The sequence below is a fragment of the Xyrauchen texanus genome, chromosome 30, assembly GCF_025860055.1.
Source record: "Xyrauchen texanus isolate HMW12.3.18 chromosome 30, RBS_HiC_50CHRs, whole genome shotgun sequence".
Classification (NCBI taxonomy): Eukaryota; Metazoa; Chordata; class Actinopteri; order Cypriniformes; family Catostomidae; genus Xyrauchen; species Xyrauchen texanus.
This window is the reverse complement of record NC_068305.1, coordinates 9,735,967-9,853,112: the sequence shown is the minus strand read 5'-3', so window position 1 is coordinate 9,853,112 and position 117,146 is coordinate 9,735,967. Positions and strand designations below refer to the sequence as shown.

At 39.3% G+C, this 117,146-nt stretch overlaps 3 protein-coding genes across 5 annotated transcripts; 2 read left to right on the top strand and 1 right to left on the bottom strand.

Moving 5' to 3' along the window:
- Positions 1–1,868: 1,868 nt before the first annotated feature.
- LOC127624269 (5'-nucleotidase domain-containing protein 1-like) lies at positions 1,869–77,502 on the bottom strand. Of its 2 annotated transcripts, none has more exons than XM_052099013.1 (12): positions 77,313–77,502; positions 76,765–76,856; positions 75,972–76,043; positions 75,672–75,781; positions 75,204–75,283; positions 75,008–75,089; positions 19,241–19,415; positions 17,857–17,954; positions 16,593–16,714; positions 14,124–14,303; positions 3,861–4,023; positions 1,869–3,599 (listed from the first exon to the last, which is right to left on the bottom strand). In XM_052099013.1, exons 1-12 carry the CDS (start codon positions 77,403–77,405, stop codon positions 3,487–3,489), a joined length of 1,380 nt encoding a protein of 459 aa, XP_051954973.1. In that variant the 5' UTR covers positions 77,406–77,502; the 3' UTR covers positions 1,869–3,486. The 2 variants fall into 2 exon arrangements, with proteins under 2 accessions (XP_051954973.1, XP_051954974.1); XM_052099014.1 differs by having other exon boundaries at positions 3,861–4,017.
- Positions 69,816–74,724, top strand: LOC127624265 (collagen alpha-1(X) chain-like). Of its 2 annotated transcripts, none has more exons than XM_052099008.1 (3): positions 69,816–69,955; positions 70,236–70,359; positions 72,284–74,724. In XM_052099008.1, the coding sequence occupies exons 2-3, from the start codon at positions 70,251–70,253 to the stop codon at positions 74,143–74,145; spliced, it is 1,971 nt and encodes a 656-aa protein (XP_051954968.1). In that variant the 5' UTR covers positions 69,816–69,955; positions 70,236–70,250; the 3' UTR covers positions 74,146–74,724. The 2 variants fall into 2 exon arrangements, with proteins under 2 accessions (XP_051954968.1, XP_051954969.1); XM_052099009.1 differs by having other exon boundaries at positions 69,894–70,002.
- Positions 77,503–84,233: 6,731 nt separating the features above from the next.
- On the top strand, positions 84,234–102,758 carry LOC127624266 (tyrosine-protein kinase SRK2-like). Its single transcript, XM_052099010.1, has 8 exons — positions 84,234–84,769; positions 86,762–86,883; positions 96,350–96,513; positions 96,682–96,850; positions 96,999–97,157; positions 97,672–97,853; positions 98,969–99,146; positions 100,977–102,758. Exons 1-8 carry the CDS (start codon positions 84,387–84,389, stop codon positions 101,183–101,185), a joined length of 1,566 nt encoding a protein of 521 aa, XP_051954970.1. The 5' UTR covers positions 84,234–84,386; the 3' UTR covers positions 101,186–102,758.
- Positions 102,759–117,146: the final 14,388 nt, after the last annotated feature.

The window sequence follows — 117,146 nt, the reverse complement described above, 5'->3', positions numbered from 1 at the left end:
TTATATAAAATCCACATATAAAATATTTATTCATCCGTTAATATTCCAGCTGTTGATTTAACACGTTAATTCAGTGTGATTATTAAAAATAATCATTAATCATTCCCCCAGACCGCATCAGAGTGTAATGGGAGCCAGCTGGTATGTGATAGCTTTGCGGTGTGTGTGAACCTCACTCCCCTGGCCTCAAGCGGTGCACTAGTGACTGACACTAGGGCCAGTAGCTTTTAGCCTTCTTGTTAACCCTGATTCGAAGCGGGTTGAGCAGGACCGTTTACAGTGGCGCTGTAACTGGTCCTACTCGATAGCGGGATTCAAATGGGAAGGGAGGCAGGCATGCTAACGAGGAGGCTAAAAGGCTACAGCCCCTAGTGTCAGTCGCAAGTGCACCTCTTGAGGCCAGGGGAGTGAGGTTTACACATGCTGCACAGCTATCACATACCAGGCGGCTCCCGTTACACTCACCCTAAACCTCACTCTTGTCCGGGTCACAGCACCACTGTAACCAGTCCTACTCGACCCGCTCCGAGCGGGATTCGAACCAGTGTCAGCCAGCATGGGAGGCGAGTGCGCTAACGAGGAGGCTAAAGGCTACAGCCCCTAGCGTCAGTTGCTAGTGCACCGCTTGATACCAAGGGAGTGAGGTTTACACATGCTGCACAGCTATCACTTACTAGCTGGCTCACGTTACATGAGCTCAAGCTTCTCGTTAACACTGGTTCGAAGCGGGCCGAGCAGGACCGGTTACAGTAGTGCTGTTACCGGTCCTACTCGACCCACTCCTTGTGGGATTCGAACCGGCATCAGCGGCATGGGTGACGGGCACGCTAACGAGGAGGCTAAAGGCTACAGCCCCTAGTGTCAGTTGCAAATGCACCTCTTGAGGCCCCCCTAAACCTCACTCCTATCTGGGTCACAACACCACTGTAACCAGTCCTATTCAACCCGCTCCAAGCGGGATCCAAACTGGCCTTAGCCAGCATTGGAGGCGGGTGCGCTAACGAGGAGGCTAAAGGCCACACAGCTATCACTTACCAGCTGGCCCATTACACGAGCATCTCAAGCTTGAAGTACCACTTTCGTGCTTACAACAGAGGGCAGTAAGCGCGACTCGAGCTGTACAAGAAACAACCACTCTCTGACTGACAGCAGACAGCACAAGAGGATGCGTTCTTGCGTTCCAACACAGCTGGACAGCACGCAACTCCCAATGCAGGGTTCTCAGGATGTGTTTTTGTAAGTTTCAAACATTTTACTTAAAACAGCATCCTAAAAACGCAGTTTATGAAGTGACGCAAGAAAGTTGGACACGTCCTTCAAAAAGCTCTTATAAGTCTACCTAACACAGATTGACAAATTCAATTGCAAAATGGATGGCTGTGCAATGTAGGACAATTTTAGACTTACTGTATGTTCAATGATATGGAAATAAACAATATATTGCCTTCTAAAGCCTCTTTGTATTGTCTAATCAAGGTTTACTCATCTTCCACAATACTGTATTTTAATTATCTGAATTATTTGCATTATATATTGAATTTATTTTATCCAATATTCAACATGCCATTAATTGGTTAATATCTCTTATTTAATTAGATTAACAATTGACCGCCCTAATTAATATATTTAAACATATATTAAAATGGCTATTAAAATTAAGCATTCACATCACTATGCATTTATATATTTCTAAATTGCTTGTGTCTATTGTCAGTAAAGCAATCTCCTCCCTATAGAATACAACATTTAATATGCTCTTCAACTTCTTACAATACTACACTAGAACTAATACGAAGTTTAAGAGTTCAAAATAAATTCAATATAATAGTGGAGTGGAGAAAACACATAAAACCCCATTAAATTGTTCTTTTTTTATTTCTGCCAATTGAACACTTTCTCTGTACTCAATCAACAAGCACTAGAGCTGTTCACCACATACAGCAGAAGAGACATTTTTTAATCAACTGAGAAAAGTAATCACAGCTCTGATTAGGATTTCCAAGCTTCTTTACCTGGTCACTTAAAACTCAGCTCTGTTAAACAATGAAATCAAACACTTCTGACATGTAGTGTCTATTAACACAGTACCATTTTTTTTATGTAAAAACCATTAAAGCCTAACACTATGGAAACCCCATCAACATATATAAAACATCAAATCCACTTTAAACAAATCATTATCAATGTTCAGCACAAGCACACACAAAACAAATAATGGTTTTAGGTGAGACGTGCTCCGACACATAATACCACTACATGGCTGGGTAAAGCATGGCACCATTCAACACTGCCACTGTGAATGACAGAAAAATGACTGTTTACATTGACTATTACCCAACAACACAATTATTTTTTTACACTGTTACTACATTACATACATAGAGAAAGTCATATTTATTCACCCTTCCTCATTTAATAACAACGAAGATCTGGAAAAAAAAATTAATGTAAAAAATAAAAAGAGGAGGCATTTGTGCAAGAAGTCAAGTGGACATTTATTACTTCTCCGGAATTTGGGAACATGATGTACACACCATCTCTCCCATTTCTCCCAGTAACTCTTGCACAGCACAGTAAATTACTACAGTAAAGAGAACGACTTAAAATCACAATCAAATCCAGGGAAGTAAAATCTACAATGTACAAAATAGGCCGTCCCAAATCTGAACCAGTTTCAGCACCTTCAGTTTGCTCGCAAAACTTAATTACTATAACAATCAGTTCTTTAGACAGCATCCAGTGGAACTCATGGCTGAAATCTCTTGATTTCATGAATATTCAACATCATTTGTGCCTGGCTTTATCACAGTAAGCACAAGGTCATGAAACATTTCTTCCATAAAAAAACAAAACCAAAAAAAAACAGCACATGGGAAAACTGTTTTTGTACTTCATTATAGGTACAAAGTATAGATAACCCAAAAAGGAACATTTTGTTATCATATACCCTCATGTCACTCCAAACCCATATGGACAACAATACTTTTATGTGTAGTTTTGTCATTTTGGATCTTGACAGACCCATTCTTTTGACTTTCATTATATGATTAAAGGCAAGGATGTTCTTCGTTTTCCAAGGAAGAAGGACATCCTAATCATGGGAAAAACATGAGGATGAGCAAATGATGGCAGGATTTTCATTTTTGGGTGAACTATTCCTTCATTGGTTCAATGGTAGTGAGAACACTGTGCTGATCACAAATGTGTTGTTGTGAAAGAACAAAGTACAGTAAGACACAATAGACGGAAACTTTCTTGTACATCCAATTATCAATGTATGGATATTTACATATAGACAAACACACCTTTATTCTGTGTTTACTGGTTCAGGTAGGGGTAAGAAGATAATACACAGACACTGTCCTGGGTGTTACATTCACACAGCTTTAATAACTAGTTAGAAGAATGGATGGTTAGCTCTAAGGTAAAGCTGAAAAACTCAAAGGTGGAACAATCTCCTGGTCTGTGCTTGAGAGGCGCAAGGTTTCAAGACTGGTTCTGTTCCCATTTCAGCAGTGAGTCTGGAGGTCTTGGGTAATAACCTGTTGTGATGGGCTTATCTGGAGAGAATCTCTGGAACTTAAAGTCTAGAGGAAGATCTGAAAGATAGATGCAGGAAAGTGAAATCAAGCCAATTCAAGTTGTTATATTTATCAGTTGCCCAGCTTACACTGGGTTTACAGGGCACCTGAAATGCTTTAAGGAACAGAAATTATTAAGACATTTTCAACTTTTCACCCAATTTGTTTTTTGCTGATAATATAATTTGTGCTTTTTTATTAAATTGGAAATTAAAACAAAATAGATGTATTTTTATTTGCCATCTCAGACTTTTGGGACCAACCGTATAATACACATACCTGCTATAGCCTCAATGCTGGGTATAGCCATGGTACTGTATGCGTGGATACTCTGGCAACACCAGGTGAGCCTCTGTGTCTCCTCTCCTTCATTTTTTTGCACATCAATAAAATATGAGCCCCACTGATTTGACACAGCTGAAGGAGACTTCATTCCCTGATCCTTACAGAAAGATCATGAAAACAGACAGACAAAGAGAAAGAGAGATAAATAAATAATTCTTAAAAACACCACATGTGAAGTTTGAGACATAATTCTTATAATTTGTGGGATAATTATGGTACAGTCCTTTCCACAAACAGGTTACAAAAAGAGCCTGAAACTCGTAAAAAAATATATTTTCTTTTTCAAAATCTGGTCAGTGAAAGAGGATGTTTAAAAGAAAGAAATCGTCAACCACTGTAAGTCTTATTACGGAGCCTAGAGGACAGGGAGGGAATTCGTTTATTAAATAGTTTTGCATGCTCTTGCATTAGTGTGTATTCCTTTGCTATAAGTTTTATGTTCCCTCACAACAGGCTTTGCGTTTCCTCACAATACATTTTACTGTATGCTTTCTTGCAATTATTTTGGGTTCCATCGCAATATCTTTATCCATCCCTAATGAAAATAACAACTCACGATTGCAACCTTGGTTCCCTGATAGGATGGAACGAGATGCTGAAGCCTGTATAGAATCACGCCAATCTATTGGCCGATGGCACGAGACGCGGCACCACCCATCATGCATGCATTGTATACAGGATTGTTATATTGAAGGAAGGGGCCATCTTGGTCTCTAAACAGTGACAAATCTGAATTGTGGTGAAGCAATACGGCATAATAAAACAATAAAACATTGGAAATCAGTCTTTCATTGAAATTAGAATCTGGGAAGAGAAAGACAAAACATTGTTGATGTTAGGAGACGCCCAGCCTGCCACCAGACAGATTCGCCCAAGCCCAGGAGGAAGCCAAGCTAATGGTAGAATGAGCCTTAAAACCAACCGGATACTGCTTTCCTTGCAAGTCTAAAGCAAGTGCAATGACATCAACAACCCAGTGGGAAAGTCTGTGCTTGGAGATGCCCAAACCTTTTGCACAGCTTTCAAAGCAGACAAAGAGCTACTCATTCCCTTAGCTTCGTCTGACTCAAATGTAGGAGGAGAGTAAGTCTGCAAGTTGACCTGAAGAGAAAGGCCAAAACTTTGGGCACATAGCTTTCTCTAGGCTTAAGGACAAACTTAGACAACTCACTGGGTCCTTGACTGACAGGGCTTGAAGGTCCCCTATACATTCACTGATGCCTATGTGCGCAGTAACAAAGTCTTCAGCAAAAGTATGCATAGGGTTACCACATTCAATGGCTCAAACGGGGGACCCGTAAGGGCTTGCAACACCAGTATTATGTCCCAAAATGGGACAGTAGCAGGCCTAACGACAACCCACCTAAAGGGTCATGTCAGATGCTATGGCAGCGAAGTAGACTTTGAGCATGGATTGAGTGAATTTTAGATCCAAATATCCGTGTAGGAACTGTAGCAGTGGCTACTCAGTTGTTGTCTTCCTGGGGAGAGCTGCCACATACAAGACACTCTCCTTTGTGGGAAGCAGTGACGTGGGGGACTGAGAGCAAACTGGCTGCTCTACAGCGCCACCCTGGCTCTGCAAGGTGTGCTTATAGGTAGCCATCTACTTCTTGGCTTTTTAGAACTTTTCAGTGACGACACTCATGCGGTCACTGAAAACTCCCTGCTGTAACCGGAGAGTTGAGCATAAAGGCCTTGTCCTTGTCATGCTTTTCTGACAAATTGAGTCAGAGATTACACTCAATGGACATCAGGCTACCAGTAGATCTGCAGATGGGCAGTGGTTTTAGTGGCACTCTGGGCCACTAAAACCAAATCTGAGGTGCGACAAGGTCTCTTTTAAAGTACAAGTGGCCCGGACCATGTCCTTAAGGAAGTCGGATTGGATGGCAGTGAAGTCTTTTCCCAGGCTATGCAGCAGTGGAGGAGCAGAAGTGGGCCATCACAGTCTCTATGACTGGGAGAATCTCTGAGTACATTTACATTTACATTTATCCCCCCAGAGCAATCCCCCCAGAGCAACCTGGAGTTAAGTGCCTTGCTCAAGGACACAATGGTGGTGGCCATGGGTTTAGAACCTGTGACCTTCTGATTAACAGCCCTGTGCTTTAGCCACTACACCACCACCACTCCATAGTAGCCTCTGAGTGGTGCAATCAATTGCCTTGAAGGCAGCTGCACTGGGGACTTGCACTGTCACTGTGTAGAGAGTGTGCTAAGTAGGGGTGTAGCGATTATACTGTTTCACTATTAACCACGATTAAAAATGTCATGGTTTATTTAACCATAAAAATTTAGAATCTATGGTTAAAATCTGTGAAATGTTTTATTTACACATGGCAAAAGTATTAAATATATAATGTTTTAATTAATATACTGCACAATATAAAAGTGTTTTTCAGTTTAAGTCTAAATGTGAGGTACTCTGTCACTTGTGCCTGGCTTGTGGCCATGTGGAGCTTGATGTGAACTTTCAATTCATTTGAAACTGGGACTTAAAAACACACAAACTCCAAAATATACAGAGGAATTCGATATACCTGTCTCACATCCACCAAATAAAGTGACTTTAATCATCTGTTTGTGTTTCTGAAAATGACAGATGTAAAGTGAGAGGACAAAAGTCATTTGAAGATACACAAGTTATCCAAACACAAACTAGTGAGTTAAATATTTTTTGCTGTGGTCCTTTAAAGTGATGAATTGAGAGATGCAACATGTTGTAATGTTCAAATTTACTGACAGCGCGCTGTGCATTTGGGTGTAGTTACTATTATCATGTAAACTTCGAGAAGTTGCGTCTTAAATTATCCTCATAATTTGAAGTGTGTACAAAAGTGTGTTACAGCTTGTGTACAAATGTACAGCATCGAACTGTAAATTTATGTTCCATTTTTATTATGAAAAGTCCACAGGTTTATTTGTGAGGTATTGTGGACAGATTAAAGAACAGTATTTTTATGGAATCTGTTGCTGATTCTTTATAGTGGGGTGTCTGACAGACAACAGATTGTTTTAATAAACTGTTGCAGAAGAAAAAACTTTTGGATACCATGAACAGTGTTGCGCACCCACCATAATATTACAGTTATGCAGTTCTGAAGTGACTCCAAGCACTCAAGTTACATTGATGATTCTGTGCCTGGGATGCAGATAAGTGTCTCTCTTTTTATACAGTTGAAGTCAGAAGTTTACATACACCTTAGTCAAATACATTTAATCTCCGTTTTTCACAATTCCTGACATTTAATTGTAGAAAACATTCTCTGTCTTAGGTCAGTTAGGATCACTGCTTTATTTTAAGAATGTGAAATGTTAGAATAATAGTAGAGATAATTATTTATTTCCACTTTTCATCACATTCCCAGTGGATCAGGAGTTTACATACACTTTGTTAGTATTTGGTAGCATTGGCTTTCTATTGTTTAACTTGGGTCAAATGTTTTTGGGTTGCCTTATACAAGCTTCTCACAATAAGTTGCTGGAATTTTGGCCCATTCCTCCAGACAGAACTGGTGTAACTGAGTCAGGTTTGTAGGCCTCCTTGCACGCACATTCTTTCAGTTCTGTCCATACATTTTCTATCGGATTGAGGTCAGGGCTTTGTGATAGCCACTCAAACACCTTGACTTTGTTGTCCTTAAGCCATTTTGCCACAACTATGGAGGTATGCTTGGGGTCATTGTCCATTTGGAAGACCCATTTGCAACCGAGCTTTAACTTCCTGGCTGATATCTTGAGATGTTGCTTCATTATATCCACATAATTTTCCTTCCTCGTGATGCCATCTATTTTGTGAAGTGCACCAGTCCCTCCTGCAGCAAAGCACCCCCACAACATGAGGCTGCCACCCCCATGCTTCCTCTAAACAATGGTCATTATGGCCAAACAGAGGACAATTTCTCTAAAAGTAAGATCTTCATCACCATGTGCAATTGCAAACTGTAGTATAGCTTTATTGTGGTGGTTTTGGAGCAGTGGATTCTTCCTTGCCGAGCAGCCTTTCAGGTTACGTAGATATAGGACTTGTTTTACTGTGGATATAGATACTTATCTACATGTTTCCTCCAGCATCTTCACAAGGTCCTTTGCGGTTGTTCTGGGATTGATTTGCACTTTTCGCACCAAACTAGTCATCTCTCGGAGACAGAATGCGTCTACTTCCTGAGCGTTATGATGGCTGCGTGGTACCATGGCATTTATACTTGTGTATTATTGTTTGTACAGATGAATGCATTACCTTCAGGCATTTGGAAATTGCTCCAAAGGATGAACCAAACTTGTGGAGGTCCACAATTTTGTGGCAAAGTGTTTGAAGGTAGGCCTTAAAATACATTCACAGGTACACCTCCAATTCAGTACACCTCCTATCAGAAGCTAATTGGCTTATTGTCTAAAGGCTTGACATCATTTTCTGGAATTTTTCAAGCTGCTTAACTTAGTTTTACATACACAGTTAACTTAGTGTATGTAAACTTCAGACCGACTGGAATTGTGATATAGTCAATTAAAAGTGAATCTGTCTGTAAACAATTGTTGGAAGAATTATTGTGTCATGCACAAAGTAGATGTCCTAAATGACTTGCCAAAACTATAGTTTGCTAATATTAAATCTGTGGAGTTGTTAAAAAATGTGTTATAATGACTTCAACCTAAGTGTATGTAAACATCTGACTTCAACTGTAAGTGTCAGGATCCTGCCATCTCTGTCTGGTCTTTTTTTTACACTTTAGTGGCGGGATCCTGACACCCCTGTTCTATGTTGATTTTAAACTTTCTGTCTGTCTAGTTGGTAACTTTGTTTTCTGTATTTTCATTAGTAGTGCTATTCTGTTTACTTTGTAAACAAAGCTTTATTATGTCTATTAGCTCTTCAGTTCTAACATTCTTTTCGGTTATGTTGTCATGCCCTGATGGTTTTTATCTGGGCCGTGTGTTATGTTTTTGTTTCAAAGTTTTGCACCAAGTTTTGTGTCTTGACATTTCTTATTCAATAAATATTTTTGGAGTATTCCACTGTCTGCATTTGGGTTCTCAGTACAAAACCTGACAGTTAATTATCGGTTTAATAATATAATAATAAATGTAATATTTGATTTCTAAGGACATTTTGTTTACTTTTATACAATAAGCAATTTTGGAACAGTGTTAAGTCACCATTAAAGCAAAACAAGATGACACCCAAACTTCTTTGACAAGGCATCATTTAGACTTTAAGCAAAAGCTCTTAAAGAGAATCAAGGACTTCAATAAAGTGTCATTAATAAAGATCAAACACGGCTATCTGATCTGGGGAAAAAGTGTTTGATCAGAATACCTACAGCTTAAGAAAACAACACACTGCTGCATTATACTGGCTCTACTGTATTTGACTTTTTCTTAAGAAATATCAAAACATTTGATAAAAAAATATGCCTTTTCACATTTGGCCTTTCCAAACCATTTCTTAACTAAAATACAAAATGTAATGGACGTTTCCACTAATGTGCCACAGATACAAAGTTATATTGGTGCAAACTACATACAACTTTCAGTCAAACATTGAATAAGCTATCTGCATTTGATACAATAATCACTGTCAGACAACACCAAAGGTTTTGCACTGATACCTGTTTTAATACCTCTTTAAACTATTCTATGCTAGTATTTAGCTGTGTAGGACCAAGGTACTGTAGGTATAACTGAAAAACCTATCCTTGTCTTACCCTGAGATTCACTAGGCTAGGGTATAATGATTTTTATTTAGAGCTGTTGGGTCAGATTTGATGTAAAATTGCAGGTATACATAATTCGTTCTTGCGTGTTTATGTAAAGTCCGTAAGCTCAAAAAGAAGATCTGGCTGTGGCCAGAGTTGGACCGACTGCGAGTGTCGGGGAAGTAGGAAGTCAGTGCAACAGCTGTTAATCGGTGGCGTGAAATCAATCTCCTAATGGATTTTTAATGGTTTTAACTGTTTGGCGAAGACGTTTACCTGCTTTAATGCTTGGATATGTTTTCTGGTAGGGTTGTTGAAACTCAAATTGGTTGTCATGCTTTTATGAATTGAACTTTACTTATGTATTTTCAAAATCACGATTAGGGCTGGGCGATAAGTCTTAAAAAAATTATATCTCTGTATTTTTCAGCCTATTGACGATATTCAATATATTTCTCGACAATTATGTACTTGCTCTAAAATGGCTCGAAAGTTTTTTGTTTTTTTTAATCAGAGGAACCATCATTTCATCCAAACAGCCATTGTAGCCAAGCAGATACAATATTTTAAAGACATTAAATAAAAATCGAATAATTCGTTTTTCATTTAATAAACACAAGGGAGAAATAAATTCAATTATTTTCATTGATATGCACTTTAGATGTATATTTCACACACAATGATACATAGTAAAGCATCATTTACCTTCAAATGTTTTTACTGTGCAAAGATACTTCCCAGACTTATTTTTGAAACCCCAGTTGAACATTGCATAATACAAAATTATTACTGTGGGACACGACGTGTTGATTATTATAATATGAAGCAGAATTAGCATTATACAAAAGTATAATATTTCTGTCATGTTTACTTCATCATCATTGGGGGTGGGGCTTTTATTTTGACACCGAAATTGCTGTCGCATTTACTTCAAATTCACAAGGAGCTTTTGTTTCCACACAGAAAAAGCTGTGTGTATTTGACAGTTTACAATATTCTGCATTTCCTGAAACGCTGTAATCTCCTTTTCTGTTTGAAGCCGCGCTTTAAGATTGAAGAATATCTTGAAGTGGTCACTAAAGTTTTGGAATTGCACAAATGCTTGAACATGCATTACTTTCATTTCACAATGCACGTGAAATGATCTGAGAGTGCCGCCATGCGCGTCCACACAGATCAGCGCGTCACTGGTTTGATCCGAATCACACACACAGACCATGTTTATCTGCCTTTAAATCACAGCCTTTTGTGGATTAATAATCACATATGACCAACACGCCATTTTGATGTTATTTTGGTTAATTGTGCAGTCCTGAAGGATTGTGAAATTAGTCTACTGATGCACTCTTTACGAAACTTAATGGCCAAATGAAAGCACATTCAAATTATTGCGATATTCACAATATTGGTCAATTTTACAGTCAGCAAAATTATCTCTATTATATCCTTAATATTCGATATATCGCCCAGCCCTAATCGTGATGCAATTCGTTTTTTTTTATTTCTCCAGGTGAAGTTACTGTAACATGTTTACTAATATTCATGACTTCTGAGGCTACATCTACACTAATCCGGATACATTTAAAAACACATTTTTGTTTTTGAAACGCTCTCCTTCCACACTGCCGTTTTCAAATAATTTCCAAAAGTTTCTCGTCCACACTGAAACGTATGAAAATGCTTATGCGGAAAATTGCTCGTCCGTGTCTGGTCTGAGATGCAACTGTCCTCGTGTTCCACCCCTGGACAGCAATTCCGAGTACACTTCCCGTTGCCTTTGAAGGAATGCAATGTGAAGGTTGTACAAAGTAAACATTTTCTATAACAACACTATCAAATTGGACAGCAGGCAAAAAACAAAGCTGCTACAACATGGGCCACGATCTTGATTGTTTTGGGGCGAATAGATCACATGACTGCGTCACATGCGATCTATCCTGTCCACACTACAACCAGCGTTTTCAAATTTATCAACATGGGAGAGCGTTTTCAAAAAGCTAAGATTTCACTGAACAAAAACGTGTCTCCGTGTGGACGAAAGGCCAAAATGTAGAGAAAAAGATGCGTTTTCAAATGAACATTTTATAACATTGCTCAGTTTCGAGGTTACAGAAATGCTTGAATAGCACAAGTGGCTGTCACTTTCCATTGTCATAGTACACAATTTATAATTTGCATCTAAAAAACGCTATAGGTACAAGGTAGATATCCATGAATGTACAATCATCTCAAGTATGATGTACCGATTTCATTGCTCAGGAATGTATATTAATTTTAGCGTGTAACCATCTCTCTATTATAACTTTACTTCCAAAGAAACATTTGAATGTTTATTATTGTAATTGTTATATGTTATAATGACAAATAAATACCCTACATTTCAAAATGTGGGGGCAAAATCATGTCCTGGTTTGTTTTTTTCGCGCCATCATCTGATATAGTTCTTAAATGATATAATTCAATGCTTTAAGAGTGGCATACACACTATTCCATACAATATGTTTTGAGTAAAAGAATGACAGTACATTTTAGATAATGCCCTCATAAACATAAAAAAAATGTCCCTGAAAGTTAAATCCAGTGGTCAATTATTGGCCCCTTCATAGAAAAGTTAATTTCATGCAGTAATGTAACATATTATACAAGGTAATAACTTGGTAATTTCAATGCCCTGATTTTGCGAGTGTATTTTTTGACGTCCAATCAGTGTCACTGCAAAGCACAAGCAGTTTTGGTTGTGACGCATAACAATAATCAGAATAAGTTAAATTTTCCTGCTATGATGTGATTCAAGAAATTACTCTATTTTTTTTAGTAAGTCAAAGTTTCTGTTTTGTTGTTACTTGTGTTACAAATCAAATTTTTATTTGATCATAATGATTGTGCTCCCTTTCATTTGACTTATACCCAAGTGCGGGCTGAGCGCGCACAGTCCAGGCAGAGATGCGCTAGTGTTTTGAGCGCACTATTTTGTCCTCACTCTAAAATAGCACTGAGAAGTCTGTGAATACATTTCGTGTTTCACTGAAACATCAAAACTAACCAATTCACAACAGTTAACTAAACTTCCCAGCACTACAGGGGACGTTCTAGGAGTGTGCACGACTCGTGCGGTTCTATGCGTGCTCAAACTCGTTGCAGCCGCTCGTGCTGCACAACGGCACGGCAGCTCTACTCAGTTGTACGAATCATGATGCGCGGTATCGGGACATTTTATCGAGAACGAGTATCTAACCCGATTCCAGACCTATAACAAACTACAGCATATTTTGTGTGTGTGTATGTGGTTCTTTATCCATGGAAATCCGGAGGATTCCAAACTCCTGAACGCAAGAGAGATGATGCGCTGCGAAATGTAGCTGTACGTAATAGCGACACCCCGTGTTCAGAATATGAATTTCATATAATTTCTCAATAGCGGGCCAAATTCGGTTCTATTTCCAAAAGCTCTCGCGGGAGAGAGAGATCAGAGCAATCGGCAAGCCACAGATGGCCCGCAGGTCGTAGTTTGGACGCCCCTGGCATATACCTACTTTTTAGTATCATGGTTCGCTTGCCTTGTCCATTTAGGCTGTAGATTGTAATATAAAAATGTAGTGTCTTAAATTCGGTTCATATCAGCCATATCACGAGTTTCACCTCTTAAATTGATATATGTAGTACACAAACATTTATGTAAAGTGTATAAAAACTTGAATAATCATATTTAAATAATTGAAGAGTTAAACTTAAAGTAAATAAGAGTTGTTCATGTTTCTTTAAATAATTAATATATTGGTTATAAATGTTTAAACGAATAACATAATATCAACATGAAAATAGCACATCGTGACTCCTAAATATCTCCAAGTCCTCAAACTATGAGATTCATCTGCATATAAGAGCAGTGCCAAATCACAACTCACTTAAAACGCTCCTCTGCAAGTTGCTTGCAATTTTAAGTTTTAACCACAGAGGTCACTAGAGAGCACAAAGTTCTGTTCAGCTTTAAGTGACATTTATGCTTTAACAAGATTCTTGGCCAAATATATATTTAAGTATGCTCAGATATAAAATATTAATACATGATTTATTTTTACTGTACATCTTTAAGAATACATAGTTCCCAATATTTATATAACTACCAACAGGATAAAACCCACCATAGGATATAAAAAGGAATTTAAAAGATATTAAAAGGACTTCAAAATTTCAATTCCTCCCCATGATTCCTTAAACTGTCCAGTGCCAAGACATAATTCCAATGAAATACAAGTAAGAGTTAGTTAAAGATTACACAATTTAAAAAATTATTCCAAGCACCAAAAATGATCCTACTGGATAAACTCAAATTCCTTAAGTATTTTTGGATAAAGCTTCAGAGCAACACACAGTGTTTAAAAAAACAAAACATGAATCACTTTTAGGCACATACATATAAATCCTATTCATGGTATTCCTGAAATGAAGTGTGGAAAAGATACTGAGCTTGACTAAAGAGAAACAGCCTTTAACTCACCTCAAATTTGCCCTTCTTCTCTATAGGACCTTCACTTGGGGCGGGGCAGTTACTGAGGGTTGGGTTAGCACATGGAATGTCCTCCTCCTCCATCTCCTCCACAATCATCACAGTCTCCCACTTTCCAAAGCTGCAGGCGGGGAACGTGTCCGAGCGCATACTGTCTCCGAAATACACCACCTGCATCAGAACACACGCACGCACGTGATGCGTTTCCATGTTTTATGGGGACTTTCCATAGACATAATGGTCTTTATACTGTACAAACTTTATACTCTATCCCCTACCCCTAAACCTAACCCTCACAGAAAACTTTCTGCATTTTTACATTTTCAATAAACATCATTTAGTATGATTTATAAGCTGTTTTCCACTTCATTTGGTCCCCACAAAGTGATAAATACATGCTCGCACACACACACTTTTCTCCAAATTGTTTTACAAATAAAGAAAAACACAATTAATTTATCACTAAGTTGTCAACATATTTATTAGCATAGCACTTTATAATAACAATGGCTCTGTTCCAAAACCTAGTGAGCTGCCTCACGGTCTTCTGCCAACATAAGAAGCTGCCTTCTACTTTAAGACAGCATTCTGACTGAAAAGGAGTTCAATTTAGTGTTATGGATGTCTTCGGGCCAAGGTCAGATCTTTTCGTTTGTTCAGCCAATCAGAAGACTTTCTGCTTGTCAATCAATGTGCATGATCACAGGAAAGCCCACATTTGCTAGTATAAGTGCAGGTACGATGTCCTGCTCCCATGAAATGCTCAGGGTCGGATCGTAAAATTCTCAAGGGGACCCTCCCCCCTTCATCTGCTCCAACACAACAATCTCTTGTGTGTTTGTGTGTGCGCACGTGCCTTTGAAAGGGGGTTTGGAAAGGGCGGCATGGCTAATTCAATGGCTAGTCTGGTGGAAGTTCCAGAATGGCTAAATTCGCTTACAGCACCTTTAAGCTAACAATGTGATGCACTCTTAAGCATTAAAATACACAGCACACCCAAATATGTGGTCAAATACAACTATTTTAATAACTGTAACAATAACCTCTTTTCAACCATCAGGCCAAACTGTTCTTGTTGCGAAACCATTTTATTCTGTGCCGATCCGGGACAGCCAGCACGGTTACGGATTTTTTTTTTTCTTTTGCACTTTGGTGCTGAAAACAGACTTCGAATGTACACAAGAAATACGTAAGACGTTACCCTTGGTAACACAAGAGTTTAAGGACCGCATGAGAAGTATGTTTACTTTGCCCAAACAGTGCGCTTGGCCAGCTACAGAGAAAAAAACGAGTAACCTTGGCAACTTATAAGTGACCAATCGTGAGTCGAGACATCACTACAGGCATTCCACCAGCACAGTTGAGCACAGTAGTCTAACCATGCTGACAATTCCGGGCCAAGAATGGTTACTAATCGTGTCATGCCAAATCGTGCCCAGGTGGAAAAGCTACTGTAACCATTCCTCACCATGCTCAGAACTGTTCAGCCTGATGGTGGAAAAGAGGCTAATGATTCTTGGGCAAGAGGTAGTTGAGAACCCAAATGCAGATTATATTAAATAAATAATAATAAGAGCACAGACAAAAAGAAACCAGGCCCGACTAGTCACAAGAACCGCACACATCAAACAATGCAAGACCAAGATAGGGAGAACAAGAGGGTTTATACTCAGAAGGCAGAATCCTTGTTAGGATATCTCAGCTGCCATGTCATCAAGCACCATCGAAGGCAGTCTAAAGTGTGAACATTACCTGTGACTGGAGAAACCCGCTTCCCTGTGTCCTCCTTCCCTCCTACTGTGAAGTCTGTTACAATGCATTTGATACATCCTCCAAAATATTGCAAACCAAGGCTGGGAAATGAGGCTGCTTTCCAAGGGTCCTCACACTTCGACAGTACTTGATGACATGGCAGCAGAGATATCCTAACAAGGCTGCTGCCTTCCAATTGAAAAGCACACCCTTTTGTTCTCCCTGAATGCTAAGGAGCCTAGCCTACAGCCTCAGAAGGACTGGTCTAAGAAGGACACAGCCTAACTAGGCTGCAGCTTTCCGATTGAGAAGCACCCATACACAAGGATAACAAGACTAATTATCAAGATACACTTGGGACCAATCAAATTAGCTCTTGTGTGTGTTCTCATGCTGTTTAGGCATGTCTGTATCCTTTATCTGTAGGAAAGATGTTGTGTCCTGAGTTTGTGTTCTGACACACACTGTGAGCATGTTTTAACCCTCTCTAACATATCTGTGGATGGGGAAGATCTGAATGCCCTGGAGCATTGCAGATAGACTTCACAATGCAACAACATTAAAGCCTGAGGCCCCTTCCAATACAAACGCACAAGACTGTTACTGCTATACCTTTAAAACTCCGCATTACACATTAAAACTACAGTACCGGGCAGATAACAGCATTGTTGCTTAGAATTTAGATGCAATAAAACAGTTCAGCCTTACCTTGGGCTCTGATTTGTTGGTCATGGTCTTCAATAGTTCATGTAGATGAGGCCAGTTGCCTTGAGAATACCAACCAGGTTTTTCCAGTGATGGCAAACCCGCACTATCCTCAACATCATCCACTACAGAGAAACAAATGAGAGAGAGGGTAGCATTAAATTAAGTTTGATTAAATAAAATATCTATGGATTCATCTATACCAAGGGTTTTTGAAGTCTAAGACAGAGCGCCTCCCATAAAAAACACATTGTTTTTCTTAAGTGGGGCGAATTGATTTCTTATGAAACATTTTAAAAGTGGGCTCACATTGACTGATCCAATCTCAATGGAAATTAATTTGTTTATAGAATACTTGAGATGTTCTGAAATGCCAAATGTGTTTGAAATGAAAAGGAAATGGTTAACCCTTTTCTGAAGTGGTTATATTGAGTAAGCATTATCTTAATTTGTTGTCTGGCACCAAAAATCATCCACGCGATTATCTAATCAGCCAATCATGTGGCAGCAGCTCATAAAATAAAGCAGATAGGGGTCAGGAGCTTCAGTTAATGTTCACATCAACCATCAGAATGGGGAAAAGATTTGGTCTCAGTGATTTGGAGCTGGTTTGAGTATTTCTGTACTGCTGATCTCCTGGGATTTTCACACAAAACAGTCTTTAGAGTTTACTCAGAATGGTGCCAAAAACAAAAACATCCAGTGAAAGGCAGTTTGATAAGAGAGGTCAACAGAGAATGGCCAGACTAGTTTGAACTGACAAAGTTTACGGTAACTCAGATAACACCTCTGTACCATGTTTTCAGACCTCAAATAATGGAAAGAAAACAAGACCATATTCATTTTTAATAAACACAATACTAATGGATTAACTTCGGAAGAGTTCAGAAATAAATATTTAGTGGAATAACGTTTTTGCACGCTTGTCTTTTATATTGCTGTTGGGTGACTTTATGCCACAACAGGCTAAAAAATTCAAGCAGGAATTCAACAGATACTGGAATGGAATGGCTGCCTTACAATGTAGAGATTCTGATTTAAGAAACATTTGGAGTGGTCTTTTAATTTTTTCCGGAGCTATATATATTAGCTATATGAAGAAATACAACACTTATAATAACAATTAAACATTTACAAGCATCTACTGTGTGAAAACACACCAGTGTAACAGTAAGGTTTGCCAGCACAGTTGTTATTGCATATTAGTATTATTATACAGAATATTAAATATAAGATGTATCTGTGTGTGTGCGTGTGTGTTACTCACCTAATGTTCTGAAAGGTCTTTGCTGTGGATCAAGAGAGAAGAATCCAGGCTTCAGGGCATTAGTGATAATGATGTCAAACAACTCCTCAAAGTCCATCCTGCAAAAATCAGATTAAATACATTTGCGATAAACTTGCAAGTCGTTTTTGTTAAAAAAAAAAAAAGATTTTTGACTGTTTGGTGTTTTTTATTACTATTATTTTATTATTACAATCCACTATTTATTTATTATTAGCTTCAGCTGCAGTCAATAAACTCTCCTCCGATCAGCACTCATCATAAACCTCATGTCCATAGTTAGCTTGCTTGAAAAAATTACAGTAACTCTAGAAAAATTTGAAATACCATCACTGAAAGAAATGTGACAACTGATGCAGTGTGGATAAAATTCACTTCAGATTAATTTAGCATGTGGATTCTCCTTATGGATGTGCAAACTCTTTCAATAGCTCCGAGGTGTGTGTGTGTTTGTGCTGTATGTGTGCAGATGCATGCCTGATTGTAAATACAAGGATATGTTCCAAGTATGCTTTGTTAGCCCACATTGATGTTATGTAGATATATAGATATTTTTATATATTAATATGCACCTGTGTGCATTGAGCATGCTAGAGCAGTGTTCCTGCATTATATTATTTTTACTTGAATTATTTGTCACACACACTTCACTTCCACGAGTCGATTTTGCTTTAAAAATTTTAATTACTTAATAAAACATGAAAAACATTAAACCAAAAATATTTCTAAATTTAAACTACATTGCAAATGAAATTAAAATATACTCAAAATAATAAAGTGGTAAAAAAATAATTTGTCATTACCTCTTCAAATCCAAAATATTACATAGAAATAAGCCTAACATTCAACCAGAAAAAATTATTGCACAAAAGAATGTAAGTCCAGATTTCTTTTCTTCTAATACATTGCATATAGCCCATTTAAATGAACAACTTCTTATGAATGTGCTGTGGTTCTATCACTGATGCTTAACATCAAATATATAATAGTATGCAGATGGTGCAATAACCGAAGAAGAACCTCCTAATTAAATTGCACTTGACCCAACCAATAAGCACTTTGCAAACAAAATTTTGCCAAACCCACTTGCGCCTACACTTAGCGCATGCTTGAACGAAAATATCCAATCTTCATGGCCTAGCCCATTGACTTTGCATGTATGCATCTCAAAGCTCTGTGTTTAGAGCTCTTAAAATAGGGCCCCAAATCTGACTTACAGTATGCTGCAAAATAAGACTTCATCTGGTTCTTTAAAGTGGGCAAAAAAACAATGAATCACTTTGATATATATGTTCTTAGATTATTTATTTCTATTGTCATTATAAACATGACTGTGTGTGTATCTGTGCATGTATGTAAAACTCACCCAAGTATGTGCTCACACACTAGTCTGCAGTAATCGGAGTGTGAGCTGGTAATGAGCAGCAGGATTTTCCCACTGTTTTTCATGCTCCTCAACCATCTCTTCACTGCATCCGAGCAGGGCTGTAGGTAACGGCCGGGATTACGCTTCACACTTGGGAAATACGTCCCTGCATCCTCTAAAAATACAACAAAAACACACACAAAATGCATCAAAAAGCATTGTTCTCCTTAGATGGCCATTCAAAAGTAGCAGTGTATTCTCATGAAAAAATCAATAAATATATAAAACATACATAACCTACAGTAACTTAACATGGCAACATATGAAAGGCCAATATTTGAAAAATATTATAGCAAATGTTTTACCAGTGCCTGTTTGGAGCAAAATAAAAAGAGCATGTTTTAATTGCATCAGATGTTTTACCCTTTTTAGGGACATCAACCTACAGAACTTAAGAATAAAGTTGGATAGCTGAAATATTTTAACGATAAAGAACGTCAGCTTCAACGTGCCTTTCAGTCAGACCGGAACCCAGCATATGGTTTACATCAATCACACACACATCACACACCTCATGCTCAAAGAGTTTTCCACAGCTCACAACTCTACAACTAACATTCTCACACACAGTTTTATCTGATCTTGAGCATCACACTGGACCATGTTCAGCCCTTAACATTACACAAACACACTGAACTTAAAAACTCTCTTACAAAACATTCAGATCTAAACAAATCTGTCCAAGGCTGAAAATCCTCTGAAAGCTGCTGCATGAGACAGTCAGCTCCAACTAGAATTTACAAACTAAATAAACCCATTTATACATTCCATTTATACATACCAAAGAGCAGTGTAAGTCATTAGTAAAAGTATCAGTATATACAGGGTGTCAATCATACTAAAACAGAACGTGTTTGCCTGGAGTGAAGGAATGTGCTCCATGTGAGAGAAGTACCATGTCTTTATTTTATGTGCAGGAGTAAAGAAGACTTATGAAAACGTGAAAAGGCACATTAACCAGCCTTCAGTTTATACTGGCAAATACTGCCGCATGCACACACGCACACACACCTCAGAAACCTCATCTCATCTCACACATTCACATGCGGCAACGTCTTGCAGCTTACCTCATTTAGACTTCAACATACTGTAGGTAAACACAGGCCTCTTCTGAGATATGTATATATACATAAGTTTGCATCTCCCTTGCAGAATCTGCAAGATGTTTATCATTTTCAAAAAAATAAGAGGGATCATAAAAAACTGCATTTAGTTTTTTATTTATTGGGAGTTCTCTGTAAATGCGCATGGATGTAGGCATGTGTTTGTGGGGGTCGGTAAATACATGTGTGCATCTTTGGCTGCCATAAGTTTACATTAAATTTCTTTATTTTATTTTACAGGCACTTTTATCCAAAGCACAAACTTTTGTATAACACATTAAATAGTTAAGTTAATTCAATTACATTAGTGTGTTTAAAATACAGTGCAACAATAGACTTTCAATGATTTACCTCAAGAAACCAAGGTTTTGTTTGTTTTCATTTATATAGTTCTTCAAATTTACACCTCTCGAGTCTGCAAATTTGCACCAAATTAAAATTCGATTCAAGGATCAACAACCAAAACAAACAAAAGCGTGAGAGAGGAGTGATCCTATAAGATTTATATAACAGTACTGCCCCCATGAGGCGAACATCCCATTTCAGTCAATACTTGCTTAAATGCTAAAACATTTCATTTGTTTGTGAAAAAGAAGACTTCAAACTTTCTTTATTTTATTTCATGACTAAATCTTTTCACACATTTTCATCACTATCTATAAAGGTGGACCCCCATTGAGATTATTATGTCTTCTCACCAAAGCTTGGCTATTAAATAGCAAAATAAGACAAGCTTCTATTCAGGTCTATTTTAATTTAGTTATCGTAATGACATAAATGTGAAAAAGTCTTGACACTGACTGAACATCGTTGCATTTTTATGAATTCTCAGCTGCTTGCATATATCAAAAGTTAAATTTGAACTCAATTAAATGCATTAACAACTCGCTGATGTGCTTGTTTGCTCGACTTAGAAGTATGTTGTAATAAAAAAGCTGCATTGAGCCAAAAACTACAATAATCAAGTAAATCGTAGTGTTTTTTCAGTATTACTTGATTCAAGAACACTTTAACACTGCATTGTTTCTGGAAATACGCTATTTGTTACAGTGTGCATGTGATATGATAACATGTTTCATGTTAAACTGAAAAATCGAATATAAACTTGAAAACATGCATAAGAAATTCATTCCATTTTAATTATACTTCCTTAAATTCAAATTGCAATTCTACATCCTTTTTGCTATGTCAATTCAAATGCAATCCAAATTAAGGAATTTAATTAGCATTCTTATTGCAATTCTGAATGGTGCACAACCCCGTTTCCCTGGCAACAATGTTTGAAAACCCCTGCTGTAGATAATTTTATATTTGTTATGCCCAGTGCTCAAAGCATACCAGATTCTGTATTCTTCTCAGTGTCAGACTGTGGGGGGGTTGTGGCCCCCCAGAGCATTTAGCCATCTGACCGGAGCGTTGTATGTTTCCTAGTGTCACACACAATCACTTAAGCAACACCAGAGAGCGCTCTTGTATGAGTAGAAGCACACTCACTCCTGTCCCCTACCAGCTGATACACGCTACTGCATCCACCTACAAGACAGACCACCTAAAACACACACATGCACAACTACTGAATTTACCCAGTCACATAGGAAGTTGCACACAAACATGTGCACAAATAAACACACAACGCTTACAACCGATATTTGATCAAAAGCAACCAAATACAACATACACATGACACTTATTGCAATTAAACTGCAGCAAATTGTTCCACACAATTTGACAAAGATCACATCTGGGCCAAAACGATTCGGTCTGTTGTGTCAATGGGAAAGTGGAACACTTTAAAAGTGTTAAATATTCCACACAGACAGGGGAGAGAAAGAGGCGAAATATGTGAGAGGAAATGTGTGTTTATTTGTTTATTTCGGTTTTTTTAACTGCACCCCCCCAGTGAAATAGCTGGCGTGATGCCCTCTGGGACCATGATTTTATCCAGCACTCAACATTGAATGTCTAACAAACAAAAACAACAATAATTTGTAGTCATTTTAGGACTGAGCAAAGTCGGTGACTACCCGCATATACAATCTTGCACGTTTTTTTCTGCTGTTAACAGCTCTAAAATTGTAATGTTCACTTCGAGAAATTACACAAGTAGTAATGTATTGCACTGGGATTTAAAGGGCGAACAAGGTGCTCTTACATAGAATTCAGTAAAGTATTTGTAATTTCTATTCTTGTGCTGACATAGTCACTTCAGTGAATTCAAAGAATACCATCGTACTACTATGGTACATTACTAGCATATATGATTAATGTATTCATATGCCATTGTCTGTTAGTCATATTATATGGTGCCCCCATATAATGGTACATGTCCAAAAAACATGGCAATGTCATAGTTCTTTTTTGATGTGTTTTCGAGAAGGCTACTAAATGTTTTGATACTCTTTTGGTGGTGTCTTTACCTGTAGTGCCCTTCACAAGCTGGACATGTGTTGAACTAGACCTTTTAGTTTCTTTAGTTAGATCTACAATCACTGACAAATGATAGGACACATTTCAGTTTCGTTTCCATTGACTGAAGATCCACTGCAACCAGCATTATCTATATTATTAGTATTTTAAAATATTCCTAGAGTGTTTTGGCAAGTGAGTGCGCGCAACAAATGATTCAGCAACAAGCGCATGAGCTTTCTGAGTCATTCAGATTTAATTGCAAACCGATTCAGACTACTTTGCTGTCACGTGTGACCAATTCACGTGTGATAATTGTAAAGAACCGACTCGGATAAGTTATTTATTTGTGAGTCTGACATCTTTAGTTCTGATTCAAATCTGGCGATAGTAAACACCAGGTGCGAGCATGATGTAGCGGTGTAGCTTTTTTCAAAGCTACCCCCTCAACAAAACATTCATATTTTGTGTTATTCTTAAACTGCTTTATAAGGTGGTAACCAGTGTTGGGTGTAATGCATTACAAAGTATGCCAGTATGCCAAAGTTATATAAATGTACAGACTTTCAACAATTCTATATAAAACAATCTTGAACTGAAAATAAAACTGTATCATCTAATGATAACATTTGTTTTATAATTCAACGTGGCCCCTTTAAATGCATGGGCAATATGCCTGCGTGCGTGAGCTAGCGCCAGTATGTTGAGAAATCACTCAAGTTAAAAGATGTCGGAAGATACGAGTGGCTATTTTTCTAAATGGAAATATCACCATTACTACAAGTTTATGACAAATGCAGATCCGAAGCACAAGTTCTTAGTAAAGCACTTGGCATGGCAATATGTAGACCACGTTTAAAGTGTCACTAAGATTTGAAGTTCCGAAGAAGTTCATTTGTGGAAGAAAACTTCATGTGACTGTTGCACCGTTACACATGGTCCCAGATTATAAAGCTTCAGTCCAAATAAAGTGTCAGCGTGTGATAAACGGTAAGCCAATATTACTGTTACGAATGTTGCCTTCGATGCTTACATCAAATACAGCCTTTTGCTAAAAATGGACTTGCTTGGAGAAGAAATTATAAAGAGAGTGATCGATTTTGAGTTACAGATTTTATTAACCATTTAGGAACAGTTTAAGAATAATATATTTGATGTTATAGGATTTATTTGAAAGAATTAAAAGACTAATTTGATGCATGGTGTTTTATTGTCCATCTGGTCAAAGTTGATATGGGTTATCAGTAATATCATTACTTTTCAGAAATTAGTACAGTAATCTAATTACAATTTAGAATATGTAATTAATTACTAATTATCACAAATTACTTTTTTGGACTAACTTACCCAACACTGGTGGAAACTCACTTTACTGCATTTTAGTTCTGTGTAAGGTTGGCCTGAGATGACCTGATCTGTGCCAAGCATCTGTGAGAAGCTTGAATTAGATCCCCAAACACTTAACTAAATGCAAGAAAGCTTTGCCACTCTATTCAGAGACACTCACACCACAGTTTATGGGAAGAGAGAACAGTTACCTCCTCATAAAGACATGAATTAAAGAGATACTGACCAGCACATTTTAAAAAGTACACACGCCCAGGGAGACATGCTATTCATCTTGGACAAAATAAAGCTATTTGTATTTTATAGCAACCAAACTGTATTTATGCCAACCGGAAAAAGGCCATCAGCCAAAATCTTTACACAGTGTATAGACAGTGTTACCTGCTGCAAGATCAATTGTATAATGGTTGTATGTGGATGCAGTGACCTTATTTGACTTTGCATCCCTTTACTCTGTACACCTGTTTGAACTCTGGCAAAATAGTTTGAAGAAACCACCCCTCACCATTTTTAGCAGCGAGGCCACTAATGAGTGCATGTGTCCCGTGTGGCATTTTTCAGTGGTTGCTAAAAGACAAGAGGGGAAGTTAATGTGCAGTCCCTCAGGGCCATCATAAAACCCAGCTGAACCAAAACACTTTTTAAAACTCAAACTCTGAGAGACCATCACATGCCACTAGGTCTGGGCGATCTAGCTAAAAAAAAATATTCCATTATTTTTTTTAGCCGTTTGATGATATTTGATACATATCTGAATATTTATTTATGCTCTGACATGGCTTAAAGGAGTGATGAACCAACCAAATAAATAAATCCAAAATATTACATGCAAAAACTAAAATACAGTAACAAATTTGTTAACAATAATCAATTCATGTTTTTTGAATTGAATAAACATAATCTTTAGCTACATATATTTTTTATGTATTTTTTACTTATTAATTAAATTAAATGGGGGGTCTGCAAACAAATTGTTGAGTCAGTTTTGCGACCTCACAGTCTGCGACCTGTGCACCATCTCAATCTCTTTCGACATTTAAGCACATGCAGTATATTCAATTATTTCCAATTTTTCACTAGTGAAAACATTCTAGACATCATAAATGGAATTTCAACTAGTAAAAAAACAACTGACCCTTCACTAAGCTTCGCCGTAAAAGAGCTTCTGACCAATACTATCAATGCAGGTGTTGCCCTGCCGCCATTACTCTGACAAGCATTTGCTATCTTCCAATGAGAGTCTACGGGAGTAGTGTGTGTTTGAATATTTTTAAGCAGGATTTTATAAAAATTATCCCAAAAATATGAAACACTTTGCTGCGGGGTCATTTGTAATATTGACATGAGTTACCCATAGAAGATGCATGCAGTGTTTAAATAATCTTTATATAAATCTGGAGATAGCATGTTATGGATAAAACTGTGTCAGGCATCATTCCCAAATGAACATATAACATCTGCAACAACACCTACATTTGCTCCAAGGTAAATTAAAGCTAATAACTGAACTTTAATTTATGTATTGATTCAAGTCATAGTAAAAGCGATAGTAAATAAACAGATCGCAGCATCAAAATTAGTGTTTTATGAGTGGTTATAAACAGCTCCGTTCACTTACGCTAATGTTACTCAATGTGAAATTGCTATTAAATGAAGTTTTTCTCTTTTCAAGTGACCTAATCATTTGCCTTGATTCTGATTCACAGTCTCCATGGTTTAATCAAACTGCGGTGTAATTTAACAATTTCTTTTACAAAAAACATCAAATAAATATGCATTACAATGGCACTCTTCATGCCAGCCCACGTAAAAATATCATCCATTCCATTTATGAGAATATTTAGCAAAAAAATGCGTTGTTCACGGCAATCTCCCATTAATTCCAATGAGGAGTTCTGCAGAGCTTGTCTGAGCGAGCAACCGTAACCAAGGGGGGTGGAGCATAGTGAAGGGTCAATTACTGATATAATTTACTGTCTTTTTACTAGTATAATTTCACAATGTTCTGTCATTCACTCCTGTTCCCAACACCATTACAGATATTTATAATTAATTTATTTCTAGTTGAAATTGCAATTTCACATCAGCAATGTACAACTAACAAGTACAAATTATACATTTTGATATAATGACATTGTTATTAGAACAAATATCCATTTCAGATATAAACAACTGAACCACAATTAGTAAAAATGCATCTTGATCTCTGTTAATGTACTTCTGTAAATTTACTTTGGATCAAATTGGTATTTCAGAACAAAACAATGTGGCACCGATCACAGTGGAGTTCGTCTTTAAGAAAAATGGCAACAAATCTGGTAAGAAACCTCTTTACGTTATTACCTGAAAGAGTCAAAAACCTGTTAGAGTCAAAAGACTGGAGTCTCTAGTTTTATTCGATATGCCATTTTGAAATTTTTTGCAATTTATCAGGAAACAACACACTGTTAAACACAATGATTACTTAAGAAAACTGCAGGCCCTTTTATCTGAGAAATCCTACATTCACTGTGTATTATCACATTGCGAATCAATGTATTTATCCAAAAACAGAAACCTTTTGCTTTCAGAGGCTTTATATGGAGGAAACTATGGTGCACTTCGAACTGCTCTGAGACCAGTGCAGACAGACAGCACACTGGAGGTTAAGTCGCTCAATAAATAGTGTGCAAGGTAGCATCCTATATCTTTCCTGTGAAGCCAAGTGCATTCACTCGTAATATCTGACCAAAGTTCAGTTTCAAGCTGCAGGTGATGTTTGGACCACTCAACATGGTTGGCAGACATGGAACAATGAAAATCAGTACTTAGAATCATAAATTATAATGCATCATCTTATTTTAACTTGGTTGGCAGTGATTGGATGATGATATCCATTACATGTATCAGAATTAATTATGCTAATTTCTGATTGGTAAAATGCTTCACCACTGGTTATCACTTGTTTGTTTGACAGAGCAAAGAGAGAACATTGAGATTTTGTTGCCAAAGTAGAAAAAATATTCTAACATAAAAGTCCAATCAAGTCTAATCGTTTTTATTTGTATAGTTTTTTTAGTTGTGCTTTTCCCAATACACATTGTTCCAAAGCAGCTTTAGAGAAAATCAGCTGTAATGTCTGTAATTTCTTCAAAACATGATTTGTCCGGGTCGTGATCCTACACACCCGGTCCCATATTAGGCTAATTATGCCTAATACAGGACCGAATGTGTAGGATCACGACCCGGCCCCGGCCCCGCCCTCCGCCCTGCCACACATGAATAAACAAAGCTCCAGGAAACATTAACATTTTCCCAATACACATTATTCCAAACCATGCCGTGGGTCAGTTTTTCAAGTAGGACTTTGGGTTTGTAATTAATTAAAAAATAAACAGGCTTACCGAATTTGATTTGCGCACATGCTCTCGCTCACAGATGTGCAAATTGACGAGTTTGGGGCCATTCATACCAAATGTGTTTTTGCACGTGTGTTTTTCTTCAGCGTCTCACGCAGGAACGGCACTGTTTAAACACAGCGTCAAGTTAAAAAGGACTTCAAAATTTTTAAAACGCATGTTGAGAAACCTACGTTCTTTTTCATTCTTTGTTCTGCATCTAGATTGTTTTTAGCGCAGTTGTCACAAAGATTCAACGTTCTGAAAAAGTTCAGGAGCATAGAGGGGACTGTTGCAGGGTTTCATATTGTTCCACATTGTTATGCACCAAGTGAAGTTTCAGCAAATTAACTAAGTCAATGCTTTTTTTTCTTTCTGCTCTAGTGTACCGAGGGGCTGCCATGCCTTGTTAAAATTGTGTATGTTTACCGTTTCAGAACTGTAACAAAAGTTGCCTATATGCTTACATAAAATACAGCCAATTACAACAGTACTTTCTAGGAGAAGAAATTAGATTGTGCGCGATATCGGGTTCGGGCTTAAAATCTGACAGTATCGTTCGGGCCAGGTAGGGTCCACACGGTCCCACACTGGTTAGGTTTAATTTTAAGGCCTGTGCAGACCTCTGTAATAAGGCACAGAATTTTGTTTTGCAAAAATATTACTACGGTCATGTAATTTTCATCAGACCAGGCAAAAATTCTGTCTGCCAAATGCACTGACTCGCAGTCTTTTGTTTTCGGTTGTGTTAGTACACACAATACATAACTTATTGCAGACCGGTTGCATCAATTACTTGACAATTCAAAAACCATTGGTTGTTGCTTATTTCCAGTCTCCGGCTTGTTGGGACAGTGCGCACACCTGACAACTCCTCAGCCAGATTTCATACAGGTTTGAAATCTATTGTGAAAATCTACTTCTTCTAAGCTCATGTTGTGTGCAGTAGCACATAGGAAACTTAATGCCCAAATAAAAAACTGCAATGCAATATTCACGACTTCGCTTAATATTATATTGCCAGCAAAATCATTGTGAATATATTGTGAAGATCCAATGTATCGCCCAGCTCTAAATGACACATTTGAACAAATAAAGCCATGTAACAGTGAACTACATTCCTTGATTCCCAGGATTATCATTGAGAGTGAAACAATCTAGGGAGACGAGTAAGAGATCCATTGTCCATAGAAATGGTGAGATGAAATAAAGGTTAAAGTGCTCAACCATAAGCTCCATCTTTGGAAATCTGTAGGTGTACCATTTCCTTTGTGTGTATTTGTTATTCTTACTCAAATAAAAGCTTAGAATAAAGATCTCATGTGCAGTCAGAAACCAAATGGATGAGAAGTTATATGGGTGAACAATGGATGGCAAAAGACGTAAAGAGGACGTTGAGCTTTGGGTGGGAGTTGGATAAGACTTTAGAGTCTAAGACGCCAGTTCCAAAGTAACTTTCCCCCTAACTCTTTCCCTGAGGCTGTGGAAAAGTCTGTCATTACAGAAACCAAGCCTTCCCATCTCGTGAAGGGAAAGTTCTTCAGTATACATGCTCAGTTCAAAAACTCTCAGAAGTGGAGATGGAGCTTAACGCTATCTTATCCCACTAAATACTCATACATAATGTCATCATTTCTGTCATGTATTGAACATTGTTTTGGCAAATCCTGGAGTATCCCTTTAATACAAAAATATATGAATATTATTTCTGTCACATAAAAGTAATAACTTTGTGGTAATGCCAGTGAAAATATTGTTGGAGAAAGCACAAATCTGAACTACAGCAGAAAACAATCCTTACCATTGAGCCCTGACACGTAACAAGCTGGAGTTGCAATCAAAATCCATGGACACAGCGCCATGCCTAAAACCTTTAAGTCCTGACCAACAGCCAGAGAGAAAATTAGTCAATAGAAATAGATTCAGGAGAAATCAACTGGTCCACAAGAGATGTCCATGCAGACCTGACCCACCTTCACCATGTAATCAACATGGATCTTGGAAATCCTACTGATGAATGACTCTGCAATTAAATGAATCAATCTCTATAAACTATTCGCTGTTGAAGTTGAACTAGGTAAGCCACCCTCAAACCCAGCCAGTGATGACCGTAACAGCTGTATGATTCACTAAGATGGTAATTCCTTCTTAAATTAAACACTTTTCTTACAGTCAGTCATTAACATAGAATGGAAAAGACAGTACTTATGTTAATGACAGATAACACAAAATCACACAATCCATCCCAAATGGAAAGGATAAACTTCTAAAAACTTTAAGGAAGATCTGGGTTTAACACAGGATTGGAATAATATTTAGATATATAAAACCAAGTAACTCAAGTAATTATAATGCAGTTCTTGTAAACCTTGCCTTCATGGTGAGGTCTAAAGCCACAACAGAAGGGTGCTTGTGGGCTTCTGTGATTGAATGGGGGGAAGAATTTAAACATATATACACATCACCCACAACAAAACAACCCAGTATGTTCAACATACAACCCAGCTGGCGAAAACATTAAGAGCGTAGCAACTCCAAACTCTTCCCCTCTTTTACACTCAACAGTAACTGTTCATTTGCCCATGTTACCTTTTACACAACAGTTTTACTAGATCTTCAAGCCCTCTTTTTTAAAACATCAACCTTGGAACCATGGTTTCCAATGAATGTTGAGTCAACAGGGTCAGTGTTGTGTATTTTGTTTATTTTGATGCATGTACAGTATTTAAAGGTGAATGAGTCATTTCTGAACCAAGATAATTGCAAAAATAATATTCAAATATTCCAAAAGTTTTCCCAAATATTATGTCTGCCATTGGTCAAACAAGTGGTTCTGGCCCAAACTCACGGGACTGGTTGAGTCAATAGCTGGGTTTCCTTCCAAAAACCTTTATGCACATTTTGAAATTGCACATGAGAAATCCTGAATAATAACCCTATAAATGCAAATAAACTCACAAAATTGGCAAAAAATTGTATGAGGACGCTAAGAGGACGTGGAGTTTTGCATTAGTTAAAATGCACATTATTGTGAAGGAAACAGTTTATTTGAAAAATGATGATATGTTTTGACCATTTGTGCACGTGTTATAAGTTTGCAAAATAAGGGTGTGAATATTTGGGTTGAAAGCAAATTGATTCGATTAACAATTCAAAGATTTTCGATTCGATAAAAAAAAAATAATAATAATAATAATAATAATAATAACAAATTGGGTAGAAAAAGTGGAGAGAAAAAATAAAATAATATATAATAATAATAATAATATTATATTATTATTATTATTATTATTATATATTGTTATTTTTTAAAAAATTTCTCTCCACTTTTAATTTGTAATGCTCAATTCCCAAGTCCTCATGGTGGCGTAGTGACAATCCGGGTGGTGGAGGGTGAATCTCAGTTGCCTCTGTGTCTGAGACTGTCAATCCAAGCATCTTATTACGTGGCTTGTTGAGCGCGTTACCGCGGAGAAAAGAGTGAAGCCTCCACATGCATCCAAGCACAACTCACCATGCACCGAGAGCGAACTACATTATAGTGACCACGAGGAGGTTACCCCATGTGATTCTACCCTCCCTAGCAACCGGGCCAATTTGGTTGCTTAGTAGACCTGGCTGGAGTCACTCCCTGGATTCAAACTTGCGACTCCAGGGGTCGTAGTCAGCGTCTTTACTCGCTGAGCTACACAGGCACCCCCAAAAAATATTCACAATGGAATTAAATTTGATTACCGATTCAAGTCTGTATTTTAATTACTTCCACTACTGTGAAAAGAAAGGCAAACTACTTAAGATTGTTTATTCCACCACAAATACATAAAATACATGTACTGTGCATACAGGATACTTGGCATACAATAATAGTACAAGAGTACAATGTGCCCATAAAATATTTCAGAGCTGAACATACAGTAGCTAGAACAGTATTCCATACCATCGACTATAAAAAGTCTTTGCATGGCCTTGAAATCACAATTAAAAAATTCCCTGATATTTCCAGGTTTTCCATGATCGTGGGGACCCGGAATCTGTAAACTACTTCAAATATTACAACGTTAAAGTAAAATCATCTGACTACATTCATTTTCAAGGAAAAGCAATCATATGTGGCTTCAATTGAAATGTTTTCTGCATACAAAGTCCTTCATTAAACAATGATAAACGGCACTATTTTATCCTATAGAAAATAATGTCTTCATATGTTTTCTCACAATATCACTTTATTACAGTACTGTCAGAATTATATTTATGGCCAATATTTCCCCCTTTTATTTGATTTTCAGGGGGATTTTTTTTACCTTCATGGAGGGCATTTATTTTTGTTTCTAACAATTTAAAACATAATCGGTGTCTTATCTGTTTATGTCAAATTATCAATTTAATAAATTCATTAATACAAAGTCTGAGAATATATTATATCTTACCCCTAAATTTGCATCAACATCAACTATATCAGAAGAATTCATTACAAGGCCATTTTTTGCCTTCACATTTTGAATTTCTGGATAATTATTTTTTATTTTTAATGCCATTTTTGCCCAAAGCTCTCCTTAATTTCTGACAATGTAGTGAACATGAAGAGAGTTGGCAGCTGTATCAAAAGGTTTGAGTGCATTTGACTCGTGACAAGAGCACTAATGCGAGGCGTCATTTGCTCATGAGATAGTGGCCATCCTGAGGAAATGTCAGACAAATGTCCCGTGAAGGGTGATGGAAGAGTGCAGTCCAGGTCTGTGAGGAGATAGCTGTGAGGGCGTGCTCCGGGATGTGCTAGATAATGAAGTCACGCTTGTCTCATTTAAATCCCACATGAAACTAATTTAATATTTATATACTCTTAAAAATCGATTGAATCTTGACTCAGCAAATTAGTATACAATTTTGTACAATTAAAATCGATTATTGACCAACACTAGCAATTCACGATTCAAAAATCAATATTTCAATATCGATGCATATGAATTGGCAGGATTAGTAATCGATGCATGAAGAAAATGACTTAATCACTACACCCCCAGTGCAATAGCTTGATGTGACTGGCCCAACGAAAGGTCCAACCATTGCACACAATTCTTCGAACATAACCCTTGTCATTCGGAAGTGTTTAACCGGAGAATTTGGGTCTGGCCCTAGTGGTGAGGTTAATATTGAGTTTGGAGACTTTGTTTTGTTTAGGGATTCGGTCAGGATTGGAGCAGTCAAGAGGCAATAATAATAAGTAAATATGGCTGAGCTCACAAAATGACTTGCTTTGAAATCTGTGCCCGGTGTCAAGATCCAGTTATTGCATGACAGAGAAAGGTTGAGCTTTCATCAATATATAAACATATTCAAATGTGGCATGATTTGATAAACAATCACTTCATCCTCAAAAAACAAATATTGCCAAATATGTAAACAAAAATCTCTGAAGTCAAGAACTGGGTTCCTGCTTTACTTTGACATTAAACACAGCATCGGCCAGTGTTTGAAGTATTCGAAGGATAACAAAGCTGGCATACTTATCTCTTAGCCAGTACTGAAGACTATACAGCACAAACAACATTAACCAGTATTTACATTAACTGCAATGCTGTGTATGTTCCCACCCAGAGCCAATTACTGCCATGTTGAACTGTGGGACCTCTTCACAAGTCCACTTCTCCAACTGGCCAGAAAACTGTCCTGAAACTAGGGATGTGCAAAACTAAATATTTTCAAAATCCACTAGTGAGTGTGTGACCAACATGACTAGTTGACTAATTGGAAACCCTGTATTATTAGGCTGGTTTCTGGTTCTTGTTTACATAAGACAGGCTTGTGTGTTCAAAAACAGCTAAGTGGAACGTAATGTAAAAGAACGCAGGGATCTCAAGACATGTTTTTTCAAAACTGGGTTATATTTAATCTGACGTGTCATCTTAAAAACTCAATGCTCACGGCAGGACACCAGTGGCGATTGCTTTAAGACAACATGGGAAGCACGGCTTCCGTTAAAATGTTATTACAATTGCATAATTACATGTTTATCAAACTACAGAAAACCTCTCTAAAATTCAGATAATTATTATTCAAGGGAACAAAAGTGTGCAACAGCATACAACACTTCCAGGGATGTTTGTTCCGATGATTTTATCTACATGATTATGTCCGAATGAGTTTGCGGACACATGGCCCAAAGAGCAGCATTGAAGTCCTTCTTCAACAGGAGTCATGGGCGTGTCCCATGAAGTTTAGTGGAGCAATAGATCAATGTTCATTGGACAAGAGGCTCTTAATGCATCATTCTGGGTCCCGTCCGGATGCTGTGCGTTACTGGGAATCTATGGGAGCTTCATGAGTGCTATTTGCATGAGGGAAATGATCTGATTGTTTATTGGACAGTGGGCTTTCAATCAATATATTTCTATCCCACCTGGAAGCCTGGCTTCTCTATCTGATGATTGGTCAAGCTCTCAAATGGGCTGAACCGTGTAACAAATGGCCAATCATTGAAACGGTGATGTGAGTGACAGCATTTCAGGTTAAAACATTCAACATTGTCATTCAGTGGTTGCAGAGTGATCAGCGGGTGTGTTCATTTAGTGATTACAAATCTTCACTGTTACCTTTGGCAAATGTATATATTGTAAATAAAAGGTTCTGTAGCTTGGTATTTTATTTTCATTTAGTAAGTTCAATATTTGAACGTATCATATTTCTTATAGTTTTTTTGTAAGTTGGCAACATTGCTGCTTTTAAGGGGCAAAATGGCAGACACTGCTAATGTTGTTGACTTAATTTATGAGAAATCAACGGACCACTTTGTTAAAAAAGGAGAGCAGACTTCACATCTAATTTGCCTAACTAGACCCCCCCTACAAAAAACAAAAAACACCAACAACCTAAGAACAAAAGTGAATAATGTAAAAAATAATATGCGAGTACACTTCTTTTACATCTGTGCTTCCTCTCTTTTGAAAATCACCAGCAGACACTGCAGGATACTCAAAAAAACGTTGCTCAACTACCCAAGTGACCTTTAAAGTGGCAATAGCCTTATTATACTCTTCATGTGTTGCACTTGCTATAGTTTACTTCTGCATGGTTCTTCATCAAATAGCAATGTCAAATGTAAATCAAGTAAATTGCTGAAACAACAGCATCACACCGAGTAGCAAATAGCATGTATAATATGTATGTGTACATGCATATGGGATACTGATCCACAGAAAATCTACATCATATAGTAGCCATTTGTATAAATAAAGTACTCATTTGTCCTGTAATAAGTAAAGAAATTATATCCTGTGATAGCAGACCTATATAGATATGATATAATCATAAAAATACGATTTATGGTAGTGAAAATAAATATTGCAACACCATTACATATCTCAGGTCACTAACGACACTATGTACTGTACTACTGTTTAGTCATTTGAAATGAAATGAGGTCCCAGGTCACTATAAAGACCCAAGGTATGCATTTAAGGGTAACACCACTAATAATATGAAAACTATAACTAGCTGGTTTTTGGACGACTAGTTGATTTGTTGACTATTGTGACCCATCCCTGCATGAAACCGATTTCAAACACAGAAATGGGATTTGTTAAAAATAGGGTTTAGTGTGCCTGGGTAGCTCAGCGAATATCGACGCTGGCTACCACCCCTGGAGTCGTGAGTTCGAATCCAGGGCATGCTGAGTGACTCCAGCCAGGTCTCCTAAGCAACCACATTGGCCTGGTTGCTAGAGAGGGTAGTCACATGGGGTAACCTCCTTGTGGTTGCGATTAGTGGTTCTCGCTCTCAATGGGGCACATGTTAAGTTGTGCGTGGATTGTGGAGAGTAGCATGAGTCTCCACACGCTGTGAGTCTCTGTGGTGTCATGCACAGTGAGCCACGTGATAAGATGTGTGGATTGACTGTCTCATAAAAGGAGGAAACTGAGATTTGTCAGTCCTCCTGGATTGAGTTACTAAGTAGTGGGAATTGGGCATTCCAAATTGGGAGAAAAGGGGATAAAAAAAAAAAGGGTTTAGTTATGCCTTATAATAGCTTTCAGATTGCTTAAAATTGTTTTTTGAATGATGCACATTCCTGCACAATTCATTTATTGGTGCTATATCTTGACTGTTTATGTGGGAGTGGTTCAGGTTTCTAAGTCTCTTTCTGTCTCTAATAAATCCAGACAAAGCAGAGGCTATCATGCTGATCCTTCCACTGTAAAATTTCTCCAGTCATAAAAGATTTCATCATGGTTCCATGACTTCATCAGACATGTTTAACATATAAACATAAACAGGGAGTAAGTCGCCATGGTAACACATGTTGTGTTCACCTGATCATTAAGATTATCAAATTAAGTGCTTTATTACAAAATCTTCACAGCACAATCCGAAACATCACTGGAGATATTTTTGTCAAATAAAGTGTTGCACAACAGAACAGATGTGATCACAGATGTGATTTATTGCTTTAATACATTATTATTATTAAATTGCATTAAACATGATCTTTTTTTCCCATTTCACGAGTCTTCAAGCTTTTATTTGTGCACTTCTGTGTGTTTTTGATGGTAGTTTCTCACCTCTGCATAAGCAGTTTGCTACATGTCCTTGTGTGATTATTAAACTCTAAATGAAATATATAGTCTGAGTGTGCTGCATGCTTTAGAGCGCGCTGCTCACGGTCATCTACCACACACACATTCACACCCAGAGCAAGTGTGATACTCATTATGGGGTGTTTTCAATGTACGATCGGCCAGCTTCACGCATTCTTATTGAAGCACGCAGCACATTTAATAAATCACATAATTTTGCGGTTTAAATAATCACACTTGGACAGAGATTTTTTATGACCGATTCAGTGATTCCATACATGTTTTCCACATCGTGGAAATCATCGGGCACTACATGTTTTAACAGCAGTATAAGCGGTCTCCGATCATTGAATTATTGGCAATTAATTTACATACTGAAGTGCAAAATCTGCGGTCCGACCGCCTTTGTTGTGTAACGATTACAAATCAAATGTTTTTGTAGTTTACACAGTAAAAGTGTCAGAACTAAAAAAAAAAAAAAATTGCACTATATCAATACTTGTACATGTAACGAAAACCTTGTCAGCATCACAATCAAGCTAATATATTTTCTAGAACATTTAGGTATTTTCCTCATTTTCCATTACTTTTGCATGACTGGAAAACTGTATTGCAAAATGTCAGTTTTTCTAGGATTTCCAGGACGAGTGGGAAACCTGTGCATGTTATGCAAGCTGTCAAAAATTCAAAATTAAACACTCACAACAAATTTTATTTCCGTAACGTATTTACGAGTTAAACACGACATTGAAAAAAGTACGATGAAAATGTGAAAAGTGGGTGTTTCATATCAGAATGGAACCAGAATTCTTTTTTTTGAGGAGTTCACACTTGAAAGCATCTTCCGATGGAAATTTTTTTGCAATTAATTCCTGACACTTTATAATATTAACATTATCTAGCATTAAAAACAAAAGCAATGCTGATTTTTAAAATATTTAGGTGGGGTTGATGGATAACCTTAGAACATTATGAAGATTACAGACATTGTCAAGCCTATACACTTTGAAAAATAAAGGTTCCAGGTTTCGCGGCAATGCCATAGAAGAACCATTTTTGGTTCCCCAAAGAACCTTTCAGTGGAATCATGCATGCTAATAAAGAACATTTATTTGTGTATGAGTGTACAGCTTGATATCTTTAACACACTGAATATTATCTGTGTACCACCATGTAATTTATGTGCATGAGAAAGGTGTAATATTAAAATATGTGTGGATGTTATACTGTGTATGTAAAATTGATGATAATGTGCTGCCAAATGAAGTAGAAAAAGTATTGTGGATCAGAATTGTCTAAAATAGTTGAGAATAAAACACACACACAAAAAAAAGAGATGCCATGCTGAGAACACAATTGACTGAATTTCATTGCAATACATGATCATGAGTCATCATCATCACACAGAAATTATTTCAAGGTAAACATAAGTAGAAAATAAAGATGTAAACAAAGCATGCCATAATTAAATATGTCCTCTCCACATATGGTTATGAGTGGAACATTTAGCTTTAAGGTGAATGCACAGAGCTCTAGAACAGCACTGCGACTGAATCAACAGTTCAATTATTTTAGCTTACTCAACTCTGATGTGAGAAGAAGAAAAAAAAGGTTAATGACTATAATATATTTGAAGCTATACTTTTATAAGATTTTTTTGTTAGAAATGCATAAAATTTCATTAAAAGAGCGAGTAAACCAACCAAACCATGTTTTTCATTCACTAAGATTCACTATGGTAAGTCTAGAGATTTTTATTTAGAGCCGTCGGGGTGTGTAGCATCACGACCCGGCCCCGCCCTCTGCCTCGTCACAATGATTAAAAAATATTTGTTATTGTAACTGTGATATTGCATACTTCTGCAAATTATTTTCATGTTCAATAAAGTATTGCAGCATTATTAAATCCTTATTTTGCATTTTTATATTACGGTGTTATTGTTTGCAGTGTATAGACCTACTATTGTAGTATTACGGTTCACTTGCATTCTCCACTCCACATTTTTATTTTATAGTGTCTTCAATTCAAGTCATATCAGCCATTTTACAAGTTTCACCTCTTAAATGAATATGTGTAATACAATACAAATGTGAAGGTGTATTGTGTATTGTGTAGTGGATAAACCACTTTAATTATCATATTAAAATATCATTAAGTGTGTTGTTTATCTTCCTCAAAGTAAGAAATAATGATTATAATTTTTTAAGCGAATAACATATCAACACGCAAATAGCTTGTCAAGGGTGCGTTACATTCAGAAGTAATCATCCCTATGCCCCAATACCTTAGGAAATCTTATAACGATCTTACAGCATGACTATAATGGTTGTTCTCCCTTCAAAGTGCCCTTCAGAGTGTGATTTATGCCGTTTGGAATGCAGCACATGACTCCACTCTGCAGATTATCTCTGGGTCAAACCATGAGATCCATCAGAAGTGGCAAATCAATCCAGGATTAGATTAAAGCTAATCTCACTTAGAACACGAAAGTGTTCCTCCTCAATTAACTTGCAGTTTTATGCTTCAACCACTAGAAGGCCAAACACTACATCGTGTAGCTTTAATCTAAACCTGTATGACTATGTTCTTTTCTTGTTCAAAGTATTTATGTTGGGAACGGTCAGAGTGCCACAACCCTAGTAGAAATGCATTTTTCCCAAATAAAATATTTGAGGGTCAGAAATGGTCATAAAACTTCTTATAATTTATATTTTCAGGGGGGCTAGGACACCAAGCCCAGTAAAAGATTTGACTGAGATTAAAATACTCCACTTCCTTCATTTTTGAGCTGCTGTGCCTCCTATTGAGTGTAAAATAACAATAAAGTGCCTTGTGTAATGATGGGCCTCAGTAAAGTGATAAAAATTACATGTCAAACTATGCTGCCTTTGAACCACTGCCATCTGTTGAAATAACTTTGTGAATACAAAATATTACTTTACTCTGACTGCATACTACTATAAATATTAGATGTCAAAAGACATATCGGTTTTAATTGATAATGCACAAATAGTTACTTTTAGATCAACACAGATAGTTACAAATAGATAAAAAAGCAAACACATAATAATTATTTTGATTTAAAACAAATGCCACTTATTATAAGGTTATAAACATGAGCAATTAGAAGAGGTTTTGTTAAAGGTGCAGTATGTAAGATTCAGAAACCCTTATTATTAATGACACCTGTGGCTGTTAAGTGAACTGTATGTTGCTCGTCCTGTAGCTCGTCCACACACTCCATAGGGATGCGAGTGAGTGAGCGATGAAACGTACAAAGAGACTGAACGTGATTCACTGGCATCATGCTGATAGATGAGGTAGCATAATTATAATGACAGTTATTAGAGACTAAACTAAAACTACTTATCAGCTAACATAGCACACTGATACACACATACAGCTACATACTACTGAACTATAGACAGCTAACTGTTGTACTACGATCTAGAAACTAGTGTATTTGCTTAAATTTATCCTGTATACCTGACTTTTAGTATAAAGAGAAGATCGTTGAAATGATTTGAAAGTTACGAAGCAAGGAAGCTTGCAATCCATCAGCGTTAGCAGGCAAGATCAAGTTAGCTAAAATTACACAGTTTCACCAGTTACATTTTTCATATGTTCAGATTAGTTTGAAGTGTTTTCTTTGATTCACTTTGTATGTAAATGTTTTTATTTATGCTATTTATGTTATTATATATTTATACCTCGGTTTTTAAATTTGTAATAATTACATTTTTTTTTTGTTAATTTTGCAATAAAGTTTAGCATTATTATATAACGAGTGGAATGTTTTCATTCATATTACTGATTTTAAAAATGATCAGCTGCTTAATCTGCTACTGACCGGTTGTTTCCACTTTAGTTATTGGTATTGGCAAAATTCACTATCGGTGAACCTCTAATAAATATGAACTGATTTCATTGGTCATACAAATAGATAGACCCGACCCAAACTCAAGCCATTGGTCGAGCCAAGGTTGCTGTGTCCGGCTGGGCACAGCAGTTAATTATGCATTACAATGGCACCGGAAAACAACATCAAAGATGTCTTTATGTGTAATAGCAGGTACGGTTGACTATAGAGATAATCAGTAACAAAGTTCTGCTGTTCCAGCCAGGACTAAAGAAAAACTCAATTTTAATAATGGACAAAAACTCAAGCCAGTCCTAAAAAGAGTCACTCAATCAGAGAAGCAGAGAGAAATTTCAGAGAATAATGCAGAATTGTTTTCTCCAACTCCATGTTACAGTCAATGCAAGGACTCAATTCATAGGTGTTCATTACAAGTGTAATCGGGGTACAAAACAATTTGTAAATCAACTGCTGTGCTAAAACGAGGGTTTAGACTTTGCTGGTTACGAGCGGCTTTAAAAACAAATAACTGTTCGATGGGAAAATTTGAAAAAAATAAATACATACATACACAAGCACAAGAACTTCACAGATTTTCTTCGGTGTATCTGATATATATATGCAATGACACCAATGACAAGCACTTACACCCGAAGCTCAGTTAATACAGGTAGGGGAAGATTGGGTAAGACATATCTAGATATACAGTACGTTTAACATGTACATGGTGCATACTCCAATATATTATCAAGGGAAATAAATAGAAACATTAGCTAATTTAGCTGTCATAACACAAGATATAATAATTATTGAATTAAATAATGACACCAGAAACAACTTTCTACCCAATTCTGAGGGAGGTATCTTACCCCAATAGTCTTTCTTTACCTCGCCACTTAATAAAAACAATATTATTTACTCCTAAAAATCTAAACACATTGCTGTGTCCACATATCCTCCATTCACAAATAAACATACAAAGTTTACCGTCCAACATAATAGAATGTCTCAGATCACGGTTTTCCAATGACACAGTATTAGATCAATTAACTTTAAAACGGTTCAGATGGAATAAATCTAAAACAAAATTGAGATTCAGATGAAATGTCAAGATTAAGGAGCACAGCCATTCAATAAAGGTGTTGAGATGGGATTTAGTGCCATCTATGGCCAAGAAAAAAAGTTTGAACTTTCATTAAGTTTTTCTATTGTAGGCTAACAAAAAAACGTAAAACTGTGTGAAATGTAAAATTTTAGCCTACATCATCTTACATCAGTGGATCCATCCATTGGCTCAAAGAACTTGTAATAAGTACTCTATCCAGCAGTGGTGATGATTTTGATTAATCTCAGTGATGGGCCTTTTTAATCAGTAGTCAAAAAAGATTTGTTCAGATTAGTTAATTGACATTGACTATTTCTGCAAATTATGCTTTTGTGCCAGTAGATGGTGACAGATTACCATCTTTTATGCTTCGACTGAGGACTAAGCAGAGTTATTTACTATCTGAAGTACTAAAGTTATCATTTATTACATTTTGTGTCTCAACAATTGTAAGAAAGACTTCAGCACTGCAGTGTTCAATTATCATAAGTGTTTTCCCACAAATGTTAACAAAGCATATCTATCATACTGTGAACTGCTGAGCATGACATTTTATCAAGCTATACAAAAAACAAATTATGAGTTTCAATAAAGTCTGTATGCCATTGTAATAAGTTGTTGATCACATTTTATTCATAATTCATCCAGCCCATTTTCTAGTAGAACTGGATTGCCTCATCCTCTCATTTAGTTGCTTAGCAGATCCTTGTTAATGATGATTGATTCATGCATTTCGTTTGCTAAGTGTACCAGTACACTCAATTCGTTAAGACTCAAGTGACAGACTCGAACTTCAGTGAAGGGGCGTATTCGTTCAGCAGGTAAAACCAATGATATACTCTTTAACAGCCTGCACTCAAATGCTATTGGCTCACGCTATAGTCAGTCTTACAGGCATGAAAAGTCACCAAAGCAGTCTCACGCTTCCAGTGTGAGCCGGTCAACGTGTGACAGGCATGGTTCCGCGGACCGTAGTTTGGGGACCCCTGTAACCGCTAATAAATGCACAGTTGCACACCTGTGATGATCTTACCACACATCAGTTTGATTTTACCAGTGCCGATTGCTTTAAGACTACACAGGAATTATCCTATGCTTACTCACTTCGATAAGCACCAGCAGCCAGTGAAATCTACGGTATACTGATGTGAAAGTTGTGATGTTGCTTGGCAGGGGAATGTCAGAGAAAAGTTAGTAGTTTGACATGACATTCAAAATGAAATTAATCACATCCATTAATATGAAAGCGGTCTACACTGGAAACAGTCTGTAGCATAGTTTGGAGAGCAGGCTTTTCTGCTTGGAGTATGCAGGTGATTTTATTCACATCAAACTGCATCTAACTTTTATGTGGTAAAAAACAACAATGTAAGAGGACATAATTCTCGCTGAGCTCTATAATATTTATTTGAACCTGACCACCAGGTTTAGGCTGAGATCTAAATAATTATAAATGGATAATGCCACATAATGAATAATAAACCACACACAACCTGATGATCCAGTGCATGACTGTGCGGTGCATTATGAAGCGCAAAAGAATAGCAATGGAGGCTCCATCCAATCGTGCAGCTGAAGACCTGAATGATGGATGAATGGGGGAAAATACCACTTGCTAAACTAAACAAACTTGTGTGGTAACTGAGGTTATCATTCTGCCCAACATCCCTTTTGGTGTTATACAGAAGAAAGAAAGTCTTTAAATCAGCAGAGAGAGGGATGATGCTCTACAGTGTTGCAATGTTCAAGCCTAACAAAAAAACTATCCATTTCATGTCCCCATTAATGTGGAATATTGCAGATGGAAAAAAAATATACAACAGAGAGAGACATCTGACCTCAACTTGAATGCACATCTGATTAAAATGATATACTCTGATAAATCACAGAACTACTTTTCAAAAATGTCTTAATATCTGAATGCTTGTTATCCATAAAAGCGATGAGTGGGCTGCACTTTTGGCCTCCAGCTCCTATTCTGAGTGTCTGTAATGCCTGGTTAAGCTTCCGGCTGCAATTTGGCACAGTTTGCCTTTTGGTCCCTGTAATTGCACCAACTCTTTGCCTGGAGCTCTTCCGTCAATCCCTCCATTCAAAAAATTACAAATGCCTCTTAGTGGCAAAGTGGGTTTATTAAAACGTTAAATTTGAATCTATCTATCTATCTTTAGCCTTTCCACTCGGCTAAGTGCAGTAGAATCATCAGCCTTCTATTACTCTCTCCTTCCTCTAGGCTGTGTAGCATCAACTGCTTCCCAGCACTCTAAAAACAGTCAGCCACCTCTCTTCAAATCAACAAACAAGTACACAAGTCTAGACATATGTCTTAAAGTAGAAGCATGGAAAGTTGTATTTCTTCCAATGTTATCATGTGCTACTATTTTGAATCATGATGCACATGGTTGGTGTAACGATACAAAGGTTTAAAAGGTTTATTAATGGAGTCAGTCATCAAAACGCCCTATAGATCTAACCCTGCAATCTTAACAGTTTAAGTTACTGCACAATACATGGCCAAATGTATGTGGACTACCAAAAACACCACAGCAATATGTGCTTGTTGAACATTTAATTTAAAAGCATGGAGATCAACAAGGAGTTGGTCCTCCAGTGGCGGCTATATTGGCTACTTCCACTCTTCTGGGAAGGCTTTCCAGTAGATGTTGGAACATAGCTGAAACAAATTGTGTAATATTCAAATACATCTTGCTTTTGCCATTTTATAAGCGCTAACTATGCTTTTCATCTGGAATGTTGATGAGCGAGGAGTGCTTAAAGATTGTTTTCACTGAGAATCACGTGGTGTTAAACGTTTAAGCTATTTTTTGGAACAAATGAACAGTTCATTTTTTAAGAATGACTAACTCCCTAACTATCCAGTGTAATGAGGAGCCATCATGTTCTTTCTTGTGATTGTGGCATTACAAATGCAACTGTTAAACAATGAAATTACTATTTTAAACAAAATAAACGTCTGGACTTTTATAAATTATTAACAAACTCCTGTATTATTTTAATATATATCGTTTTTTTGATTATGTTTGAGATTAGGAAACAAACTGGCCTGGTTTGGCATCAGCTATTCCTATAATCCCCAAATAATTTTGATGCTGGTAAAAGGAAAACAATATCTGTTTTGGAGTAGGAAACAAACATTTCCTCTATATTCCTCCACAGTTCCCATATCAGTAAAGTGGTTTACTCATTATATTATAACATGGCCTACAGAAAAAAGTTGTTAATCAACCACCTTATTAACCACCAAATTATTAATTTGATTACCCACAGCACCTTGAAGTGCAAACAGTGTTGAATTCAGAGGTTTATAGATGCTCAAATGAGTAATTCATATTCATTACAAACATGAATTGCAACTACATACCTAAAATATTAATTGCAATTACGTAAAAAAAAAACCAAATACTAAAAACTGCATCACGCATGTGATGACCATGTACGTCAGCCACCACCGAAGACCATTTCTGTCCCAGGAAAAACCCTGTAGTTTTACTTTAACTGCACTTTGTAAGGTACCAGGTGTGCCCTTTTCTTGTCTAGTTTAGATACCTATGTAAAAAACATCAACAGTATATGAAAACGTCTGTTGTCACATTCCAGATAACCACTGGCAATTGCTTTAAGGCTCCACAGGAAGCACAGCTTCCTCTAAAATGTCTTCAAAATGCTGCAATGAGTCCATTTACATGCTGATAACTCCCAATAATCAGCTTATTAAAAAATAATAAATAAATAGATCAGGCAAAGCAAGAAACATGAGTTTACATAAGATTACATATAAATCAAGTTATTCTCTACTTTTGACGTCAAACTGTGACGAGGCAAGTGGACAACACATGTTTTTCTTCTGCTGAACACAAAGATTTTTTAAATAATATTTCAGCTCTGAAGATCCTCACAATGCAAGTTAATGGGTACCTATAAAGTCTCCTCCCTGCCTTCAGCAATATGCACGAAGAATGAGAATCACCAAAAACACAAGATGACGAATGTGAAAGTGAAGATTGATAGTAAAAAAAAGAACTTAAATATGGATCTGTTTCTCACCCACACTTCTCATATCACTTCTGAAGATATGGATACAACCACTAGAGTCATATGGATTACTTTTATGCTGTCTTTATCTGCTTTTGGAGCTTCAAATTTTTGCTACCTATTCACTTTCATTTTGAGGACCTGCAGAGCTGAGATATTCTTCTAAAAATCTTTGTTTGTGTTCAGCAGAAGAAAGTCGTACATATCTAGGATGGCATCAGGATTGAGTAAATTATGAGAGAATTTTCATTTTTGAGTGAACTATCCCTTAGAGCATAATAAGTATTAGAACACACATGTAAATACGCTCAATACATGTAAAATAATCAACATATACAGTAAAATACATTTCAATGTATTTTCTTCATTTTCATGAAGAAAAAAAAAAAGATTGTAAAAGATTGTAATTGTAGAACTAGAATGTACATTTCCTGAAGAAAATGTGAGTGGTGCTTGCCGTGGCAAAACTCGTAAAACAGCATGTTATAACTTGAAAAGAGCAAAAATTATGGTCGTAAATAAATCAACCCAGAAGTCTGTATGATTTTCTGGTGCAGAAATATGTGATTTGTCGCTCGGTCGCTAGGGTAAGTCCATGTGGTTGCTATGCAGTTACCAAGGTAATACAATACATGGCTCCTTTCCATCCTGAGTGAAATAAGTCAACCCGGAAGTCTGTACGTGTGTTCTGGTGCAGAGATATGTGATTTGTTACTCGGTTGCTAGGGTAACCCCATGTGGTTGCTAGGCAGTTACCATAGTGATACTAATGAAGTCTCCTTGCCATCCTGGTTGAAATAAATCAACCCAGAAGTCTCGTCTGATGTTCTGGTGCAGAGATATAGTGATTTGTTACTCGGTTGCTAGGGTACTCTGTTTAGTTGCTAGGGAGTGGCTTGGCAGCTGTCAATTATGAAACTCCAAAGGCTGCTTGTCAGTATGAATGATATAAACCAACTCCCATGCCTCTGTGACATTCAGAATGGAAGATATCCCTCTATGGATTTTGGTTGCTAAGGTGCTCGACAATGGTTGCTAGGGAGGGGCTAGGAAGTGTTCAGGTGATTCATGATTGGCTGTTTGCTGCCCCGAGTCAAACGAGACCACCCTTGTGTTTCTAGGACACTTCTATCCGGAGATATCCCTTTGATGTCTTTCATTAGAAGTCTATGGGACTTGTTGCTAAGGTGCTCTTAAGTGGTTGCTAGGGCGTGGCTTGATAGCTTCACAATGATCCTGAGAGACTGATTGGTCGTCTGAGTGAAATGAGCCCGCCCCTTGTCTCTATGACACTGTGATCCAGAGCTATGTTCAATACAAAATTCCTATGCCATTTGATTTCATGGGCCGTCCTCCACCATTGTAAGTCAATGGGGGCAACTTTGGGCAGCTCCTGCCCCCCAGGGGTGCAACATTTACCCCATATTGAGGTATGCTCTTACAGAGCCTGCCAGCCTCTTCAAATGTGGCAAATCACACGTTTCTGCGAAATCCTTGCTCGGAGCTGTGACGTGTCAAAGTTTGTCGCAATGTTAAGTCTATGGGATTTTTCGGCCGCTTTTTTGCCCCTGGGGCAAATACCATACCCCCGATCGCTTATAAAAGTCATAGCACACGTGTCATCAATAGGCCGTTCGATTTGACACCTCATTCGTGGGTCTACGCCAAACGGTGCGGGACGAGTTAGGTGCCGAAGTTTTGTAACGATGAGATATAAAAATAAAAACTAGATAGGTACATTTCCTGAAGAAAATGTGAGTGGTGCTTGCCGTGGCAAAACTCGTCAAATAGCCTGCTTGAAAAGAACAGAAATTGTGGTCATAAATAAATCAACCCAGAAGTCTGTATAATTTTCTGGTGCAGAAATATGTGATTTGTTACTAGGTTGCTAGGGTAAGCCCATGTGGTTGCTATGCAGTTAGCAAGGTAATACAATACATGGCTCCTTTCCATCCTGAGTTGAAATAAGTCAACCCAGAAATCTGTACTGTTTTCTGGTGCAGAGATATGTGATTTGTTACTGGGTTGCTAGGGTAACCCCATGTGGTTGCTAGGCAGTTACCATAGTGATACTTATCAAGTCTCCTTGCTATCCAGAGTAAAATCAGTCAACCAGGAAGTCTCTACGATGTTGTGATCCAGAGATATGTGATTTGTTATTTGGTTGCTAGGGTAACCCCTCCTTGTTGCTAGGCAGTTACCATAGTGATACTTATGAAGTCTCCTTGCCATCCTGAGTGAAATAAACCAACCCAGAAGTCTCTACGCTTTTCTGATGCAGAGATATGTGATTTGTTACTCGGTTGCTAGGGTAACCCCATCTGGTTGCTAGGCAGTTACCATAGTGATACTAATGAAGTGTCCTTGCCATCCTGAGTGAAATAAGTCAACCCGGAAGTCTGTACGTTTTTCTGATGCAGAGATATGTGATTTGTTACTCGGTTGCTAGGGTAACCCCATCTGGTTGCTAGGCAGTTACCATAGTGATACTAATCAAGTGTCCTTGCCATCCTGATTGAAATAAATCAACCCGGAAGTCTGTACTGTTTTCTGGTGCAGAGATATGTGATTTGTTACTCGGTTGCTAGGGTAACCCCATCTGGTTGCTAGGCAGTTACCATAGTGATAGTAATCAAGTGTCCTTGCCATCCTGATTGAAATAAGTCAACCCGGAAGTCTCTACGTTTTTCTGATGCAGAGATATGTGATTTGTTACTCGGTTGCTAGGGTAACCCCATCTGGTTGCTAGGCAGTTACCATAGTGATACTAATCAAGTGTCCTTGCCATCCTGATTGAAATAAGTCAACCCGGAAGTCTCTACGCTTTTCTGATGCAGAGATATGTGATTTGTTACTCGGTTGCTAGGGTAACCCCATCTGGTTGCTAGGCAGTTACCATAGTGATACTAATCAAGTGTCCTTGCCATCCTGATTGAAATAAATCAACCCGGAAGTCTGTACTCTTTTCTGGTGCCGAGATATGTGATTTGTTTCTCGGTTGCTAGGGTAACCCCATCTGGTTGCTAGGCAGTTACCATAGTGATAGTAATCAAGTGTCCTTGCCATCCTGATTGAAATAAATCAACCCGGAAGTCTGTACTCTTTTCTGGTGCAGAGATATGTGATTTGTTTCTCGGTTGCTAGGGTAACCCCATCTGGTTGCTAGGCAGTTACCATAGTGATACTAATCAAGTCTCCTTGCCATCCTGATTGAAATAAGTCAACCCGGAAGTCTCTACGTTTTTCTGATGCAGAGATATGTGATTTGTTACTCGGTTGCTAGGGTAAGCCCATCTGGTTGCTAGGCAGTTACCATAGTGATACTAATCAAGTGTCCTTGCCATCCTGATTGAAATAAGTCAACCCGGAAGTCTCTACGTTTTTCTGATGCAGAGATATGTGATTTGTTACTCGGTTGCTAGGGTAAGCTCATGTGGTTGCTAGGCAGTTACCATAGTGATACTAATGAAGTGTCCTTGCCATCCTGATTGAAATAAGTCAACCCGGAAGTCTCTACGTTTTTCTGATGCAGAGATATGTGATTTGTTACTCGGTTGCTAGGGTAACCCCATCTGGTTGCTAGGCAGTTACCATAGTGATACTAATCAAGTCTCCTTGCCATCCTGATTGAAATAAATCAACCCAGAAGTCTCTCTGATTTTCTGGTGCAGAGATATAGTTACTGCTAAACGGTTGCTAGGGTACTCTGTTTAGTTGCTAGGGAGTGGCTTGGCAGCTGCCAATCATGAATCTCCAAAGGCTGCTTGTCAGTATGAATGATATAAACCAACTCCCATGCCTCTGTGACATTCAGAATGGAAGATATCCCTCTATGGATTTTGGTTGTTAAGGTGCTCGACAATGGTTGCTAGGGAGGGGCTAGGAAGTGTTGATTTGATGCATGATTGGCTGTTTGCTGTCCCGAGTCAAACGAGACCACCCTTGTGTTTCTATGACACTTCTATCCGGAGATATCCCTTTGATCTGTTTCAATAGAAGTCTATGGGACTTGTTGCTAAGGTGCTCTTAATGGTTGCTAGGGCGTGGCTTGATAGCTTCACAATGATCCTGAGAGACTGATTGGTCGTCTGAGTAAAATGAGCCCACCCCCTGGTCTCTATGACACTGTGATCCAGAGCTATGTTCAATACAAATCCCTATGCCTTTTCATTTCATGGGCCGTCCTACACCATTATAAGTCAATTGGGGCATTTTTGGGCAGCTCCTGCCCCCAGGGGTGCAACTTTTACCCCATATTGAGGTATGCTCTTACAGAGCCTGCCAGCCTCTTCAAATGTGGCAAATCACACGTTTCTGTGAAATCCTCGCTCGGAGCTGTGACGCGTCAAAGTTTGTCACAATGTTAAGTCTATGGGATTTTTCGGCCGCTTTTTTGCCCCTGGGGCAAATACCGTACCCCGATCGCTTATAAAAGTCATAGCACACGTGTCCTCAATAGGCCGTTCGATTTGACACCTCATTTGTGGGTCTACGCCAAACGGTGCGGGACGAGTTAGGTGCCGAAGTTTTGTTACGGAGATAGAATAATAATAAAAGAAGAAAATAAAAACTAGATAGGTACATTTCCTGAAGAAAATGTGAGTGGTGCTTGCCGTGGCAAAACTCGTGAAATAGCATGCTTGAAAAGAACAAAAATTATGGTCATAAATAAATCAACCCAGAAGTCTCTACGTTTTTCTGATGCAGAGATATGTGATTTGTTACTCGGTTGCTAGGGTAAACCCATCTGGTTGCTAGGCAGTTACCATAGTGATAGTAATGAAGTCTCCTTGCCATCCTTATTGAAATAAGTCAACCCGGAAGTCTGTACTATTTTCTGGTGCAGAGATATGTGATTTGTTACTCGGTTGCTAGGGTAACCCCATGTGGTTGCTAGGCAGTTACCATAGTGATACTTATCAAGTCTCCTTGCTATCCAGAGTAAAATCAGTCAACCAGGAAGTCTCTACGATGTTCTGATCCAGAGATATGTGATTTGTTATTTGGTTGCTAGGGTAACCCCTCCTTGTTGCTAGGAAGTTACCATAGTGATACTTATGAAGTGTCCTTGCCATCCTGAGTGAAATAAACCAACCCAGAAGTCTCTACGTTTTTCTGATGCAGAGATATGTGATTTGTTAATTGGTTGCTAGGGTAACCCCATCTGGTTGCTAGGCAGTTACCATATTGATACTAATGAAGTGTCCTTGCCATCCTGGTTGAAATAAATCAACCCGGAAGTCTGTACTCTTTTCTGGTGCCGAGATCTGTGATTTGTTTCTCGGTTGCTAGGGTAACCCCATCTGGTTGCTAGGCAGTTACCATAGTGATAGTAATCAAGTGTCCTTGCGATCCTGAGTGAAATAAATCAACCCGGAAGTCAGTACTATTTTCTGGTGCAGAGATATGTGATTTGTTACTCGGTTGCTAGGGTAACCCCATCTGGTTGCTAGGCAGTTACCATAGTGATAGTAATCAAGTGTCCTTGCCATCCTGATTGAAATAAGTCAACCCAGAAGTATGTACGTTTTTCTGATGCAGAGATATGTGATTTGTTACTCGGTTGCTAGGGTAACCCCATGTGGTTGCTAGGCAGTTACCATATTGATACTAATGAAGTGTCCTTGCCATCCTGGTTGAAATAAATCAACCTGGAAGTCTGTACTCTTTTCTGGTGCCGAGATATGTGATGTGTTTCTCGGTTGCTAGGGTAACCCCATCTGGTTGCTAGGCAGTTACCATAGTGATAGTAATCAAGTGTCCTTGCCATCCTGAGTGAAATAAATCAACCCGGAAGTCAGTACTATTTTGTGGTGCAGAGATATGTGATTTGTTACTCGGTTGCTAGGGTAACCCCATCTGGTTGCTAGGCAGTAATCATAGTGATAGTAATCAAGTGTCCTTGCCATCCTGATTGAAATAAGTCAACCCGGAAGTCTCTACGTTTTTCTGATGCAGAGATATGTGATTTGTTATTTGGTTGCTAGGGTAACCCCATCTGGTTGCTAGGCAGTTACCATAGTGATAGTAATCAAGTGTCCTTGCCATCCTGATTGAAATAAGTCAACCCAGAAGTATCTACGTTTTTCTGATGCAGAGATATGTGATTTGTTACTCGGTTGCTAGGGTAACCCCATGTGGTTGCTAGGCAGTTACCATATTGATACTAATGAAGTGTCCTTGCCATCCTGGTTGAAATAAATCAACCTGGAAGTCTGTACTCTTTTCTGGTGCCGAGATATGTGATGTGTTTCTCGGTTGCTAGGGTAACCCCATCTGGTTGCTAGGCAGTTACCATAGTGATAGTAATCAAGTGTCCTTGCCATCCTGAGTGAAATAAATCAACCCGGAAGTCAGTACTATTTTCTGGTGCAGAGATATGTGATTTGTTACTCGGTTGCTAGGGTAACCCCATGTGGTTGCTAGGCAGTAATCATAGTGATAGTAATCAAGTGTCCTTGCCATCCTGATTGAAATAAGTCAACCCGGAAGTCTCTACGTTTTTCTGATGCAGAGATATGTGATTTGTTACTCGGTTGCTAGGGTAACCCCATCTGGTTGCTAGGCAGTTACCATAGTGATAGTAATGAAGTGTCCTTGCCATCCTGAGTGAAATAAATCAACCCGGAAGTCAGTACTATTTTCTGGTGCAGAGATATGTGATTTGTTACTCGGTTGCTAGGGTAACCCCATCTGGTTGCTAGGCAGTAATCATAGTGATAGTAATCAAGTGTCCTTGCCATCCTGATTGAAATAAGTCAACCCGGAAGTCTCTACGTTTTTCTGATGCAGAGATATGTGATTTGTTACTCGGTTGCTAGGGTAACCCCATCTGGTTGCTAGGCAGTTACCTTAGTGATACTAATGAAGTGTCCTTGCCATCCTGATTGAAATAAATCAACCCAGAAGTTTCTCTGATTTTCTGGTGCAGAGATATAGTTACTGCTAAAGGGTTGCTAGGGTACTCTGTTTAGTTGCTAGGGAGTGGCTTGGCAGCTGCCAATCATTAATCTCCAACGGCTGCTTGTCAGTATGAATGATATAAACCAACTCCCATGCCTCTGTGACATTCAGAATGGAAGATATCCTCTATGGATTTTGGTTGCTAAGGTGCTCGACAATGGTTGCTAGGGAGGGGCTAGGAAGTGTTGAGGTGATTCATGATTGGCTGTTTGCTGCCCCGAGTGAAACGAGACCACCCTTGTGTTTCTATGAAACTTCTATCCGGAGATATCCCTTTGATGTCTTTCATTAGAAGTGTATGGGACTTGTTGCTAAGGTGCTCTAAATTGTTGCTAGGGCGTGGCTTGATAGATTCAAAATGATCCTGAGATACTGATTGGTCGTCTGAGTAAAATGAGCCCGCCCCATTGTCTCTATGACACTGTGATCCAGAGCTATGTTGAATACAAATCCCAATGCCATTTCATTTCATGGGCCGTCCTACACCATTGTAAGTCAATTGGGGCATTTTTGGGCAGCTCCTGCCCCCAGGGGTGCAACTTTTACCCCATTTTGAGGTATGCTCTTACAGAGCCTGCCAGCCTCTTCAAATGTGGCAAATCACACGTTTCTGCGAAATCCTCGCTCGGAGCTGTGACGCGTCAAAGTTTGTCGCAATGTTAAGTCTATGGGATTTTTCGGCCGCTTTTTTGCCCCTGGGGCAATTACCGTACCCCGATCGCTTATAAAAGTCATAGCACACGTGTCCTCAATAGGCCGTTCGATTTGACACCTCATTCGTGGGTCTACGCCAAACGGTGCGGGACGAGTTAGGTGCCGAAGTTTTGTACGGAGATAGAATAATAAAAAGTATAAAAATAAAAATAAGTATGTGAGATTACAATAGTGATGCTTTGCAAGCACCACTAACTAGATAGGTACATTTCCTGAAGAAAATGTGAGTGGTGCTTGCCGTGGCAAAACTCGTCAAATAGCCTGCTTGAAAAGAACAGAAATTGTGGTCATAAATAAATCAACCCAGAAGTCTGTATAATTTTCTGGTGCAGAAATATGTGATTTGTTACTAGGTTGCTAGGGTAAGCCCATGTGGTTGCTATGCAGTTAGCAAGGTAATACAATACATGGCTCCTTTCCATCCTGAGTGAAATAAGTCAACCCAAAAATCTGTACTGTTTTCTGGTGCAGAGATATGTGATTTGTTACTCGGTTGCTAGGGTAACCCCATGTGGTTGCTAGGCAGTTACCATAGTGATACTTATCAAGTCTCCTTGCTATCCAGAGTAAAATCAGTCAACCAGGAAGTCTCTACTGATGTTGTGATCCAGAGATATGTGATTTGTTATTTGGTTGCTAGGGTAACCCCTCCTTGTTGCTAGGCAGTTACCATAGTGATACTTATGAAGTGTCCTTGCCATCCTGAGTGAAATAAACCAACCCAGAAGTCTCTACGCTTTTCTGATGCAGAGATATGTGATTTGTTACTCGGTTGCTAGGGTAACCCCATCTGGTTGCTAGGCAGTTACCATAGTGATACTAATCAAGTGTCCTTGCCATCCTGATTGAAATAAGTCAACCCGGAAGTCTGTACGTTTTTCTGGTGCAGAGATATGTGATTTGTTACTCGGTTGCTAGGGTAACCCCATCTGGTTGCTAGGCAGTTACCATAGTGATACTAATCAAGTGTCCTTGCCATCCTGATTGAAATAAGTCAACCCGGAAGTCTCTACTGTTTTTCTGGTGCAGAGATATGTGATTTGTTACTCGGTTGCTAGGGTAACCCCATCTGGTTGCTAGGCAGTTACCATAGTGATAGTAATCAAGTGTCCTTGCCATCCTGATTGAAATAAGTCAACCCGGAAGTCTCTACGTTTTTCTGATGCAGAGATATGTGATTTGTTACTCGGTTGCTAGGGTAACCCCATCTGGTTGCTAGGCAGTTACCATAGTGATACTAATCAAGTGTCCTTGCCATCCTGATTGAAATAAGTCAACCCGGAAGTCTCTACGCTTTTCTGATGCAGAGATATGTGATTTGTTACTCGGTTGCTAGGGTAACCCCATCTGGTTGCTAGGCAGTTACCATAGTGATACTAATCAAGTGTCCTTGCCATCCTGATTGAAATAAATCAACCCGGAAGTCTGTACTCTTTTCTGGTGCCGAGATATGTGATTTGTTTCTCGGTTGCTAGGGTAACCCCATCTGGTTGCTAGGCAGTTACCATAGTGATAGTAATCAAGTGTCCTTGCCATCCTGATTGAAATAAATCAACCCGGAAGTCTGTACGTTTTTCTGGTGCAGAGATATGTGATTTGTTACTCGGTTGCTAGGGTAACCCCATCTGGTTGCTAGGCAGTTACCATAGTGATACTAATCAAGTGTCCTTGCCATCCTGATTGAAATAAGTCAACCCGGAAGTCTCTACGTTTTTCTGATGCAGAGATATGTGATTTGTTACTCGGTTGCTAGGGTAAGCCCATCTGGTTGCTAGGCAGTTACCATAGTGATACTAATCAAGTGTCCTTGCCATCCTGATTGAAATAAGTCAACCCGGAAGTCTGTATGTTTTTGTGATGCAGAGATATGTGATTTGTTACTCGGTTGCTAGGGTAAGCCCATCTGGTTGCTAGGCAGTTACCATAGTGATACTAATCAAGTGTCCTTGCCATCCTGATTGAAATAAGTCAACCCGGAAGTCTCTACGTTTTTCTGATGCAGAGATATGTGATTTGTTACTCGGTTGCTAGGGTAACCCCATCTGGTTGCTAGGCAGTTACCATAGTGATACTAATCAAGTCTCCTTGCCATCCTGATTGAAATAAATCAACCCAGAAGTCTCTCTGATTTTGTGGTGCAGAGATATAGTTACTGCTAAACGGTTGCTAGGGTACTCTGTTTAGTTGCTAGGGAGTGGCTTGGCAGCTGCCAATCATGAATCTCCAAAGGCTGCTTGTCAGTATGAATGATATAAACCAACTCCCATGCCTCTGTGACATTCAGAATGGAAGATATCCCTCTATGGATTTTGGTTGTTAAGGTGCTCGACAATGGTTGCTAGGGAGGGGCTAGGAAGTGTTGATTTGATGCATGATTGGCTGTTTGCTGTCCCGAGTCAAACGAGACCACCCTTGTGTTTCTATGACACTTCTATCCGGAGATATCCCTTTGATCTGTTTCAATAGAAGTCTATGGGACTTGTTGCTAAGGTGCTCTTAATGGTTGCTAGGGCGTGGCTTGATAGCTTCACAATGATCCTGAGAGACTGATTGGTCGTCTGAGTAAAATGAGCCCACCCCCTGGTCTCTATGACACTGTGATCCAGAGCTATGTTCAATACAAATCCCTATGCCTTTTCATTTCATGGGCCGTCCTACACCATTATAAGTCAATTGGGGCATTTTTGGGCAGCTCCTGCCCCCAGGGGTGCAACTTTTACCCCATATTGAGGTATGCTCTTACAGAGCCTGCCAGCCTCTTCAAATGTGGCAAATCACACGTTTCTGTGAAATCCTCGCTCGGAGCTGTGACGCCTCAAAGTTTGTCACAATGTTAAGTCTATGGGATTTTTCGGCCGCTTTTTTGCCCCTGGGGCAAATACCGTACCCCCGATCGCTTATAAAAGTCATAGCACACGTGTCCTCAATAGGCCGTTCGATTTGACACCTCATTTGTGGGTCTACGCCAAACGGTGCGGGACGAGTTAGGTGCCGAAGTTTTGTACGGAGATAGAATAATAATAACTAGATAGGTACATTTCCTGAAGAAAATGTGAGTGGTGCTTGCCGTGGCAAAACTCGTGAAATAGCATGCTTGAAAAGAACAAAAATTATGGTCATAAATAAATCAACCCAGAAGTCTCTACGTTTTTCTGATGCAGAGATATGTGATTTGTTACTCGGTTGCTAGGGTAAACCCATCTGGTTGCTAGGCAGTTACCATAGTGATAGTAATGAAGTCTCCTTGCCATCCTTATTGAAATAAGTCAACCCGGAAGTCTGTACTATTTTCTGGTGCAGAGATATGTGATTTGTTACTCGGTTGCTAGGGTAACCCCATGTGGTTGCTAGGCAGTTACCATAGTGATACTTATCAAGTCTCCTTGCTATCCAGAGTAAAATCAGTCAACCAGGAAGTCTCTACGATGTTCTGATCCAGAGATATGTGATTTGTTATTTGGTTGCTAGGGTAACCCCTCCTTGTTGCTAGGAAGTTACCATAGTGATACTTATGAAGTGTCCTTGCCATCCTGAGTGAAATAAACCAACCCAGAAGTCTCTACGTTTTTCTGATGCAGAGATATGTGATTTGTTAATTGGTTGCTAGGGTAACCCCATCTGGTTGCTAGGCAGTTACCATATTGATACTAATGAAGTGTCCTTGCCATCCTGGTTGAAATAAATCAACCCGAAGTCTGTACTCTTTCTGGTGCAGATCTGTGATTTGCTCGTTGTAGGTAACCCCATCTGGTTGCTAGGCAGTTACCATAGTGATAGTAATCAGTGTCCTGATCCTGAGGATAAATCACCGAGTCGTACTATTTTCTGGCGAGATATGTGATTTGCTAGGGTAACCCCATCTGGTTGCTAGGCAGTTACCATAGTGATAGTAATCAAGTGTCCTTGCCATCCTGATTGAAATAAGTCAACCCAGAAGTATGTACGTTTTTCTGATGCAGAGATATGTGATTTGTTACTCGGTTGCTAGGGTAACCCCATGTGGTTGCTAGGCAGTTACCATATTGATACTAATGAAGTGTCCTTGCCATCCTGGTTGAAATAAATCAACCTGGAAGTCTGTACTCTTTTCTGGTGCCGAGATATGTGATGTGTTTCTCGGTTGCTAGGGTAACCCCATCTGGTTGCTAGGCAGTTACCATAGTGATAGTAATCAAGTGTCCTTGCCATCCTGAGTGAAATAAATCAACCCGGAAGTCAGTACTATTTTGTGGTGCAGAGATATGTGATTTGTTACTCGGTTGCTAGGGTAACCCCATCTGGTTGCTAGGCAGTAATCATAGTGATAGTAATCAAGTGTCCTTGCCATCCTGATTGAAATAAGTCAACCCGGAAGTCTCTACGTTTTTCTGATGCAGAGATATGTGATTTGTTATTTGGTTGCTAGGGTAACCCCATCTGGTTGCTAGGCAGTTACCATAGTGATAGTAATCAAGTGTCCTTGCCATCCTGATTGAAATAAGTCAACCCAGAAGTATCTACGTTTTTCTGATGCAGAGATATGTGATTTGTTACTCGGTTGCTAGGGTAACCCCATGTGGTTGCTAGGCAGTTACCATATTGATACTAATGAAGTGTCCTTGCCATCCTGGTTGAAATAAATCAACCTGGAAGTCTGTACTCTTTTCTGGTGCCGAGATATGTGATGTGTTTCTCGGTTGCTAGGGTAACCCCATCTGGTTGCTAGGCAGTTACCATAGTGATAGTAATCAAGTGTCCTTGCCATCCTGAGTGAAATAAATCAACCCGGAAGTCAGTACTATTTTCTGGTGCAGAGATATGTGATTTGTTACTCGGTTGCTAGGGTAACCCCATGTGGTTGCTAGGCAGTAATCATAGTGATAGTAATCAAGTGTCCTTGCCATCCTGATTGAAATAAGTCAACCCGGAAGTCTCTACGTTTTTCTGATGCAGAGATATGTGATTTGTTACTCGGTTGCTAGGGTAACCCCATCTGGTTGCTAGGCAGTTACCATAGTGATAGTAATGAAGTGTCCTTGCCATCCTGAGTGAAATAAATCAACCCGGAAGTCAGTACTATTTTCTGGTGCAGAGATATGTGATTTGTTACTCGGTTGCTAGGGTAACCCCATCTGGTTGCTAGGCAGTAATCATAGTGATAGTAATCAAGTGTCCTTGCCATCCTGATTGAAATAAGTCAACCCGGAAGTCTCTACGTTTTTCTGATGCAGAGATATGTGATTTGTTACTCGGTTGCTAGGGTAACCCCATCTGGTTGCTAGGCAGTTACCTTAGTGATACTAATGAAGTGTCCTTGCCATCCTGATTGAAATAAATCAACCCAGAAGTTTCTCTGATTTTCTGGTGCAGAGATATAGTTACTGCTAAAGGGTTGCTAGGGTACTCTGTTTAGTTGCTAGGGAGTGGCTTGGCAGCTGCCAATCATTAATCTCCAACGGCTGCTTGTCAGTATGAATGATATAAACCAACTCCCATGCCTCTGTGACATTCAGAATGGAAGATATCCTCTATGGATTTTGGTTGCTAAGGTGCTCGACAATGGTTGCTAGGGAGGGGCTAGGAAGTGTTGAGGTGATTCATGATTGGCTGTTTGCTGCCCCGAGTGAAACGAGACCACCCTTGTGTTTCTATGAAACTTCTATCCGGAGATATCCCTTTGATGTCTTTCATTAGAAGTGTATGGGACTTGTTGCTAAGGTGCTCTAAATTGTTGCTAGGGCGTGGCTTGATAGATTCAAAATGATCCTGAGATACTGATTGGTCGTCTGAGTAAAATGAGCCCGCCCCATTGTCTCTATGACACTGTGATCCAGAGCTATGTTGAATACAAATCCCAATGCCATTTCATTTCATGGGCCGTCCTACACCATTGTAAGTCAATTGGGGCATTTTTGGGCAGCTCCTGCCCCCAGGGGTGCAACTTTTACCCCATTTTGAGGTATGCTCTTACAGAGCCTGCCAGCCTCTTCAAATGTGGCAAATCACACGTTTCTGCGAAATCCTCGCTCGGAGCTGTGACGCGTCAAAGTTTGTCGCAATGTTAAGTCTATGGGATTTTTCGGCCGCTTTTTTGCCCCTGGGGCAATTACCGTACCCCGATCGCTTATAAAAGTCATAGCACACGTGTCCTCAATAGGCCGTTCGATTTGACACCTCATTCGTGGGTCTACGCCAAACGGTGCGGGACGAGTTAGGTGCCGAAGTTTTGTACGGAGATAGAATAATAAAAAGTATAAAAATAAAAATAAGTATGTGAGATTACAATAGTGATGCTTTGCAAGCACCACTAACTAGATAGGTACATTTCCTGAAGAAAATGTGAGTGGTGCTTGCCGTGGCAAAACTCGTCAAATAGCATGCTTGAAAAGAACAAAAATTATGGTCATAAATAAATCAACCCAGAAGTCTGTACGATTTTCTGGTGCAGAAATATGTGATTTGTTACTAGGTTGCTAGGGTAAGCCCATGTGGTTGCTATGCAGTTACCAAGGTAATACAATACATGGCTCCTTTCCATCCTGAGTGAAATAAGTCAACCCAGAAGTCTGTACTGTTTTCTGGTGCAGAGATATGTGATTTGTTACTCGGTTGCTAGGGTAACCCCATGTGGTTGCTAGGCAGTTACCATAGTGATACTTATCAAGTGTCCTTGCTATCCAGAGTAAAATCAGTCAACCAGGAAGTCTCTACGATGTTCTGATCCAGAGATATGTGATTTGTTATTTGGTTGCTAGGGTAACCCCTCCTTGTTGCTAGGCAGTTACCATAGTGATACTTATGAAGTCTCCTTGCCATCCTGAGTGAAATAAACCAACCCAGAAGTCTCTACGTTTTTCTGATGCAGAGATATGTGATTTGTTACTCGGTTGCTAGGGTAAGCCCATCTGGTTGCTAGGCAGTTACCATAGTGATACTAATCAAGTGTCCTTGCCATCCTGATTGAAATAAATCAACCCGGAAGTCTGTACTCTTTTCTGATGCAGAGATATGTGATTTGTTACTCGGTTGCTAGGGTAACCCCATCTGGTTGCTAGGCAGTTACCATAGTGATACTAATCAAGTGTCCTTGCCATCCTGATTGAAATAAGTCAACCCGGAAGTCTCTACTGTTTTCTGATGCAGAGATATGTGATTTGTTACTCGGTTGCTAGGGTAACCCCATCTGGTTGCTAGGCAGTTACCATAGTGATACTAATCAAGTGTCCTTGCCATCCTGATTGAAATAAGTCAACCCGGAAGTCTCTACGTTTTTCTGATGCAGAGATATGTGATTTGTTACTCGGTTGCTAGGGTAACCCCATCTGGTTGCTAGGCAGTTACCATAGTGATACTAATCAAGTCTCCTTGCCATCCTGATTGAAATAAGTCAACCCGGAAGTCTCTACGCTTTTCTGATGCAGAGATATGTGATTTGTTACTCGGTTGCTAGGGTAACCCCATCTGGTTGCTAGGCAGTTACCATAGTGATACTAATCAAGTGTCCTTGCCATCCTGATTGAAATAAATCAACCCGGAAGTCTGTACTCTTTTCTGGTGCCGAGATATGTGATTTGTTTCTCGGTTGCTAGGGTAACCCCATCTGGTTGCTAGGCAGTTACCATAGTGATAGTAATGAAGTGTCCTTGCCATCCTGATTGAAATAAATCAACCCGGAAGTCTGTACTCTTTTCTGGTGCCGAGATATGTGATTTGTTACTCGGTTGCTAGGGTAACCCCATCTGGTTGCTAGGCAGTTAACATAGTGATACTTATCAAGTCTCCTTGCCATCCTGATTGAAATAAGTCAACCCGGAAGTCTCTATGTTTTTGTGATGCAGAGATATGTGATTTGTTACTCGGTTGCTAGGGTAAGCCCATGTGGTTGCTAGGCAGTTACCATAGTGATACTAATCAAGTGTCCTTGCCATCCTGATTGAAATAAGTCAACCCGGAAGTCTCTACGTTTTTCTGATGCAGAGATATGTGATTTGTTACTCGGTTGCTAGGGTAACCCCATCTGGTTGCTAGGCAGTTACCATAGTGATACTAATGAAGTGTCCTTGCCATCCTGATTGAAATAAGTCAACCCGGAAGTCTCTATGTTTTTGTGATGCAGAGATATGTGATTTGTTACTCGGTTGCTAGGGTAAGCCCATCTGGTTGCTAGGCAGTTACCATAGTGATACTAATGAAGTGTCCTTTCCATCCTGATTGAAATAAGTCAACCCGGAAGTCTGTACGTTTTTCTGATGCAGAGATATGTGATTTGTTACTCGGTTGCTAGGGTAACCCCATCTGGTTGCTAGGCAGTTACCATAGTGATACTAATCAAGTGTCCTTGCCATCCTGATTGAAATAAATCAACCCAGAAGTCTCTCTGATTTTGTGGTGCAGAGATATAGTTACTGCTAAACGGTTGCTAGGGTACTCTGTTTAGTTGCTAGGGAGTGGCTTGGCAGCTGCCAATCATGAATCTCCAAAGGCTGCTTGTCAGTATGAATGATATAAACCAACTCCCATGCCTCTGTGACATTCAGAATGGAAGATATCCCTCTATGGATTTTGGTTGTTAAGGTGCTCGACAATGGTTGCTAGGGAGGGGCTAGGAAGTGTTGATTTGATGCATGATTGGCTGTTTGCTGTCCCGAGTCAAACGAGACCACCCTTGTGTTTCTATGACACTTCTATCCGGAGATATCCCTTTGATCTGTTTCAATAGAAGTCTATGGGACTTGTTGCTAAGGTGCTCTTAATGGTTGCTAGGGCGTGGCTTGATAGCTTCACAATGATCCTGAGAGACTGATTGGTCGTCTGAGTAAAATGAGCCCACCCCTGGTCTCTATGACACTGTGATCCAGAGCTATGTTCAATACAAATCCCTATGCCTTTTCATTTCATGGGCCGTCCTACACCATTATAAGTCAATTGGGGCATTTTTGGGCAGCTCCTGCCCCCAGGGGTGCAACTTTTACCCCATATTGAGGTATGCTCTTACAGAGCCTGCCAGCCTCTTCAAATGTGGCAAATCACACGTTTCTGTGAAATCCTCGCTCGGAGCTGTGACGCCTCAAAGTTTGTCACAATGTTAAGTCTATGGGATTTTTCGGCCGCTTTTTTGCCCCTGGGGCAAATACCGTACCCCGATCGCTTATAAAAGTCATAGCACACGTGTCCTCAATAGGCCGTTCGATTTGACACCTCATTTGTGGGTCTACGCCAAACGGTGCGGGACGAGTTAGGTGCCGAAGTTTTGTACGGAGATAGAATAATAATAAAAAGAAGAAAAATAAAAATAAGTATGTGAGATTACAATAGTGATGCTTTGCAAGCACCACTAATAAAAAGAAGAAAAATAAAAATAAGTATGTGAGATTACAATAGTGATGCTTTGCAAGCACCACTAATAAGTATGTGAGATTACAATAGTGATGCTTTGCAAGCACCACTAATAATAATAAGTATGGCGAATAACAATAGTGATGCCTTGCCTTTGGCAAGCACCACTAATAAGTATGTGAGATTACAATAGTGATGCTTTGCAAGCACCACTAATAAGTATGTGAGATTACAATAGTGATGCTTTGCAAGCACCACTAATTATTGGAAGCCCATCTTCTAATGATGATTGGGCGATCTCTCAAATGGCTGTTTGTTGTTGTCTAATAAATAAAACTGATACATATGACTGACAGCATGTGAAATTTTAAATCACTGCCATACACAAGAGTGCTCAGAGATAAAGTGGAAGTTTGTTGTAACACATTTAGTTTCAGGTTCATAATCTTGTCTACAGCTATTTGAAAATAATGTAAAAATACTGTACAGAGCTTGGTCAGTTATCTTTAATAAAGTTATTTGTTAACTGTTTTGTAGTAGTTTGAGAAGAAGCTACAGTATTAGGAGAAACATTAAAGATCAGAGTACACACATTGCCATTGTAAACTGACATCTGTGCTTCCCTACTCTTGAAAAGTACCAGTCATCACTGCAGAAAGCATGTACAGTATCTCACAAAAGTGTGTACACCCCTCACATTTTTGTAATTATTTGATTATATCTTTTCATGTGACAACATTGAAGAAATGACACTTTGCTACAATGTAAAGTAGTGAGTGTACAGCTTGTATAACATAATAATAAACACACAGTCATTAATGTCTAAACCGCTGGCAACCAAAGTGAGTACACCCCTAAGTGAAAATGTCCAAATTGGGCCCATTTAGCCATTTTCCCTCCACAGTGTCGTGTGACTCGTTAGTGTTAAAAGGTCTCAGGTGTGAATGGGGAGCAGGTGTGTTAAATTTGGTGTCATCACTCTCACACTCCCTCATACTGGTCACTGGAAGTTCAACACTGGCACCTCATGGCAAAGAGGATTTGAAAAAAGAATTGTTGCTCTACATAAAGATGGCCTAGGCTATAAGAAGATTGCCAAGACCCTGACACTGAGCTGCAGTACGGTGGCCAAGACAATACAGCGGTTTAACAGGACAGGTTCCACTCAGAACAGGCCTCGCCATGGTCGACCAAAGAAGTTGAGTGCACGTGCTCAGCGTCATATCCAGAGGTTGTCTTTGGGAAATAGACGTATGAGTGCTGCCAGCATTGCTGCAAAGGTTGAAGGGGTGGGGGTCAGCCTGTCAGTGCTCAGACCATGCGCCGCACACTGCATCAAATTGGTCTGCATGGCTGTCATCCCAGAAGGAAGTCTCTTCTAAAGATGATGCACAAGAAAGCCTGCAAACAGTTTGCTGAAGACAAGCAGACTAAGGACATGGATTGCTGGAACCATGTCCTGTGGTCTGATGAGACCAAGATAAACTTATTTGGTTCAGATGGTGTCAAGCGTGTGTGGTGGCAACCAGGTGAGGAGTACAAAGACAAGTGTGTCTTGCCTACAGTCAAGTATGGTGGTGGGAGTGTCATGGTCTGGGGCTGCGTGAGTGCTGCCGGCACCGGGGAGCTACAGTTCATTGAGGGAACCATGAATGCCAACATGTACTGTGACATACTAAAGCAGAGCATGATCCCCTCCCTTTGAAGACTGGGCCGCAGGGCAGTATTCCAGCATGATAACGACCCCAAACACACCTCCAAGACGACCACTGCCTTGCTAAAGAAGCTGAGGGTGAAGGACTGGCCAAGCATGTCTCCAGACCTAAACCCTATTGAGCATCTGTGGGGCATCCTCAAACGGAAGGTGGAGGAGCACGAGGTCTCTAACATCCACCAGCTCCGTGACGTCGTCATGGACTCCAGTGGCAACCTGTGAAGCTCTGGTGAACTCCAAGCCCCAGATGGTTAAAGCAGTGCCGGAAAATAATGGTGGCCACACAAAATATTTGTGTCATTTCTTCAGTGTTGTCACATGAAAAGACATAATCAAATATTAACAAAAATGTAAGGGGTGTTGTGAGATACTTTAACTTTATTTAAAAAAACAAGTAGTAACAGTATCAATTCATAAATCATCAAGGACACAGTTTTGATAACCATTATTAATAATATGCAGAATATTCAAATGTACTAATCCTCATTATGCCCAACTGTAAAACAATCTTTTATGTGCATGCTTCAAAAAAGCAAGCAGTAAGGGGGCTTGGGCAGCTCAGCGACTATTGACTCATCGCAATCACAGAGAGTAGCATGTGCCTTAATGAGTCTCCACGGTGTCATGCATGACAAGACATGTTTTAAGATGCATGGATTGTCGGTCTCAGAAGCGAAGGTAACGGAGATTTGTCCTGCGCCACCCGGATTGAGGTAAGTAAACTCTCCACCACGAGGACTTACTAAGTAGTGAAAATTGGGCATTCCAAATTTGGAGAAAAGGGGATCAAATAAAGCAGCAAGCAGTAAAACTTAGCCAGCGCTTATAACAAATGGCCTATGAGATAACATGTAGTCTACAGGTTTGAGGCATTCTATATTTCACAGGCATAATTAACACACAAAGCTTAAACAAATGTTTCCATGCCAGTGTTGGGATTCAACATGGTGAAAGCATATGCACTGTATCATATATGGAAAGTGACGGTGGTGAATTTGACATATAAAATAAGAGGTTTTCCAGCACCACCACTCCACTCAAGACTACACAGAAGCTCAGTGGAAGACCACATCACACAGGAGGTAGACAATCTAACCAGACAGCAAGAACTCATTATGGGCACCCCGTCTAGTGAGCTTCTAACTCTTTGTGAATCTGTCACAAGACTATAGAATTAGGCTGTCAAAGTTATGGTATAAATATTTAACCCTTGAAGAGTTGATATTGGGAGTGAATTCGGTCTCAATGTTGCACTGAAACGTGGAACATAAACACACAAATGAAAACACACTCATTTAAGCTGTACACGTTGGCCAAGTGCTTTAAATTGAATCAAATAAACAGTGTTTTAAGAATTGAATGCATTATTTTAAAAAGCCAAACAAAACCTGGAGGAAAACAAGTAAACGTGTTGCTATGATGCAGTCTTATGCAAAGACTGCAACATAGAAAAAAAAAAAAAATATATATATATATATATATATATATATATATATATACACTGTATATATATGTGTGTGTATGTACATGTGTACAATTATTGTTTTGTATTTTTTATTATTGTCTATGTCTTGCTGCTGTTTTTGTATTGCTGTGCACTGGAAGCTCTTGTCACCGAGACAAATTCCTCGTATGTATAAGCATACTTAATATAAGTATAAGCTGATTCTGATCTTTTGGTTCCAGTGAGAGCACTCAGACAGCAGTCAGGAATGGACTGACAGAGCAGAAAAGAGAGACTTCAACTCTTGAGTTCTGTTGAAATTCAGGACTATCAGTAGAGCGGCTAAATCAGATACTTGAAAAGTACCGGTAACTACTTTTAAAATTGTACAGAATGCATGGAAAACATGCCAGATGGCAGTCGTTTTTTGGTTTCACTAATGCTTACTGAAAGAAGAATATGCCATTTGAATGTGTGCACACATTGTATTTTTTAAATGCACCCATTTTAAAAATGAGTGTATCTGCAAACAGTTTCTTTGTTTGGGGGAAATGTGCCAAGAATAAATTTTGTCCACTAATAGCATTTATTTTTGCATGTGTTGTTTTACCACAACATGAACACGGGAAATTCAGCATGTGACCCTAGGATCGGCCACATTATGCTGACAAGTGCATCGGCTCCAATGTGTTTACCCTCCATTGTGGCACAACCATAAGCAGCATGGGAGACCCCGGTTCAGATCCCACATTGAAACCAGGAAAAAATAGTGTTCACTAATGCCCGACTGATTTATCGGTTGGTCGATATTATGCTTTCATAGATATATCGGTATCGGCATATATGTTTACCGATATGCGCAGATATGAAAACCTTTTTTAAAAAATATATTTTTTTAGAACATATAATGAAGAAAACAATGCTTTAGAATTGGTGTCATAACGTGGTTTGTCCAGCAGAGCGCACTCGGACTCCACTGTTTACAGAGCTGAGCTGACGGTGTTTCTGGTGAAATACATACTGGAAAGTTAATAAACAATGTCCCCATCATTTCCCCTTTCCAATATAACTAATATAACGTTAACCCGTCCCTGACAACCATGTCACTCGTGTTTATCACATCTGTTTGCCATGCTAGCCAGCTATAGTTTGTCAGTAACATAGCAGATTGAAATGTTAGCATCAGAGCATCATTTTGCAGCTCAGCAGACAATGGTGTGGTGGTGGACTGTGTCTGTTGAGTGTTGATTTCATGCTATGTTGTCACCTAGTTGGTGAAACGCAATGCTGGAATAGTAAATAAACAATGTCTATCTTTTACTCTCCATGACAACGATCTTATAGCTAACTAGCTAACCACGTAGCTACTTTCATTGCTAAGTGAAAGCTAATGTGTAAACACCAAACTGTTTTGTTCAGAATTCACAGTTTGGTACCCATTTGAACTGAACAACTCCAGTCATTGCATTTATAACATTTAATATTTAATTAAATTCTCGAAAGTCTCGTTGTATGTTTCCCCTGCACTTGTATAGCAGAATACGGTGTAACAACGTTGTTTATCTCGACTCGGCAGGTGTAAATGCTTCTTGTATTACAACCTGCCCCTAATTGACTGGCAGTATTAAAATAGTCAGCATTTGACTGATACTAAACCGTTCTACTACTGTTTAATTAGCTATTTTTTTTATTTTATTTATTCTTTATTTAAATAGTCAGCATTTGACTGATATTAAACCGTTCTACTAATGTTTATTTAGCTTTTTTTAAATGGTCAGCAAGTGACTGATACTTAACAGTATTACTGATGTTTATTTAGCTATTTATTGTATTTATTCTTTATTTTCGGTGTTCATTTCTAGAATTTGTTGACAATGCATAATAACAATGTCAAATATTCTTTGATCAAAATATAGCTATCCACATGGAAAAGGTCTGTTTTCACTCCAGCTCAAAAATTAGCTATATTGGCCAACATATCTGTTATTAGTGAATTTCCTCCCTCTAAAATCAGTCTCAAAAATCCAATATCGGTCAGGCTCTAGTGTTCACATAATCAGTGGGATTCAGGTTGCATTTTCGCCTCTAACATTACATTTTTACTGCACTGATGGTTCAGAATAGAGAATAGAAGCCTTTATTTTGGTCACACATTAGACGTACATTTTTGCATATATAGTGTGAAATGTATTTGTTTTCACATATCCTAGCTAAGCTGGGGCCATGATACGGCACCCCTGGAGCAGATAGGGTCAAGGGCCCAACAGTGGCATCTTGGCAGTGCTGGGACTTGAACCTCTCAATAGAGCCTCAACCGCTGAACCACTACTGCCCCTAAAGTTTAGGTATGGGGTTTGGGTTGGGGGTTACAGTTTATAAAATATGCTTTCCTCTTTACTGTATTACAGTCTGTAACGCTGAAAACAACTCACTTCACAACCAGCTTTTGGCACTCTTCAGTGAACATTACACCAAGAAATTGGAGCTCACATGTGCCCATATACCCAACAACATTTACGCTTTGGCCACTGGAAGAAGTGTTTCAAATTTTGTTACACAGACCAGCTTTGGCTAAAGAGCCTAAACAACCAACTGTTTGCATTTTCACGGTGAGATCGGTCTGTTTAGCACCTAATGCATTAAATGGAATTAAGAAAATCATGTAACATGCTGAATGCAATTTCAGCGCAATTCCAATTCTTGCAGATCGGGTCTTTTTTTTTATGCTGAAACTGCAATTGACTACACTGCACATCTTGATATATGCCCAGTTATAATGTTCATCTCTATTAACCAATAAAAATTTTATGAATTACTCCTGCCTTGATAATATATAAAATGCACACAATAATCTCTTAAAATTACTTTTACCATCAGTTACCATGAGCAGTAATAGCTAAACGTTTATTGTGGCAGGAAAATAACACTGACTTGTGTGAATAAGGATCATTCTTTAATAAACCTGATATAAACCTAATTCATATACATAGGAGGCACGTGTGCACTGAAGAGAATTAAAATTACTTAATTTAAATAATCACTGCACAGAGCTATTTTAGCATAGTTACCAACCGGTTCAACTGGATTGCGGGGTGGTCAGTGACTAAGACACTGGCTTTTGCACTGAAATACTTCTAAATATGTGTGCTTCTACTCTTTTAGTAGTACTCGTAAAAACAGAACAAAACAAAAAACAAAGGTGTATCCATATTATCTAAGGGGGTCTAAAGGCATTTACGTATACGGTAATCTTCCTTGTCAGACAAGGATTTATCAGTAAAATTTTACCGGGGAACAACTTATGCCCCAGTAAACAGAGCCTAGCGATGTCCTTGCTGCTGAGTTAAGTGAATTAGTCCCTCTGTTTAAGCAGTCAGAAATCAAGATATTTCTAAGATGAAGTCAGACTGCATCCAAGAAGATGGAAAGAGATGTGCGGTTTTGCTATTTTTTAACCGTACACCTGCTCTAGAAAAAAGCCTGAAGCCACTCTAGTCTACAGCATCAGACTTCCCACATTAATTAAACAGACCAGAGCATCAGACACCCTGCAGTAAAGACTTCTCAAATTCATTCCACATTACGGGTTAAAGTGGAATTTAGAAAACTGTGAAAATTCAAGAAGCTCAAACAGCATGGGAAAATGATTGGAACATATATTTGACAGATGCTGTGTATTAACCGTAATTACAGAAGTACAATTCAACTTCACCACTGTTTCCTCCGACACTTGCCTGTCATCAAGATCCTAATAATAATTCCAATCATGACCCCTATGGCTAGTGTGCCAAACAGTTCCCACAAAACTCTCCACTAGACATCAATTCTGCCCTCTGCTGCTCCAAGGTAGACATAACCACACTGTCCACATATTCTGAGCTGAGGTTTGAAACTGATCCTGACTTAAATCACCACAGAGAGGTATAAAGGTTTGGAAAGCATTGAATCTATAACCCTATGCTACTTACAACCAGTTATCTATTATGTCTATAAGGCTCTATTGATACTTAAAGGGAAAATTATCTCAAAAAAGAAAATTTGGTCATCATTTACTCACCCTCATATTGAATAAAACCAGCATGAATTTCTTACTTCCGTGGACCCAAAAGGAGATAAATTAAAAATAATAAAAAAAGATTTAAGAACATTTAAATCTCTTGAATGCACAAGTTCACTACATGCACTATTACTGAATCTTTTTTCTTAAATTGAAAGGCGGATGAATAATGAATGTGGATAATATTCCGCCTAACATGTCCATATGGTTTTCACTGAAGATATATGGTCATCTGGGCTTTAAAGTTTGTAAATGATGACAGACTTATAATTTTTGGGTGAATGATCAACTTAATTAGCTAATGAATCCATAATACATATGCAACACACCTGTTGCATTAAAAACATTTGTAAAAAAACAAACAAAAACAAAAGGATCAAAGAAAGCATGGATTTAAAATGATGGGAAGCACCAAATTATGCTGAACTGCCATGCATTAAAAACAGACACTATATCCTTCATTTAGACTGACATCACAGGAGGAGGAGGGAGATTGTGGGTGCTGCTGGAGAAGCAAATTTGGTATAAATAGTGGAATCCATTCCTGTGAACAACACGAGTTCCAAGGACAGACTGGAAACTTAAGGATCTACGGAAACCTTTGACTTCTGGAGTGCCATCCTGCTGGTGGGTACAGAATACCATTGTGAGAACATTTGGTATTGCTGGGTCAGGTGGGACATTTTTAATTCAGATGCTACTGTGCCTATGTAGAGGTCCAGGGCCACATTCACTGTCTCTGCAGTCTGAATGAGGCTTTCATGAGTGTGTTCTTGGTGCTATCAAAGTAATTCGGTCTTCATGTACACTGATGCCATATCTTTATATATTCTATAAGCTATAGATATCTAAAGCTTCAAGTTTTGTTTTCATTAATTATTTCATTAATTTCATCATTTCTTTGCAGGCGTAGCTTCAGAAAATGGACCTCAGAGTAACAAGCATTCTTCTTGTCCTTGTGGTATTGGCGGAGGCAACCCCTGAGAGATACTATCATATGAAAAAACAGTCCTATCCTACAAAATCTCATGGTGAGTTTATAACCGTTTCATTCGTAGTATATTTACTTAATTTATTTCATGACATCTAAGCTCTGTCATATGGAAGTCAAAATATTTCTATATATTAACAGCGTCTTACAGGTCCAATGTTAGAAGACACTACACTAATAGAGTTTAGCATACATAGGGTGCCAAAAATATATACTTTTACAAACATAAAATGAGTCATTCTTGTTGCATCCATGCAGGCTACCTCAGTCTTTCCGATAATATTGTGCTTCTTTGATAAAGCTTACTTTGCTTTTAGACATAATAGCCATTTATTACTACCAGTTATGATCCTGTGCATGCCTAAAACTGAATCATAATTGAAATTCACAAACATCAAACAAAACTTTAGGTATCCACCTCTTTTGTAATTCCCAAAGTGCATGCACTCCACACGTTCGTTAACTACCAAAATGAGTAATTAAGCCTCTCGATACTGTGCAACATGCATGAGTACAAACTCCGTTTAATGCTTTTCGGGTTGGAAAACTACATTATTTAAATAGGTTCTCATACAATCTTCTACATCTGGGTATTGGAAAATCTCCAAAACAGATGCTACCACATTACAACAGGCACACCCAAAATAACTCAAATGGTGGTGTTTAATTATACAATTATTTTACGACAAGCAATCTTCAGCATTTCAAACAGAACAAAAAGCCCAGTGTTCCTAGATGGTTCCAAGGAATCAAATTCAATTGAGCATCACCTCTGTCAGAAATACCTACTGGCTAAAATGAGTATTTATTTTTTTTACAAACACTGTGGGTGCAGAAAGTTAAACCTGTTGTTATATTTCATAATACACACTCAGAGGTAGAAATCATGGTTTTGTTTGACCACAGCATGTGGAGTCACTTGCAGTTTGGGAAATGCCTGGTGATTCAGCTTTGGCTCAAAATGCTATGTTGTTTCATAAATGCTGCAAAACTTCAAAACAACACTTATGTATGGCATAAAACAAAAATTAAAAAAAAATTTCCAAGGTAAACTTCCACAATTCTTGCATAATGTTACCATATATTCTTGCCAGATTAATCTGCTGAGCCTCAGACACTCTTCACTCTTTGAACAGTTTAATGTCAAAATTAATGTACTAAATTTGATAAAAAAAAATAAAAGAAAATAAATAATAATAAAAAACAATTACCTATAGCCACAGTGCTTGAAATTTCCTGGGTGCAAACACATAGCATAGGTTTACCTCTGAGTCACAGCCCCTCTTTCACTTATAATAAAAAGTCTGCCTGACAGCTATATTAAACAAATACTGTAGAACAAGGAGCTGCTATTGTGCTTAAAAAGGATTAGGTCAAGAAAGATTTGTTTATTTGTTTAATTACTACACGTGAAGTCTCTCTGTCCATAAGCACTAATATAAGCACTAATCCATCACAACCTCTTTTATACCCAAATACCTCATCATAAATCAAACAACAGAAATAGATTAATTCAGTTCTGTATTCAAATTTATACCATAACTTATTATTTCAACATTAATTTTTTTCCCCCTAAACATGTTTGCTAAATGACTAGTGAGATACAACATGCAAGTGATCAATCCCTAAAGCCAGCGGACCATGATAGCTCTCATTATCAATACAATCTGACATAATCACCCTGCAAATATTTAACTTATTTCTAACTTAATATACTGTAAATGGCAATGTAATCGATTAATAACCAAATTATGATTAAATAATTAAAATAACTAGTGAAAATAAGCATGACAACTCATTTTGTCTTAATAAAGTGTCTTAGATTAGTCACAGCATATCACATGGCCAATAGTGTGTGTTAAGAAATGTCTTGGAAAGCGATTTTTAATATATTGATTATATAAGAGATAAATTCATGTGATGCGATCTATCACAATTCTCTTATAACTTATTTTATTTTTTAGCTGTTGCTGGGACACCTGGTACCCCTGGTTCCCCAGGTAAACCTGGGCCCCCCGGCCCACCAGGATTTCCTGGAAAAAATGGTGTTGGACACACCGGACCTATGGGCCCACCTGGACCACCAGGTCCAGCAGGCTACTCCTCACCTGGTAAACCTGGCAGTCCAGGTTCACCTGGAAAACCAGGTGCACCTGGATATCCAGGTGAGAAGGGAAATCATGGGCCTGGAGGACCACAAGGTGCAAGAGGAGCACCAGGAACACCAGGAATACCAGGACCTGCTGGCATTTCTTCTCCTGGAAAGCCTGGACCACACGGACTTCCCGGGGCAATGGGACCTCGTGGAGAACCTGGCCTAAAGGGGCAGCCTGGAATTCCTGGGCTACCAGGTTACAAAGGAGAACCTGGCCACGGTATTCCAGGAGGACCTGGTGGCCCAGGTCCAATGGGCCCTCAGGGGCCTTCTGGTCAGCCTGGTCAGCCTGGAATTGGAAAGTCTGGACCAGCTGGATTTCCTGGAGAACCTGGAAAGTCAGGAATGCCAGGTAGGGATGGGTCACCAGGTCCTATGGGCATCCCAGGCCCAAAGGGTCACACAGGGGCACCTGGAATAGGAGCATCAGGAAATCCAGGCCAGAATGGCGCTCCAGGTATGCCTGGGCCAATGGGACAAAAAGGTCATCAAGGACCAGCAGGACAACCAGGAGCTCCTGGTCTGCCAGGTACTGGAAAACCTGGATCACCTGGACTTCCAGGAGACCGGGGAGTTTCAGGAACTCCAGGAACAACAGGACAAAAGGGAGAGCCAGGGCCAACAGGCCACACGGGTCAGCCAGGTGCTATTGGGTCAATAGGTCCATCTGGTCCTCAGGGTTCTAGGGGATTCCAAGGAGAGACAGGTCCACAGGGACCCAAAGGTGATAATGGTATGGTTGGGGCACCAGGGTCAAGAGGTTCTAAAGGTGAGCAGGGTGCACAAGGCTTCACAGGAAAACCTGGTATTCCAGGTGCAGCAGGTCCCCCAGGCCCAATGGGTCACATGGGACATCAGGGTTCTAAGGGAGAAACAGGATTTACCGGTGCTCCAGGTATCCCAGGTAGCAAGGGACTACCAGGAGATAAGGGACATCCAGGGATCCAAGGGCAACCAGGTGACAGGGGTGAAAATGGTATCCCTGGAGCAAGAGGTCCAGTCGGCCCTGTAGGATCAGATGGCCCACCTGGGCTTAAGGGCCAGCCAGGAAACCCAGGGCTCCCTGGCCCAGCAGGGATCACGTCTAAAGGAATTGCGGGACCTCAAGGTCCTCCTGGGAACCCTGGTTCCAGAGGTCATGATGGTCTCCCAGGTCCACAAGGACCTCCTGGACCCCCCGGCCCCCCAGGCGAGATCGTGTACCAACATGAGAAAAGCATGCCAATTAAATCCCATGAAATGGTAATGCCTTTAAGTCATGAGCTGATGAAGGCACCCATGTCAGCATTCACAGCTCTTCTTACCACAGCTTACCCAAATGCTGCAACACCAATTGTGTTTAACCAGATAGTGTACAATGGGGAGAACCACTATGATCCTAATACCGGTGTGTTCACCTGTCAGGTTCCAGGACTTTACTACTTTTCTTTCCATATGCATGTCAATGGGGCAAATGCTTTGGTAGCCCTTTACAAAAATAGAGAGCCAGTCGTGTACTCTTATGATGAATACAACAAAGGTTTTCTTGATCAGATGTCTGGCAGTACTGTCCTTATGCTGCATGCCCATGACACAGTGTACATCCAGGTTCCAGATGACCAGTCCAGTGGTATTTATGCTGATGACAATGTACACTGTTCTTTCTCTGGGTTTTTGATTGCCTCAACGTGATAAACATGCTCAAGGAAACCTCAAACTTTCAAATTCAACTGTCTGCTTTAATACCTAAATGTTCCTGTTGTCATAAGTCAAAGAAAATATAAAAGGATGACTAATTTAGAAATCTATTTTCTGTAGCTTGAATTACCTTCTTGTACATCAACTTAAGGCTAATTTGTAAGGAAATATTTTGGAAATCTCAATTGTTATGGAAATAAAAACAACATAAAACAAATTATCCAAGAAATTAGACAATGGACCTATCGTATCTGCCTAAAAACTGAACTGTTGTTTATGTATTGAAATGGTGCTCTGTGTTTGCCTTGTTTGGTGCTAATGTTTTAGCATAAATTTCCAATGTTTTTATGTTTAGAAAATTCAGTCTCTCAGCACACAATGGCCTTTTTTTTTAGAAACATTAAGCCAGCCAGTTTTTTTTTTAAATGTAATGTATAAATGGATTAAAAAGTGAATAATAATACTAATAATTGTTGTAGTTTTTCTCCCAGTAAACTCTGTAATATTTCACATGATGTTTAATAATATGTGCATTTTAATACCAAATACAAATAAAGTTTTCATGTCAGTGTTGCTGCTGGTGTTTCACTGTAGTTCAGTGCTAATGCTATCCGAGTTCAAGTGTTGCTTGCTTTATCGCAATGGTAAGTGCCCCTTACCTTCTATCCCTGACCTTAAATTCAAATTCTAAATAATAATAAACATTATTTTTTTTTTTATTATTTTCATTATTATAAATCAGATTATGTTCTCGCGGTTTGCTACGCTCTATGGATGAGACCTTGGATTACACCTTATCAGAATTTAATTACATTGTACAACATACTGATTATAAACAAGGGTTTTCTCTACATACCCCGATATGCAGATGTGTTGTAATTATGGTCAACGGCAGCAACAATGTCTTTCCAATAGTCAGATGTGATTTCAGATCCTCGCTATGGTAAAAAACAAACAAACAAACAAACAAATACTTTTACTAGGTAAACCGTTCTGGCTAATAAAGTGAAATAGAAATATAGCCTTTCAGAAAAGGTTTTAGTTATTTTTACCTTATGCAACATGTCCACCACTCTTGCACAGAGAAGAGCACCAGGGAGGTCAAAATAGTTGTCATAAAAATAGTATTTTGCTGCAAGGTAAGAACAGCTATTTGAAAATAATGCTCCATTTCAAATGCAGAACTTAAATCTGAAATGTGTAATTTCTGTGACACTAGCATCACCAAATGAAACTGCAAAAATTATAACTGTTTTTAAACAGATTACAAAAAAACACCCCCTGGCTCTCATTTGTCATACACCGATATTCCTGCCGATATCCTTAATGTTGATTATGGATATTAAGCTAGGGCGCAAGAAAGAACTTCAACACACACAAAAAATGACACACATCAGCTTTAAGTATAATTATATAGTAATATATAATACATAACACAACATAAATATAAATTCTCTGATTCAGTTAATTGTTAAAATGATCCTGTCATCTGAAAAGATTATAAAATCTTAAAAACTTACCAGATCGAGTGTATGAGGTATTAAGGCAATGAAAATGTTTCCACTCTCTTTTAGGACCATAATGCTTCGTTATGTCGTCAGAGCTTAGGTTTTTAGTGCCATGAGTTGCCCTACAAGTAAGTTTGTAAAAACAAAATAACATCTTAGTATGACAGGTTAAAAGCAGCTTAGAGCATTTCCTAACATCCCATAGTCTTTTTCTAGAAAAAGAAAGAAACTGTTAAAAATCTTTTTTATGATGTTACACAAATATGCAATGTGTACAGATATTATAAAAAAAGAAAAAAGAAATTGCCTTACCGTAAGACAGTACCATCGTCTGCCAACTTGATTAGGTTCCCCTCTTCAAGGTCCATCACAAGACCTTTAAAACTAGTCACATGACAAATGCAAATGTGTTTGTGTACTATAGAGACAAACAGGTAAATAAAAATGTATCATTTCTGAAATATGCAGCCTAAATAATTGACAATGATATGGGTATATCTGTACCCGATATTTATGTTTACTTTATATTTGTATAAGTGACAAGTACACCTGCAAGAAACGAGACTCAATTTATCAAAAGCCATGTTCTTGAGATTTTCATTTCAATTCCAGTTTGTCCAATTCATGCAATCTAAAAACTGGTTAAGAAAGATCATGACATTTCAGATCTTTGTCAGATAATCTGTGAGATGTGCTACAATCCTTATCCTGCTAAAGCATTAAGGACTTCTCATTTATCCAGAATCTTGATGGAATGCCATATCTTTGAATTATGCCTTATAGTTATTAAGGTTGAGCAAGCCATGGATTTAATTGAAAATTAAGAGCAAAAACATCACCTTTTCTTTGGAATCTTTTGGGTCCCTGGAAATCCTTTACTCTATTCGTGATGTCTCGGATCGCCTGCTTTGAATGGGCTTTTAATTCTCACATTAAATGCAATTTATGATTGCAATTCACTTTCGATGATTGCTAGTGTCCAAGTCAATTACTGATTGCCAAGGGCGTGAAATTAAAACTAACCAGTCATGAAGAGCCTAGTTTCATGCAGGTTCTTTCAATACTTTTAATACCCGTGCATGTGTGTTTTGCTGCAATAACTCACCAGAAATCCCAAGTAGCAGGTGTCAAATGAAGCAGATCTTCATCATAACCTTTATGTTCCACCAAATACCGTGCAAAACTCTCATAGAACAGCTGCACACAGAAAGATGAAGAAATAAATGCAAGCACTGGCAAGAGGTACATTCAAATGCAGATGGCCTATAACCATACTGAAGCTTTCTCTCGCGCTTTTATAAATAGATATTTACCTTCTCTCCACAAACTAAACGGCAGTTGATTAACGCAAAGGCTGCTAGATTGACGAGATAAAGGAGACACCTCTCTTACACGGCCTGTCAAACAGACCTAGCTTTTATATCAGTGCATCATGCAAGCACATCATGCGACTTTTCAGATCAGGTCCAGTAATGGCAAGAACATTTGCGTGCGCGTGCATTTCTGACTTATTAAAACCTAGTCAACCAGAAACTTTAACATCAATGCCAAATGTTACATGTTTGTTTAGTTGTGGAGGTGCCAAAGTTCGAAAGCCCTACTGATGTGTTTAAAGGTCGTTTGTGAGATATGCATGATGCCAGTCCGACTCACCTTGGAGGTCTCCTTCAAATGGTACCGACAGAGAGTATGGTCCAGATCAAAGCCAATGACATCACACTCTGACAGCGCGAAGTACTCACTCATGATATCGCCTCGATAGGAAAAGGAATATGAACAGTGGTTATTCCAGACTCGGAAATGGCTTGCGATGACTCAAAGCTGGCTTCTTCCTCTTCTTCTTCTTTTTCTTTTGGCGTTGTATTGCAGTTAAACAAACGGTAGGTGCATTCCCGCCACCTAGTGGTCTGGAGTGTGGACCGTTGATGAAAAAAAATTACAATTAAATATATTTTTTTATGATGATTCAAGTCATTAAGCAGCAGTGTTTAAAGAGTAAAATTTCCTATCCCCATTTCTCTTTTTCTTCCAACAGAAAAACTTTGTCATTTTCATAAGCAGTACAATATATTAGTACATGCTCTACAGTTTCTGCTGATCCACATAACCTACAATTAGCAGACTCATGTTTGTTCATTCTATAGGCCTATAGGGAATAATTTAGAGCTGTGTGCCCAAGGTGAAGTCTGCTAATGAATGTGTTTTCTCTTCTACTACCAAAATTCCCTCTTTCACCTACTTGATTTTAAATATGATAAATATGTCTTCCTCTTCCCTCCTCATTCCAAAGTTCTTGCCATTTCCCTTTTATAGCTGTTCTGATTTTGGCCTTAACTTCTTTACTTAGTGGGATATTCATTTCTATATGTGATAATTTCAGCACCTGCTTTGCTAAATGTTCAACCACCTCATTTCCATCCACTCCAACATGTGCTGGAACCCACAGGAAACACATCTTAATTTCTAACTTATTTACTATATGCATACTTAAAATAATTTCATATAAAATGTCTTGTCTTGAGGATCTCCCACTAATAAATCTTGATAAAGCAGAGATGTATCACCACATTCATTGGCCCGAGTGTCCTCCATCCACCTGATAGCTAATAATATTGCTACCATCTCTATTGAATAAACTCCTATTTCGTCAGATACTCTTTTACCAATTTTAACTTGAAAAAGACTCAAAGCTGTCGATGCAGCTCGCTCGGTAGCGGGAGCCTCCAATGTGTTTGCTGGTACTGCATCGTGATTTTAGGGAAACCACTAGATGGGAAGCAGATCTTCTGCACCAAATGTTTATCTGCACTCAATGCAGCAACACTACAGTAGTGGTTATAGTTTTATATGATTTATGTGAACTACACAAATCTTATTATTATGCTTGCTTGTGTGAACTTGAAGAATATCTGAAAATGTACGCTTTTCCGGGTGCTGTTACCGTAATAACGCAAAAATGCATCCATTAATTTATTCATTTGTTATGCTTTGTTATCAACAAATAACACATACAATGCATAATTGTATCACAAATAAGATCAGGTCTCATATTCATTTTATTACATCTACGTATGACACCACTTCTAAATTACTGGACAGCCATTCATTTACATCTGTTTGAGTACAGTTTTTTGTTTAACGTTTTATCTAACAATTAAAAACTGCAAAATGAAGTAGGTCTTTCATAAAAGAATAAACTATTTCTTTCTTTCACGCGATTTTCCAGTCTTTGACAAAAATGTAATATTATCAAAATCAAAAGGGAATATCATCAAAATGATGAAAAAAAATCTAATAAAAAACAGAAAATTTAGAACAATCGTCTTTGGAACACCCAGCAAAACACAGAACATTACGCTAAAGTTAGCATATGGTTCCCGTTTGGTTATTTTTATGAGAACCAATTCCAAACATTCTAGGAATGTTCTCTTTAGGTTAGATTTTTAAAACCATACACTAACGTTCCCAGAACGTTGCAGGCAGATTTTTTCTGTGGCAAACTAGTCATTCTAGCAAGCAAATCCACTGGCGGCCATCTTTGGAATGCTCCCTGGAGGTTATTGACAGTGCAGCTCCTGTCTAATTGAATGGGGGAACACCGAAATCTCCAAAAAGGTTTGCCAAGCTTACGTTTAAAAGACATATTAAAATCAGCAGTAAAGTCAAACAACACTGGTATCATAAATTGTGCATATTTACCTCAAATTACACTGAACAATGCTGTTTTAATGGCTTGCTTTTTATGTGCATTCTCGAGTTTGATTGACAGGAGATGTCAGTATCTAAAAGGTGATTGGCTCTATTACATTTAAGGTGTGAATTCTTGAACAAGACAACAAGACATTGCGTAATAATGCGTATGGGAGTGCCCAGGGGCGTCACTAGGCCCTTTTTAGGGGGGCTTCAGCCCCCCTAAATTTCTGCCCAGCCCCCCTAACAATTTTTTGACTAATTAATATCAGTCCCCTTTAAAAACTCATTTGAAACGGCGGAAAGCTGCGTCAAGTTTCGGCTCCTCCCCTTATCTGAGTCTGCATGGATTCAGCGCGCTTTTCAATCCGCAGGGGTGCAGAGCAGAGCGAACGTCAGAGAGTTCAAGGTGTGTGTGTGCGCATTTATTGATAGATTGCTATGATATGACATCTGCATCGGTGCAGTTCTTTGTCATAAATGCATTGCAGTTTACATAATGTTTTTTGAAGCAATACAGGACGGTTCGGTTTCTCATACATCCAATACCAATCGCTGCGTTCACCACCTTCCTTCAGCCCTTATTACAGAGTTGGTTTGGATAACGTGTCTGGTCAGTTAATAAATACAAATGAAGTTAAGATTTCTATAGTTACCAAAGATTTCTTTAGTTACAAAACTCGTATTTGTACGTGATTGTCACAGTACAGGGACAGAGAGAGCATGAAGAAGAGGAAGACATGAGTCAGGAGAGAGAGGACAGACATACAGAGAAAGAAATGTCAGATGAAGCACACACAGCAGCTGCACCTTTAGATCAGTTTGACTTAGGCGAAAAGGACACAGGTCCAAAACAGGCAACATTACACACTTATCCCCAGGAGAACTTTGGCTTACAAAAAAGATCATTCCAGCCAAACTGGTTTCAAACTTTTGCTTGGCTTGAGTACTCACAGAAGACAGATTCTGCCTACTGCTTTGCTTGCCGTGTCTTTGGTAAAAACTTGAAGCATGATGTATTTGTGAGTAGTGGATACAAAAACTGGAAAAAGGCACTCAACGCATTTCACAAACATGAGGGGACTCATGTCACACAAGGATTGTATTGTCTCCTGGAAAAGTTACAAGGCTAGTGCATTACAGGGAAATGTTATACAGCAGATTGAAGCAGCAAATGCTGATGAAATTAGACAAAGAAGGGAGTATATGCGACGTGTTGCGGCTGTGACCTGCATGTTGGGGAAGCAAGGGCTACCATTAAGGGGTCACGATGAAACAGCAGAAAGTCATAATAAGGGCAACTTCTTGGAATGCATGGGGCTTTTGCAGAAGTTTGATCCTTTCTTGCAGCATTACACACCTCCATCAAACAGCACCTACCTCTCCCCTGTCAGTCAGAATGAAATGATAGAGTGCTGCTCAAAAGAGGTGACAGCAACTTTGATCAAAGAAATGCATGAGTCAAAAATGTTTGCCATTATGGCAGACGAGGCCAGAGATGGACACACTGAACAGCTAGCAATTTGTGTGAGGTATGTCACTGAGGGAACAGTTAAAGAGAGATTCCTGTCCCTGACAGAGCTGAGAAGTTTCGACGCAAAGTCAATAACAGAAGCATTAGAGAGAAAATTACAAGAAGAAAGAATTGCTCAATTGAAGTGTGTTGCTCAGACATACGATGGAGCAGCAGTTATGAGTGGAGCAGCTGGAGGTGTTCAGTCTCTTTTCAGGGAGAGGCACCCTGAGGCTATATATGTTCACTGTTATGCCCATGAGTTGAATCTCGTCTTGTGCCACACCTGCAGAGGGATTACTGAGGCCGCCAAGTTCTTTAGTCTGCTGGAAAGTCTGTATTCATTTTTCAGTGTTTCCCTGGTCAGCCACCACAAGTTTAAAGAAGCACAAACAAAATTGGGATTGCAACCATGTGAACTGGTGCAGCTGTCCAACACACGGTGGGCGTGCCAGCTTCACTCAGTGAATGCTGTGCTTGAAAATTTGCCTGCCATCATTGATTGCCTCTCTGCCATCAATACAGCTACTGCAGTGGGGTTGAAAACAAAAATCTGCAAATTCTCATTTGTGTATTTGTTGATTCTTTTCAAGGATCTCCTATCTGTAGTGGCAGGCTTGCACAAATATCTCCAAAAAGAGACCACTGACCTTCCCCAAGCAGTTGCATACAAAGATGCTGTGTGTGACTCCTTAAAGCAGAAACGCAGTGATCCCACTGCTGCAGAAATATATGCTAGAGCAAAGGCAGTGTGTGAAGATAATCACATTGTAGTTGAGGAGCAACTTTCTGGCCAGAGACAGAAGAAAAAAAAGGATGGAGGATTTTGTTGTTGAAACAACTTACGGTGCACATAGGAGAATCAGCACAGATGCCGAACAAGTCAAAACAAAGTTACTATATCCATGTCTGGATAGAATGATAACTGAACTGGAGAACCGTTTTTCTGCTGTAAATGCCACATTGCTTCAAGGTATTCAAGCATGTAGTCCAGTGTCTGAAAACGTCCTGTCTGAGCCACATTTAGAAGAACTAGCACACCACTACAACATTGATTTGAAGACAGAGGAAGTCATGGTAGCAAGGCACTTTTTGACACGTAAAAAGCAAGCTGGTGCAGCTCCACAGGACATGGTTTCACTTTATAACCTGCTGGATTCTGAAATGTTTCCGTCACTGAAATCTGTCATCCAGGTTGCCCTCACTGTACCTGTTAGCAGCTGTTCGTGCGAGAGGTCTTTCAGTGCTCTTCGTCGTCTCCGCGAACTGGCTAAGGAGAACAATGGGTCAGAGCAGGCTCCATCAACTGGCAGTTATGGCCATCGAGAAAGATGTCGTTGAGCAATTGGACCATGATAAAATAATCAACAGGTTTGCTACTCTTAAGGAGAGAAGACACAGGTTGATGCTCCCAATGAAAGACCAGTAACTGGGCTGCAAAAACTTTGTCCCTGCTTCTCACAGGCTGCTTCATTTTCGCTTGTTTTTCATTCCTTCTGATAGTTAACCACAGCCCCCTCTTAATCCATTGTCCAGCCTCATACCTGTGTTGTTTATATTGCTGAAATGGATAGTCAAAGTTTATGACTTTTATGTTATTTTCTGGTTAAAATTTTATTTTATTTTTGTCAGAAAAATTCAGTATCTAAGGTTTGTATGTGAGCATAGAAATGCAAACATTAAAATGTTGTGTTTGTACTGGAAACGTGTGTGCGTGTGTTTGTACAGTGAATAATGAATCAGGAAGTCTTCATTGTAAAAAAAAATCTACATTCCCAACTCAAAATTTTCTAGTGACTGGTCACATCTAAATTTTTAATTTTTTTACAGTGTTGTATGTGGCTCAGTCAGTACTCCTCTCCCATATATGAAATACAGGGAATACAATGGAATAGTGGATTGCAATAAGGTTAGTAGTATACAACCCTACCCTAAAAGTCAAACAATATTTTTTTAATCATACCCTCATTGGGGGCTGAGCCCCCCTAAAATGAAAATCCTAGAATCGCCCCTGGGAGTGCCTTCATACACAACCTATTTGAAACCTCTCTATAATAATGGCAATATTTTAATATTGGCTATGGTGTTTGAGTCCCGCCTGTTTTGATGTGAAACTGACCGCTATAAAAACAGTTGCACAGACACCATTTCCTCAGAATTTCTGACTGAGAACACGGAGTGCATCACTCGTGCCTCAAGAACTCTGAGTCTTGTAGTGTGGCTAGAGTTCGCAATGTCTCGTTCCCTTCATCTCATGGAACCGAGGTTTACGTACAGTACGTAACCGAGAAGTTCCCATACGACTCAAGTCCACTTGACATTGCGTATTAATGCATATGGGGAACAGAATCCCATCACGCCGCACTACACGACATAACTTCCCAGAGAGGAAACATGGCGGCGCAGTGTTATGGGACCGACATGAGAATGCCGCAGTGAGTGATCCTCGTGATGGCCAGGAGGAGAGCGCTCATAACGAATATATGAACTATAGTCATATAGTACAATTAAATCCTTATGAACCCAGGCGGGAAGGGAGTTTATTTATAATAAAAGTGCTTGTGACTTTATGTTAATTATAATGGCCTGAATGCAGGCAGTTGTGTAAATGATGGGGAGCCTGCACTTAAAGGGAAGGGCATAAGTATATATATATATATATATAGCCAATGAATAGCAAGTGCTCTAATCTGAGAGGACTTGTGAAGAAAGAGACGTTACGTCTAGGTTGTAAAACCTTGCAAATGTGTTTTGAGAGGACCATCCTGCTGCAAAACATATGTCTTGTAAAGACAGACCATTCGAGAGATGTTCGGCGGAGTGTCTTCTTGCTGCCGTGAACATTCCGTCTCCTGGCTCGTGTGTGTCTACGGTGAAAGTAGGGTTTCGAGACAAGAGATGATCGCTGTCTTGAAGGAAGAAACTCTGAGGAAAAGGTGTCTGTGCACCTGTTTTTATAGCGGTCAGTTTCACACCAAAACTGTTGGGGCTCAAAGACCACAACCAATATTCAAATATTAGCATTATTCTAGAGAGGTTTCAAATAGGTTGTGTATGAAGGCACTCCCATATGCGTTAATACGCAATGTCAAGTGGACTTATAGCCTACCACAATGCAAATCACAGTCATCTCAAATTACAAATTTTAAAAGAGCCTTTCTGATTCACTTTTGATATATTGTCATTGCAATAAGTCCCGCTTTCATGTTATTTGCTATCTGTGAGTGAGCTTTATAATTCATAACACTGAGTTCTTTAGAGCGCACGGTGGAACGTCTTGACAGGTGTTGAGGATTAATGTGACCAGGAAATGAGAAATTATATTTGACTGCAAAAAGTAAACCTAAGCTCCACTGTAGGCAGGACTGTGCTGTCTCATACACCGGTCCAAGGGTTCCCCCAAGCTCACACAATGGACACAACGCTCTGTCAATTCAACGAAACGTCTTTATGTGGATTGTATGGATGAGTGAAGTGCGATTCATTGTTTCAGCTGAATTTATCTACACTTGAATAACTTCACGATGGAAGACCTCAGAGAGAGGTTTCTACTGTTCTGTCAAAATACTTTCTCGTGTTTCAGAGAGTCGGAGACTGACACACCACCTACCACCAAGAAAGAGGAGATTGTAGTGATTAATAAAAATTCCCGCACGGAGCCTCCAGCCACCACCAGGGTCTTGCAGCCGATACCTGGGGAGAAACCGTTCTCCGTTTACATTGCTCTGTTTGACTACGCGGCGCGCACGAAGGAAGATTTGAGTGTTCACGCAGGGGATACACTCGAGCCACTCAATAAAGGCGAAGATTGGTGGTACGCGAGAGGAATCACCGGGATTTCATCGAACAAGCAGGGATACATTCCTGCGAATTATGTTGCGCCCGTCGAAAGCCTCGATGCTGAACCGTGAGTTTCTGTGGCACACAAGCCGGGTTTCCTTGGATTTCCAGGCCTAGTCATGGAAATTAATAAAATATTAAAAGTCATGTGAATGTCTATAGTCAATAGGCTACATTTTATTATTATTTATTCTATTTAAGTTTTTAAGTCTGAAGTTAATTATTAAGTTATTTAATTATCAAGAAATTGCTCTTTGTGTGTACAAACTCTCTCTCTCTCTCTCTCTCTCTCTCTCTCTCTCTCTCTCTCTCTCTATAGACCAACAATCATCCATGAGATTATCTAATCAGCCAATCGTGTGGCAGCAGAGCAGTGCATAAAATCATTCAGATATGGGTCAGGAGCTATAGTTAATGTTCACATCAACCACCAGAATGGGGAAAAAAAATTGATCTTAGTGATTTGGACCGTGGCATGATTGTCGGTGCCAGACTGGCTTGTTTGAGAATTTCTGTAACTGTTGATCTCCTGGAATTCACACACAACTGTCTCTAGAATTTACTCTGAATAGTGCCAAAAACAAAAAAACATCCATTGAGCGGCAGTTCTGCAGACAGAAATTTGAAAAAATGGAAAAGGAGGAGCCGGGGACCGGCTGAACATTTAAATAAATATTTAATGTAAAATTAAAACATAAAGACACAAAACACAAAAGACACGTTACCCATTGTACCCTATTGATTTTATTCTTGATAAAAACGTATCGGATTTTGAGTTTCTCTAAGATTGAAGAGTTGTCTTTACAGTTCCTGAATGAACTCTATATGTATACCTGATACCTGATTTCCAAACAGATGATAAGCAGGTCCGCAGTGGCTCTAAAATTTGTTCATCAGAATCTATACTGAATTTTTTCAAAAATATGAGAGAATTACATTATTAAACAAAATCATTGGCTGCGGGGCTGAATGAGTTTATGTTTTAGATATTGTTGACAAAGTTGGTCTGGAATGTCTTTATGCATAGACAAGGTTAGTGGGCAAGGTTAAAAGAGATGTTGTAATGAGAGGGATAGCATGGGGATGGCTGGAGGACAGATTTGTCTGTTGTTTCTTTAAGGGAAACTGGTTAATGTTCAGTGGCTGACCTGGAAGAATTCAGAGTCTGTTAATGATTGGGCACTATGGATGTCAATAAAATCAGATTAATAGTGCTTACAACCAGCACACTGCTAATTAATGATGATTATAAAAATACATTCTAAAAAAAAAAGACTAGCTAAATTTTTTTTGTGTGTCATCACACACTTGAGAGGTGCTTGTTTTGTATGTCATTTTGGTGCTCTGAATAGTTTCTGGCAGATGGACTTTGTTAAAACTTTCCAGTTTTTCCAGCTCAGTCACTTCCTTACGTGTCTGAGTGTGGATTTTCATGTTTCCATTTTACTGGTTCATGCTTTTAAGGCCTTACGCAATTTATTGTGCTACTAATGTTTGACATCATGGTCAGTGGAAGACATATTTTGCTTTATGTCAGAAAATAATGTTAAGCACACAAATGTAATAAAATCCCTTAAAATCATACATTTCAATAACATTGTTATTTAATAATAATATTATGCTAAATTATTAACATGACTTAGGCTGAATTGGAAAATGTATAAACTGTGTAAATACATAAACAGCAGCAGAAATGGGATTTACTAGGCCAGCACATGGAACAAAAGCTGTGCTTTTATTTTCTTTTATTATTTTTGTATTGGTATTAGCCATATTACCATGTGACAGGTGAATTTAAGCCACAACACCATAGAGTTTGATTGGACACACTGCCTTTGATATCATAACAAAGATATGGGAATTATTTTCTCTTCCCTTTTAAAAGTTGAGAAGCCTAATTATTTTGCTTTCCTTCCCATCCTAAACACACTTTGTAAAGAATCTGCGAAAGAAAGAGTGACATTCAATGTGTGATCTCAAATGTTGACTGATTTCTAGATCAAGAATTATTAAAATTATGTGTTAGTGCATCATCATTTTTGTTGCTCTTCCACTGCAGATGGTATTTTCCAGAAACTAAGCGTTTGGATGCTGAGAAGATGCTGCTGTCTGATGAGAACCAGAGTGGAGCATTTCTCATTAGAAACTGTGAAAGCCAGACAGGGGAGCTCTCACTTTCAGGTACCTTAACCTTCAAGAAACAGGTCACCAAAAAAAAGAAAAGAAAATTCTGTCACCTTAATGACTCTCAAGCTCCAAAACAACAAACCAAACAAACAAGCAAACAAACAAACAAAACCACCACAAAAAACTTAAATGAAATTTAAAGAATCATGGCCTATATTCCAAGTCATATTCCAAGTCTTCTGAAGCCATATGATCACCTTGTATGATGAAGAGATTGAAATATATCTTGTTATTCATTCTCAAATCAAATAATTTACCTGCTCCAGTTTGCAGCGGCCAAATATTAAATTTGATTATTTTAAGTCAAGACATTTTTATTTCACAACACACATTGTTTCAAATCTTTACAGGAAATCATGCATTAAAACAAAACACAAAAAAAAACTGTAATATATAAATATATATAAAGTATTACAGTGATCATTGTGTAGTTGGATTAAAAATTATTATAAATTGTGTATGGAAATTAAATAATTAAATATGAATTGTATTTAGAACCCTTGTGAGCAAGCTTAAGTCGACTGTGGCAAGGAACACAAAACTCCATAAGATGTTGGTTAATGGAGAAAAATAACCTTGGGACTCACTGTGGGGGCTAGTTCCCCTCTGGCTAAACAGAATTAATATAATGCCAATATTAGTTATTTGTGTGCAGTGCAAGTAGAAAGGTTTTAAATTTGTAAATTAAGTAAGCGTTAAGGTCCAGTGTTTTTAAAAAATAAAAAAAAGAAACTTTTTTTTTTAACTTTAAGATTAATGACTACTTTTTTTGAAGTCCATCCTGAATTAACTGCAGAAGTTCACATAGATGCATTGTCCTTTATTAGTTGGCTGATGAAGGCTTTTGTTGGCAATTAATTGATAGTCTATGTATTCCATTTCAAGAGTATAGTCCATCAATAAACAAAGTTGATGCAGGCAGATATTAATTGAGGTGTATCACAGTTCAACCTGCAGGTACTTTCGGTGAGGTTCAGTGGGGTCCATCCTAGCTCCAAGGTTCAGGCAGTGGCATATTTAGTATCCTGTGTCTTACAGTTGGAGTTGGCATCAGTTCATCCTCTAAAGTCAAATGACTGAATGATGTCTGGCTGGCACAGGCTGTAGTTTGTCATCATCTCTCAGTGACATGTAGCATTGGAGTCTGACACAAAGCAGGAACGTTGCTGGATCTGGCTGGCTCTGGTAACCTCGGGATATGAATCCAAAGGTTGAGAAATGGAAATAAATTTAATAATATTAGTGAAGATGCCATTCAAATTTTATGCAGAATTCCTGATGGACGTTTCTGGTTCCGGCAGACCTAACTAAAGTAGCCTAATTGTGAGTTGAAGGATAAATTAGATGTATGCCAGGCTAAATTGATGAGTCTTTAGATTTAAACTAAGTGAGTGTGTCTGTGTCCCGAACAGGGTTAGGGAAACTATTACATAGTTTAGGAGCCAAGTATGAAAAGGATCTACTTCTTTTTGAGGATTTTGCTGATTTTTTTGATTATTAACAAGCCAGAATGTTGTGATCTTAATGAACGTGACAGAATATAGCGTGTCAGAAGGTCACTTAAGTACTGTGGAGCTAGACCATCCAAAGCTTTGTATATAGTTAGCAGAATTTTGAAATGAATATGAAATGTAACAGGTAGCCAAGGTGATGATGATAAAATGGGGCTAATATGATAATATTTCTTGGTCCAAGTCAATACTCTGGCAGCTGCATTTTGAACCAATTGAAGTTTATTTACTGAACTTGCTGGACATCCTCCTAGTAATGCATTACAATAATCTAGTCTTGAGGTCATTAACAAATGAATTAGTTTTTGGGCATCAGCATCAGACAGCATGTGTCATAATTTAGCAATATTTCTCAGGTGAAAGAATGCTGTTCTACAAACATTGGAAATTAGATTTTTTCAAAGGACGGCAAAGTTCTTCGCTGTTAAAGACGACTTAAAAGTATATCCATCGAGTGTCAAATTATATTTTAGGTGCTTATTTTTAGAGGTTTCAATAAAATCAATACCTCTGTTTTGTTGGAATTGAGTAGAAGGAAATTTCTGGCCATCCAATCTTTGATTTCATTGATACACTCTGGTAATTTGGACAATTGTGAATTTTCTATGGATTTAGAAGAAATATAAAGTTGGGTATCGTCAGCATAACAGTAGAAACTTATTCCATGATTCCTGATAATATCTCCCAGGGAAGCATTTATAAGGAGAAAAGCAGAGGTCCTAAAACTGATCCCTGTGGTACTGCATACTCAATTTTTGTTTGATTTGACAATTCCTCGTTTACACATACAAAGTGGTACCGGTCTGCTAAAAGGACCTAAACCATGCTAATTTAAGTCCACTAATGCCAAAATAATTCTCCAGCCTATTCACGAGAATGTTGTGATCTATCGTGTCAAGGCAGCACAAGAGCTAGTCATTTGTAAGTGCAGTCTCTGTACTGTGATGGGGCCTAAATCCTGACTGAAATTCTTCATATATTCCATTTCTCTGTAGAAATGAACATAATTGGGAGGACACTACCTTTTCTAGTATTTTCAACATAAATGGTAGATTTGAAATCAGTCTGTAATTAGCCAATTCTCTTGGATCAAGCTGTGGCTTCTTAAGAAGCAGTTTGATAACTGCCATTTTAAAGTTTCTTGGGACATGTCCTAAGGATAGAAAGGAGTTAATACTATTAAGAAGAGGTTCTGAGATTACTGAGAATACCTCTTTTAAGAGCTTACTTGGTATTGGTTCTGACATACATATTGTGACTTTTGATGTTTTGATAAGTTTTGTTAGCTCTTCATGAACTATGATAGCGAAGGATCGAAGTTGCTCATGGGCAAAATTATGAGACACTGTTTTCTGAGGTGCTGTGACAGTTGATTGCATAGTTCCAATTTTATTTCTGATTATTTAAATTTTATCAGTAAAGAAATTCACCAAGTCATAATTATTGTGCTTTGACGGAATATCTGGTTCAGTCGATGCTTTATTCTTGACCAATTTAGCCACAGTACTGAATAAACACCTAGGATTGCTGTGGTTATTTTCTATGAGTTTGCTAAAATGTGCTGACCTGGCAGCTTTTAGTGCCTGTCTGAAGCTACAGACACTATCCTTCCATGCACAGTGAAATACCTCTAATTTCATATTCTTCCACTTGCACTCCATTTTCCGAGCTGCTCTCTTGAGAGCATGAGTGTGATTATTGTACCACGGTGCAAGGCTTTTTTCTTTCATTTCTTTAATCGAAGGGGGGCGATAGCTACTATCAAGAGTGCTAGAGGAGACTGTATATATACTTTGTTATTACATCTAGTTCTTCTAGACTTTTTGACTTACTGAGTATGTGAAACAATTCTGGAAAATTATTAATGAAGCTATCTTTAGTGGTAGAAAGAATAGTTCTACCTGAACGATAGTGTGGTGTCAAATCAGAAGTAGTTAGGAAGTTAGGAAAGAGTCAGGCATAGTTTGATTTACATCACAAGTAGTGACTTAGCAGAATGGTATCTTTTCAAACACCATGAAAGACAAGTGCAGGACAGTTTTGGGTTGCTCAAAAACTTTGAGAACTGGTTGGTTATCGATACATGATCTGTTATGTCCCACAGGTTTGCATGAATCACCATGTCTTTGGTAATACTATAGTGATCATCTTTTGTCAAAGGTTTAAAAAAAAAAAAACCCTGTGTTGAGTAGATATGAAAAACATAAAGATTTGAGTGAGTACATCCAACTATAGTCAGAAAAGCATTTTTAAAGCTGAAGTGTGTAACTTTTTTAAATAAAAAATGTAAAATAATTTCTTCTGTCTTGGTTTATTATGCAGAGACCTCTTTAAGTAAGCCCTTCATGGGTTAATTTTCTCAAAAACTGCAAATAAAAGTCTGTTTTAGCAACCCACCCATCCTGACACAACAACATTGATTCAACCAATGGCATAAATTGTGGGTGGGATTATCTGTTTGTTTGATCAACGGAAGACAGAGGGGCGTATTCGGAAGGCTTTTTAAAAACAATATTTATTTTTCCAATTCCGTTCATAGTGCAGAAATTACGCACTTCAGCTTTAAATAATTGCACATTTAACCCTCGTGTGATATTGGTGTAAAAAATGACCCCCTTTGAACTTTGCTTCTTTAATAAACATGGTTTCCTTCATCTCAGTGGCATGAGATTTTGTGACTTTGCTGACTATCTATGCACACACAAAAACTGGGATGGACTGGGATGTTGGTGTGGTGGTGTAAAAAAAGTACCTTTCATGGTGTTTGGGGTCAAATTTGTCACCACATTAGAAATGAATGGGAAAGAATTGATAATAGAGGGGGGCAAGTATTGATTCTGTTTGTAAATGTTTTTGCTTTTATTTGTTTAATATATTAATCATTAAAAAAAATGTATTGCAAAAAATAAATGAACAGGTGTTAGCGGTGAACATACTAGAACAACATTTTGCAATGGCAAACTTTGCATTTTTGCAGGCTTCAAAATTCTGAGCATTCAGAAACTGAATAGCAATAAAGAGTAACAACAAATTAATTATTTATAAAAAATAAAAAACAACCATGATAACAAAAAAAACCAACACCAACAAAAACAAGAACAGTACAGAACAGTGAGAATGATACATAAATATGATATCAGAAATTATAGTCTTTATTTCATGAATCCACGCACATCTGGCAGACGTTCACGTAAAATGTGTGAGCCTTGTAAATTATTATTATTTTTTTTTTTTTTTTTTGCAGTTTGTGCATATCATGTTGCCTTTCACATCCTTTTTACTGGGACACACCTGACACATTTTCCTTTTGTCAGGTGGAGATACTGTGGAGGGGCATCTCCACATCTGCAGCTTCTATAAATAAGCCTTTGATCTGTGTGTGTGTGTGTGTGTGTGTGTGTGTGTGTGTGTGTGTGTGTGTGTGTGTGTGTGTGTGTGTGTGTGTGTGTGTGTGTGTGTGTGTGTGTGTGTTCATTGTGGATGTATAATAGTCTGTTGCAACGATATGAGATTTTCACGATATGATAACTGTCTCAGAAAATATCATGGTTTCACAGTATACGGTATTACACAATTACTATTATCAGTGAAAACAGAAGGGTTATTTATTTATTTTTGAGCAAACACTTTATTATAACTGAAACTGAAGTATGTGTTAAAAAAAAGTATGATTAGAAAAAATAAGAAAGCTAAAAGAATTATAATAAACAGAATTATAAACATGATAAAAAATAGCATATAACTAAAGCATGTTAGTTTACATGTTAGCATAGCATATTCAATTAACTACTAAATGAAAAATAACATCAGCTGTGTGAACTTTAAAGTAATGTCCTATGATTATTAATAATGAACATATACTGCTCCTGTCTGTACATTTAACTCCGTGGTTCTCATCTGGTTTTGCTACAGGACAGATTTTACATTGGACATCAAGTGTCGACCTGCCATAGATTAAACATAACCTGTATTTAATGTATCCTGGGTCACATTTCCTTTTATGTTGCATAGTTTTGTTCATGGTTTTCCAGTACAAGGACATGCATCAAGTGACATTATTTTTTGTTGTTGATGTCAAATCTACAGGAAGTTTTCTCTCCGCCTTTTAAAAATGTAAGAGCATATTTACTTATATGAGCCCATTATTATCCCGTTTGTTACCTAATATTACATATTAATACACATATTACACAGAAGGAAAGGCTCCTCATTACCATGGTTAGGTCAGTGTGCTGGTCTTAAATAACAGTAATAATAATAATAAATTATGTATTTATGAAAAAAAAATACTAGCTGAAACACATCTTGAAACTTTAACTACAACTGTAATAAAATTAGGTCTAATAGATCCAAACTTTATATTATTTCATATGAAACTATAATATTTTGTCAAAATATAACTCAAATTTACTCATGTATAATCCTGAAACAAATTGGTAAAGGTGATGGTGTGCAATTATTAATATTTTTAACTAATTTGGGAAAGGGGCCACATTGTATTACTTTTGAGATGCAATTTTCTGCATTGATTTGGTTTTTGTATCTTTTAAGCCCAGAAATAGTTGTGTACTCAATATATTGAAGTGTATCTGTGACTAATGGGACTATTCTGCAATTGCCTAAAAGTATTGTATTGCTCTACAAAGATAGATACTTTTCTATCATGCATTAAAAAACTGAATAAAAGCTGAGCTTATAAATTCATTTTACCATCTCTACTTCCCTGTTAATTTATTATTCAATTGAACACTCTCTACATCAGGGGTCTGTTGCTTTTGCTCGCATGTCCATGATGCCGAGATCTATTTTTATATTTAATTTAATCACTAAGAAGGTTTACCTGCTAAGTAGCACCAAACATCACAAGCAGCCTCAAGAATGTTCACAGAGTAGCCGTGATAACACTTTTCCTTGAGCAGAATATTGCACTACAGATCGCCAAGTTTGTTCAAAGGTGAAAGCGAGAGATAGAAAAAGCGCACTTGCGTGCATGGTTGCCAGATTGCACCAAATAAGTATAACATTAGGCAGAATATTTTCAATTTGCGCAAGTATAAATCTCAAACTGGGGGTGTTGCGTCTCCTCTTCTGGCAACCCTGAGCATGTTAAATGCTTATGGAGACGCGTTAGGTCCCAAAGCAAGTTAACTGAAAAATCCTATGAAAAATATAAACGCTTTTACAAAAAATTAGCCGCGGGCCACATTAAAACATGTGGAGGGCCTGATCCAGCCCGCAGGCCATAAATTGCCCATGTCTGCCTTAGCTGTTTGCGAGATTATTATTAAATCTGCCTCGGCAGTCCTAAAATCAGGATTTTGCAAAAGAGATACATTAAAGCACCAACTATATGATTTCTTTTTCTCCATATGTGGCAACACCTCTAAACACACAGGGCGTGATCTGAGGCTAAAATGTTTACAATTGAGCAATCCACAACAGATGAAATGAGGGACTTGCGTATATATAAAAAAATATATTCTAGAATAAATGTTATGGACTGATTAAAAATACATTTATAATCCCTACCAGATGAGTTCAAAAGTCTCCAAATATCTGTAAGACCAAGATCAAGTGTACCCTTTGCCACACTTTTGCAAGTTATATGCTGCAGTTATGTTTATGCCCCACACAGTAAAATTATGGTAACACTTTACAAAAAAGTTCAATATGTTAATATTAACAACATTACTGTAGTTAACATTAACTAATTAACTTAATGTTAGTTACAACATATACTAATACATTTTTAAAATTAAATGTTGTATTAGTAACATTAATGCACTATGAACTAACAATGAACTACGGAAGCTCAAAGAGGCCTCGTGTTATTATTTTTCTATCTCGTTTTCTCTTGATCTCGACATAACAAAGGTTGTTTTCTCGTGATCATGATTTATCCTTAATCCTTATTAATTAATCCTATTACAAGGTATGAAGGACAATGAGAGATCCTTGGCAGAAAAGTCAAATGTATTATGTGTAATATGTAATGTTATGTTATAAATTATTCACCTGCCCTATCCAAGAGTCTTCTAAACCAGTCACCTTTCACATAGGCTAAATCAAACATATTAATAAACACCAGCACGTCACAAACACTTAATAAAGATGTTTTTATCAATATAGTAAGACTCGCTTTCTTCTGCACTCAACAGGAGTCAAGAAGCACGTCTTTCTGTTCTTTCCGCAAAGTACCATCATAACTGCAATATGCGTGCACTCGGATCTAAATCGTGGCTGGCTTGACCGCAGTCATGCAGACGTCCCGGTCCCTCAAGTTGGCTGGCAATGAAATTGACCAAACGTTCAGGGTCACTTTATTGTCTACGACAAATTTGTAGACGTGATAGTCTACTTCTAAGGTGTCTGACACTAATCTGGAAGTTGTCAATGACTGAGAGACATACAGCTATTTAATCTTGAGTGAGTCCTTGATCAAAGCAATGACCTCTTCGGTCATCCATTATGCAACAGTGCGTTTAGCTGTTGCCTCCAGATAGCCTTATTGAAAACAACTTTTTGTTATGTCGAAATCACGAAAAAAAATGATGTAATGATCACTAGAAAACAACTTTTTGTTATGCCGAGATCACGATAAAATTTAAATAAAATAAAATAAAATAATGTAATTGTTGTGCCACGTTTGAGAATGCACTTTGTTGTCAGATAAAAGTGTAAGGGCTGAATTCAACATGTTATGTTGTGGGCCATTTGTCTGCTTTGTGTGTCCTCATGATTCTGATATTTAAGTCTTTTATTTAAATTAATATAATATTCTCTCACTTTCTCTTATTAGACCTTTTATTGTGTGATTTATTACAAGGCTCAAAGAAAGTGAGCAGTATTGACTTTGTTGAATTTAATTTACTGTTAGCTGTTTAAATAAATAAATTACAAACGTACTGTGTCAGGGTTACAGTAGTGTAGCTCTATCAGTGGTAGGCTTAAGGTTAACAATAAATGACCATTTGTGCTATTTAGAGATAATTAGAGTTTGGTTAAGAATCAACCATTAAAACACCCTAAATGTTTGTAGACTAATCTGAATCTGACATGATGCATCCTCCTTTAATGGTCCTCTATGTCTATTGGCAGTTATGGTTTTGTTAGTTTGGGACATAGTTGGGAAAATAAGACATTTTATGAGATGACAACTCATCAAGAACTCTCATAAGTGCTTCTTTGGAAGAGATCTGGCTACACAAATTAATATAAAGTACATTTCCTTATTAGAGATCTAGTACTGGCCTATGCGCTTCAGCACTAGCCTATTGTGTTTAGATATACAGTAATAGTATTTACTAAAAGTCCAGTTGTACAATATAGTGATTGTATGTAAGGGATAATGTACAGTTAGACAATTGTTATCGCAAAATAAAGCCAGACATGGGGATCTTGTATCAACCTGGAGGAGTTTATTTTGCAATAACAATTGGCTGACTGTACATTATCGCACTTATTACATGCTATTAACCAAATAAATAAATGCATGACTTCAAAATATCGATTTTGCATTGAAATTTCATATTTATATGAGAAGAAATAAATCATTGAACACCTTAAATCCACCTCTGGTTTGTGTTTGAGTTCTGCTGTTGTTGTTGTTCATTATCCCACTTAATACAAGACTACTTGCCAAATAAATACATTAATGCACATGAAGTATTGATTTGAGCTAAAATTGTTTTATTAGCATACTTGTAGAGATCACACAGTGATCTTAGAAGCAGGAAAATATTGTGCACCACAATTCACAAAACCCAGATCAGTGGTCTGATATGTGAATGTGCAGTTGTTACTCTGAGATATCAGACCGCTAGATGGCGCCACTGACCAATCAGAATATAATATTCCAGAGGGCCGTGTTATAATTCTTCTATAGTATAAGCCCATTTTTCAATGTGACTGCTTGTACTGAATGCTGCCGTTTACTTTCTGTGTTTCAGTGCTGGACAACAGAAAGGTGAACCATTATAAAATCAGGATGTTGGATAATGGTGGCTACTTCATGTCAAGGATTTGGACTTTTAACACACTGAATGAACTAGTGGAGCACTACTCCAAAAATGATGATGGCCTCTGTATCCGTCTCGGAGAACCTTGCAAAAAAGTGTGAAACATTTAAGATTGTATTTAATACTAATTGTCATAGAATAAAGGTTGCTATTGTGAATAGATGGGTTTTGCGAAGGAGAGTAAAGAAAAGTGAACCAAAGGATCAGGGACACAGTTATTGAATTGTCAAAAAAAATTTGTTTTTTTTATTTGTTTGTATTAGACAATAGCTCCAGAAACCTACGGTTTATCTTATAACACAGTGGATCAATGGGAGATTCCACGTACCTCTGTGAAACTCCTTAAGAAGTTGGGAGCAGGGCAGTTTGGGGAGGTGTTTGAAGGCATATGGAATGGCACAACACATGTCGCTGTCAAAACACTCAAATCAGGTACAAACACTAATTCACATAGACAAAATGGATAATATGTGTACAAACTGAAAGACAAACTCCAAATGTCTCCTAGACACAAACATACTGTACATACACATCTGAGATCTCATGCTTTGTTCACAAGCTGTACTTCTGTGTGTGACAGAATCTATGGATGCGAATGACTTCCTTCGAGAAGCTCAGCTCATGAAGAGACTCCGTCACTCCAAACTGATCCAGCTGTATGCTGTCTGTACTATGGAAGAACCAATCTATATCATCACAGAACTCATGAGCAATGGAAGCCTTCTTGAATACCTGCAGAGTAAGACACATGCACAAAAGCTTTATATAGCATACACACACACATGCAAAAGGTATCAATGGTATGCACACAATTGAAGGATTTATTACAGATTTCAGAGTTCAGAGATCTAAATTATTATGTCACGTGCGAAGCCATTGCAAAATAGCTGATATACACATGTGAATTACAGTAGATGCACAAAGTTGATTGGTTGTCTAAACTGCATTTCAGCAAACACAGTGTTCCCCAGAGTGTGTCAGGGTATGAATTCAAACTAAAATAAAGGTTCTTCATTTTTGTACCAGAAGAAGTGCCTTCAAAGATTCAAAACCAATGTCATGGAGACATTTCCCCAAACTGGTTCACACATATTCAAGCCTAACCTGAAATGGAGGGATGGTTAGCAGCACACTCAGTGTTGATTAAAGTCTGGCGTGTGTTAATTGTACGCCACAATGGTGCAAAAATATTATTTATTCCCTGTCTATATGTCTCTCTCCTCTCTGTCCCACAATCTCTCTCTTTTATACAGAAGATAGAGGTGCTCGTCTGTGTATGTCTGATCAGGTAGAAATGGGAGCACAAGTGGCAGCTGGCATGGCATATCTCGAGTTGCAGAACTACATCCACAGAGATCTTGCAGCCCGAAATGTTCTGGTGGGAGATAACAATGTGTGTAAAGTGGCCGACTTTGGCCTAGCACGAGTATTACTGGTGAGAAATATCCTCTAGTTTTATGAAAAGATTAACCAAAACTGGTGGGTCGCAGGTCTATCAGAAAGGGGAAAAAAAGCTAAACTCAAAATGATAAAATGCAGCCAATCATAAAAATATAGAAATCAATATGCTTATCAACTGTTAAGTACCGTACACACAGGCAACAACTTTAGTGTCTGTACTGTGAAGTCGTTATTGGATGTTTCTACTGCGGTTGCTGTAACTTTATTGATGTACCTGTCATTTGGTAATATAGCTAATATTAATACAACACTTGACCCTGTGTTAAAATTGTCAATATTAATTTTGCATCTTGTTTGGCCAATGCAGTTCATTTTTGTCTACTTATGAACAATAAAAAGTTTTGGTACTGTGTTTGGTCGCATATGATGAAACCTGTGTCCTAAATCCAGTTAACTACTGGTATAGGTTACGCACTAGGGCTGAAACAAAATTTTTTGTAATGATGACGCGTGAGAGCAGCACTGCAGCTCGCACCTGACTGAGGAGAGGAAGAAATACACCGATCACAGTCCAGATGCACTCTTAACTTTCCAAACAGCTAAAAATCCTTTAAAAAAGATGCATTCACCTGAGAAGCAGCACATAAGATATTTATACTTGCTTTTAGAGAATATATCTGGAATGTAAGTATATTCTGTCTTCACTGCACTCGCAGAAGTATAACCAAGTGAAAAAAACACCTAGATACAAAATACACTTACTGTATATTTAAGATATATTCTCTTAAAGCATGTCTAAATATCTTATATGTTGCTTCTCAAATAAATGTGATTTTAGACAATTTTAAATGTAAAACAAGACAAAAACACTTGATAAAATCTTGATTTTTTGCAGTGAATTTCATTAATTCAGTGAATGTCATTTAGAAATATTTTTAAAAGATGATTTTGTCCTCTTTATTGTTAGTAAGCATGTTTAATAAAAACTTTTAAGTTGGGCCATAAGCTGAATAATCAGTTAAGAGCTAATGATTAATCTTTGCAATAATTGCAGAATAGTCGAATAATCGTTAGACTTTTATGCACAGATGTTTATAAAAGAATACAAAAAACTATTAAATTCCCTTTACTTTCTTTTTTGCTCTTCAGATGGACAATGCCAATAGTGGTGAGAATGTATATGAGGCCAAAGAAGGAACTGAGTTTCCAGTAAAATGGACCGCACCTGAGGCCATCCATGGGAACATATTTACCATAAAATCTGACATCTGGTCTTTCGGCATCCTGCTCTATGAAATTGTGACTTTTGGAAAGATGCCTTACCCAAGTATGTCATTCTGATGTATCACTGCCCTTATTGGGAATGTTGGGGTGGAGTTTTAGTTTGAATACCATAGTCTAGAAAAAGTCTGAATTGTGTTTACATTTCTGTAGTCAGAAACAAAGTTTTTTTTTTTTTTTTTTTGCTGTTTAGCTTTAATCAATGAGCTTTTTGGAACTCTTTTTTTTTTATCTCATAAGAAAAATTTATTCCTCACGATTATGACCTCCATTTAAAGGAAAATTCCAGGTTCAATACAAGTTAAACTCAATCGACTGCATTTGTGGCATAATACTGATTACCACAAGTTTGACATGGCCCTCTTTGTCTTTAAAAATAGTAAAAATCTGGGTTATATTGAGGCACTTACAATGGAAGTAAATGGGGTCAATCCCTAAATGTTACATTTCGTCATGAAGTCATCATCCCTGTTTTCTGTTCCATTTCCCATTTCCTTTTTGAATTCTGTTATGGGGTTTGTAGTCTGGTGTAGTTCTCTTTTGTCATTGGTCTGTTTAATTATCTGTTCCAGGTGTTTCTTGTTTGCGTGTTATCCTGTTTTGTATTTATGTCTCCTTTTTTTCAGTTCTTTTGGTTGATTGTTCTGTAACGAAGTGCAGACGAGGGTGAACAAACATAAACAGTGCAAAACTCACACGTAATCCAGGTGCAAAACACAAAAGGTCAATCCAAATGGTTAAATTCAGCATACAGGCAAAATCCGAACACAAGAGATAATCCAAATACATAATGGGAAAATCCAGGAACAAATGGGAACAGATAGAAGCAAACAGTTACACTATATGATGCATACAAATCTATGTACACAGAACATTCATTAACAACTGACCAACAGAACTGAAAACAGGTCAATTAAATACAAAACAGGATAACAGGCAAACAAGAAACACAAGGAACAGATAATCAAACAGACCAATGACAAAACAGAACTACAACGGACTACAAACCCTATAAGTGAATACAAATAGGAACAAGGAAAAGAAAACAGGGATGACGACCTCTAGTGGTCATCCAGATCATTACACAGGTACACAGAACAGAAGAAATACAGAACAGAGTTACTAAATATAACACAGATATAAAAGAGTCCAAGCTTTACGACCTTGACCGATTGTCCGAAATATGTGACAACTGTAAAAAACAATCATGGGGCCTGGGTATCTCAGCGAGTAAAGATGCTGACTACTACCCCTGGAGTTGCGAGTTTGAATCCAGTGCATGCTTAGTGACTCCAGCCAGGTCTCCTAAGCAACCAAATTGGCCTGGTTGCTTGGGAGGGTAGAGTCACATGGGGTAACCTCCTTGTGGTCGCTATAATGTATGGTTCTCGCTCTCGGTGGGGTGCGTGGTGAGTTGTGCGTGGATTCCGCAAAGAATAGCGTGGGCTCAACAAGCCACATGATAAGATACGCGGATTGATGGTCTTAGACGCAGAGGCAATTGAGATTCATCCTCTACCACCCGGATTGAGGCGAGTCACTACGCCACTACAAGGACTTGGAGCGCATTGAGAATTGGGCATTCCAAATTGGGGAAAAACAAACACACAAGTAAATTGCGTACCAACAGCTTGCATTAACTGCCGGCACTCTCTTCTATTCCTTCTCCACACAACAGTCTGCCCTATTGCTATACAGTACTGTAATATTTTAACATTGTAATCCACTGCATATTTGGAGCTGCATATATACACACAAGGAAGTTCTGCCACGTATATTTTCCCCCCACTATCATAAGCACTGTTAATTTTTAGATTTTCAAACTTGTCACAGCATTAAAGAGTTTTGATACTGATTTTCATTATTATTTCACCAGCTATGACAAACTTTCAAGTGGTACAAATATTGCCCACCGGCTACAGGATGCCATGCCCCCTTACCTGCCCGAAATTTCTGTATGAGATCATGTGTGATTGCTGGAAGGAGGTGCCTGCAGACAGACCCACCTTTGAATCTCTGCAGTGGAAACTGGAGGACTTCTTTGAGGCCGATGTCACCTCTAACGATGATGCAAACCTCTACTAAACTAAGAAAAGACTACTACTGCTTATGAACTCAACTGCAGATGAGCTAAGCAGACTGTCTTGGCAAGCAAACCTGAGATGCTTTTTTAGGATGAAATGAGCCAGCTTCACATTTTTCCCAAGAGAAAGAAACACAATTATCATTGAGTGTTTTCTCGATACAAACTATATTAGCTAAATCAAATTTATATTCTGAAACCTCTGACTAATACCTTGTTTTATGACGTCATACAAACTCATTCTTCCATTCAGTCTGTGAAGGCTTTTCTGCATGTATTTATGTCAGCAACAACATATGGGTTTATAGTGACATTGCGCATGTACAGCTCATGCTGGCTCTGTGAAACTGTGGACTGTGACAGGATTTTCACAGTTTTATGTTGAAAATATATGCACTGGACATTTAAGTGCAGCTGCTATTAAGGAATAAATAAACTGAGCATGAGCGACAGACAGGTATGGAAACAGGTGCCATTGCAGCCTGTCTGACCAGTTTAAATAGTGAATGAGTCACACAAGATGTTAGACCATCCTGCTCGATTTCACAAGATAGGAACAAACAGTGCAATAGTGAGCACACATTAAGACTCTACTTTGAGCCAGAGTAAAGAATGTGATTATTAGCTGCATAGTCAAAGTTGTTAATTATCTTAAAATTAATTTTAGATCTGAATAGAGCTTTTCTTAGAGATTAATTTACTGATTGTGTAAATAAGAGGATGTTTATTTCAGAAATATATCAAAGTCTACTGACCAAAATTCATTTGACAAACATAAGTACTGTAAGTGTCATGTATAATACATAAATAATCAGTACTTTGTAAGCTAATCAAGATGCAAATGGTATTACTCCAACATAGTTGAAGGATAAATATATATTTAATATATTTTTGTAATTTAAAGCCTAAATGTGTGATGTATTTGCATATTATACAAAAAAGTTATTACAGTATGAAAAATGCTAATAAAAAGTAAATGAGTGATTTGTAAATTATATTCACTCTGCTGTATAATTGAAAGCACTACAACTACACATTATATGATTTTTTACCTGTTGAATTTCATTGTTTTTTGAAAATGTACAGTCATTTCAAATCAGATGATTGCAACACTCTCCAAAAAAGTTGGGACAGTTGAGTTTGTTTTAAGTTTGTTAAGTTTAGAAAACCTTTCTGGATAGGAAACCACAAACATTTCTGGAGAGGAAATCTGCAACAGCCAACTGCACCCCTGGCCTGTGGATACCTCGAACTTAAAAGGCTGTAACGCCAGATACCATGGGTGATCCGCTGCGTTCGTATCCATCATGCGGTGGAGTCACTGAAGCGGGGTGTGATCTGAACAGAGTGTGAAGGCCCACCCCAGCAGGTAGTAATGGAGACTGAAGATGGCCCACTTAATGGCCAAGCATCGAGCAGGCCGCATGGTCGACGCCCATACAGTAGCTAGAATGGGGAAAACCCTGTGAAACCTCTCAATCTGCAAATAATAGGGGTTCGAGCTACTTATCCTAATTCCTAGTGTCCTCATGCACAAACTTATGAATCATATTTTTCAGGGTTTTATTAAATCGTTCCACCAAACCATCTGTTTGTGGGTGGTAAACACGGGTGTAAACACGGGTGTGAATCGATTTAAGTTCCATTCCAGTTCTCTCGAAGGGGACCTAGATTAATGGCAGAGGACACAATGGTGCTCTTGAGGTGGCTGGTGGATTCAGAAACTGACATGCACGGCATGCTGCACACCACCAGCAAACATACCTGTGAATGCCCGGCCAATACAAACGGGCCACTAGACGGTTTAGTGTCTTTTCTTGCCCTAAGTGACCCGCCATTGGATTATGATGAGCTGTCTGGAACAGTATTTCCTGACGGCTCTTCGGTATCAATAATTGGGTCGTATCTTCTTTTGTCTGAGCTTCCTGCATCACTTGATACAACCTATCTTTAATAATTGAAAAGTATGGATAAGTGAGTGCAACATATGGCTGGAGACCATCAATCACTTTCACTTGAGCAAAGGCATGCCAAAGGGTCTCCTCTCATGACTGCTCCAGAGGGAAATCACCAGCAGGGAATCCTCCAAAGGCTGGAGAAGCTGAGACTGACGTAGATGGCCCTGGCTGTGACTCCCAGGCCAGCGAGTCACACACCACACACTGATATACTTTGTCGCAGGACCCATCCACACACATTCCCCTCAATAATGAAGTAAATGCCAGCCAATTCATTCCCAAAATTAGTGGATGCATGAGGTGGGAATTAACTGCAGCCTAAACACTATGTTTTTGCCCCCAAAATTGAATAGCGACTGTCACTAAATGGTAAATAGTCTGCACTTATATAGTGCCTTTTTAACCTTGTGGTATTCAAAGCACTTTACACTGCGTCTCATTCACCCATTCACACACCAATGACGGCAGAGCTGCAAGGCGCTAGCCTGCCATTGGGAGCAACTTGGGGTTCAGTGTCTTGCCCAAGGACACTTCGGCATGTGGAGTCATGTGGGCTGGGAATCAAACCACCAACACTGCGATTAGTGGATAACCCTGCACACTACCACCTGAGCCACAGCCGCCCACTATAGGGTAACTTTCAATATCTCAGTCCAGTTGTTATTAGTCTTAAATTGCCTTGAAATTACTGTAAATTTAAAAAAAAAACTATGAAATTCGCAAGGTAAAACATCTTATAATGTGTAGTTGTAGTGCTTTCAATGAAGCAAAAGTTCGATATAATTTACAAATCTCTCCTTTTTGTTTTTATTCTATCTCAACTTTTTGGGAACTGGGGTTGTATGTTGTTAATTAGTGGAACCTAATATTAAAGTGATACCAAGTTATTATTGTTATTATTAGTAGTAGTAGAAGGCTGTTTAATAATGGTTGACACCTTGGCTATTCATGGTTATTTTTAACCGGAAAGAGTATGGGTGTAACTTTTTTTTTAAAGAAATTATAACATTATAACCCTCTTCCCTGAAGCAATAATAATAAAATGATGCACTTCTTTTGTCTAATTTACACCATTAATTTGCAAATGCAAATAAGCAAATGTATGTTAACTTCAGTAAAAACCTACAGTTCTAAAAGAAAATATGAGAATGTGCCATGTCTTCGTGGCAAATTGCTAATAGCTAATGGAAAAAAAATAACAATGACTTGAAAATAATGTCATAACAATAATAGCCAGTGGATGGCAATAATGTCACATTATATTTACAAGCAAACCTGACCATGGTGTTACAAAGAGAACACAAAGAATAAGCATTTTGTCACCAATAATGTATTTAAAATTATTAAAATTAAATAACTGAATAAAGTTTCTATAACAGAAAGATGCAGTGTTTTGTCTGGAAGGTGCATCTTCAACACCTGGATTCAGATTCAGTTTATTTTTGTAATTTGATGTATGTGTGTGTGTACATGTTTCACTATATTTGTGAGTGCCAAATGTTTGAAAATGTCTTCACTGACATAGAGAAACTTGTTGAAAAACCCATTAGTGAGGACATTTTAGGTGGTCCTCACTAGTAAAAGAAGGTCCATAAATCAGCCAGTTTTAGCTTTAAATCTATTTATGTGCAGAAGTTTATGTGAGGGTTAGGATTAGGAATAGAAAATATCATAATCCTGCTATGCATTGTGGCCAATTTATTGATTGTATTTGACAATTTAAAAAAAAGATCTACATCAGGATCTCTCACGTTCATTTTCTATGGTCAGTCAATTTTGACCATAGAAAATCTTTTATTATCACCACTTAGACTCATCGAATCAAGTCAAATTTTTTATATATTCAGATTGCAAGTCTAGGAAAAGCCACAAAGTTTTGTACCATTTAGGTTGAAGAAACCATTTTTATTAAAAACAAAACAGAACTGATATTGGATAAAAATGGTCAAACAGCCCAGGAAGATTAAAAGGTTCGGAGCTTTATTCAGTGAAAATCTCATATTCATGCCATATGAGAGTGTACCGCATGGCTCTGTTGCACTGATGGACTGTGGCACTACAGCAGAATGAATTCTGGGCCAGATGTTGTTCAACAGTAAACATTACTTAAAATAAAGTACCTGAACAAATGCCAAAGTGAGTCCCCTACGACTTGCAGTGATATTCCACACCCTCAGTCCGCATGCCAAGAGTTCATTGACATTGTTGATGAGGTCCAAGTCTATTAAACTTTGCTCACAGACAGCAGATACATCATCAGCCAGCCAAGAAAACACTTCCACATCACACTCATCTCCTAAAAATACAAAAAGGATGTCCTTCCAGTATGTCACCCCTAATTTTTCATTTGTTTGAATGGACTCTGCATGCTGTTAAACATCAGCACAGTCTTGAGCACTGCATGTTGTTCCCCCATTGAATGTGCTGGGACTGGTTTAGTGTCTAACCTGTTTTCCAATTTAGCTAAATTTCCACCATAATTTGTGCTGGCCAAAAGGTGTTTAATATTTTCAATATGAGTTTATCATGTGGTATAGGGTTAGGGTTAAGCATGCGCAGAGGCATGCGCTTTGTCCCTTCAGAGTGACACATGGGTGCTACCAGGTTTGTTGCCATGGACCCTCTTTCTGATATCAGACATTCTGTAGGGACAGGTGTGTCTCTGCTAAGTGGTAATGACAGATCCCTCCTCCGTGGGTTGGGACACCGTATACGCCAGTGGTGGGATTGACACATATACTGTCTGGAGATGTTCATGGTGCTGCTCGTGCCATGCTGAGACTGGGCACAGAACAATGGACTTTCTCTATGAGCCATACATGTTCTGGACAGTGTTACGAATGAGGCAGCGAAGGCAGACGAGGAGAGCGGATCTAAACGCAGACTTACTTTATTGATTAAGCAAACTAACAAACACAAAGGAAAAACCCTCAATGGGGAAATAAACATAAAACTAGAAAAACACGGGCAGGGGAAACATACCAGGCTAACAACAACATTCAACAATAGACCCCGACAGAACAAACAGACAGGGTTTAAATACATGGACAAAGGACAAAGGGGCCAATGAACAAACAGAACTCAAAACAAGATAACAAGGTGAATGAACAGAAACCAATGGAAAACTAATGAGGACAGGTGAAAACAATGACAGAGAACACGAAAGCTAACAGGGAGACTATGGAGCTACACAAGGGACAAAAGTGAAAACTGAGGAATGCAAAAGTGACAAAAATGGCAAACAAAAAGGCAACAGTGAAACAAGACAAGGTAAACATAACAGACAGGTTGAATTTATGTGCGGATCTCCTGTCCAGACAGAGTCTGATATCTGGAGAATGGACATCACGACTCAGGCCGGCAGAACCATCAGGACTGCCTACACCTCCATTTTCTGGAGAGGAAGTCCGTGACAGCCATCTGTGTCCCCGGTCTGTGTACCACCTCGAACTTAAATGGCTGGAGTGCCAGATACCAACGGATGATCCGGGCGTTGGCATCCTTCATGCTGTGGAGCCATTGGAGTGGGCCATGGTCCAAACAGAGGGTGAATGCTCATTCCAACAAATACCCTGATCAGTGAGGATTTATTTCGGCCAACATCCCCGCAAATGCCCGGCCAATAGAAATGGGCCATGAGACTGCTTAGTGTTTTACTGAAGCCTCAACCATCCCAGAGCTAGCGTCTGAAACCTCGTCAAGTTATGTTAAGTCTGCCTTGCCAAGCCATGCTGTCACGTCATGTCATAGCATGTTGCCACTTCTGCCTCATCATGCTATGCTACCTCTGAGCCCCCAGCTGCCCTGACCTCGGCTCCACCCTCCGAGCCTCCGCCTCCAGCGGATCCTCCCCCTGATTTTCCTGCATATGGGTCTCATGCTGCTCCACCCCATGAGTCTACTGCATCTCTGCCCATGAGAGTCCAGCATGCCATGATGACAAACTCCACGTCAGTCTCGTCAGGCCCTGCTCCACAGCCTTTGCCTGTCTTACCAAACCCCGCTCCACAGCCCAGTTCCTCCTCGTCAGGCCACACTCCTGGCTGTACACCGTTCTGCCCTGGTCTCCTGGCCTCCCGCCAGATCTGTCTTGGTCTCCTGGCCTCCCACCTGATCTGCCCTGGTCTCCCACCAGATACACCCTGGTCTCTTGGACGCCCCGCTGATCTTTCCTTGTCTCCTGGCTGTCCGCCTGGTCCTCCCTGGTCTCCTAACCTTCCACCTGGTCAACCCTGGTTTCCAGGTTCTCCGTCTGCTCTGCCATGGTTTCGGGGTCCTCTGCCAGCTCTGCCCTGGTCAACAGTACCAGTGCCCTCTGGTCCCTCGTGGCCTCCAGCGCCCTCTGGTCCCCAGTGGTCTAAAGCACCCTCTGGTCCCCCTTGGTTTCTAGCACTGTCGGGTTCCCCAAGTTCCCACCCAGCTCCCTATTGAACTTGCTTCCTGTTGTTTATTGTTGGGCATCAGCTGCACGTGGGGGGTGGGGGGGGGTCTGTCATGTTTATGTGTGTTTTTATTCATTTTTGATTAATGTTGTCATGGTCAAAGTCATGTCTTTTATTTTGAATTTAGTTCAGTGTTTTGTCGTTTCTGTATCTTGTCGTGTATGTTTCTGTTTTTTGTCATGTAACCCTCTTGTTTCACCATATTTATTAGTTCTGTCTTTTCATTGGTTTTATCTGTTAGTTTTATCAGTTCTAGTTTGTTCTTGGTTCCTTTGTTTTTTAGTCTTGTCTTGTTTTTGGTTCATGTTTCATTGTCCTGTTATCTTCTCATCAGTCTTGTATTTTCATTGGTTGTCTTGTTAACTTGTTTACACTCTGTGTATTTTAAGCCCTCAAGTTTGCATTTGTTCTTTGTCAGGTATTGATTTGTGGTAACACTGTGTTCATGGTCTTTGTTTTCTAGTCTAGTTCTTGTGTATGATTACATTTCACGTTATGTATAATTCATGTTTTAGACAGTTTCACGTCTTGGATTGCACATCCTGTAAATAAACTGCACTTGGGTTCACATCATCATCATTTTCGTCTGTTCCTGTGCCTGCTCCTGTCTTCAGCCTACATACTGTCTTTGTATTTCATAAAATATAACAAGTCATAAAGCGACAAACATCTCATAAGTAGAAATGATATCCAAAAAATGTCCTGAAAATTGCGCTGTTGACACACCATCCATATGTCAGATACCACATTTAATGCATATTCTGTTACCCTTCTAGAATAAACTCGAAAGGCAGTACAAACATGCTTACTTGCAATGGCATACCATAGCTATACTGTATATTGGAAATTGTTTCATAATTGTATAGTAAAAGCAACTATTCAATCTGAAGAATTCATACACAGTCATTTTTATACCTCTTTATACAACAGTTTATTCTGGTCTGCAATTTCAGTTGGCTGAGTGGCGTTCCAAGTGTGCTGATATGAAGTATAAAAGCACTGGGATGTTCTGCTATTTCATGGACGAATCACAGCCATGCTGATATTCAGAACAACAGCACTCTTGCTTTTGTGATATTGCTTAGGTGACATAACAATAAATTGAATATGTGAAATTCTTCATATAGTTTCCCCAAATCTTAAAATGTCCATCTGTCTTACTGATATCTTTTTTTTTTTGCCAAACCTTCATCTTTATACAACCCCACTGTCTTATTATCTACTGCCACCCAAATCATCACCATCACAACCCTCACCTTCGACCCTTTCACTCTTTCTCACACACACGTGCACACATGCATGCACACACGCACGCACGCGCACACACACACACACACAGCCTGTGTTCACTCTGCTTTTTCACTCTCCCCTGTATGGTGAGTTTAATTGATTCTGCTTCATATGGTGACAGACAGGAATTGATGTGCAGGGCGAAATTTGGTTTTGACACAGACTAATGTGTGGGTCTCTTCATTCCCAGTATGCATTTGGGGGGAGTGAAGGAATGTGGGGGTATTCAATGTTAACACACTTACTGTTTCTTTTTTTCCATTTGACACGTTTAGCTTACAATCGTAGAGTAAATTTTAATGCACTCATTCACTAATTCTTTCATTCACACATACAGAAGTGGAAATTTCCCAGAGTAGGCAAGGGAGGTAATGTTTCCTATAAAATTCAAGAGAACAAAATAAAAGACTGTACAGAAATAAAACAGATAAACTATTACAAAATGTGAACTTAAACATAGTGTGAAGCAGTCAACTTTCTGCAGTAATTCTGTCAAACAGCGACACCCAGTGGATGAAGTTTCAGAGGGAGGCAGCATCTCTCAAGCCTCCCTTCAGCTCACTGTGATCTCATTCAGAACTTATACCGCCAAATACAGCAAAGAGTCACGTGAGGGGAGACATTGGCTCCGATTATCGCTGATTTTCAATACGCTGTCAATTAATCATTGCAATAGTGCCCGCCTCTCATGCCTCGTCCTCACAGCGTGTCTCTGCAGATCGCTATGAATGGGACAAACTGATGGAAGTACAGAAACCATTTTCACAGAAAACATCTAACCGACACAGACAACCGCTTTTTTGGTCACATCTAAATCTAAATTAAATTATTGAAATCTGAAATGGTATTCGAGTGATGCGCTTTTTAGTTAGCATTCGCTCTTAAAGGTACAGCTACATGCCATCACAAACCCTGTGTTGTTTACCAAGGACGAGATGATGGATGATCCAAAAATAAGATGACTATAAAAAATTATGGGCAAACAGATGAAATATACATGGAATATGCTTGTTGTTGTATTCTTGTATGTTTTTCTTTTTTTGAGGCAATGAAAAAAACTGTCCATAAAAGTCACATGTGAGCAAGCTGTCTGCTTATTGGTCACTATATTCCTTCGCTGTTCCTGGATTAAGCTCATCCATTGATATACCGTATAACATTATATGCCTGTAAAGAATTTGTCAACCATTATAAAGTTTAGAGAATGTTTGAGCATCGCCAGTTAGAGGTTGTGCTCCAAATACAAATTATCTGGCACTCAGATGGATATGAGTTGTAAAGTTTCCGTCATGGTTATTTTTATCCATCATTAGTTGCTTTTGCATTATTGCTCCATTGAAACATGCCTGTTCTCACAGATCTCTCTCTTCATCTATCGCACATACACACACGCAAGCATGCACACACACACACACACACACACACACAAACAGCATAGTAAAGCTGCGTAAAAAAACTACATCCTACACGTGTTCTGCCACTATATAAAAGAGAGAAACGAGAAACGATTTTAATCATGCAATAATATCATATACATATAATATACATGCTAAAAGGCTATATTCAAATTTTTGATGATGAATTACATAGAACTGCTGATCTACAGATCTACAGAACATACCCAAGTTATGGTCATGGTTTTTATAGGGATATTGTTTGGTTCATTGGTCCATTGGGTCAGATTGCATTCTCACCACAATGAACCGCTCAAGGTACACTCGATACACCCATAACTGTTCTAGTAGGAAAATATGTAAAAAAAAATAAATAAATCAAAATCCTCATAGTCTGGAGACATTAAAAGACACTTATATGCTCAAGCTGATGCCCCCGAGCAGACCACAAGCCTAGGAGTCGAGGTGCGGGAAATGCAACGAGAGATGCTGGACATGTCAGCAATGCAAGGTCATTGCTGATTTAGAGAATCTTGCTGTGATACGTCAATCGATCACTGCCATGGAGGCAAACTTCTCTGATGTGGTTACAAGAGGGGATTATCTTCCAGTCCGCTAGTGACCAAGGTGGATTGGCAGTGTGTCTGGGAGAAGTTGGAGGACATGGAGAACCATAGCCGACGGAATAATGCCCGTAACGTCAGAGTTCCTGAGGCAGAGAAGGGGCAGGATATGGTAAAGGAGCGTGGTTTCGTTTCCGAATCTGCTCAACATAGCAGGCCATAAGTTGGAAATCGAGCGAGCTCACAGGGTTCCTGCTCAGTGATCAGTGGAGGGAGACAGACCCCGATCCATTCTGGCCAAATTTCTGAGATCATCCTATAAAGATCTTGTGTTATGTGAGGCAAGGAGTAAAGGAAGGTTTTCTTGGAAGAACCACTGAATTTTCTTGTTCCCTGACTTTACAAATTCGACAAGAGAGAAACTGTTATGATGGGTGTGGAAACAGGACAAGACAGACGAGAGGTGCGGATCCAAGCGCGGTTTTATTAAGGATTAACACAGAAGAAACAAAATGTAAACACAAAGGAAAGTCCACGATGGGAAAACAGGAAACTACAACACCACGAAACAGATTTAACACGATGAAACAAAACTAAAACAAAGCTAAGAACTCGGGTAGGGAACACGGACCAAGCTAGACAACATACAGGAAACGAACAACAATCGACAGAGACTAAACAAAGAACCAGGGTTTAAATACACAGACAAAGTGGAGACTGAACGAGACACAGGTGGAAACAATGATGAGTGCAGGCAGTGAGGGAGGCCGAGAATTGTGGGTAATGTAGTTTAACACACGGACAGTGAGACTCAGGGCGGACAACAGGGAAAACGTGACATGGACCGAGATCGGTGACGGGTGAGATGGAAAATACGGAGCAGACAACAAGGAAACGTGAAATAATCGTGATAGTGAAACCGAGAACAAAGGGCAGACAACACAGGAACGTAACATAACCCCCCCTAAAAGGACCGGATTCCAGACGGTCCTATAGCAAACAGAAACCCCACAAAGAAGAACATAAACAAAAGATCCAAGGAGTGAGGGGGTAGACCCGGGGGAACACAGACAGAAGAAAGGGAGCACAAGGGACACAGAGACCATCCAAGGAGGCACAAGGGACAAATAGACAGTCTATGGGGGCACAAGGGGCAATTAGGCAGTCCATGGGGGCACAAGGGGTAATTAGGCAGTCCATGGGGGCACAAGGGGCAATTAGGCAGTCCATGGGGGCACAAGGGGAAATTAGGCAGTCCACGGGGGCACAAGGGGTAATTAGGCAGTCCACGGGGGCACAAGGGGCAATTAGGCAGTCCATGGGGGCACAAGGGGAAATTAGGCAGTCCACGGGGGCACAAGGGGCAATTAGGCAGTCCGTGGGGGCACAAGGGGAAATGAGACAGTCCACGGGGGCACAAAGGGAAATGGGACAGTCCACGGGGGCACAAAGGGAAAGGTTTAGGAGGCCAGGGAGGTATCGACCGGGCAGGGACAGGTTTCGGTGGTCTGGGAGGTGTTGCCCGGGCAGGGTCGGGTTTAGATGGCCCGGGTGCTGGCCGTAAGGCAAGGGCCGGTTCAGGGGGCCTGGGAGGAGGCCACAGGACAGAGGTCGGTTTTGGTGGCCTGGGAGATGGCCGTGGGCCAAGGGCCGGTTCAGGGGACCTGGGAGGTGGCCACAGGACAGAGGTCGGTTTTGGTGGCCTAGGTGATGGCCGTGGGGCAAGGGCCGGTTCAGGGGACCTGGGAGGTGGCCATAGGACAGAGGCCGGTTTTGGTGGCCTAGGAGATGGCCGAGGGGCAAGGACCGGTTCAGGGGGCCTGGGAGGAGGAGTGGCCACTGGGGAGGCCGGCGCCAAGGAGGACCTCTGAGGCGGAGCCGAGGGAGGCTCGGGAGGTGAAGCCGAGGGAGGTGATGGCTTAGAAGGCTCAGAAGGCGGAGCAGAGGGAGGCTCTGTAGTTGGAGCTGAAGGAGGCTCAGGAGGCAGCGCCGTAGAAGGCTTTAGGAGCGGAGACCTGGAAGGCTCTGGAGTCTTGGGGGGCAGAGCCGTAGGAGGCTCGGGAGGCTCAGAGGGCGGAGCCGAGGTAGGCGGCGCCGTAGAAGGCTTTAGGAGCGGAGACCTGGAAGGCTCTGGAGTCTCTGGGGGTAGAGCCGTAGGAGGCTCTGGAGGCAGAGCCGTAGGAGGCTCTGAGGGCGGAGCCGTCGGAGGCTCGGGTGGCTCGAGAGGCGGAGCCATGGGAGGCTCTGGAGGCTGAGCCGAGGAAGGCTCAGGAGGCGGGGCCGAGGAAGGTGGCACCGTAGAAGGTTTCAAAGGCGGAGCCCTAGAAGGCTCTGGGGTCTCTGAGAGCAGAGCCGTAGGAGACTCGGGAGACGGAGCCGTAGGAGGCTCGAGGGGCGGAGCCCTGGAAGGCTCGGGAGGCTTGAGGGGTGGAGCCCTGGAAGGCTCGAGAGACTTGAGGGGCAGAGCCCTAGGAGGCTCGGGAGGCGGAGCCGTAGGAGGCTCGAGAGGCGGAGCCTTGGGAGGCTTGAGAGACTCGAGAGGCGGAGCCCTGGGAGGCTCGAGAGGCCTGAGAGGCAGAGCCCTGGGAGGCTCGAGAGACGGAGCCGTAGGAGGCTCGGGGGGCGGAGCCCTGGAAGGCTCGAGAGGCCTGGGAGGCGGAGCCCTGGGAGGCTCGGGAGGAGGAGCCCAAGAAGACTCGAGAGACTTGAGAGGCGGAGCCCTAGGAGGCTCGAGAGTCTTGAGAGGCGGAGCCCTGGAAGACTCGGGAGGAGGAGCCCTGGAAGGCTCGAGAGGCGGAGCTCTAGGAAGCTCGGAAGGCGGAGCTCTGGAAACTCGGGAGGCGGAGCTCTGGAAAGCTTGGGAGGCTCGGAAGGCGGAGCTCTGGACAGCTCGGGAGGCAGAGCTCTGGACAGCTCGGGAGGCGGAGCTCTGGACAGCTCGGAAGGTGGATCTCTGGAAAGCTCGGGAGGCGGAGCTCTGGAAAGCTCGGGAGGCGTTGGCCCTTGGACGGTCATGGCTGCTGGCGCTGGCTCTTGGACGGTCCTGGCTACAGGCGCTGGCTCAGGAACGGTCGAGGTTACCGGCTCTGGCTCTGGGACGGTCGAGGCTACAGGCGCTGGCTCAGGAACGGTCGAGGCTACAGGCGCTGGCTCTGGGATTGTCGAGGCTACAGGCGCTGGCTCAGGGACGGTCGAGGCTACAGGCGCTGGCTCAGGGACGGTCGAGGCTACAGGTGCTGGCTCATTGACCTCTGAGGCGACAGGCTCTGGCTCACTGACTTCTGAGGCGACAGGTTCTGGCTGGTTGACCGTGGTATGCGTGGGTACACTGTTCCTGGTCGGCGTGGCTTCAGGCTCGCTGGCCGTGGCTGGCAAGGGCTCAGGCTCACTGACCGTGGCTGACGTGGGCACAGGCTCGCTCACCGGGGCAGGCGTGGGCTCTGGCTCGCAGACCAGGGCAGGCGTGTGCCGGAAGGCAGAAGCCTGTCTTCTCACCCTCCTCCGGGCTGATGAAGTGGGCCGCGCTGGCTCGTGGAAGGTGACTGGCGTGAGGATCGGTTCGCTGACAGGTGGGGCTGGTGTTACTGGGGCCGCCGGAGGTGGTTAAAGGGACTCCACTGTGGATGGCGAGGTAGGGTCCTTCTCGGCAACGCCCACGGTTAACGGTGAGCCGCAGACCCGCAAAGTCATCTCCACGAAGCTGCAGAGAGTGCACTCGTGCGTTGCCGGTGGCAACTGTTCCCTCAACGAGGCGTCCAGGTTGCCCCTGAATTAGACCACCAGGGCAGAGTCCGGGAATTCTGAGACGCTAGCCAGCTTGAGGAAGTCGCCTATGTGGTTCAACGCCGGTCGGTCCCCTTGCTTTAGACAAAGCAGCCGATAGTTGGCCTGTTGGACCGCTGGATCCATTCTTTGTTCGATTGTTCTGTTATGATGGGTGTGGAAACAGGACAAGACAGACGAGAGGTGCGGATCCAAGCGCGGTTTTATTAAGGATTAACACAGAAGAAACAAAATGTAAACACAAAGAAAAGTCCACGATGGGAAAACAGGAAACTAAAACACCACGAAACAGATTTAACACGATGAAACAAAACTAAAACAAAGCTAAGAACTCGGGTAGGGAACACGGACCAAGCTAGACAACATACAGGAAACGAACAACAATCGACAGAGACTAAACAAAGAACCAGGGTTTAAATACACAGACAAAGTGGAGACTGAACGAGACACAGGTGGAAACAATGATGAGTGCAGGCAGTGAGGGAGGCCGGGAATTGTGGGAAATGTAGTTTAACACACGGACAGTGAGACTCAGGGCGGACAACAGGGAAAACGTGACATGGACCGGGATCGGTTACAGGTGAGATGGAAAATACGGAGCGGACAACAAGGAAACGTGAAATAATCGTGATAGTGAAGCCGAGAACAAAGGGCAGACAACACAGGAACGTAACAGAAACGTGATCGATTCAAGGAATGCAAGAAACTTTTATATCAATGGAAGGTCACATTTGCATTGATAATCCAATAATAAATATAATCCGATAATAAAAATTGAAAATAGATGCTAAGGATGGCCGTGAAACATTCACATGCCCACAGCAAGCGATGTCCTTCATAAAGTCAATGGAGTAAGTCATCTTGTTGTACTCATTTGCAGCCAAGTGGGTCGGCTCACTGAACATGACTGTTTTAGGAATCTGTACGCTCTTTTTGAGCTGGTTCCGCCTAGTGGCTGGAGTTTATGTTGTAGAGTAACACACCTTCAGGACAGTTCTATGAATGAATCTGCATGCTCTTTGTGCTTATTCCCCGTATTGACTGGAGTTTGTTTTATAGAATTTTGTCACAAACAATTTGTATAGAAACACCAGACTTGAGCAATCCAATGGCAAAGGTTTTCATAGGCGTGCATGGACTGTAGTTTGGAGGGAGTTTGGAGGGACGGACGCTAGTTGGCGCTGGTTAATGTTTTCTTTTTATTGTTTTTTTTTGTTCTGGGGATGTTTGTGTTTTGATTATTGCACTAATGTTGAAATGTGGTCATAAACAAGATTATAAAATCTTGCTTTTGACACATTATTTATTTTTTCTTATATGTCAAATGTTATTATGTGTGGATTGTCTCTCTCCATGTGGAATGTGAATGGGTTAGGGCACCCCATAAAAAGAAGGAAGCTTATATATCTTCTGAAGCGTAAGAAATATGATATAACGTTTATTCAAGAAAATAATATTTCTCCACAGAGAGCTGAAAAATTGAAGATATGGGGTGGGCATGTTTTCTATAGTGCTGGCTTGAGTAAGATCAGGGAGTCATTACACTGATGAGTAAATAACTACAATTCAAATGCCTCAAACAGATTAAAGATTAATTAGGAAGAGTCATATTGAATGAAATTCTGGGGCAAAGCCTTATTTTGGAAAATATTGATGATCTGGGCTTTTTTATAGATCTTGAAGGGATGCTGCAAGCCGCTGGCACCCCTCATGATATAATATTGGGAGGACACTTTAAACTTTGATGGACTCAGTCCTTGATCAGAGTGAAACAAAAGTGTGCAAGTCCCCAAGAAAAACATTGACGCTTCACAAGATGTTTAAAAATGTTGCACATACGGACATTTGGAGACATTTGAACCCATCTGGGAGGGACTATACATTTTTTTCATCAGTCCATAAAATTGAATCTAGAATATATTTTTTATATATAAATCCTTAATTTCATTTGTTGCTGATTGCTCAATTGGAAACATTTTAGTCTCAGATCACACATTGGTGTGCCACATATAGAGAAAAGGAAATCATATAATTGCCGCTTTAATGCATCCTTTTTGCAAAATCCTGAATTCCAACAAACGTTAGAGGCTGGAATCCGTGTCTATTTGGAGACCTACTGTTACGCAGTATCCTCTGTGGGCATGGCTTGGGAGGCATTTAAGGTGGTTCTCAGGGGCCGGATCATACAGTATGAAAAAAAGAGTGGAGTTGGAAGGGAATATTAAAAGTGTAGAGGCAGAGCTGAAGTGCCAAATGTCATCTGATGGCCTCAGAGAATTGACCTGATTGGAATACAGATATAATGCTATTTTGTTGTGGAAGGTAGAGTTTTGGCTATTCAGGGCAAGACAGTCATACTTTGAGTCGGGGGAAAAAACAGGTAAGCTTTTGGCTAGATATATAAAGCAGCGAGAGTCTTTTTCCACCATTCCCTCAGTGAAATCTGCTGGTGGTGAAATTTTTACCTCGACCATTGATGTTAATATTGCTTTTAAAGTATTCTGTCTTTATCTCTATAGTTCCACATCTTTGT

Excerpts from the sequence above, each read along its gene's own strand:
- LOC127624265 (XM_052099008.1), top strand. The coding sequence starts at position 70,251 with ATGGACCTCAGAGTAACAAGCATTCTTCTTGTCCTTGTGGTATTGGCG. Across the intron at positions 70,360-72,283 it reads CTATCCTACAAAATCTCATG|CTGTTGCTGGGACACCTGGT; the intron begins GTGAGTTTATAA and ends TTTATTTTTTAG.
- LOC127624266 (XM_052099010.1), top strand. The coding sequence starts at position 84,387 with ATGGAAGACCTCAGAGAGAGGTTTCTACTGTTCTGTCAAAATACTTTC. Across the intron at positions 86,884-96,349 it reads AGGGGAGCTCTCACTTTCAG|TGCTGGACAACAGAAAGGTG; the intron begins GTACCTTAACCT and ends TCTGTGTTTCAG. Across the intron at positions 99,147-100,976 it reads TGGAAAGATGCCTTACCCAA|CTATGACAAACTTTCAAGTG; the intron begins GTATGTCATTCT and ends TTATTTCACCAG.
- LOC127624269 (XM_052099013.1), bottom strand. The coding sequence starts at position 77,405 with ATGAGTGAGTACTTCGCGCTGTCAGAGTGTGATGTCATTGGCTTTGAT. Across the intron at positions 75,284-75,671 it reads TACCTCATACACTCGATCTG|CAAAATACTATTTTTATGAC; the intron begins GTAAGTTTTTAA and ends CTTACCTTGCAG. Across the intron at positions 75,090-75,203 it reads TGGTGGACATGTTGCATAAG|CGAGGATCTGAAATCACATC; the intron begins GTAAAAATAACT and ends TTTTTACCATAG.